At 39.6% G+C, this 144,179-nt stretch overlaps 1 protein-coding gene, 1 long non-coding RNA gene and 1 other non-coding gene across 4 annotated transcripts; all 3 read right to left on the reverse strand.

Annotated features, from left to right (window-relative positions):
• Positions 1-19,310: 19,310 nt before the first annotated feature.
• Positions 19,311-113,249, reverse strand: tmtopsa (teleost multiple tissue opsin a). 2 transcript variants are annotated; one of them, XM_048163948.1, is made up of 3 exons: positions 110,838-113,249; positions 88,324-88,652; positions 19,311-21,022 (listed from the first exon to the last, which is right to left on the reverse strand). In XM_048163948.1, exons 1-3 carry the CDS (start codon positions 111,208-111,210, stop codon positions 20,777-20,779), a joined length of 948 nt encoding a protein of 315 aa, XP_048019905.1. In that variant the 5' UTR covers positions 111,211-113,249; the 3' UTR covers positions 19,311-20,776. The 2 variants fall into 2 exon arrangements, with proteins under 2 accessions (XP_048019905.1, XP_048019906.1); XM_048163949.1 differs by lacking the exon at positions 19,311-21,022 and adding an exon at positions 87,977-88,207.
• On the reverse strand, positions 23,214-23,350 carry LOC125252050. The gene has a single exon (XR_007181134.1). It is a non-coding gene; the product is annotated as a U4 spliceosomal RNA (small nuclear RNA).
• Positions 113,250-122,549: 9,300 nt separating the features above from the next.
• LOC125251851 lies at positions 122,550-125,041 on the reverse strand. Its single transcript, XR_007181088.1, has 3 exons — positions 124,806-125,041; positions 123,749-123,896; positions 122,550-122,843 (listed from the first exon to the last, which is right to left on the reverse strand). It is a non-coding gene; the product is annotated as an uncharacterized LOC125251851 (long non-coding RNA).
• Between the last annotated feature and the right edge of the window lie 19,138 nt (positions 125,042-144,179).

Raw genomic sequence — 144,179 nt, forward strand, 5'->3', positions numbered from 1 at the left:
AACGTGTTTATCTTTCATTTCCAATGTGTATATCATAATGTATTCTCTTGAAAATTCTTTATTGTCAAATGTGTGTTGTTGAATGTAAACTTCTCTTAGGAATATCAGCATTCAATGTGAATTTATCCAAGAATATTCTTAAATGAGGAAATCTATTCGCTTAAGTCAATTCTTAGCAGTGTTCTTGTGAGTAATTCTCAGAGGCTTGATAAATACGGGCCCTGAGCTATGGCCATTACTATAAACTATATCTCGGTTTATTTTCCATGAAATTACGTAGCATTCAAGTATAAGTTTATCGTGAAAGAATAAAAGAGGTTTCTTCTGTGAACATTTCTTTAAAGGGATAGTTCACCTCAAAATGAAAATTTTGTCATTATTTACACACCTTCGAGTTGTTCCAAACCTGTATGAGTTTCTTTCTTCTGAACACAAAAGAAGATATTTTAAAGAATGTTGATAACCAGAGAGTTGACTAACCATTGATTTCCATAGTAGGAAAAAAAATACTATCGGTGTCAATGGCTACTGTCAGCTGTTTGATTACTAACATTTTTAACATTTTTTTTTTTTTTTTTTTTGTGTGTGTGTGTGAAGACAGATAGAAACTCATACAGGTTTGGAACAACTTGATGATGAATAAAGGATGACAGAATTTTCATTTCGAGCTGAACTATCCCTTTAAAGCTGCAGAATCACCTTATGTAGACCTTAATCTCTTTAAACATCATAAAATAGCCATGTCAGTCACTTTCTCAATAAACAATTGATTGTGTTTCAGTGGAAACAGGCTCAACTGAATGGAAATGAGTTACATTCCTCAAAAAAATTTAAAGTGATTCAGGAATGTGAATGATTGCCTGATTAAGCAGTAATCAGTGAGCGGGAGTTAAGGCACAGGATAGCATCAAGTCCCAGGTGAGGTATAATCAATGTCAGCATTAACAGGAGGGTGCTTCTTCTTCTTTTTTTCTTTTTTTTTTTTTTTTTTTTTTTTTTTTTTTAATTGTCCAACTTCATCTGCCTTCACTTCTAGGAGCAATGTGATCTGCAAGCACCGATGGATGAAAGATGTGGGCTATGTGTGAAGTGTGACATTCTTGCTCATGTTCATGTCTCTTTAACTTTAAGAAATGTAATGATTTGTCATATTTAACTAATAATCTCTAAAACTCACTGTGGCTCTCTGTAAGCAGTCATCCCCCATGGACCAGACTGAGCAAGGGCCTCAGTTACCACGAACACCATCAGATAAGGTTGATTTTTACGCATTAATTTATAGATGAACTGATCTATAAATGAACATGCATCCCAGGACATTGTGTTTAGGATTATGTTTTGTGCAGCATCTTGTGTATGGTGTTTTGTGTTACGCATATTACATATACAAACCTATACCAAGTTTGGTGCCTATGAGTTTGTATTTTGAAGATTAATTACTCGTGTATATGATATGTCGATACCTGTGCAACATATCAGTATTACAAGAATCTTTAATAGTTTCTTCTCCATCTGTAACCATTTTAGTTACATGCACATGATCTGCTCAAGACAAAGATCATAAACTTTCCTGTCGGAAGCTCAAGTATGATTGGCCACTGACCCAGAGGAGGAGATTGTCAGCACCATAGGATGAAAAGCCAGTGTACACTGCTCCTCCCTCTCTATCTTTTTGCCTACTCTGACAACACTGCAGCTACAGGGTGCTGCCTGTGGGCCTGCAAGGCTTGTGATTCTTTCCTGGTTTTTGGCTTCTCCATATCTCCATTTCCTGTCTCACTTCCAGTTCAACTCTATCATTGCTCATTTTACCTATGTATGTGTGACTTGTGTGTATGTATGTGTTTGTTAGTTTAGTTATGTGTTTGTGATTTAGTTAATACAACTTGTGGACAATACATATTTGGTTCTGACTCCCTGTCTGTTGATAACTTGTCTCTTAAATGATTTAGATCCTATTACCAGCTCTAAGCGCTGTAGATGGTAAGAAAGAATTATTTTTCTATGGCCATGAAAAATACAATTCTCTTAGAATTAATTAATAATCAATACTGAATGTTCACAGAATGAACTGATTGATTGTAATTTCAATGTAGCTACATCAAGTTAATCTGATTAACTGACTCAAATATTCATAATTAATCATAATTATTAATCATAATAAGTTATGAATAATTATTAATATTTCCCCTTTGAGCTAATTTGCTACAGAAATCTGTTTAATCATGTCTGAACTTTTTTTCAGGAAATTCCTAATAAACATTACTAAAGCTAGATGCATTTTTTTTAAGAATGTAGAAAAAATAATGCTTCATTAAACACTTTAAAAACTTTTTAATGTATCTAATTATAGTCAGTAACAAAACAAATCAAATAAGCACGCAAACAAAGAAACAGAGAAATAATAAGAAAGATTCATGAACCATTGCAGGAAACTGTGCTAGAGAAGTCATGTATGTCAGGTGCTTCAACAAACAAGACTGCTGTATAGGATGCACCTGTGTTTTCTCTCTGAGGAAACAAGAATTTGACTACTGAGAAGTGTATATGCAAAACCAAAATTGGCATTTACCAATCAGTGGCCAATTTCAAACTACTGTACAATGGATGTTGTTTTAACCATTTTTCAACAGACATGCTAAAATCATGAAGACCCACCTCTAAACCAAGCCCCCAGTAGATTAGAGCAAATCGGGTAAAGCGGTTGATCGTGGTTTGAAAATACCCCACTGACTGAGAAACGCCCAATAGTGTTCTGCAGAGATACACACCTGTAGGATCTTGTGGTCATCAACTACAAAGCACTGTTAGTTCAATGTCACTGTCTTCAGCCATGTGTGCTGTTGGCTTTCATCAAAATTTCAGTGCTGATCCAACACACATTAAACATTGAAGTGTCAATCTCAACCAAAATTATGACTTGGATCAAAACTCAACATTGTATCAATGTCACTATACTATCTGGGGAAGAGAAGGGAATGCATTGCAAATAAACACGCAAAGGAAAACGTTTCAGGTACACAGGTGCTCATGTCTTAGTTGTGCTTTCAGTATTTATATGGTCAGGCACTTGTAAGCATGGCGTTGTTTGGGCATTATCATTCCCAAAGTGTCATTGACACAGTGCAAGTTCCCTCAAAAGATAACGTCTCAGGTTACAACTGTAGGAATGAGATGCTGTGTCAATCATGCTTTGGGAATGCCTCTGAGTGACTGCGTCTGAAGCACTTGTGTCAACTAGTCCAATGGCGAGATGGAACTTCACAGACCAGGAAAGCATTAAGCACATCCAGAATGACTGGCATTAGCTTCAATTAGCGGAAGCGAACGATCTCAGGGTCGAAGGAAGTATGGCAGGGCGACGCAGCGTCTCGTCCCCTTCTAAGGGAACTATGGTTACAGCTGTAACCTGAGACGTTCCCTTACGAGGGAACTCGCACTGCGTCAAAGCTTTGGGAACGATAAAGCTCAAACGCCATGCTTAAGTCTGTGTGAATACTCAGAGCACAACTAAGACATGAGCACCTGTGAACCTGGGCCAACGCCCAGGTCCAGGTTGTAAAGCCTTACGAATGTGAGTGGAGAGGACCACCCTGTCGCATACCACATCCTGTAGATATACCTTATATATTAAAGTTTCTAAACTGTCATACTCCTGTCCTGGCCTAAAAGCACCACAGAGGAAATGTGTCACAAACAGGTTTCGCCCCAAGGATTCACCACCCAAAGGGACATGGTAGGCAGCTAAGGCCGCCACGTACACCTTCAGTGTGGAATGGGATAACCCTGTGGAAAAACAAACCTGCAGTAACTCAAGCACTGTACTAATTGGGCAGTTAACTGGGTCCCACAGTTGAGATCCACACCATGAAATGAAACACATCAGTGCATACAGTTTCCTCATGGAGGGAGCTCTGGAGTGAAGTATGGTCTCCACAACCTCGGTTAAGAGACCAAAGTCTATGAGTTGGGCTCCCTCAGAAGCCAAACCCACAGGTTCCATATCTCTGGGTGGGGGTGAAGTGTCACGCATCCCACTTGAGACAAGGCCATCAAGGAGGGACACCAGGTCCAAGAACTGAACAGATCCACTTCTGCTTGGCCATAAACCTCCCCATATACCTCGGGGTGAAGTCACCATTCCCTGGGCCTCATCCCCTGTCTCAACAGCTCCTACATTCTGGTACCCTGGGATGTATACTGCTCTCAGAGAGAGCAGTTTCCCTAGGGACAACCGGAGGATCTGGTGTGCCAGTTTGCATAGTGGATGCGACTACAGACCCCCCTGATGATTTATGTAAGAGACCACCAACGTGTTGTCTGTGCAAACAAGCATATGCTGGCCTCTTAGGTCTGGGAGGAAGTGCTTCATTGCCATGAGAACAGCCATCACCAGGCAATTTATGTGCCATGAAAGATGATGACTCCTCCAAAGACCCTGAGCTGAGCGGCCTTCCATTACCACTCTCATCCCATGAGAGAAGCATCTGTCGTGAGTGTGACACGATGACAATGAACTCCTAACACTGGACCTTGGGAGAGGAACCAAGGTTTCCTCCATATAACCAAGGCGTGTGATCTTGATCATATGAAGTGCGTTGCCCCTAGGGGAAAACCCCCTTGGTCTTGAGTAGTGATCGACCGATATTGATTTTTTAGAACCGATACCAATAATTTGTGTGTTTATGACACGATTACAACACCACTGAACTGAACAAACCATTTTATTTATAACAATCACTCCCTCCTTGCATAGAAAATTGAGAAAATAGTTTTAAGACAGGGGTCATATCAGCTTTGTAGAAATGTAATACTTAATTTTAAACTACAGTTTTTGTAGATTTATAAGCTGTTTAATAGGCTAAAGAGTGAAGAATATTTCGCTGGCTAATGTTAAATAACTGCAGTTCCTAAGCATTTCCTGAGCCTCAACCCGCTGAGTGAACAGCAAAATGCAGATGACTTCACGAGACTAATGATGAGCATAGACATCAGAGAGAGAATTAAATTCAGTGCTTTTATTTCCAACATGCAACATGTAAAGTTACATCTTAATTGGGACAGGACTTGGATTATGGATTATCTTACGTGACTCCGTGAGCTTGTCTCTATTTCTTAGAGACAAGTAAATCCAATATTACAAAACTGATAAAACCGATATCCTATTATGGTAAAATGCTTAAATATCTGGGAAAATTTCGGTTAATCGATATATCGGTTATAGTCTTGAGCCACCACTGCAAGGGTGTACAGCAGGCCAATATATATAACGTTGGAGGCAGCTGCCATGAGACCCAGCAGTCTCAGAAACTGTTTGACAGTGAGTGACTGGCCTAGCTTTATCTTGTTTATGGCTGTGAGAATCAAATTGATACGAGCAGGAGACAGATGTGCCTGCATCGTCGTTTAGTCCCACACCACGCATAGAAAAGTGGTTCTCTGTGCTGGAGAAAGCACACTCCTCTTGGATTAGTTCACTTTAGAATTAAAATTTCTTGATAATTCACTCATCACCATGTCATCCAAAATGTTTATGTCTTTATTTCTTCAGTTGAAAAGAAATTAAGGAAAACATTCCAGAATTTTTCTCCATATAGTGGACTTCACCAGGGTACAATGGGTTGAAGGTCCAAATTGCAGTTTCAGTGCAGCTTCAAAGGGCTCTATACGATCACAGTTGAGGAACAAGGCTCTTGTCTAGCGAAACGATCGGTCATTTTCCAAAAAACAAAACAAAACATTTATATATTTTTTTAACCATAAATGCTCATCTTGCACTAGCTCTGCGATGCACCACGCATTACGTAATCATGTTGGAAAGGTAATGCGTGATGTAGGCAGAAGTACCGCGGTAGGGCGAAAAACAAATTTTTTCCTCCAACTTCAAAATTGTTTGACATCATCGTTTTACCCTTTTTTTTTTTTGTAAAGGGTGTTTGACATAGTTTTTGCACGTTTGCTTTGTAAACACTGGATCAGTACACTATCACGGGTATTTTCATAAGAATAAAGTAATTTTATGATGCAATTCTAATCGACATAGCATTAATTATATATACACTGCTCAAAACAATTAAAGTAACACTTTGAAAACACATCAGATCTCAATGGGGAAAAATATTATGCTGGATATCTATACTGATATGGACTGGGTAATGTGTTAGGAACGAAAGGATGCCACATTGTTTGATGGAAATGAAAATTAGCAACTTAGAGAGGACTGAATTCAAAGACACCCTGAAAATCAAAGTGAAAAAATTATGCAGCAGGCTAGTCCATTTTGTCGGGGCATGCTCCTAATAAGACGACGGATGGTGTCCTGGGATATTTCCTCACAGATCTGGACCAGGGTATCACTGAGCTCCTGGACAGTCTGAGGTGCAACCTGGTGGCATCAGATGGACCAAAACATAATGTCCCAGAGGTGTTCTATTGGATTTAGGTCAGGCTAGCGTGAGGTCTATTCAATGGTATCAATTCCTTCATCCTCTAGGAACTGCCTGCATACTCTCGCCACATGACGCTGGGTATTGTTGTGTACCAGGAGGAGCCCAGGACCCACTGCACCAGCGTAGTGTCTGACAATGGGTCCAAGGATTTCATCCTGATACCTAATGGCAGCCAGAGTGCCATTGTCTAGCCTGTAGAGGTCTGTGCATCCCTCCATAGATATGCCTCCCCAGACCATCACTGACCCACCACCAAACCAGTCATGTTGAACCCTGTTCACCCTGAGACACTTTCACGTCTGTCACATGTGCTCAGGGTAAACCTGTTCTCATCTGAAAAGCACAGGGCACCAGTGGCGGACCTGTCAATTCTGGTGTTTAATGGCAAATGCCAATCGAGCTCCACGGTGCCAGGCAGTGAGTACAGGGCCCACTAGAGGATGTCAGGCCCTCAGGCCACCCTCATGAAGTCTGTTTCTGATTGTTTGCTCCAAGACATTCACACCAGTGTAGGGCCCTGGCAGTGCTCATCCTGGCACAAAGGAGCAGATATCGGTCCTGTTGATGGGTTAAGGACCTTCTACTGAGACTGTGCTGGGAGACACAGCAAATCTTCTGCAATGGCATGTATTGATGTGCCATCCTAGAGGAGTTGGACTCCATGTGCAGGTATCGCCTCATGCTACCAGTAGTGACACTGACCCTAGCCAAATGCAAAACTAGTGAAAAACAGTCAGAAAAGACGAGTAGGGAAAAAAATGTCAGTGGCCTCCACCTGTAAAACCATTCCTGTTTTAGGGGTCATCTCATTGTTGCCAATCTAGTGCACCTGTTGTTAATTTCATTAACACCAAAACAGCTGAAACTGATTAACTGTTTAACTGTTTAACTGACTTGATGCTATTCTCTGATGAAAAAAAAAATTCCTTTATTTTATTTTATTTTATTTTATTTTATTTTTTGAGCAGTGTAGAAAACTTCAAAATAATATACTGTCTGCCTAATTCTGTTATATAAAGCCACTACAGATCCAAAATTGAAATTATTTCAAACACTTGTGATATTATTATCTTAAGTGAGTTTGTAAAAACATGTAATGTTTGGTGCGTTTTGCTTTTCAAATGCATAGCGTAAGTGACTGACAGCACTTAAAGAGACCATTTACTGTATGAAACATTATTGTTTAGCACATTATAAACATCTATGTTTGAGCAGATAACACAAAATTTCACAGTAAACACTGGTCTAAACATAATATTCATCATGTTAAAGTGAAAACACTCATATTTTACATTGTACTGTTTATTTTAGATTATCCTTGTGTCATGCATATATATTTATTTAGGATTGAAAGGTTGCCTACCTGCCTATAATTCATATTTCAGCATGTTTCCGTAAACATATTACTTTGGCAATAGTTCAACAATTAGTTAAATGCGTACAAGTTAATGTAACAATAACATGTTAACTAATGTAACTAGGAATAAATTGCTTACCTCAGCTGAATCAATTGCATTCTTCTTCTTCTAAGGTAAATTCAAGGTTTATTCCTCATAGCGTGTCTCCCAAACTTGATGAAAAGCAGAGGAATTATGAAGCTTGATGTTTGTTTATCAAAGTGATGGGGGAGTTTACAGGTTTGTGTGCCTCACACATGGACAATTAGCATGTGAATGTGTTAATGTGTGGTCACATTAAAGATAATGAGCAGACACATGAGAAACCTTACCTATCTGTGGTTTCATACTGATTATATAAACAGAGAATATTTGTTTTCATTTAATTTAAAAGTAGACACTTCAAGCTTTATAAAGACATATCTCTCATGTATGTGTGCAAGTATTCGCTGTGTTTGTTCATTTTTGAAACACGTTTCAGAAAAAAGTTCACAGAGACTGAGAAGGCAGAAAGCGCAACCTGTTTATTTACTTTTTTTATTTTACAAAAGCACAAAGTTTTGTTGCTATTGTGAGTATACACAAATTAAAAGTAGACACTTAACAGTTTCGAATGATGTATAACACTTATGACCAAAATCGATTTTGTATTTTGAGTCTCTTTCACACTAATAAAAAAGACCCCAGGGGGTTAAAAATTCTACATGACAGCCAGCGGCAAATTTCCAAAAGATTGGCTGAAATTAAGCTGTTCTCTGGTGGGTACATGAGTGCTGAACGGCGCTGATGACCTGGAGCTCACATCTACAAAAATGTCTACATACAAATTGTAACATATGGTTATATATAAGTCACATATTTGAGGTCTATATAACTAAATTCTTGTCTAAAAAAACTCTTAAAACTACAATCTGTGAAACAACAACAGTAGTATTTATAAAATATGGTGGGTTTGCCCGTCTGCCATGACATTCGCTGTGTGAATTGTTGCAAGGGGTGTGATACAAACTGTAAAACAGTTCCTGTGATGATATGAGTAGACTATCGCAGGGCTGGACGCTAATATCGCATCTCTGAAAGACTCTCAGCCAATCAGATTTGAGAACCAGAACGAACAGCATGATGGGCTGGGCAGCGCTAGCCACGCATCCAGACTCTGTACGACACCAGCAGTACGACATCCAGTGTACCCGAGTTGGAAGGTTTGCGGCAAGGGGGGGTAAGGGAAACCACAAAGGGAAGCTCTGCATCCCTTGTTACTCATGGCGAACGATGTGTTGAAACACGTACCTTGCCCCTTGGGTCTGCTGGGCCTCATCTATAGTCATCATACTGCGTACAGTTCCATTGTAGCAGAACCTGGGGAGGCGGCAGCTCTTTTTGCGGCAGCTCTCTCAACATGGGGAGGTGGGTTCTGGTGCTAGTGTTTGATGACTGACTTTCGAGAAAATGAGGGCCATGAGCACTGTGTGTGTGACCCAGGGAAAGAGGAAATTGCTCTTTTAATGACAATGTAAAATTCACTGCCCCCTTTGATGGGAGTGAGGCTTGCCCCAGCTGGGGAAAACAGGTCTGTAGCTTCTCCCCTGGGTCTCCCCCGTCTCAGGAACACTTTGACAGGAGCGCACTTTCTCTGCATCCCGAATCTTCACAAGGTTCAGTGGAAGGTGGTGCTCCTGAACCACTAACGTGGACATCACCCAACCCAGGGTCTGCGCCGCCAATTTTGTAGCCCGGAGGGCGTGGTCAGTGGCCGAACGCAATACCTCCGAATTAGGACTACCCTCGTGTAAGTCTTTCAATGCTTTGGCCTGGTAGACTTGTCAAAGCATTGAAAGACCATCCAGCCATGAGCACTCCGGGACAGGGTGGAGGAGACCACTCAAGCCCATTGCTTAAGGCTGCCCAGGAAAGCATGGCTGCCAACTCAGCATCAGCCTCAGACTGCACTGTCACACCCGAAGGCAGCAGCACAGACGAGTCATCTGCGCCGATGTGGCAAGTGACACTTCATCTTCTTCTCGAGCCCCGAATGAGAAACCAAAATACACCCGGGGGTGCTTCATAAAATTCAATCAGAAACTCAACTGGAGGACTGAGCATGCTGAGGAATGAGAAGCATGCGGGGATTGACCCGGTGGCAGCTCTCTCATTGTAGCCCTCAGACCGCCCTCAGCCCTCACCGCCAAAGCCTCGTACCCAGAGGTAGAAGGACCAGAGCGAGAGTCAACTAAGGATTTCAAAACACTGCTTCATTAAGCTTAGGAGCGTTATTAATCTTTTGTGTTGAATCATGATTCAGATCGTGTGTCAACCCGCCAAACTGCTGAAATCACATGACTTTGGCACTCCTAACCGCTGATTCGACACAAAAGATTCATAACGCTACAAAAGTTCATGAAGCGTCGATAACAATAGCGGCAGTCCAGTCAGCAAACAAATCCAAGTCAGTGATCCAAAAGTCATGGTCATGAACAGGCAGAGAGACATTTACGTGGTAAACAAATGGAATAGAAATGCTTGGTAGAGACAGGGGTAAACTGGCAATACTTCGCAAAATGATGTACAAACAACATGGCTTATAACAGGAAAGGACAGGAAGTGATGCAAGAAGAACCGGCAGTGTTCAGTATTCAGGAGATGGCTCCCTCGGGCGGTCGAAGAAATGGATGGCGGATACAGATGTTACATTTGGTAGTTTTAGTGCGTGTAGTGCAGGTTGTGCCAAGATAAAAGTTGGTTAGGAGAACTGTGTGAAGAAGTCTGAAAAGGTGACCTAAGTAATGTGTTTATATAAAAAAATAAAAAAAAACTCTGCTATCTTATCTGCTAACACTTTTTTGACTATATTCTACTGACTATAAGTAACTGTGCAAATCCATGCCAACTTATTACCAAAACCTAACACCTAACCCTAACCTAACAGTCTACTAATACTCTAATGAGAGTTAGTTGACATAGTTGTAAAGTTACTTATAGTTAGTAGAATGTCTAAAGTGGACCATCAAAATAAAGTGTAGCTGGAATATTAAATCCAAAAACTTTAAATGCTTCCTCATAGACTGCTTCCTCAAACCTCAAAACACAAACAGCAGCTAATTTACATAACATACAATCTTAACCTTCTAATCTAGACTGAAAGGCAGAGTTAGGAATTGTACTTATATGATATTCAACACCAGAAGGTTTTGTTGTAAACTGTTTTATTGGTTCACCTTTCTCAATTTTAATGCTTTGTTAGTTAAGACTCTGTGACATTCCCAGAAGGGATTTAAGAAAGAAAGGGGGAAACAAACAAAAAAACAATTATGGCCCAGAAGTTCTTCTATGTGTTTCATAGAGGAATTGTATCAGTCCATTTATCACTGAGACAGACTGTACTTAATCTTTGCCAGCGGTGAATACAACCAATATAAAACATGCTTATGACTTTTTTTCTAGGCACCTCCCAGAGAGAAAGAGTAATACTTTCCTCTTATCATTTTACTGAATGTTAATTAGCTTAATCCCTCATTATAAGGGACGGACCATGAATGCCTGTAATAAAGTTGGGAGTTGATTAGTCCAGACTTGTAAGTGCTCCTATGGGAAAGGGAAATCCAAGGGATAGTGTATTCATGACTTCACAAATGCTGGTAATGGCACGTGGACTCCAAACAGCTCTGATGGTATTTGTTTTATGTGAAAATTTTACAAATTTTCTGCTTCAGATGCTGCGATAGGATCACTGCAACTGATTCTAACACAGTGTCTTGTCCTTCATAAAAAGGACATTTGATGAAAACATGTTTTCAAGTGTTTAGGCTAAACCAGAAACCGTCATGCATATCAGGATCTGAATATGAGATGACATCATTTGGTAAACCATAAATTCCTCATTTGCCTGCTGACTGCTTGTTTACTTGTTTGGAGTATTTTTTTTATATATATATATAAAATGGCAAATTTACTAAAGTTGAATCATCTTCTGTTTTGAAGCAGTGTGAAGTTAACTGCAGAGTTTGTTCATTTCTAAGGTCAATAGAAACAGAAAGTCTGCAACAACTTTTGCTTGACTGACAGTTTAACTTCTTTATACACACTGCCATCATCTTCACATTTAAGAGATGAGTGAAACTCACTAGACTTTTGCCTGTTGACAGAAGCTAGAGGTTATATACAAATGAAATTAAAAAAAAATCTCATGTGAAATTGTGCCACACTGCTTTCAAAAGACTTTTATTGATCAAACTGTGTTTGCAATCTCCAATGTAACAACTTTGAATTGAGATTTTAACACTTTACAAAGATAAATATTGTAAAATAATATATTTTAAATTATATAACGACTAAACAGTTAAATGATTCACTGCACAAAGTTCATAGAAGTCAGTTTTTACATATTCTTTTTTTACATATTTCTTTCACATTATTATTAATTGCACAAGGTAGAATTTTAATTCAAAAAATCACTTTTAACAGTCTGAAGCTACAGTAGATGATTCACAGAATTTGCACTTGATTTGCAGGTCCTCCACATTTCTTTACCTCACTGTAGTCCTTTTGTGTTTCTTAAGATACTGCTGTTACGGCAAAAATACTGCTGTAACTGTGGAGTTTTCTTCATGCATTATTCTGATATTTGTTATTACTGCATTATTGTATCAAACATAAAGCAAATGCGACTACAGCATTTCTGGGTGAATGAACATAAACGTCATGCACAACTAATTAAGTTCATTTATATAAGCCTACACTGAGCACAAATAAGCAGAGCTGATTAAAATGATTAAAGGAGCTTTAAAAAAACATCTTTCTCTTAAAACATTACAGAGCCTTGAACTTATGTTCGGCTCATCTAGAACATCTTAAATTTCAGATGTGTGTTTCTAAATGGAATGTGTTTGGAAAGCGTGACTAATTTAATGTTAATTGAATGATAAAACTGGAGTTCTTCACCACCACATAAATCTCCAGACTGATGTGCTCACACATACGCACACACACACACACACACACACACACACACACACACACACACACACACACACACAGAGAGAGAGAGAGAGACAGAGAGAGAGTCAATTATAATGACTTCTAAGTCAGAAATTCAGAAGATGCTTCCAACATAGAGAACGTCTCGGGTTACAGATGTAACCCTGGTTCCCTGAGTAAGGGAACGAGACGCTACGTCAATGACGTGATGGGAACCCTCTGTATTTTGTGTTCGTGAAGCACCTCTGTATCTAACCAATGAGATAACGTGACGTCAGAGGCGGGTGACGTCACGGACCAGGAAGCTATAAAGCATATCCGGAAACAGAGAACGCTAGCTTCTGGAATAGTCTGAAGCAAACGCTCACAGGTATGCTGGGGGGACGGGGACGTGACGTAGCGTCTCGTTCCCTTACTCAGGGAACCAGGGTTACATCTGTAACCCGAGACGTTCCCTTTCGTGGGAACTATCGACGCTACGTCAATGACGTGATGGGAACGCTATCCCAACTACGCCGTATCTCCAGGTACCTGTCTATTGTCTTGTAGAGCTACAGCACCTGGAGCAGAGACTACGTCTAGGTTATAAAACCTTATAAACGTATGCTGGGAAGACCATCCAGCTGCATTGCAAATATTATTCAATGATACACCAGAGACTAACGCTTTGGAAGCGGCCATCCCCCTAGTGGAGTGAGCACGGACAAAGAGTGGACACGCATGTCCAGCTGCTTTATATGCCAGTGAGATAGCCTCGACTACCCACTTGCTCATTCTCTGCTTGGACGCAGGGGCCCCTTTTTTAGAGGATCCGTAACAAACAAATAACTGATCAGTTTTACGCCACAGGGCAGCTCTGTGGACATAAGCATCCAATGCCCTAACTGGACATAGCAGATTCCGTTTTCCCTGATCCATATTTTCGAATGGAGGAGGACAGTAGGCCTGGAGTACGATAGGACCTGATATATTAGTAGGGACCTTAGGCACGTAGCCAGGTCGAGTATGCAGAAACGCTTTAACCATGCCAGGGGCAAATTCCAGACATGAAGGAGCCACTGAAAGTGCTTGTAAATCTCCTATTCTTTTTAGAGATGAAATTGCAAGAAGAAATATGGTCTTTAGTGTTAGGAACTTGTCCGACACTTCTTCTATGGGTTCAAAGGGTGCCTCAGCTAACCCTTGTAACACTATAGTAAGATCCCATGCTGGAGTCCTAGAACGTACTACTGGCCTCATCCTCAATGCACCACGGAGGAAGCGAATTACCAAGGGGTCTCGGCCCACCGAGACACCCCCAATAGGAGCATGATATGCTGAGATAGCTGCAATATACACCTTTAGTGTAGAATGCGTTAAACCTTCGGAAAACTTTCCTTGGAGAAATTGAAGTACAGAATTCAATGGAGCATGGACAGGGTCCACATTATGTTGACTACACCAAGTAGTAAATAACTTCCACTTATACATATACAGCTTCCTCGTGGAGGGAGCTCTGGACTGAAGGATGGTCTCCACAACCTCGGTTGGAAGACCAGCCTCTATGAGCCTTGCCCCCTCAGGGGCCAGGCCCACAGTTTCCACATTTCTGGGCGAGGATGAAAAATCATGCCGCCCGCTTGAGACAGAAGATCCTGTCGGAGAGGTAGCTCCATGGGGGAGCCGTGAAGAAGAGATATTAGATCTGCGAACCATACTCTGGTCGGCCAGTACGGGGCCACTAATATTAGATCGGCTTTCTCCTGGCAAACCTTTGCCAGAACTCCCGGGAGCATCGAGATCGGAGGAAATGCATACAAACGCAGCCTCGGCCACGTTTGCAGCATAGCATCCAGCCCTAGAGGTGCTGGGTGAACTAGAGAGTACCAGAGAGGACACTGGGTTGACTCCTGAGTAGCAAATAGATCGACTTGAGCTCGACCGAAGTTTTTCCAAATAAGCTCCATCACCTCGGTGTGGAGCTTCCATTCCCCCGGTCTCGGACCCTGTCTCGACAGGGTGTCCGCCCCCACATTCAGATACCCTGGAATATATGCTGCTTTTACTGATAGAAGCTTTCCCTGGGCCCACAGGAGGATCCGACGGGCCAGTTTGCATAAGTGGCGAGACCGCAGACCCCCTGATGGTTTATGTAAGAGACCACCGACGTGTTGTCCGTGCGGACCAACACATGATGGCCCCTCAGGTCTGGGAGGAAGTGTCTTAATGCATGAAACACCGCCATCATCTCCAGCCGATTTATGTGCCAGGAGAGCTGATGGTCCTCCCATAGACCTTGAGCTGAGCGACCACTCATGATCGCCCCCCAGCCCGTGAGGGATGCATCTGTCGTAAGCATTACGCGACGACAAGAAGTTCCCAGCACGGGTCCCTGGGACAGGAACCAAGGCTTTTTCCACATGAACAGAGCACGAAGGCATCGCCGCGTGACTTTGATCATGCGAAAAGGATTTCCCCTCGGAGAAAACCCCTTGGTCCTGAGCCACCACTGTAAAGGCCTCATGTGCAGCAGGCCAAAAGTTATCACGTTGGACGCAGCTGCCATCAGACCCAACAACCTCTGAAATTGTTTCACAGTGAGTGACTGGCCTAACTTCACCCCATTTACTGCCCCGAGAATGGAATCCACACGGGCATGAGATAGACGTGCCCTCATTTTGGTAGAATCCCAAATTACCCCCAAATAATTGGCAACTTGACTCGGAATCAGCACACTCTTTTTGGCGTTGAGCCTCAGCCCAAGCTTTTTCATGTGTGACAGAACAACATCTCGATGTTGGACTGCCAGATGTTCTGTTTGAGCTATTATCAACCAGTCGTCTATATAGTTCAGCACGCGGATGCCCTGGAGTCTCAGCGGAGCCAGAGCTGCATCCACGCACTTTGTGAACGTGCGGGGTGATAGAGATAGGCCGAACGGAAGTACCCTGTATTGATATACTTCGCCCCGAAAGCAAATCTGAGGAACTTCCTGTGTGAAGGATGAATGGATACATGAAAATAAGCATCTTTCAGATCTATCGCCACAAACCAGTCCTCGGATCTGATCTGTGGGATAATCTGTCTGAGTGTAAGCATCTTGAACTTCAGCTTTTTTACAGATCGATTTAGCACACGTAAATCTATGATCGGACGCAACCCTCCATCCTTCTTTGGAACAATGAAATAACGGCTGTAAAACCCTGACATTTTGCTGGGAGGAGGAACCCTCTCTATAGCTCCTTTTCGCAAAAGCGTCATAACCTCTTGTTCCATAACCAGAGACTGCTCTGGGGTCACCACTGTGGGAAGAACCCCGTTGAACCCGGGCGGATGATAATTGAATTGAATTTTGTAACCCTGTTCTATCATGAGCAGCACCCAATTTGAAATGTTCGGGAGACGTTTCCATTCTTCCAAATATTCTACTAAGGGTACCAGCCTCTCGAGACTGGTCTCTGGCGTTTTTTGAGCACTTGGCTCGTCTATCTGAAGCGGCGCACCGGCAGATAGGGGAATCAAGTGCGAACCGACCCTCCTTGGAGGATCGGTGGGAACCTCTGCGCCCTGAAGCACACTGGGTGGCAGGGTTGGCAGAATGGCCCCCTGAGGGCACCGAAGAGGAGTGGCTGATAGATCTCTCATCAACCGAAACCCTCCGGAGGGGACTGCCCTCGTCGGTCCTGAGCACCTGGCGTCAGGACTTCTTTTTCGAGACCTTCCGGGACACAATGACGGTCCTCAGATCCGCCCTGCCCCCGGGAGGTCTCACCTGTGTTGACCGCCCCGGTCCCCAAGCTTTCTGCGGGGGAGCCCGGGCGGCCACACTGGTCTTCTGTTGCTCTCTATGAGCTGAGGAGCTGGCTATCGGCCGAGGCTGCCCCCGCCCAGCAGCCTCGGGGGGAGTTCGGCGGGGAAGAAACCTCTGGAAGGCCGCAGATTGTTTTCTTGTCTCCTGGAACCTCTCGACGACAGATGATACTGCGTCGCCGAAGAGGCCCACAGGAGACAGCGGCGCATCCATGAGGATGTTTTTATCTTTCTCTTTGATATCAGATAGATTGAGCCATAAATGCCTCTCCGTGGCCACCAATGCTGCCATGGAACGGCCGATTGACTTGGCCGTTTCCTTGGTGGCCCGGAGAGCTAAATCAGTTGCTTTCCTTAGCTCTTGAATCGACTCAAACGTAGCTTCCCCGCTATCATCAATCTCCCCCAGCACGTCAGCCTGGTAAGCTTGCAATATAGCCATAGTATGGAGGCAAGCTGCAGCCTGACCTGCTGCCGAATAAGCCTTACCCACCAAGCCCGATGTTGTTCTGAGAGGCTTAGTGGGTAATGTCGGGGTCTTGAGGGACGATGCAGACTCAGGCGAGAGATAGCCCGCAAGCGTCTCTTCAACCTGAGGCATCGCCCCATAGCCGCTGTGTTTCAGCCCCAGTATATTGCTATAAACCGATGTTTGGGGGCTGAAAACACGATATTGTACTGGTTTCTCCCACGACCTCGACACCTCGGTGTGGAGGTCGGAGAAAAACGGCAGACCCCGACGCTGTGGTTGTGACCGTGCGGGGAGAAAGCGCTCATCAAGTTTACTCTTTTGCTTACTGTCGCTTCTCTCCGCGGGCCAGTCTATTTTTAACTTAGCGACTGCCCTGGTCACAACCTCCAGCAGCTCCTCATGTGCAGGGGAAGAGGATGGCGGTTCCTCAACCCTAGCTTCGACACTCTCTGCATCAACCTCCTCGGAGGAAGATACATTGAGTGCCGGTGTCTCTCTTCGGGGGGAAGAAACCGCAGCGCGTGCTTCCGCCACCAAAGGAGAGACACTGGGTCTGGCAGGTAAGGGAAGAGATAAGGCAGAGCCCGTCTCAACCCTCTCCACCAGATCCATCTGTGAACCCCACGAATGGAGCCTCCGCTGAGCCTCGGCTGCAGCGGGACCCGATCCGCGGGGAACACTCGCTGCCGCGGCACTCTCCTCGAAGAGCGCGCGGCGCGACCTCAGCACTCTGAGAGTGAGCCTGTCACAGTGTACACAGACAGCCCCCTCGAGAGCCGCCTGTGCATGCTCAACTCCCATACAAATAACGCACATCTCATGTGTGTCCCCACCAGATATAAAACGAGTGCAGGGATGCACACACTTGACAAACTGCTGCTTGGCCGCTACTTCACTTTCCGCCATTTTCTCGTGAATAATGTGTCTTAATAGTGCTTAGAAACTCTTGTCCTCGGACGAAGAGATCACTGTGTGTATATATAAACAGACAGACAACACCAAATAAGACATACAAGATAACAGATAGCGCTTGCTGAAGACAACAGAAGCTAGCGTTCTCTGTTTCCGGATATGCTTTATAGCTTCCTGGTCCGTGACGTCACCCGCCTCTGACGTCACGTTATCTCATTGGTTAGATACAGAGGTGCTTCACGAACACAAAATACAGAGGGTTCCCATCACGTCATTGACGTAGCGTCGATAGTTCCCATGAAAGGGAACTAATATATGGTTGGCTATAATAAATAGTAAGAGACCAGATTCAGATTTAGACATTTTCATGTAGATGTAAAAGAATGTTACAATTATAGATCAATATTTTAGATGTAAACAGACAATTTATGTTTGTGAAGTATGCTTAAACCATTTTAGCCCACAGGCAACTATAGTTGCTGCAGTGTATAGTTGTCATTTTCCTTTTGTAAGTATTTCTCTAGATGTTATCCGTGTTTTATGTCTCAATGACATGCAACAAAACAATCAAATAAAGGATTTCAAGAAAAAAAAAGGTATTCACTTCCTTCCTGTAACATGAGGCTGTCAACTTCCTACCCCTACTTCCAGGAAGCACGGCGAAGGCAAACCCTCCCAAAAAAAATGTAATTTTCATGTTACTAATTATAAATATCTTTTGTTGACATATATATTTACATATCTTACAAGACATCTATAGTTTTTGGCATACTATTCAAAAATCCAAGCGGCAACTATAGTTGCCGGTGGGCAAATGACTTGTAAGTACATATATCATGAGGAAATGGGGTATACTGTGGATAGGTTAATAAATCAAGGTTATTGGTCTTGTTTAGTGCTTTTTTTCTTTCATAATATAAAACATACACTCTAAAAAATAATGGGTTAAAAACAACCCAAGTTGAGTTAAAAAAATGGACAAACCCAGCAATTGGGTTGTTTTAACCCAGCTGATGGGTTAAATGTTTGCCCAACGTGCTGTGCAGTTTTATTTAAACTATTGTTTAAAAATTACTATATGGCTGACTTAAAATGAACCCAAAATAGGTTGGGAATTAAAAATCAGACAAATAATTACGAGGCAACAATAATAATCAAAAGGGGAACATTTATTAATAAGCAATTTAATTATTAATATAACTTATTAATAAATGCTCATTCATTAAACCTTAAATAAAGGTTAATTTCCAACATATTTTGGGTTCATTTTAAGGAAGCAATACAGTAATTTTTAAAAAATTGTTGAGTTAAATAAAACTTCCCAGCAGGTTGGGCAAAATTTAACCCAACAGCTGGGTTTGTCCATTTTCAACCCAACTTTTTGAGCTGTTTTTAACCCAGCATTTTTAGAGTCTAACTTCACCCTTTAACTGACATCTCTATAAACAGAATAAAATGAATAAATCTGTCAAAAGGAGGAGATGAGAGAGCAATCTTTCCACAACTCTACTGTCCCACCCCCATGTCCTGTGTATTTTTTTCTTCATTCTATTTATTAATTTTTATTTATTTATTTTTATTTTTATTTTTTATTTTTTTCATATTCAAGAGATTATAAGCTAGATGCAGCCTTTTTGGGTATACTTGTATACATAATAAATCTGTTTATGAATAAAGATTGATCTGTTGAAAGCAGTTATTTTGAGTTAGATGCCAAATGTCCTCCTCCTATTTACATTTTACATTGAGGGGGTGCATACAACATATTTGCCCACCGGCAACACATTGCCGCACATTCAAATATGATTTCCAAGAAAAAGAAAAAAAGGAAAAAAAAACCTGGGGAAAATAAATGCAGAACATGTTCACATAGGACACTATTAACACGACTATATGCATGAAACCATTCAGAAAAATTTGGGCACAAATGGGTTAAATATAAAGTGCTAATGTATGGGTTTGCTACAGTAAAATTACATGTTCTAACATAAGAGTGTTATTTTTATTTTTCCTTTTTTTCTCTCTGCTTGGACTAAACAGCACCACAGTTTATATCATGTAATTTATCATGTACACATTTCAACAAAAAAATAGAACATAAATTAGTAAATACTTAGAGATTTACTGGTGTCCAAATATCTTTAGACTTATTCATATATATATAATATAATTATAATTAGGCTTGAACATTAATCATTAAAAAACATAGAAACTGTAACTTACATTCACTGTATACAGGCCATACAGGTTTAAAAGCCATTGGGGGAAAATCATCATACCCAATGTCCCTCTTTTTTGTATGTTAAAAAAACAAAAAAACAAAATGAAAACTCTTTTGTTTTAACACCATTCAAAAAAAAAAAAAAAGAAAAGTTGTACATTGTTACAAATATTGTTTTCTCTTCACCATTATTACCAAAAAAGTATTTTCAAAGAGACATTCAAGAGCTGTTGTTTACTGTACAAAGAATAGTCTTTTTTATCAGCAGATCTTTTGGACATGTCTACAAAAATAGTAATATCAACATCTGCAGAATCTGAGAGAAAATTAGGACGTATTAGCTACATATTACTACTAGAATATAACACCCTGTTGTTGGATAGCAGACAAATATAGATGGCAAAAATAAACTCCACAAAATCAGCCTCCCTCAGGATTCTTTCCTTTTCTCATTTTTTTTTTTTTTTTTTTTTAAGTATTTATACATCATACGCATGTAAAATCTTCCAAATTCTGTATGAAAAGTTTCTTCAGTGTTGCCATTTTTGAAACAGAATAACTCTCAACCATTATAATGGGCCACAAGGAAGACCACTGCAGGTTTGGCAGTATCTGTTGATAGAGGGCCTTCCTCCACAGGGTTTGTCTTATCAGGGACCACTGTGGGTCCCACTGAAGCGACCACAAAAGTAAAGTTGTCTGTGCGCCGTCCAGGCCGAAAAGGTTTAGTTGCCTTTGAAGAACTTTTCAGACTGGAACCTCGCTGGGGTTTGTCACAGTTGAGAAGCGCTCTGAAACACCTGTAGAACTAACACAGATACACCCAGACAAACAAATAAAAGGCATTAGAGAGCAACAATGCTGAAATATGTACATGCACATAACAGTCTGCAGGAACGATACCTGGTTATTTATGCTTTCATTTACACGTTCTCATGCATTCTATATGGTGACTGATTGCATGTCAAATGTGCAAACTATCAGAAATTTAAATGACCCTGAAATCGTAAATACGAGTTTGTCACATTCAATTGCTTAGTTGTTGGAAAGAACATTCACAACAAAGTCAAAATATTTACAAGATAAAGTTGCCTACATATCCTGACTTCCTACTGTATAGTTTTACCACAGTTTGCTGATGTTTATCTATGTAAATATGCACTACTTTAACAACAAGACAAGGTGATGTAGCTGTTGTGGAAAAAACAAATAAAGAATAGTAGTCACAGCAGCAATGTTTAAAGTTTAAGGCACACCCAACTTGGGAACTCTGCAAACAAAAATTAGTTTCCCAGTAGTAAATACGACTTCAATTTCTGACTATAGGAAACTTGTATTTACAATAATTCCGATATCACACGAAGGCAGCATGAGTTCTTAAAATTCTAAGCCTCTATAGTATTGTTGATTTTATTATTTAAATGTAATACTAACCTTTTTCATGTGTGCTTTGTATTAAAGCAACACGTAAGAGAGCATAATTCTCATAAGTCTGAAAAATTGTATCAAACACTACAGTAAGTTTGAGGTTTATGAATTTTTCTGATTCTCTCAGTGCTTTGATTTTATATGACCTTGCAAATGAAAACATCCACATTCATTTCAGTACCTGCACTTCATAAGAGCCACATACCGCTAATGAGTCATTCCCCCCTGCTATCAACTAAGAATAAGCCCATCAACCATGGCTGGGCTTAGACAACAATTACAGCTCATTTAGGAATTCTGATTAGAAAAGGGCCCTTCTTTTATCCAAACATCCCCATTATCAGAGCTGCCATTTAAAAAAATGCTATATTTTTCACAGTCAACTTTCTAAATGGTATCAAATTCTCCCTTAATGACTTTTTACCTCTAAACAGAACAATTATGCAATTTGCAATTTAATAATTCCTGATAATGTACACTGGCTCAATCAACTCCATGGATGTAATTAAATGTCTGTGAGTAATATGAAATAATTGTGTCCATTCCATTTAGAGTGGAGAAGAAAAAAAGAAAAGGAAAAAGGGTCATTGGTAATGGTAACAAAGGTAAATGACATTAATAAGCAGTGAAACTACATAATAATAACTGGTCAGGCCTAGAAAAGCACAAAGCCAGATCTGACATTTAATGGTGATGTATCAATTAATGGATCTGTTTTTTATGTAACATAAATAACAGATATGCAATTATTCTTGAAGCCTGAAGAAATCAAAACATGCATATTAAATTTTTATTAAACAATATAACACAGACCATTGATTTGTCAACTTTAGACATTGGAGGACATTGAAAATTTCAGTGTACAGAAATGAAAAACAAGCTTTTAAATGTAACCTTCTCAATAAGATTCTGCTTTAGACAGTAATTAGTGGTCTTGACTACCATTCAAATGAAAGACCCAGCAAGGTTTGTGATGTCACTTCCCTTAAGAAAACGTAGTGTACTTAGTATACGCTCTCTGCTAAGTATACTTATAGTCAACTACATTTCCTCAAGAAATAGAAAGGTACAATGTTCACACATGATGATCATTCACTATACGTGATTAAAGAGATAAAGGGTATAGAAGGATATGAACATCTAGAATTGCACTTCATTAGTAAGAAGAGCATGCACTTCATTTCATGTTCAAAGATAAAACAATTTAAAATGTTTTGGGAAAAAGACCCTACAAAAAACCTAAGAGAGCTTATATCACCTTTCTGTGCTTGTAATAATTTAATGATCAACCTCTGTTGTTTTCTCTCTGTGAGGAACAGACAGGTTGCATAAGACAGGTTGCTTGGTGTGTTAAGACCTAACAAGGATCTGAGCCAGTCCGTTCATTTTTAAAGTGGAATGGGACATCATTGAACATCACTGATTCATAACACTTCTGATTGGGTCATGGACTCTCACATTTATCTTGATCTGGTCAGAAAAAAGCCAGAGGCCTGTTTCACATCACATGCGTGAGCAACAGCAGGCTCACAATGTCCTTTAACACTGAGGGTGTTTCTGCATTATAACAGAAATATGGAAGCTTGTTTCATGAAAAAGGGAAATGACTTTTTATCTCACAATTGCAACTGTTTCTTATGTTTTCAATTAGCAATAGTCACGCCTCGGATAAACCTCATAGGTTACGACACTGCCACTGCGCAAAGCTTGACTGTTTCTTATGTAAATTTAAACGTAATTTATTTTTTTATTTTATACATCACCTCTTTTTTTTTTTCTTTTTTTTTTTTTTTTTTTACAGGCAGAAAGGGGATTCCATACAGAATATTAAAGTCAACATGAAACGGAAATTGCAATCATCTTCCCTACTGTTACGTTTATCAGAGTAAAAAAGCTTTTCAAATGAGAGAGGAAAAAACATAGGACGGGACTGGATTTTGTCCATCGAGAATTGATTGATTTTGTTGGATTGTTGTCATTTGCTAATTGATGCAACCTTGTGTGCATGACAGGTTGCCAGTGCACACATCATCAGAGAAGACATGTCTTTGTAAGAGGAAGTTCATGATTTTGATCAATAAATTATTTAATTAAAATATTTTTTAATATCAGTTCGATTTTGATTTCATGGTGAATTTAAGTTATTATGGGTTGTTATGAGTATTTCCATAAGGGGGTGGTATAATGCTATTTCATGTATTCTGACTTATTTACACTGTTAAAGAGTTGGATTCTCATGCTAAACATGGCCAAAGTTTCAAAGTATTTCTGTGCCAAAAATACTCTTCCAAATCCAATTTTTTTTTTTTTCGAGTATGGGTCTGTGTCATGTCAAGAAGGTCGGAATTCCTTGTACGCGCCCTTCCCCCAGAAGAGCATGCGCGCACACATCGACCAGGGCGAGAGTGCAAGAGCACGCCCATCAACGTGCATTCGGCTTTACGGAAGTCGTCAGCAGTACTGCACGGGTCACAGGACTTCACGAAATCAACAATGTCACCAAAGAAGTGTGTTTTTGTTTGTAAGGGAAAGATAACCTTGCTTCCTAAAGAACCCAGCATTAAGTGGAGCTGAGAGTTTTGTGCTCACACATTACATTGATGCGCTCTCGATATTTGTTATTAAAATAACCATAGAAACTGATAGTTGCAATCTCTTTTTTATTGGTTAAAATCAATGGAGAATATTTTGTGTTTTCCGTGGCTGCTCAAGCCCTCAGGATCAGTCCTTATGGTTTCATAAACAAGGCCCAGTTCTACTCTGGATTTACAGATCGTTTGAAATTGAAAGATGGAGCGGTCACAGCAATAATGATCCCGGTCATGAGTCGAAACCGCAGGTGGTGAGTAAAACTGCTGTTTTGTTAGCAATAGGTGCCTAAGTGCATATAATGTAAATAACACGAACGTAGTGAATTAATCATTCACTATATGCTATATTCATTCTAGTGATTTAAAAGTTATCCAGGGATAATGCGATGGTGTATTGTGTGTATTTAAATACATTTGTTTAGTGGATCATTGATAACTTACAGATAATCACTACGCAAAAGCTGTGCGTGCTCATCACTCTTTAGCTCCGCTCACATGGCATGCCTCCAGGCGCTCGGCTGTATACAGCTCGGTACAGCGTATGTATCTTTTATAAATATGGTAAAACTAGCGACTTTTTGGAGATATGAAGGATGCACTACTACTTTATAGGTACTCAAGATTAACATGAGATTGGCAGAAACTGTGTGTGATCTGTGTAGTCAGATTTACTGAATATAAACTGCTGTTTGTTAGTCTTAAATTAACACCTTAAACCTTATATGTGTTATTGACAAATAGGTTTTGTAGAGCATTTTTTCCTCCATAATATCAGTGCTGAAACTACTGCCAGCACCACTCTGTTTACACAAGCAGTATAAATGATGTAGCTTATTATCATGCTCAGTGAAAATGTATTGTTTATGCACTATTTACATATGCGGTGTGAAAGAGACTTGGTATTTGATTGCTTACAGTTTCTTGCTGTGACTATTGAGGCTAAAAGAACTTATGGCAATATCAAATTGTGAAATTTCATACTTATACAGATAAAGAGTAGTTACCATGGTCCTAAAAAGACTATTGTAGACATAACACTACTAATTTATTTTTTTCATCAGATTAATATGGCAAAAAAACAATGAAGCGGTAATAATATCATGCTTCGGTAGCAGTTGGTGTTTCAGGGGGAAAAAAAGAGAATTTACACATGAAATTTTCTCTGCATGCTTAGATGAGTTATGAAATACTCAATTTGCAATTTAATATATCTTGCATTACTTAATAAAATGAGTTAAGAGGAAATAATAAAGCTTTCCTCTCTCTAGCAACAACTGTCATCCATAATTTAATCTGACAGAAATGCTACTTAACTGGGTCTAATAAAATCTCAGATGTTGAGAACTATTATACAACTGTGCAAAAGTGATATTGATGACTCACCACTTCCAAGAAAATTTTGCTCTCTGAGTCATAAATGTAATGCAAATGTTTTGTCAGGAGCATAGTTTTGCAACATCAGACATTGCAAATATTAAACATTTCTAATATGCATACTATATATATCTCAGTATTAAAATTAATTCTGCTCTTCATTGGTTTGATACTGAACATTACAGTAATCCAACAGTTAGTGAAAACTGTGAAAATCAATTACTCAAGTCCATCTATACATGCAGTGAATTAAGTTTCGTATCTAACAAATGTTCAAGTCGCAATCATCAAATGCTATGGGAGAAAACACAGGGCCAAACTCACCGGATATGTTCTGTTCCCGCATTCTCTGATGGACGTTGCTGGCCAAGAAATGTTACTTGAATCTGTACAGCATTTTTAGTCTTCAACTCGCCTCAACTCACAGTTTCCATAGTTACGGGCTGGGAGGAATTGAAGACTGAAAATGACATACAGGAGAATCTTTCTTCGATGACTGGAGTGTGATGAATATCCGGAAACATCACTCAATCCTTCATTTGGATGGATTTGTACCAATCAGAATTTGTATGACATGGAAATCTGTCCATGACTAACCCTTCATGCCAAAAAAAGGAGAAAAAAAATCCATCTTTGTGGTTTATTTCAAATGCAGATTATTCCAAAATGCATTTCTGCATCTTCAGTGAGCTTCTGAAAAACAACTCTGTAGAAGCTTGTTCTCTCAAAAAATATTTCTGAATAATTATCTGCTATTTACTGTATTTATGCAACATTTGGTTCCGGTGTAGAACTTCCACCAGACTTAGCCACTGAATTAAAGTTCGTGTATTACACTCTCAACTTCCAGATTCACATATGTGGACTGTCTGCCCGCTGTGAACTTGCAAAATGATTGACAGACAGAAAGCTTCTCAATAGCTTTCTGACTGGCTTAACCCAGTTAAATCATAAACGTTTAAAATCAAACAAATAATTGTAAAATAAACACAATCAAAATAATCAAAATAAATATTTTAGTTCTTTACCTGTATGTGACCATTGACCATTAACTGACATCAGAGATCCATGAACATGTGAATGTGCTGTTAAATTGTTGAAATATTAACTTCAGCTAGGCTAAATATTTTAGGTCAAAGGGGTTTAGCTGACATAAAAATTTGGGAATTTCTAGGCTGATAAAGAATCTGACCATGGCCTGCAGACATGTTTTATTTTACTTGGTTAGTCAGTCTGACATTGTTATGAATTATTAGGAGGCAGCACACTCAAGCACTCTCATATTACTCCCTGTTTTCAGCTCATTTTCAGTCAGACACACATATCAGTCATTTGAGACTTGAGACTCGCTCTAACCAAACCATTAAATTATATGAGTTAACTGCTGCAATCAGATGTCAAATTCACAACATTCAATGTGATTTGGGAAAAAAAAAAAAAAAAAAGAAAAAAAGAATTATATGTTTACAAATCAGGAGTATTGAATTACAAATATTGAATTTCAAATCAAATTTATGAGTTCACCTGCCCATTCAGCCTTGATGGTTAATAGTAAAACGAACTTGGCTTGTCCGCGGAAGAGGCTCGAACCCGAAGCTTGGCTCGAGCTCTGAGTTAACCACCCAACTACGGAACTGTGCATGAGGAAAGAGAGAATTCGAGGAGGAGACGAGAAGGAGGAGGTCTGCCAGAAAAAAAAATTGTCAATGGGATGACGCAGCGTTGCAGCTTATATAGTATGCACGTAATGATGATTGACAGGACTGAATGTTTGGGCTCCTCCCAAACCTACGTTTGGAACTTCATATAAAGAGGAATGGTATGTTTTTTGTTTTGTTTTTTTCTTCTGAAATGTAGGAGTAAGAAGTGTAAGATATTATGATTTAGAAGTGAATTTTCCAAAAATAAATACTTGAAAATGTACTTAAGTTAAGTAATGGAGTAAAATATTTGTTACTGTCCACCATTGCTCACTCAAGTCGTTTACTGATCTGATATGTATTCAACTGAGTGTCTATGGACGAATCACAGCTGTTCTGATATTCATTACAACAGCACTCTTGTTCTTTTGAAATTGCTTAACTGCATACTGGTCTAGTCAGTTTTAAACCTACTACAAGCACACTGCTCATTGAGGCTAATTGTCATGTGGGTTGGGTTTTGGTTCATGTTTATATTGTTCATGTCTTTTATTTTGTAACTTTGTCTTAGTCATGTTTCTTGTTTGCCTCCTTTGCTCCTCTTGTTAGCCTGCCATGTGCTCCCATGTCCATAGAGGGTATGCATCGACGTCACTTTCCCGCCGAAAACGCGCTCCCTCAGCTGGACTGAATGGCAAAAGAACCTGCTGCGTAACTGGATTAATAGGAGAAACGGCGAAAACGCGAGTAAAACTAACGAATTACCCGAAAGGTTGGACTCGAAAGTGTTTCTTACAACTTGTCAAATAAACCTAATCCATGGATATTGACATGCAGCCAGGAGTCGTGTTTCCTGACATTTATATGTGCCTGATTTGACGCCGGGGAAATACATAAAGCAAATCTGCATGTGAATATTTTATATAACTACAATATCGGTAGGTTTAAATCTGCTTAATCACTTATATCAATGTTATATCGTCATATTGTCCAGCCCTAAAACATATAGTTTTATAGTATAGTTTTTGACAGTGTTGTTTATTTAAAAACACCCAATTATGCATAATATAAGATGGAAAATATTTAATTGATGAGTCGTCAACATAATATATAACAATACAATATATAAGGTATGATTTTACCTCAAAATCCAACAATTCGACACAAAATGATAACTGCAAATCCATGTTTCTTTGCCTGGAGTCCAGCTGTTTCTGTGACTTTTCTGTTGCTTTCTCTAGTTTTTAAATATATACCTCAGGGTTTGTGTCAAATCTATTTGTACAGTCAGCCGCAAAGCTCTTTCCCGTTTTGAATGTGTTTTGTGTGTTTTTCGCGACATTCAAGCTGAAAACCAATGCTGCTGCTCAGTCTTTTGCCACTCAGCGTGCGTAACCGCAGTCCTAACGGTCGACGGTGACGTCACGTGCATACCCTCTATAGTCTTGTTTGAGATGCATCGGCACTGCGCAGACCGATCGGCGTATGACATCAAAGTACCGTGAGACCATTTGGAGAGCATACGACTCCTTTGGGCAGTTGTGGCCTAATGGATAGAGAGTCGGACTTGTAACCCAAAGGTCATGGGTTCGAGTCTCAGGTCCGGCAGGGATTGTTGGTGAGGGGAGTGAATATCCAGCGCTCTCCCCACCCTCAATACCACGACTGAGGTGAGACCCTTGAGCAAGGCACCGAACCCCTAACTGCTCCCCGGGCGCCGCAGCAATGGCTGCCCATTGCTCCGGGTGTGTGTTCACGGTGTGTGTGTGTTCACTGCTGTGTGTGTGCACTTGGATGGGTTAAATGCAGAGCACATATTCCGAGTATGGGTCACCATACTTGGCCACATGTCACTTCATGTCACTTCATGTCATGTCATGTCACTTTGTTCTTTTGAATTGCTCTAGCGGTACTTTGATGTCATACGCCGATCGGTCTGGGCAGTGCCAAGCCAATGCTTCTCGAACAAGCCATATGCGTCATGTTCTCATTGGTTATTTTGGTCATGTGATTCACAGTTTTATGATTGGATTTCTGTCCTGATTGCTCACAGTTGTGTCTTTTTAGTCATTAGTCCTTGTGTATAAATAGCCCTCATGCCTCCATTGTCTCTTGTCGTGTAACACTGCTGTTGGTGAGCTAAAGTTTGTGGGGGTGTTTTTGTCATATTTATCATCAAGCCAAATCAAGCCACTTCTTTGTTTACTTTTGAATTTGTTTATGTTTTTGTTAATAAACTGCACTTGGGTTCACCAAATTTTCCATCAGTGGACTGACTTACACTAATCTATCAGAATATGCAATTCTTCAGACAGCAGATAAAAGCTGTACAACATATCAGGTCAGAAGTTCTGATATGATATTGCATCTGACAAGGGTGACTGAACCGTCTTCAGAGATCTGTCTCAATGACAGACATGACTTTACATGCTTTTCTGCAGTTTCTTTGTTGTCTGTGCTTTTGTCCATCTGTATGCAACTGGGATGACATCTTTTCTGAACTATTCTATAAGTTACTATAAGTTTGCTCAACTTGGATTAAAGCAGCTTGCAGTAGATCTGTTCCTTCTAGATAGATATAGACACAGCCAAAGCCTGAGCACTGTGTTCACACCGGAGGAACCATGCTGACAGTGTTGCATTATCATTTATTTCAATAATGTGAAAACAGCACAATCAGTTGTTGGAAGAAGCATATCAAAACAATGAGGTAATTAATCAAGCAGGATAAAGGCTGTGTCCTTTTTTCCTCAGTCATTGAAAGACTATAAAGAAGTGAGAGCAAGATGCTTAGAGCTGGACACAAAATTAATTAAGCTCAGCTGAACAAAATGCACTGATATAGTGTCTAAACATAAGCCGAGACAGCAATTTCTGAATTTCCGCTGGATCACCACTTCAACAAGCATAAAAGGATGGTTTTGGGATCTTGCTGATTCATAATCACAGTGACACTGGGAAAAAGAGACTGGATCAAACATAAATGACAGTCAGCATATTCTAACTGTTACATTCAGGAGAATGATAACAGCATGGTTTGAAGGGTGTAGAGCAGGGATGGGCAACTCCGGTCCTGGAGGGCCAGTGTCCTGCAGAGTTTATCTCCATCCCTGATAAAAACTCACTTGCCTATAACTTTCTACTAATCCTAAAGACCTTGATTAGCTGGTTCAGGTGTGTTTGATTAGGGTTGGAGCTAAACTCTGCTGGGCAGTGGCCCTCCAGGACTGAAGTTGCCCATCCCTGGTGTAGAGGGTGTTAGAGAGTGTTATGGATGGCTGCTAAGGAATTGCTAAGGAGGTAGGGTATTCTAGGTAATTGACCCTTCGCAAAGACCCGCCCCCCACTTTTTTAGGGGACATGTAGCATCCCTGTTGTGCATTTATTAATTAAGCAAATTTTTCATCTTTCAGTTGAACGCTTTCCATTCTAGGTTAAATCAGCAAGGTTAAACTATGGTAAATCAGTCAAAGTCTAGACACAATAAAAAGTGCCTAAAAATTGATGCAAAAAAAAAAAGAAAAGATGCAAACCTAAAAAGGACAGAATGCTCAAGCACACCTGGTTTTTCTCCTCATATTTGCGACGTCGCCTTTTACAGTTCAGTGCAGGCATTTTTACAGTCTTTTACAATCTTCTTGCCCAGCACACAGCATTGTTTTGAATGTTTGGTAAGTTCTGTAGCAAAATATACATCATAAAAGCATTTATTTTTTATTTTTTATTTTTTTCTTATTTTGAACCAAGAGAACCAAACTAGAAGAATGAACACACCCTTAATGGTTATGTTAACACTGTCCATATTTGGTAGTGTTGTAGTCAAGACCACCTAATCCGAGACCAAGTCGAGACTAAGACCAATTGTGTTGAGACTAAGACCAATTGTGTTGAGACCAGAACAAGACCAAGGCAGGGCGAGACAGAGTCAAGACCAAGACCAGACTAGCACTCCTTAAATTAATAAAGATCCACATTACACTCCTGAGAATTATTTTTAATCAATACATATAATTAGAATAAGACACTATATAGATCTGTTACAAATCAAATGAAATCATTAACTACAACATCTGTCTTTGCACTGCAGAGGTGGTACAGAAAATGCATCTGAATTGGTAAATTACAAATGCATAAATAATGTTGAGAATAATGTTTTTTAAAAAGTTTAATGTTTGTATAAAAGCAATATCATGTTTACAGTCGTGCTCAAATTTGTGAAAACAGCTCTCTTGCTCTTGTGATATTCCTTAATTATACCAGATGATAAAAATCCATATCTCATACTTTACTAATAAAGTACATTTTTGCAACAATAACTTGAATTTTGTAAACATTTGTATTAATTTTCATTTCTGAACCGGCACAGTAAATAAATCAAATTAGAAATATGTTATTGATTGCATCTGAAGCAGTACATTTTATATCTAATCACATTAATGATGTAAATAATTACATCAGACAATGCACTGGCAATTTAGTAATATCCCAGCAGTTTTGGTCTTGAAGCTCTTGAATATCTTGAGTCCTATTAGTCTGAGACCGAGACAAGACCGAGTACAAATGTGGTCAAGACCAAGAAAAGATCAAGACCTTCAAAAAATGGTCTTAAGTCCGGTCTCAAGACTAAGACTGATCTCAAGAATTACAACACTAGTATTTGGGATTGACAATCACTTTTACTGTACTTACAGTGAGTCTTGAAATGTTTAATTCATACAGCAGCTCATAATAGCATCTTGAATATGGAGTCAAACCCATATTCTATCCATCACCTGTAACCACAGTGACAGTGACTAAAGTAATAGCAAAAATGGCGACGTCCATAAAACTGGAAAGTGTTATCACATTTAACACAACAAGATTTCAGTCAAGGCGCAGGTTCATCCATCAAATATTAATTAACTGACAGCAGCTTGACAGAGCACTTGAGTCGTGTACAGACCACAAAACTGACAAGTAGTTGTGTAGACAACTACAAGGGCTGCATTTCCCGAAAGCGTTGCTTGCCAACTATGGTCGCAAAGTTCCTTTAATTTCTAACATAGTTCAATTACTTATTGTTTCTCAAAACTATAGTCCCAACAAACTTTCGCAAACAGCAACAAACGTGTGGTTATAAGCATAGTTTCTTGTTATTTTGACGTGTACATGAACGGTCATGTGCGGTCATGTGACGTGTTTTTGTTTGTGTAATATAGACGGAGATAGTTTCTGAAACGCTGTGGAAATGCCAATGTAGATGAGGATCGTTTTCATTTTAAAACGACGTTTTAAAATGAAAATGATCCTCGTCTACACTGGTACTAGTATACATGGGGCATTAGAGGGAGGATGTACTAGTGTTCCATTCTGTATCAACATGGAATGTGTAAGTGCATATTGTGCTCTTTGGTTCATACACAACACTAGGCAGGACAAATGACAAGCTCCATCAATCAAACCAGAGTTTGGTGCCTAGAGTGAAACATATCTGGGATTTAGAGGAAGTTAAGCATGTCTCTGATGTGATTTTTCAGACTGCAGAGCTGACAGACTGTTTATGACCTTTGCATGGCATTCCATCTTACTCCGGTGAGACCTGCTTTCTTGCATTGAGACAACCCAGTGGTGTACTCCACAAGAAGAAAAAACATACTTGCCCTAAAAAACATCTCTCAGAGCCAAACAGAGTCAACTTTATTGAGTTAGAGGAGTGTTAATGTAGTCTACCTTCTCCTCAGTTGGCAGAAGCTTGAACTGCCCGCATAAATAGTAGGTCCCTAAATACATGTGGAAGGGACAGGCTGCTATTTACCTTGTTCATCAGTGCCACATGGCACAACTGACACTTTGACGGATGGTGCAAAAAGCACAATGAATTGGATTGTTTCACATGAGAGTAGGCCAGTAAACCAGTCGCATCACTTTTATCAAACTGACAGTGTAGATGGATTGGACCACAACATGCCAGGCACCCACTTTCTGGAGACTCGGAAAACAACAATGAATTGCTCAGCATGCTCAGCTTTGATGGAGATACTTTCTGTTCATGCCAGCAAGCAAAAATCTGGAGAATCAGTCAGTTTTGAGAAAGCCCACACAGGACGTGTACACAAAAAAAGTTTGAGCAAGAAAAAAAATTTTTTTAATTTTTTTTTAAATTTTTAGCTTCTAATTTTAATCTTCAGTGTGCTACGCATGGTTGTCCAGCAATCATAATTGAACTGAGAATGCCTTTTTCCTGAATTAAGCTAGCAAATGGGATTCTGAATTGTAAGCTGAAGTAGATAAGTAGAATTAAATTAGAATTAAATTAAAAGAAATTGAAATTGAAGCTTTTAATAACACAGTTTATTGTTAATGGGTGTATGGTGACAGAAATTCACTGAGCTCCTGACTGCACTGGAAACCACGTCCCCCCATACGGAAACTGTCCATGTAAGCCAAAATAAGACAATATACATTTCTGGGGCCCAGAATTCCCTGCACACAATACGTTGAGTATTTCTATGATAAGGAAATTATCTTAAACCAAGTTACATTTTTTTTACAATCACTAATTTTAGAATCTTGGGCCCGGTTTCACAGACAGGGCTTAGCCTAAGCCAGGATTATACCTTAGTTCAATTAGGATATTTAATTTATGAATGTACACCAGAAAACAAAAAACAAAAAAAAAAAAAAAAACATCTTGAGACAAAACAATGGCACTGATTTATTTTAAGGTATGTCAGTTCAAGTTGCTTTCAGTAAAAACAGCTCAAACATGCATTTTAGTCTAGGACTAGCTTGGGGGTTTATGTAATTTTTCAAAAATTTAGAAAAAAAAAAAAAAAAAAAAAAACCACTTTAAATGGTCATCACTTGTAACACAGGCTGTCCAATATTCAAAACAATGCATTATGCATTAAGAAACTTTGCAGAATCTTTAGTTTAAATAACTAATTTAACACACTAATTTCGGTACTTTAACCCTGTAATTTGTACAATTGAATTTTGTAGTACTTATTTCATTAAGGTGCTACACGTAAATACATCATTAAAAAACTAGTAGAGAGAATATTATGGGCACAGTGGAATCAAAGAAACTGAAATAATATAAATCAAAAAAAAATTCTAAACAGTTACTGTATTGATGAAATGCAGTCAAATCATAATAGGTTTCTTTGAAAAGCAATTAACAACAAAAAAGAAAAAAATACAGAAAAAAAAAAAAAAAAAAATGTCTTTGGTTGCATATGCAACCCTGTTCCCTGACAAGGGGAATGTGATGCTGCATCTGATAATGACACTATGGGGGAAGACCCTCAGCGTAACCGGTGTCTGAATACGTGTAACAAACATGGCCATTTATTTGTCAATGGCAGTCCATGACATCACAAGTGGAGTGCCCGTGAGTATAAGAGGGTGCCTGCAAGACAAGTCATCAACTCTTTTGTCTGAAGGAGACATGCAGGCAAACCCAATGCATGGCAACAAGATTTAGAGTCTCATTTCCCTTCTCAAGGAGCCGGGTTGCAAATGCAATTTAAGATTTCCCTTTCAAAGTGGAACTTCAACAGGTACCCACTATGCCATGCTGAGGAAATACCTGTCCCACTAAGCTGTGAATAGATTAGATTGCATAGCATAGATTGACTCTACAGATCACTCAGCTGGGGGCAGAGCGTCATCAACCCCCAGGGTGCAAATAGCGACTCACTGACTCCTTAGTGGAGCGACTACTTAAGCCCACTATTTTTCTCTAATAGCAAGAAAAGGTATCCAAGCTTCTATGCTCTATTGCAAGGGAAGGCAGAAAAATTGCAGGGCAGGCAAAATGCCTTAATGGCCCCAAGAGCAAAAGCTCTAATGGACCCTTTTCACACTTTGGCGTTTGAGAACCGGAAGTCGTCATAGTTGGGTAAAAGCAACAATGGATGCCACTGAGATGTATTTGTTTTCACCGTACCTAAAAGATTTGCCGACCTTTACGTTTGGAGACATTGATCGCCTGGTCGAAATGAATACATCAACTATTAAAACAAAACGCGACAAAGGCTACAAGCTCTGAGAGTTATCTGCACAAATTTTTCGAGAGTTATCTGCACGAATACAAAGTTAAGACGATAAAAATGAATTATTGTTGCAATGGATAGCCGTAAGCTAACTCCCTTGGATTTTTTTGGCGTAGTGTCTGACGTGGTGAATATGAGAATAAAAGCTAGAGCTCGATGTTTCAGGTCAATGAGGAAAAGAGAGGAGCCCCATAGGATTGAGGTTGTATAAAAGTTTAGTTCACTTAAAGAGGGAGTTTACTGGAAGTTCGCAACTTCAAGGTTTGTTTGGTCTTTTTTTCTTGCTGCTCCTCTGCTGCGGTTGCAGCTTGTTCCGTTATGATTAATAATGTTGTTATTAACTAATTTATCAGACCTTGAGTATTGGAGGATGAGGGGAATATATGTAGGACCTGTAGATATTTGGTGCAATTCATCAACATAGCCATTTCTTCTGTAAATAAAATAAATAATTATGCAAATATATTGGGCATTAATTGTTTAAATACTGTAGCATGGGAATGGATTTAGTCATTTGCCTGTAATAATATTTTATAGTCAATGATTTGCCTTACTGAAATGTGTCTACAATGTATGGTCTTAATGCAATACCATAATATAAATTTCCCATAAAACTGACTACTCAATCACTGGCTCTGATAAAGTGGTTTATTTTATTTATGAGTGATATATAATAATTTATGACTGCTATTTTTTTCCAGATAACCCTAGATGCAACAGAAAACCCTGTTAGCCTTGAACACTTTTGCTGCAGCTGTATAGCTGGTAAGACATTGTGCAACCATTTAGTTGCAATGCTATTCCAGACAGCACACTATAAACAACTGGGAACTGACTGTGTTCCTCCACTACTTACATGCACAAGTTCTTTACAGCAGTGGCATAGGCCGAGAACAGAGGTAAGTAGAAAGAATTTTGATTATTGTAAATAATTTTACTTTTTATTTGTACATGCATGATATCCTTGCTAATTGTTGTTGGGCATCCGACCTGAGCCTGTTGACAGTCTTGTTGTTATTGCACCAAAGTTATCTGTCAACACACAAAGAGGTGGCATTTCATCCACACTTTACAGAGCCCACACAGGTATGATATGAGTAAGAGGAACATTTCTATCAGTGTAATCAATGACCTAAGGATATAACGTAAACTTTTTATGAAAATGCATTCTCAACACACTGTATGTTTCATTATTCTTGTGTGTGTTTATAATTCAGTGAAATATTGTGTTCAAGCTGTTGATTTTTATTTTTTATTTTTTTATTTTGTGTATCTGACATGACAAATAACAAGGAGGGACACCCCAACCTAATCCCAAGGGAGCCGCAGGGGAGCTCAGGTCCTACTTAAAGACCCCAATGTCATTTGGGGAAATCAGCACATACCGTGTCTTGAGAAAACACATTATAGTTAGCGAATCATCTTTTGTAGAGCACCCATCCAAAGTGGAGTGATACCACTACTTCAAGACCCAACAATAGTTGAGGAGGGAAGTCAATGAAGCCAAGGGAGTATTGTTAGTACCCATCATAATTCCGTCCATCTTGCTTCACCCTACGGGGTTCTTGAGCAGCTTTCCAAAAGGAGCATGCAAAATGTCAACATTCTAATTTCAGCATTACAGGCTACAACCTTCGGTATCGCCACTCTTCCACTTCTCACTGCGTTCTGAAGTGGTTGTACCTCAGCAGAGCAGCTAAAGTGTGAAGGGGTCCCATCATCTCACCGTGGCCACTCCTTCAGTAAGCTGCTGCCTCAGCATCACCTCACCATGATCACTCCTCCAGTATGCTGCTGCCTCAGCAGTTCTCTATTAACACCTCCAGTCAAACCAGAAAGAGGGCAAACCAAAAGTGAAAGAGTCACATCATCTCACCATGACTGCTCCTTCTAAAAAGAGTTGTCCCTCAGCAATTACCAGCTGCTGATTTCTAATGCTAAACACTTCTGCTAAAAAGTGGTCACCAGAAAGTGAAGGGTTCACATCAACTTACCATGACCAATCCTTCAACTATGCTGAAACAATAAAGAAAGGATCACATTCCATCTTTATTTTATCTACACAACCACACCCTCATATGCAGGGTATAAGCAATAAGAAGGGTTCTCCTCGAGAAGCAAGCAGACTCACTAATCCACTTTAATCTCAAAGATGGAGAGGGAAACAGAGCTGTATTTATATCACTCTGTCTGCCTCTTGCCACTTCTTCATAGAAGAACATCGCAGGACCATGACATCAGGCTCAACCTTAACGTAAGCTGGAGGGGGAGCCTAGTGAGAGAGAAAAATTTGTTTCTTCTATCTCTTATCTCTAGCTGGTAACTGAGACCTCTTCACTGTAGACTTGCAACATTGAAGTTCAACTTCAAAAAGTAACTTCAGTTGCAGTATTTCTCGCCTGGCTTACTCTAAAATGCAAAACAATGGATTGATAACCGAATGTTACTTCTGTGTTTTCATTAACCCAGTCTTTTGGATACAGGTTCTCAATACAAGGGCCTGAAATGAAAAGATCATTATATGACTTTTGGAATAGTAATACAGTGATTTTAGTTAATGAACAAATTATCTTATTATACATAACTGGAGTATATATATATATATATATATATATATATATATATATATATATATATATATATATATATATATATATATATATATATATATATATATATAACTCCAGTATTATCTACTCTTCACTGGCTTCCAGTCCAGTATAGAATTGATTTTAAAATTTTATTGATGGTTTTTAAAGCTTTTCACAACATCGCCCCAAGTTATATCACCAACCTCTTAAAGGACCATACCCCAGTCAGGTCTTTGAGATCAGGAGATAAACTTCTACTGGCAGTTCCCCGCTCTTCAAAAAAATCTAGGGGCGATAGAGCTTTCATGGTCATCGCCCCAAAACTGTGGAACAGCCTCCCTTTGCAGATTCGGCAGGCTTCAACCTTAAGTCTCAGTTAAAAACTTATCTTTTTAATTTAGCGTTTGTTGAGAATAGACCATGTTTATAGATAGTTTCTTGATACATTTATATATTCTATTTCATTTGATTTTTCATTTGATTCGCTTTTATGTACTTTATTCTATCTTTATCTCTTTATTTGTTTTAAATTCCTTTGTATTAATTGGTTTGATATATATTGTTTATGTCTTTGTGATATTGTGAAGCACTTTGGGCAATTGAAATTGCAGTAAAATGTGCTATATAAATGAATAAAGTTGAAGACTTATATAGTGTACTTTCATTTTATCAAACATTGTAGAAGGAAACATATTTGCAACAGAATAATTTACCCAAATCTCTTCAACATGGAGCAAAACAACATGAAAAAGGCTTAAAAGACACATTACACTGTAAACCCACCTAAGTTGGGCTTACTCAAAAAAAATTGAAGTAATCAGTTACATCAAATTTTGAGTTTGTAGTACTTATGCATGATAATTGCCCTTAACTTTTTTTAAAGTTCTGAGTTAACTAACTCATACACTTTGATAGCAATTAACATAAAATATTTAATTAATTAACTTTTTTATTTTGAGGTCTTCCACATCAAATTAGTTATTTACTTCACTGTAAACCCTAATAAGAAAATTCAGAAAATGAAAAATCCCACATTAACAGAAACTATTAGCATAGTTAATAGTTAGCATAACAAAAAATAAATAAATCACTACTAAATCTCCCGTATCCATTAATTTTGCACACACAAAAAAAAAAAAATAATAATAATAATAATAATACACAAACATTAAATTTTAGCATTTACTTTCCCTTTTGAGTGCCATGGGCAAAGCATGCTGGGAAATAGAAATCCCAGCCCAGTTTCAGTTAAACTAGTTAGTCTAAATTAAAACAAATGAGTTCATACAACTCAAAACAATGAAACCATTCAGTTTACTTGAAATATGTCAGTGCATTGAACTCAAAAGAAAAATAAAGTTCAAAATACTCATAATAGTTAATTTAACTGAACTAATTTGTTAATTATTTTGATTAGGACAAACTTAAATTTAAGTATTTTGACTATTAGGGTTTACAGTGTAGACAGAATGCCTGATGCTACTGTGTGACTGTTGAATTTATTTCAACAGTCATTTCAATTCAAATTCACACTTACAAATTCAAAAATACTTAAGTTCTGATATTTGCCCAACTTTGGGGCTACATCTTTATTTATGCTTACCTGTTTATTCATGAAGATGTAGATGACAGGATTAATGACAGTGCTGGACTTCGCTAAGATGGAGGGCACTATGCTTGCCTCCACAGTCACCAGTCCTGGTGCTCCAAAAGTGGCCAGGAGAGCCATGATCCCATAGGGAAGCCAGCAGAGCAGATAGAAGATCACCATGGTGATCACCATTAGAAGAACCCGGTGCTCTCGTTTACGGCTCATAGGTGTGTTTACACTGCTGACCTTCATAAAGAGATTGATCATCAGTAACATTGTTAATTAATAGGAAATATCTGTAAAGTTGGTCTAAAATTATTCACAGTATAACAGTATATTAGGTATATTATAACTGTTTATTAGGCCACTAATTGTTATTATAACAGTGAATATCAAAATATTAGTATATACTATTTTTTTTTTTTCTTAAGTCATCAAAATCTGGTATGGCAGCAATTCATTGTGGCTGAAAATCATCTGTTGAGCTAATTAATCATGGTCAAGTGGTTAGGAGATGGATATAAGTTCATTAAGTTCATTAGTGTTTCTCTGTAAAGACTAGAATACCGCTGACTAAGAAATCTTCCTTTCTACTGAATTGCTCCAGGAGGATCAATAAAATATTAATCAAGAGCAAATCAGTATCCTCCCATGAAACTGCTCAATTGTAGATGGAATGCTAAAGTGTCAGGCACAGCTTCATCAATTATAATAAATTGCTGCAGGGATGACGTATTTTTGTAGGCCAAAAGCTGGTTAAATGCCTGATGTATAAGTTCTGTGGGTAACACAAGGTCAAGATATTTTATTCACATGTTATTCTACAACATAAAATACACCAGTAATACTCCTTGTGATTTTTTTTTTTTTTTTTTTTTTTAGTTTGTCTCACTGTCAGAGAGTTTGGGAATATTCACACATAATTTATACACATAAAAACATGATATCAGAGTTTTAAAATCAATACATCACAGCTGTTTAAACCAATGAGCATTAAGCTGTGTTGTCAGCAAGTCAACTCCCATCGTGCTTTTGATCAGCGCAGTCGGTGGAGAGCAACTGTGCCTGACCGCAGTATCCGACAAGGCCGCCTCACACGTTTCTGACACATGTCAGCATGACATCAGAGTCGGACCACACTTGGACAGATTTTTAACCGCCATGCCTTTTGCGGTGATCACCAGTGACAGATTCTGTGCAGATTTTGCTCATCTCAAACAAGCCTATTTTTTGTCTACTTTTGTTGTTTGCTCTTTTCACATGAATCAATGTCAATTTTATGTCATAAGCAGGGTTGTTCAGTGCAGTCGCACGCATTCATATAAGACTTGTTTGTGTGAAGTGAGCTCTTGTTGTTGCTTGTTCGTGTTGTAACCTATAGTGCATTGCAAATGATCCACATGACACAGGTTACAGCATTGATGATTGTATTTTGTTTTTAGAAGAGCACAAAGAATAACAGAATGGCACAGCAAATTCTTCCCATGAATGCAAGGCTCAGGGAAACCCTAAACATGGGTTTTAAAACAACACCCAGACCATTACATTGTTAATTACACAAGTTAATCTGGGGCTGCATGATTAACTGAAGTTAAGCTGGAATCACGAACTGGCTCAGTGTTATGAAATCACTATGTTCTAATTAAATAAGTATATGCTCAGTGTGTTTTTGAAGTACAGCACTGACATCAGCGCATCTATAGGTTCGCATTAAATGCTGCTCAATTCATCATTGCAAGCGCTGTGAGTTTGTCACTTAATGTGCAATTGAAAGTAGCACAAACCAAACATCTTTTCAGGCCAAGTGTTTACAAGACTGTTGTCCAGCAGAAGTGAATATTCAATGACAAGACATGCTTTTGCTCAAACACATGCTTTATTCTCGTAAAATAATATGTCTGGCAGAGCACAAATAGATGTCCTTCAGTTAATTTGTCTCTATCTGCGTTTTATTCTGCTACAGCATAATGTACATCAGATTTTCTAAAAGTGTGTAATGTGTACAGGAAAGAGAGTCATTTTGTACAACATTAGATATTCCACCAAGATATAATAGATGCAACAAGTATCAAAGCCAACAGGAGCACTAATTTATTTCCATACTCAACTCAACATTTAACATAAAGACTGCATCCCGAACCGCACCTGAAATAGCTGCATGGAAAACATAACATTTTTTTCAAACTGTATCTTTCTGTTCTGGCCTTCTGTCCACACTGAGACAGCATTTTTATTAACAAAAAAGAAGCTTTTGAAAGCTCTCTCCAGGTGGCTAAATTTGAAAATGCCGTTTTCGCATTGTAGTGTGACTGTGAAGACGTAGGTATATGAAAATGATGATGCATGTTTAGTTATCAGTATTGTGCCTGTTATGTGCTATTCACTTTCACACAGTTGCTAAAATATGTTACTTTGCACACTCTTCATATCGCAGTCCTGCAAAAGATGACAGAAAACTAACTCACATTTGCTGTTCTGTGGCAAAACATGAGAGCAGTTGCGTTTTAGACCAAACATATAATGGTGACTGAGAGCGACCTGAGCGACCTTTTTTTGCTAAAAAAAAAAAAAAAAAAATCCTGCCAAAGATTACAGTGAGACCTTTTTTATTGTTCTGTCTGTATCATCTCAGTGAGCTTTTATGAAGGTTTATACATGCACAGTAAAGTGCATTTAGAGTTTTCTGATGTTTCACACTTGAAACCTTGAGTCATTCTAAACCTGTAAAACGAAATCGTGGGTTATCTTTATTCATGTTTCACACTGCTCATACTATACCCAGGGTTAACAGTTAATCCTGGGTATTCATAAGCTACCGTTTCACACTGCACATTCCTAAACCCCGGGATAAAGTCCTTATCTGCATATTTGCGATGTCAGTGACTGGCCAAACGCAGCACGTGACCCGTTTACATAAAGGCTCTAGCATTGTGCGTCCTCATATTATATATTGCAGACTGTAATATCAAGTTTTTTTTCTGAGTGAACTTTTCGAAATATAAAAGTAAGAATGACGGTCTCTTCTTCACTCCAATTGTCACATTTTCGTTTTCGTTTGACATTTTCCTATCATACGCAGAAACGACTGTTTATACATTGCGCGGTGTTTCTGTGACTGCCCAAAGCGCATCAATATGAGGCATGTGATTGGTTGTCGGTTGCTAAGCAACTAATTGTAACATTCTAACACTGCATTGTTTCACACTGTACAAGTTTAACACTGCAAAAGCTGTGCTAATCCTGCTCCAGATCAGGGTTTCATAACCCAGGGTAAAAAGCAGTGCTAACACCGCATCTAAATTACAAATGTGAAATGCTCCTTTACCTGGGGTTAAAAGCAGTGTTTAGAATGACGATAACCCCTGGTTAAGCACAGTGTGAAAAGCCCTAATGTGGAAGAGAAACACTGGAAAATGCTTGAAAACGCTATTGTGGACGGAGAGCATTTTGAAACGAAAATGCTGTTTTCAAGTCTATCTGGATTAATGTAGATGCCTAGCCTCAGCCATTGAACAAGAGGATCTATGATATCATGCCAATGATTGTGAATGGTAAGTTTTTTTTATTCTTTAGTTCTTTATTCTAATTGTGATATAGTGTCTGTGCAGGGTCGTAATCTCCTCAGGTGTGAATCACAGCATTATTCATGAAGATTCACACCTCTTTGCATACGGGCTCCCTAAACAAAAAGTGTTTTAGAAATTTTAAATCAATACATTGTTTTTTGTGTCCGAGTAGGCAGGATCATTTCCACATCATTTTGAAGCAAAAACTCTAGAGTACAATATACAATTCCCAAAAGTCTTTTTCATTTTGAGGCCTTATTTCATTGACTTTTTTTTTTTTTTCAAAAACCACGCATATACGTAATACTCTCAAAAATGCAAACATGTACATACTTGTTGCTCACATATTATTGTAGCCTAGTTTCTGCTGAATACAGTGTAATGAGACTTTTGTCATTAATATGTTTATAAACAACTGAAAAAAGCACAAATGTCAGGGCATGTCAAAACTACTCCAGGTCACCAAATCAGCCTCAGACTCCAGAGGGTTATACAGTCATATGGTCATAAATATTTGTTATTTATGCCTTCATTTGTCATTGTTCTTTTAGGTATTCTAGTTAAGAATAGCCTCAACCCGTAACGCTGCCTGAATCATAATCATGCACTGTTTGTTATTGGCAAGAGGAGAACTGGCCCCCTGACTGAGCCTGATTTCTCCCAAGGTGTGTTTTTTTTTTTTTTTTTTTTTTTTTTTACATTTTTGTCACCTGATGGAGTTTGGGTTCCTTGCCGCTGTTGCCTCTGGCTTGCTTAGTTGGGGAAACTTGACATTCAACTTGATATTCAACAATGTTCTTGATCTGCCTGCATTGACACTGGTTGAATGTGAACTGAGTTGGACAATGACATCACTGTTTTCTCCAGAGCTGCTGTATAGATAAATGAACTAAACTAATAACTGATTTTTACAACAAAATGAATCAATACTGAACTTAAGCTGAACAATCACACCATTTTCTTCTAGAGCTGCTGTGCAGCCAAAATTATTTTCCTGTTATCACTGTAAAGCTGCTTTGACACACTCTGCATTGTAAAAAGCACAATATAAATAAAGGTGACTTGACTTGACTTGACTTGACTTGACTTGACTTGACTTGACTTGACTCGTCAAGCCAAAGGCTAATCATATAAATGAACATTATGTGTCATGAGTGGAGGTGGGGACCAGTTTGAATAATCATGATTCCGCATATATTAAATGAGTAAGGGTGTAGAGTTACATTCAAGCTATTTTAAGGCTTGAGAAATAACTTTCTCAGGAAAAAACATTCAAATGTCATTTTGCTGATCAAAGATGAGTTTTAAGTGAGAAAATCATTGACTGCAGAGGGCTTTAAGTGCACAATGGGGATTGATCAGAAAAGTAAGAAATGCAACAAATAATTCAGAATTTAGTTTAATTTGCATTCATAATTGCAAGCAAAGTCCTGCCATCGGATATTCTTACCATCATAAAATCCTGGAGGAACTGAAAACATATTGCGCATTTCACGCACAATGGTAATTGTCCAATTTAGGCAAGGCATGTTGTGCCATCTTTAGCAAGCTTGGCTGTGAGCTGAATTTTAATTGATTGTTTGACTGTTTTTACAAATTGACACTGGTAACATTGAAGCCGGCTTGGACCAGTGCTTATGGACCCCTGCCAACCACTTAAAGTTCTCATGGGAGCATTTTCTGGATCATCCACATAATCTCCATAAAACAAACAGCAATAAAAGTAATAATAAAAGTAAAGATGCTCCCATTCTCAAACTGAGCCAGGTTGTACTAAAAGAATCCAGTAAGTCTGTCTCTCACTGTAGTGAAGTTTACAGTCAATATGAGACAAATGATAAGAGAGCAAGAGAGAGTCTTCAGCAAAGGACAGGCACACAGTCATCCTCTGGGTTCTCATTAACCCTAAGCTATAAAAATATACTGCTATGCAGAACCAAAGCTGACTGGACGATTATGCTCTAAGGTCCATGTAATAAGTCAAAATTAGGGTTCTGCAGAAGTAGATCAGAGAAAAAGACATGAACTCACAAAGGGGGGGAATGGCTTAGAGTATTCTGAGGTAGCAGCCTGAGCTGTCACCGCTTATAATCTGAGAGATATGACCCTAGGTGGTATATTGGACAGAAGGGGGCTATGTGTAGGTTAACCTGCTGAATTCACTGAGAAACAAAACTTAAGCCCTGAGACATGGAGCCTATACACATAAAATAATCTTTCATGAGTTTCACCGTGTCTACACAGGACGCGACCGTTGCCTAAAAGCTGTCTACGCTGGATGCGACAAAGCTCCCTTTGAAAAGCATTTGTCCTTTGTGTCAATACATCATAAATAGAATGAGGCATCAGTTTACTCTCGGAGATTTGTCGCGCCACTTGCATCCAGTATAGACACGATGTTTGGCAGCAGGCAGCTTTCTGTTGTTGGCTCTAGTATTCTTCAAAAATAACCTTACCAACAAATTATCTGATCTCTCAGCTACAGTCAGACAGTTGAGTTGAGTTTCAGTTTCTGGTCATTAGTAGGTTTTGCTGGACTCACAAAAACAAACTGAGCAAAATAAATACGACATATTGCCTTTTGGAAAGACAAACAGATTACTACCATCATATGGGACCTGCCCATTTTAATTGCAAAGGTAACATATAGTCAAACAAAAGGTGAATTCCAAATGGTGTTTTTGCTTCCTTGAAGGGCACTGCAGGAAGGGGACACCACATAAGAACGGATAAGAAATACACACCAATCAGAGGATTATTGTCGAGTGTAGTCATTCCTATCAAAGTAAGCCCACTGATGTAAACAAACAGAGATTAATGGAAGTTATGTTGTTGTTGCTACTATCTGTTCAGAGTCACTAGTAGATGATAGCATTATAATACTACTCCGTTTCAAACTTTTATTGGATGGTGTGACAACTAACAGCCTTACAATGTAATGCACATAATTTACAGTAATCCGAGGAAGCTCTTCTCCTCAGTGATTATGACAGCTCTAAGGTAAATATCAATAGCTTCTGGTGCAGCACCGGATGTAAATGCACTCCCTGAGAAACAACACGGAACAGCCAATAAAAAAAATTTAAAAAAAGAAGTTAAATAAATAAAAGAGCCAAAAGAGTTCTGCAGATACAGCCCACTACCATAAAGCACTGTGAATGACAAATCAGAGTTGAAAAAAAAAAAAAAAAAAAAAAAGTTGTCAGCATTTTTCATGATTTTCACAAAAAATGTCATGCACCCCAGAATATTTTGTTGTATGAACATCTAAACATGCAATATATCAAAAGAAAATACAGAGCCTCTGCTTTTAAATAAAAACAAAAAACAAAATTCTTCTAGCTTCATGCTTTCTTTTTTATCAACACTTGAATTTGAGTAAGTTTCATTTAAAAAAAGCAACATTTTGAACAAAAGGCTGTCAAAGACTACAATGTGCATAATAAATGTTTTATCTCGTTTCTGCTTCTTTTTTTCCCTGTGTTTTAATTCCGGAAAATTTGGTCAATGGCGAGTGAAGCATTGTGTCATAAATAAAGGGAAATTCTGTCAATGGTGGGGAAATAAATAAATGGAAAAAAAATAGTACCGGAACCATGTGGGATCTGTTGTTCGGTCCCACTTTATATTAAGTGGCCTTAACTACTATGTACTTACATCACAAAATAAGTACAATGTACTAATTGGGTTCATATTGAATTGCAAAACACTTTTGCTGCTATTGAGGTGGGATACGGGTAAGGTTAGGGGAAGCTTTGGTGGTATGGTTAGGTTTAAGGGTGGGGGTAAGGTGTAAGGGATGGGTCAACAGTGTAATTATAAATGTAATTACAGAAATTAATTACAGATGTAATTACATGCAGGTGTTTTTAAAATATAAGTACAATGTAAAAACATGTATGTACACAATAAGTGCATTGTAACAAATGATTAATTTAAATGTAAGTACATAGTAGTTAAGGCCACTTAATATAAAGTGGGTCCTGTTGTTCTCTATTGTACAAAGGTGCATATTGAGAATGTTCTTTAGTGAGGTGTAGAGTAGGGCTTTATGCTCCCTGTCAAAGCCAGTTTCAGTCAGAAAGCTAGAACAAGAGAAACGGAATAAAAAGAAATTCATCTCAGCCTTTAAGTGTCTACATGGAGTAGCTGTCAATCTTGCCTCTTTTGTCCTTAATGTGATGGACTGCATGCCCAGGTCTTGTGTGTTGGCTGACATGGGGCTTCTTCACCCTGGCAGGTCTTCATGTCAGAAGTAAAGACAGCTTCAGGCTTCTCTTCAGCAAGAAGCCTTTGCTCTGTGTAGACATGCTCACTATTCCATCACCCTACCCTATCATGTCTGTCATGCCTTTAGAATCTTAGTATGCGGTGGTGCTGCCCCTAACTGAGTAATGGGAAACATTATAACCCATATATTATATATATATATATATATATATATATATATATATATATATATATATATATATATATATATATATATATATATATATATATATACAGTGGGTACGGAAAGTATTCAGACCCCTTAAATTTTTCACTCTTTCTTATATTGCAGCCATTTGCTAAAATCATTTAAGTTCATTTTTTTCCCTCATTAATGTACGCACAGCACCCCATATTGACAGAAAAACACAGAATTGTTGACATTTTTGCAGATTTAATTAAAAAAGAAAAACTGAAATATCACATGGTCCTAAGTATTCAGACCCTTTGCTCAGTATTTAGTAGAAGCATCCTTTTGATCTAATACAGCCATGAGTCTTTTTGGGAAAGATGCAACAAGTTTTTCACACCTGGATTTGGGGATGCTCTGCCATTCCTCCTTGCAGATCCTCTCCAGTTCTGTCAGGTTGGATGGTAAACGTTGGTGGACAGCCATTTTTAGGTCTCTCCAGAGATGCACAATTGGGTTTAAGTCAGGGCTCTGGCTGGGCCATTCAAGAACAGTCACGGAGTTGTTGTGAAGCCACTCCTTCGTTATTTTAGCTGTGTGCTTAGGGTCATTATCTTGTTGGAAGGTTTACCTGGAGAAGGTTTTCATCCAGGATATCCCTGTACTTGACCGCATTCATCTTTCCCTCGATTGCAACCAGTCGTCCTGTCCCTGCAGCTGAAAAATACCCCCACAGCATGATGCTGCCACCACCATGCTTCACTGTTGGGACTGTATTGGACTGGTGATGAGCAGTGCCTGGTTTTCTCCACACATACTGCTTAGAATTAAGGCCAAAAAGTTCTATATTGGTCTCATTAGACCAGAGAATCTTATTTCTCACCATCTTGGCAAACTCCATTCGGGCTTTCATGTGTCTTGCACTGAGGAGAGGCTTCCGTCGGCCACTCTGCCATAAAGCCCTGACTGGTGGAGGGCTGCAGTGATGGTTGACTTTCTACAACTTTCTCCCATCTCCCGACTGCATCTCTGGAGCTCAGCCACAGTGATCTTTGGGTTCTTCTTTACCTCTCTCACCAAGGCTCTTCTCCCCCGATAGCTCAGTTTGGCCTGGACGGCCAGCTCTAGGAAGGGTTCTGGTCCTCCCAAACATCTTCCATTTAAGGATTATGGAGGCCACTGTGCTCTTAGGAACCTTAAGTGCAGCAGAAATTTTAATTGTAACCTTGGCCAGATCTGTGCCTTGCCACAATTCTGTCTCTGAGCTCTTCAGGCAGTTCCTTTGACCTCATGATTCTCATTTGCTCTGACATGCACTGTGAGCTGTAAGGTCTTATATAGACAGGTGTGTGGCTTTCCTAATCAAGTCCAATCAGTATAGTCAAACACAGCTGGACTCAAATGAAGTTGTAGAACCATCTCAAGGATGATCAGAAGAAATGGACACCACCCGAGTTAAATATATGAGTGCCACAGCAAAGGGTCTGAATACTTAGGACCATGTCATATTTCAGTTTTTCTTTTTTAATAAATCTGCAAAAATGTCAACAATTCTGTGTTTTTCTGTCAATGTGGGGTGCTGTGTGTATATTAATTAGGAAAAAAAATGAACTTAAATGATTTTAGCAAATGGCTGCAATATAACTGTTACGGTATACAGGAGACAGACACAGATGTAACAGGTAATGGATGTTTATTTGACCACAGTATAGCAGGTGAACACACACAGGTGAGTGAATTGGTTGTATGGAAGTTTGAGCAGGTAGTATGAGGAATAGTTACTGTCCTTTCTCTTTGCAGGTAGATGTAAGTTGGAGCTTGGGGATCACTGGAGCACAGAGGAGATCGCTGGAGAACTGAGGAGCTGACTGGAACACACCCACACAGCAGACGAGGCACACAGAGGGAAGGAGACACACTGGAGACAGGTGAGTATACGAAGAGGAGTCCTTGAGGTAAGCATAACATGGGTATATGCGAACGAGACCGGACGTGGAGTGCTGTGTGCGTGTGGGTTTTATAGTGCTGTTGATGAGTGAGGTGATGAGGTGCAGGTGGCGGTGATCAGTATTCTGGTGATGGCGTGCGTTGTGATTGGAGGTTGGAACCTGACGTGTCTGTGACAGTACCCCCCCTCCACGGCCCGCTCCAGAGGGCCGAGGACCCCGACGCCGCGGTGGTCGTCCTCTTCCCCGCGGTGCCGGTCTCTCAGGGTGACTGTCGTGGAATGTTTGGAGTAAGTTGGGGTCTAAGATGTCATTCCTTGGGACCCAGGAGCGTTCCTCGGGGCCGTATCCTTCCCAATCCACAAGATATTCCAACTGACCACCACGACGTCGGGAGTCCAAGATCTCCCGAACCTCATATGCAGCTCCGTCCTCCAGGATGAGTGGAAGGGGGGGTTCGGCAGGAGCCACGTCAGGTCCTGTGGGAAGAACAGAAGGGTGGTGAGCTTTCAGGAGTGACACGTGGGGTGTATACAATACCCTTGTGGAAGACGGAGTTTATAGGTGACTGGGTTGACCTGCTTGACGATTGGGAATGGGCCAATGAACCTGGGACTCAGCTTTCTGCAGGGCAGACGCAGTCTGATGTCTCGGGTGGATAGCCAAACCAACTGACCAGGCTGGAAGACAGGGGTGTTGGAACGTCGGAGGTCAGCTACCATCCTGCGTCTGCGCAGGGCTCGTTGCAGTTGATGGTGTGCTGAGTCCCAGACCCTCTCGCTCTCTCGGAACCAGTAATCCACTGCCGGAACGTTGGAGGGTTCCCCATCCCAGGGGAACAGTGGGGGTTGGTAGCCGAGTACGCACTGGAACGGTGTGAGTCCTGTAGTAGACTGTCGGAGGGAGTTTTGGGCGTACTCGGCCCAACCCAGGAACTGGTTCCAAGAGTCCTGGTGGTCATGACAGAAGGTACGGAGGAAGCGGCCGATCTCCTGCACCTTCCTTTCCGTCTGCCCGTTCGATTGCGGGTGGTATCCGGATGTCAGGCTAACAGCCATACCTAGGAGGGAGTAGAACGACTTCCATACCCTGGATATGAATTGGGGTCCTCGGTCGGAGACAATGTCCTCTGGTATTCCAAAGTATCTGAAGACTTGGTTGAAGAGGATTTCGGCTGTGTCCATGGCAGTGGGTAATCCTGGAAGTGGGATTAGACGGCCATGGGCGATCTGGAACGGGCAGCGGAAGGAGTTTCCCAGCTGGCAGATGACGAGGAGATTTGGAGATGGCACACTCCCTACAGCCCTGCACGTACCTTCTGACATCCGAAGCCATCCCTGGCCACCAGAAGCGTTCTTTAAGCAACGAGAGGGTTTCATTGACCCCCGGGTGTCCAGTGCCAAGTGACGTGTGAGCCGAGTGAATGGTGGGAGTGCGTTGTGTCCGTGGAATGTAGAGCAAGCTGGGTGGACAGCCCGGCGGAGGGTTCGTGGAGGCATTGGAGGAGGGAATGGTCTCTTCTGACCAGGTAATAGGACTTACGATGAGAGAGCTCGGGATGATGGGTTCTGGTTCCTCGGTCTGTTCGTCAGGAGCATGGAGACGGGAGAGAGCGTCGGCCTTTACATTCTTGGTGCCTGGGCGGTAGGAGATGGTGTAATTGAAGCGGGAGAAAAACATCGCCCAACGGGCTTGCCTGGGGTTCAGTCTCTTTGCTGATCGAAGATATTCAAGGTTTTTATGGTCGGTTAGCACCAGGAATGCGTGTTTGGCTCCCTCCAGCCAATGCCTCCACTCTTCCAAGGCAAGCTTAACAGCAAGAAGTTCCCTGTCACCGATGGAGTAGTTGACTTCCGCCGGGCTGAGCTTGCGGGAGAAGAAGGCGCATGGTCTACTTGGCGTCCTCTGCTGCTGCGACAACACCGCTCCCACTCCAGTTGTCGAGGCGTCCACTTCTACGACAAACTGCTTCTCTGGGTCTGGATGTACGAGTAAGGGAGCGGTGGTGAAGGCTTCTTTGAGCTGGTTAAAGGCGTTGGTGGCTGCCGGGGTCCAGGACAGAGACTTGGGCTGATGACGGAGCAGGCTGGTGAGTGGATGGGCGATGGAACCGTAACCTTTGATGAAACGTCTGTAGAAATTGGAGAATCCGAGGAAGCGCTGGAGTTCTTTTATGGTGGTGGGTTCTGGCCAGTTGGTAATGGATTCCACCTTCCTCTCGTCCATCCGGATGCCACTGTGGTCGATATTGTAGCCCAGGAAAGAGACTGAAGGTTGGTGAAATGAGCATTTCTCTGCCCTGAGGAACAGGTTGTACTGGCGAAGTCGGGTGAGGACCTCCGCAATGTGTCGGCGATGTTCGGTCTGGCTCCGGGAGTATATGAGAATGTCGTCGATGTAGACTAGGACAAAGCGGTGGAGAAACTCCCGGAGCACCTCATGAATGAAGTCCTGGAATACGGAGGGGGCGTTGACCAGTCCATACGGCATAACTAAGTACTCGTAGTGGCCAGTAGGGGTGATGAAGGCGGTCTTCCACTCGTCCCCCTCACGTATCCGGATGAGGTTGTATGCGCTGCAGCCGGTTAGTGAGTTGAGCGTGTAGATGGTAGGAGACGGAGTGGTCTTGAGACGAAGGTGGCGGCAGATGGCTCCGGAGATGAAGTTGCCGGCTGACCCCGAGTCGATGAGCGCGACCACTGAAAGGGAGACATTGGCGGCAGTAAGATTGACGACAGTAGTGAGTGGTTTCATCTTATGAGTAGCAGGAATAATGGCACTCACCAGGGGTCGCGGCGGTCGTGTGGGGCATGCAGCAATAGCATGCCCGGGTTCACCACAGTAGAGACAGAGACGGAGGGTCAGCCGGCGGCGGCGTTCTTCAGAAGATAGACGAGAGTGTTCCACATCCATAGGTACTTGGGCTGGTTCTGGGGTGCTGAAGGGTTCGGATCGGCAGAGGAGCACGTTGGAGAGGGACTGGTCCTGGTGCTCTTGGATGCACGCTTGCATGCGAGTGGCGCAGCGAATGGAGAGCTGGATGAACTTTTCGAGGCCGATGGAGTCCTCGCATGCAGCAAGATGCAGCCGCACTCGAGGTTCCAATCCTTGGCGATAAGTCGTTATTAGAGCTTGTTCATTCCATCCGCTGAGTGCTGCAAGCGTTCTGAATTGCAAAGCATAGTCGTAAACAGACAGAGATCCTTGTTTCAAATTATAAAGTTTCTCACCAGCTGAAGAGTCCGTGATCGGTTTCCCGAACACTTCCCGGAAGTGGGAAATAAACGCAGAGTAGGATTGGGTTACAGCGCCCCGCTGGGACCAGATGGAGTCGGCCCACTTTAATGCTTTGCCGCTGAGCTGAGATATAATGAACGCTATTTTGGAGGTGTCACTCGGGTACAGGTGCGGCTGCATCTCCAGGACCAGTGTGCATTGCAGCAGGAATCCGCTGCAATCCTCCGCCGATCCTGAGTAGGGCTCCGGTTTGGCCATGGGACTGGCGTACGGCGGCAGTGAAGGAGGAGCGTTGACATCGCTGGTGGTGTTAGCTGGTGCAGGTGAAGGGACAGTAACTGGAGATGGCGGTGGAGGATGAGTGGATAATGTGCGCCGAAGCGCATCCACGAGTTCCTGGAAAGGATCTGGCTGGCTCATACTGGGTCTGCGGTGTTGGTCCGGTCTTCTGTTACGGTATACAGGAGACAGACACAGATGTAACAGGTAATGGATGTTTATTTGACCACAGTAGAGCAGGTGAACACACACAGGTGAGTGAACTGGTTGTATGGAAGTTTGAGCAGGTAGTATAAGGAATAGTTACTGTCCTTTCTCTTTGCAGGTAGATGTAAGTTGGAGCTTGGGGATCGCTGGAGCACAGAGGAGATCGCTGGAGAACTGAGGAGCTGATTGGAACACACCCACACAGCAGACGAGGCACACAGAGGGAAGTAGACACGCTGGAGACAGGTGAGTATACGAAGAGGAGTCCTTGAGGTAAGCATAACATGGGTATATGCGAACGAGACCGGACGTGGAGTACTGTGTGCATGTGGGTTTATAGTGCTGTTGATGAGTGAGGTGATGAGGTGCAGGTGGCGGTAATCAGTATTCTGGTGATGGCGTGCGTTGTGATTGGAGGTTGGAACCTGACGTGTCTGTGACAATAACAAAGAGTGAAAAATTTAAAGGGGTCTGAATACTTTCCGTACCCACTGTGTGTGTATATATATATATATATATATATATATATATATATATATATATATATATATGCTTTTAAAGCATTCTGTTGAAAAAACACTGCAATCTATGATGCCTTGACGAGGCTGAAAGTGCTAGGGAAACAGTTATAGCAACTCCTTTTCTGTTTCAAAGGCTCTGTGGTATATAACCAAAGCATGTCAAATGCATCTAACAGCACTTATTTCAATCATGCAATTGTGATGTCCACTTAGGAAAAAGTCCAAAAGCTGAGCGAATGCACCCTTATTTTTTCAAGAAAAATTGCACTACTGACAGGAGTAAATGCTTAGCCTAATGCAATGTTTGAAGCTCCCAATCTAAAGAAATCAACAAAAAAACCTCTTAAACCTTTGAATGCAACTATGATGTGCAAATATAAATAAATACAAATTTAAATTTTATTTTAACTTCATGACACACTCATGCAATTTCAATTGACCTGCTTTATTACAGTTATTTATCTATTTTAAATATATTTCAAACTGTAACTCTTTTGATCAATATAATGATTTTAGAGCCATTTTCATTATGAATTTGGCACATACAAGTCTTGCATTACATCTGCTGCCTCCTAATAAAGATGGATAGATTTTGTATCAGGTACTTTCTGATTCACTCACATATTCTTTCTGCTCTCTTGTTAATCAGTGAATTCAGGAATCTGCAAAAAAGCCTTATGTCATGAATATAGAGACGGCATCCTACTAAAGATAAAGTTTGTGACAGTAAATCTTGTTCCTAAGATTGTATAATTAAAGGTCCCATGACATGCTACTTTTTGGATGCTTTTATATAGGCCTTAGTGATCCCTAGTACTGTATCTGAAGTCTCTTTTCCCAAAATTCAGCCTTGGTGCAGAATTTCAGCCACTACAAGCCAGTCCCACAATGAGCTTTCCTCAGGACGTGCCGTTTCTGGGTCTATAGCTTTAAAAGCTGATGAGGAGGAGAGAGGCGGGGCAAGGTGGAGGGTGGGTGTGGCCTTAACCAGCTTGCGGTCACGGTACCATGCGCTAATGTTGACAGTGGATGTATCGCAATGACTCAAAGACACGCAGTCGTTCCAGTGTTTTAGTTTGACCCAGAATCTGATCCGGATAAAGAAGCACCGGATAAAGAAGTTGCAACTCAGCGGCTACAGCAGGACGTCTCTGAATGGTTAGTTTAAAACATTGTATCTGGATACGGTACTTTAGTTGGTTTATGTATGCTATTACAGTTATTATCATGTAGCTAATGTTAGCCTACATTGTTGGCTCTTCATGTTGTTCTGATTTGCTATCGTATATATATATTATATATATAATTATCAGCTATAGACACTAACCAGCGCAACTAAATTAGTGAGACCTCTGCCATTATTACAAATACCTTTTTGGATAGGTGCCGTTGTGGAAAATGTGCTACCATGCCAACATCATTTATTTGTTTACATATTTTATATTTCATAAATCTTAAAAGTTTTTACAATCTTATTACAATTACATCAAGCTCTGCAATCTGGAAATGTGGATATCGCGTGCGCCATAACACCAACAGCAGAACAGTTATCCAAACAACAAAGAAATGTATAACACTCGCGTTACAGTGTGTGTATTCACAATTGTGTCACGATCACCGTCAGTTCCTGGACGCCAATTCCCATAATCCTCCCTGCCAGTCACATGCTCACACTCCACACCAATCACCCTCTGCCACATACAGCCTAGCTCATTCTCTGGACTATTTAAGACTTAGACACACATCACATCTTGGCAAAGTCTTGTTTAACCTGTGTTGCAATTCTAAGCATTTATATCCTGTCTGCCTGTCTGTTACCAAATCCCGTCTGTTACCCGTGTACGATTCTCCTCTGCCTGCCTTTGGACTGTTTATTGTATCCTGACCTGTGAATGATATCTGCCTGTCCTGACCATTGCCTGTATCCTGACTACGATTCTGCCTGTCCCTTGCTGTTCCTGTTTGTTCCTGTTTTGAATATTTTGAAACTATAAATACCATAGCTGAGATAAAAATGAATATCTCTTTAAAACATCTGCCAAATGCATACAAAAATGTTTAAAAAAAATTAAAAAGTAAAACACCTGTTAAAATGTAAAATAAATAGTGATACAGTACGTTGTTGGCACTGTTTTCCTCCTCAATGCTGTTTAGAATGTCTGTTTAATGTTTTTGTTGTTGTTGTTGTTGTTAGTGTAAACAACCTGCAATTTAGGCTTCTGAATTTGGTCATATTCTGTTTATATAAGCATGTTAACACATTAACCTAATCACACCAATATTCTGGTTTTTAGAAATCTGAATGAGAGCTGACATATAAATGATGAAAGAGTATCTCTACTATTTTCAGAAGAGAATAGCACCTGTCTTAGTTTATTCATATATATATATATATATATATATATATATATATATATATATATATATATATATATATATATAGTTTAACCAGAATATAGACTTTAATTGGAAAATAGTGTGCATGAAAATGTGGTCGGTGAGCCCATAAAAAGATCAACGAGAACCAGAAACAATCTAGACCATGGAATTACCTCCCTATTTATACAAGCATTACAAGTGCATATGTGAAAGTGGGTCGGATGGAACATTTGATAATCAGCTCCAGTCGCTGCCCTGATTCCTTCATGCAACTCCCAAATGAATTGGGATTGATACTCCCAGCAGGAGATGCAGGAGAAATTAATAGTGACAGCATATATGCCGAATCCCAGTCTCGCTCCAAAATTTACGAGGACCACATGTCATTAGCCATGTCTTCTTACAAATGCCAGGGAGTGAGGACACAGGCTGTTTCTCTGCACTTTGTCTGCTCATTTGATTTTGGACTGTGGTTGTGAGAGAAAGGGCTGTAGTACTTCTTTAATCATCAAAACCACAGTGGGGAAGACATCTAAATGAATTAGCAAGGCCTCGGTGACTAATTTCACAAATTTCTGGCAGAAGGCGAGGGACCCACATGATGATCAGATGCGAGATTAACATCAAATTACAATCAGATGCTCAATTCAACTCCTCTGCACAAAGGATCTTGCAATGTGCCATTTCTTCTGATTGCCGCAAATTAAGGGAATTATAGGACCTAGAAGCTGACCAGACTTAATGTAATGTGCAGAGAGTTACACTTGACTCACCCAAATGAATGAGAGTTCCTTCCTGCATGCATTATTGCCTCTAATAGCCTCAGCATTCCACACAAAAGACCTTCAGTCATGAATTAAGATATAGCTTTAAAAATCATTCTAAATAAATGTAAAAGAATAGCAGAGTTCACATCACAACTACAACACTAACGGCACTGAGAAACAATATCATTGGAACGTTTTTTTTTTTTTTTTCTTCAGCTGATGAATGATAACAATATAGACAGCCAATCAGAATCCATCCTAATTTAAAGAGCTAATGCATTTAAAGCAACCGATGACATGACTTCAACACATGCTTATAATAAACAGAATGATATTGTGCATTGGTGGGTATGCTAATATAGTTATCGCTATAGTTATCTTTATAGTTATCATTCTTAGTGTGAACTGTCCTTTTGTCCTGACAGACGGACTAAAGCAATGGACAGATGCACAGACTGCATGTTTCAGCTTAAACTCTCAAGACCAATGACTTCAGAATTCAATCCACATCATTCTCAATAAATAAACCAACTGCACTGATTGAATTAGTTTGTCATTACAGCAGTCATGTCCAAAATCATTGGTTGTTTATCCCTGTGTAGGAACTTCCAAATGTGTCACATCTTCATTTGGGGGTTGGATGGAAGATAGAAACGCAGATGGTGTGCGCTGCTTGACATAATCATCTGTTCTCATGTGAAGAGGTGTTTACAGATCAAAACACAGCATCCCAATTTTGGTCTTGGCCATTACAACAGTCCTCTCCAGAAGAAGGTTTTTATTAGAAAATTGACTTAAACAATTAATCCTTATATAAGCTGCTTTTGATTAATGTATAGACAGAATAATTGACTTGATCTTGCATTTGAGAAAATTAAGTAACTTTTTTTCATAATGGTTAATTTTACAAATCATACAGGGAATGGGGTTCATCTAATGCTTATCTTTGTTCATAACAACAGGCTTCTGAATTGAATTGAAACATTTTTAAGATGGATATTCATATCTTTTGTATTAGTGCACCAGTAGGAAATATACTTTTTACATATCTAAACATTTCTTTTGTACGCATTGTAATAATCCAGATTTTTAATGAACAAAGTGTCCTATAACAGATCTGGGCTGTGTTTTAGTCCAATTTTATATAACCTTCCCTCGCTAACTTCCCTCCCTCTTGTTCACTCTGATTGCTTATGTTGCACAAGTGCCCACTACTGGTGGAACCCTCGCAATGTCTTTAAATGGAACACCCTAAGCCCTTGATTACTGGAATCCGCAATGGAAGTGATTTACTATTTACAGGTTTTTTTTTTTTTTTTTCCCTTACAAATTTGTTTTATGCACCATTCTATTGGCCTGTATGTATGCTTGGGCTGTTGGAGAAAATATAAAAAATGACACAAATGAAAATGATAACACTACAATAAACTATAACAGTTAGCTTAAGGTAGCTACAAGTATTATGCAGTTAATTGTCAAAATAACAATATCATACACTACAGTTGCGTGGGATGGGAGTAAATTAAGCGTGATCTGCTGTGACGTCACAATCAAGTCAAGTCAAGTCACCCTTATTTATATAGTGCTTTTTACAATGCAGATTGTGTCAAAGCAGCTTTACATTGATAATTGGTATATCATTTTCCTTTTAAAGAATAGTGTCAATGCAGGCAGATCAAAAGCACTGTTGAATAAATGTCAAGAATACTGTTGAATATCAAATGTCAAGTCAAATTAAATTAAATTAGGGCTGCACGATTAATCGTATTTTAATTACGATAACGATATCTGCTTCTCCCGATTGATTTTAAATAATCGTCACGATATTGGCCCACTCTATGAAAATGAACATAATTTGGAAATATTGGAAGTAATATTAGGAGTTTCGCTGTTTTATCTTTTGAAGTTCCTAAAGGTTTTACCAGTTTTCATAATGTTGATCAGCTAGAAATGATTGTTCTTTGCTTTACAAATTTGCCGGGCAATTTGAATCTGGTTTGTCTTATTGCAAACGAATTTTGTTGCTTTAAAATCTAATGTGAATACATATTACAAAGCGCTCACCAAAACCATGTTTTGTATTGATTTACCATCTAACGAAGTTATCATAGTTGGTTAAATTAAGTCGTTGTGCCACCTACAGGCCTTTTGGGTGAATTGTAGGTTGGTAAAGAACTTGAAAAATAGCCATAATTACATTACTCTTTTTGATAGAATAAACGTAATTAATAATCGTGATTATAATTTTGAGGAAACTGTGGCACTGGCTGTCGTGTCGATGAGGCCTTCACAATGGATGATCTAGTCGACTCGATCTCGGCTGATACTTCAGGGCTGCGTTGTGGTTGTATCAAGGCGCCGGTCCTCGGTCTCATCTGGATACGGCCCGAATCCGGTTGACTACGGTAAACCTCGGGATAAACAGAAAGACTAATATTAGCGTAGATGCCATTCTTTTTCTGATGTAACGAGTACATCTGGTGTTATAGGAAGTGTTCCCGGTTCCGGCTGAACTAATTTATGCAGCCTAATAATCCTTTAACGGATTTGAAAATATAAATTTATAATGTGTTATGTGTATGCCAGGTTAAAGAGATGCGTTTTTAGTCTAGATTTAAACTGACAGAGTGTGTCTGCATCCCGAACAATGCTAGGAAGATTGTTCCACAGTTTAGGTGCCAAATAGGAGAAGGATCTACCACCTGCGGTTGATTTTGATATTCTAGGTATTATCAGCTGGCCTGAATTCTGAGATCGCAATAAACGTGAAGGACTATAATGCATTAAGAGCTCGCTTAGGTACTGGGGGGCTAAGCCATTTAGTGCTTTGTAAGTAATTAACAAGATTTTAAAATCTATACGATGTTTAACAGGAAGCCAATGCAGTGACGACAGAACTGGGCTAATATGGTCATACTTCCTAGTTCTAGTAAGAACTCTAGCTGCTGCATTTTGTACGAGCTGTAGTTTATTTATCAAGCGAGCGGAACAACCACCCAGTAGAGCGTTACAGTAATCTAACCTCGAGGTCATGAACACATGAACTAACTGTTCTGCATTCTTCATTGAGAGCATATGTCGTAGTTTAGATATATTTTTAAGATGGAAGAATGCGTTTTTACAGATGCTACTAACATGGCCTTCAAATGAAAGATTGGTATCAAAGAGCACACCCAGGTTCCTAGCTGACGACGAAGACTTAACAGAGCAGCCATCAAGTGTTATACAGTATTCTAGGTTATTACGTGAAGAAGTTTTCGGTCCAAAAATTAGAATCTCTGTTTTTTCTGAATTTAGTAGTAGGAAATTACTGGTCATCCAGTTTTTTATATCAGCTATACATTCTGTTAATTTTGTGAATTGGTAAGTTTCGTCAGGGCGCGAAGAAATATAGAGCTGAGTATCATCAGTGTAACAGTGAAAACTAACGCCATGCTTCCTAATGATATCTCCCAAGGGTAGCATGTACAGAGTGAAAAGCAACGGTCCTAGTACTGAGCCTTGCGGTACTCCATATTTAACTTGTGATCGATATGACATCACATCATTTACTACTACAGACTGATAACGGTCACATAAGTATGATTTGAACCATGCCAGTGCAATTCCACTAATACCAACATAGTTTTCAAGTCTATTTAAGAGAATATTGTGATCAATAGTGTCAAATGCAGCACTAAGATCCAGTAACACTAATAGAGAGATACAACCACGATCTGATGATAAGAGCAAATTATTAGTAACTCTGACGAGAGCAGTCTCAGTACTATGGTACGGTCTAAATCCTGACTGGAAATCCTCACAGATATTATTTCTTTCTAAAAAGGAACATAGTTGCGATGAAACTGCCTTTTCTAGTATTTTTGACAGAAAAGTAAGATTTGAGATTGGCCTATAACTGACTAATTCTTTAGGATCTAGTTGTGTTTTTTTAATAATAGGTTTAATAATAGCCAGCTTAAAAGTTTTTGGTACGTATCCTAATGACAAAGATGAATTAACAATATTAATAAGTGGATCTATGACTTCTAGAAGCATCTCTTTCAATAGCTTAGTTGGTATAGGGTCTAACATACATGTTGTTGATTTTGATGATTTAACAATTTTAGACAATTCTTCCTCTCCTAAAGCAGTAAATGAAATGAATTTTTCCTCAGGGACACTACAATGCAAGGTCTGACACGATACTGTAGTAGACGATTGCATGGTTATAATTTTCTCTCTAATATTATCAATCTTGCAAGTAAAGAAGTTCATAAAGTCATTACTGTTGTGCTCTTTGGAAACATCAGAAGTTGAAGCTTTATTTCTTGTTAATTTAGCCACTGTATCAAACAAATACCTAGGGTTGTGTTTATTTTCTTCTAAGAGTTTTGAGAAATAGGCAGATCTAGCAGTTTTTAAGGCCTTTCTGTACTCAATCATTTTCTCTCTCCACGAAATGCGAAATAATTCTAGTTTTGTTTTCTTCCAGCTACGCTCCATTTTTCTGGCTGCAGTTTTTAGGGCCCGAGTCTGCTCACTGTACCATGGCATTGGATTAATTTCCTTAATCTTTTTTAAATGCAAAGGAGCAACTGAATCTAATGTGCTGGAAAAGACAGAGGCAATAGTTTCTGTTGCAACATCGAGGTCTTCTAAGCTGTCTGGTATGCTAAGGCGATGAAACTGATCAGGAAGATTATTTATAAAGCGATCTTTAGTGGTAGAGGTGATGGTTCTACCATATTTATGGCGGGGAGGCAGTTTAGCCGCTTTCACCAAATGTAATATACACGAGACTAGATAATGATCTGAGATGTCGTCACTCTGCTGCAGAATTTCAACGGCATCAGTATCGATTCCATGTGACAATATTAGATCTAAAGTATGATTACGACAATGAGTGGGTCCCGACACGTGTTGTCTAACACCAATAGAGTTTAGAATGTCTGTAAATGCCAATCCCAATGAGTCTTTTTTATTATCTACATGGATATTAAAATCACCAACAACAAGGACTTTATCTGCAGCTAGTACTAACTCTGATAGAAAATCAGCAAATTCTTTAATAAAGTCTGTATGGTGTCCTGGTGGCCTGTATACAGTAGCCAGCACAAATGTTGGCTTACATAATCTTACGTAAAGCACCATCACTTCGAAGGAATTATATTTGAAAGACTTTTGACTAATACTGTAAATATTACTATAAATTACAGCAACACCTCCCCCTTTGCCTTTCTGTCGAGGATTGTGTCGATAATCATAACCTTGAGGGCTGGACTCATTTAAAGTAGTGTAATCGTCCGGTTTTAGCCAGGTTTCTGTCAAACACAGCACATCTAGATTATTGTCTGTGATAATATCATTTACAATAAGTGCTTTTGAAGAAAGTGATCTAATATTTAACAATCCAAGCTTTATCATTTGTTTATCATTATTATCTTGATTTTTTATTTGTTGAACATCAATTAAATTTTTTCCATTAAATGGGTTTGGAAGTTTTTTGTTTTTATTAATTCGGGGTACAGACACAGTCTCTATGTGATAATATCTAGGTGTAAGAGTTTCTATGTGTTGGGATTTATCTGACTTCTGTAACGTGAGGCAGCTAGCAGACGGTCGGTTTAGCCAGTCTGTCTGCTTCCTGACCTGGGCCGTAGTTTGTCATGTTTCAGCTCTAAGACTATGTGCCATATTACTAGAGAGAAGAGCAGCACCATCCCGGGAAGGATGAATACCATCTCTTTTCAACAGGTCAGGTCTGCCCCAAAAACTTTTCCAATTATCTATGAAACCTATATTATTCTGCGGACACCACTTAGACAGCCAGCCATTGAGTGATGATAATCTACTAACTATCTCATCACTCCGCCGAACAGGAAGGGGACCAGAGCAAATTACTTCTCCTGACATTGTACTTGCGAGTTCACACACCTCTTTAATGTTAATTTTAGTGATCTCCGACTGGCGAAGTCGAACATCATTTGTGCCGACGTGAATAATAATTTTAGAGTATTTACGATTAGCATTAGCCAGCACTTTTAAATTTGCTTTGATATCAGGTGCTCTGGCTCCCGGCAAACATGTGACTATGGTGGCTGGTGTCTCTATTTTCACGTTCCGTGTAATAGAATCGCCAATTACTAGGGCACTTTCAACAGGATTCTCAATGGGTGCGTCACTGAGTGGGGAGAACCTGTTTGATGTTCTTAATGGAACGGAAGAGTGGTGTTTTCCGCGACTAGGCCGCCTCACCGTTACCCAAGTGCCCTGCTGCGCGGGCTCTACAGCCGGAACCGAACAATGTACAGAGTTCACTAAGCTAGTCGCATCCAAAACAGTATCTGAAGCCCCTGCATTCTTACTATCCTCAATTAAAGTTTGGATGCATGTCTCTAATTCTGAGATTCTCTCTGTCAGCCTGACTATTTCCCTACATTTATGACATGTAAATCCCTCGTCGGTGACAGAGAGGGCTATGCTAAACATGTGACAGATGGAACACGATATAACACTGGGAAAGGATGACATAACTCACCGTGTTTGTAGACTGATCCGAGTTGCCACAGCTGTTTGATGAACGCTTTGGAAGAGGAGCGCGCGAGACTGATGACAAGTTAAACAAGCTAGCGGGATGCAAACGCGTTGTATCAGCGATTTAGATTCAAAGATTACAAGCTGGCGACGTCAGATTAATGTGGTGGGCAATAGTATATATATAAAGTAATGATAATATAAGCAACAAAAAGTACGAGATTCAATAAAAGTAAGAGAAAACAAAGCTATATGAAGATACAAAACACTGAGCAGCGAGGCAGAGAGGCAGGCAATCATGTTGCATTGTGGTCTATGGATCTACCTGAAGTGTACATATTGAGTAGATTAGCTCCCTCGGTCAAAATCGAGGGGTTGAGGGCCTGTCCAAATAAACTTCCCTCTCCCACTTGACGAAGTTGAATGCACATCAAAATGGTGGTGGGAATTCCCCCGAGGGGAAGCTCTTACGGAAGTTCACGAGTGTATGTATGTGTGTGTAAACTATAAACTAATAGTTTACAAATGATTTGTAAGTACTTTATTACACTATACTTATAAAGTGTTACCATTTATGTTTATAAAGTTTTTTGAAAACAATGTGGTGGAAAGTTTGTGATGCTGCATGTCGAAATTAATATCTTGATGACTTGATGGCTGGTAATTGTTGACAATACTCAGCACAATTTACTGAATTTTTTAATCAATTGAAAAAAAGGTCTTCTTCATATCAGGGAATAATTATGGCATGGTCAAACTTTATAACATAATTGTTAATTAATGTTTTGTTGCAAAGTGTTTTGTAGTGATATAAGTACAAAACAAATACTAAATCTAATAAAATTCCTCTATTGTGTGGCTGTGTGTAATAATTTATGTTTAATTCCTCATCCTATTTTAATTCAAATTCCAAATAATGAATTGAAAGGAAGCCATTTCTTAAATTCAGAATTTTGCCTAATCCCAATAATAATGCTAAATATATAATGGGTTCTTCATATGGGTGTCCTCCACCACCTCAATTCCATTTTTATTTTTGTAATTAATTAGATACAGGAGGGAAACTTGCGCTTAAACTTCTCTATTACAAACTTTACATTCATCATCTCAAATAGGGGAAAAAAAACAATAAACTATAGAACCTGAAAAATGCATTGTGAAGATTAATGAAAAAAAGCACTCACTAAACTTATGTTTGTGCCAAGAGTACCTGTTTTCATCCTGGACAAAGGACTGTAAAATACTACATTTGAGTAATGGAATGAGCGCTGTTGCCACCTGGGCATAAATAGACAGTGAATCGTAGAAAAATGCAGCTGTGCATGCACTTATACAAGATCATTAAATATATTTCACTTCATCAGTCAAACTTAAAAACTTATTTTTCTATGTGCATGGATGGATAATTGTACCTATTGTACCCATTTTATGCTTTACTTTACAATAAACTAAAAAGTGCAGTTTCATTGTGTTTGCTTAATTATTTTACAGACATTAACTTGATCTGTACTGGAACTTCCATCGCCCACCATGTTCAGCCCCTCACAGGTGAGGAGAGACTCATGTGCATATAGATGTGAGATGGGGCACTCTGACACAAATCATTTTCAATGAGAGTGGTAGGTGGAATTTAGAGCAGGCACAATCCCATAAAACTGCTGTGAATGTGTGATAGATAAGTGGAGTGTGTGTCTGAGAGCTGCAACGCTGCCTACAGATATTTTCTCCTCAGAATCTGCAGCTTAATTGGGCTGGCCCAGTGATGGAGATTTTTTTTTTTTTTTTTTTTTTAAGTTAGTACATTTACATTGTATACATTTTTTTTGACAGCTGGCTCAAGTTGACTACTACCCTACCAGGGAAAAAAAATCCAACATTAGGGTTGTCAATAGATAAAAAATGTGTGATTAATCGAAAATTAAAAATTTTAGTGTGATTAATCATGATAAATTGCACACCTATCGTGAAATTAAGCAAACACCATTTATCTTGTTTAACACGTTCATTTTGTCATCATTTGCTATATCCAGCAAAGTAAACCATCAGATTGAAGGGTGATTCTCACAAAACTGTATTTTCTGCATGCTTTTATCAAAGTAAATTTATGAGTTAGTAATCGCGAGCGCATTCCGGTTCCCCTGTTTCGGTTCCCACGCAATTGCACAGCAACGTGACAAATCAAAACATTATCCTAAATATGTGTGGAAACAATGTGAATGAATTGAAGTGTGTCTGTTCATATATACAATGTGTGATCAGTGCATCAAGAGCACACATACATGGTTTGTTTGCACATATATAATGGAACAAAGCTGGGAGGAGCCAAGGCGGAGCCGACAGGTTGACGGGGCAAGACAGAGCGAGGTGGTTAGAGGCCGGAGCCACAGGATCCACTCGCTCAGGCACTGATGGACTTTGCTTGACCTGAGGATGGATGACACAGCTAAGTATCCCAGGAAATGGCAAGCGTTGCAAACTTCTATCAGAGGCAGGGCTGGAGGACTGGCTGAGCAGGGAAGTGATGGAGGCAGATGGAGATCCGAGGAGAACAAAGTTAATGTATAGTCCATAGTGATGTTTAGAAAAGGCAGTGAAAGTTCAGAGGAAATTGGTATTTCATTGTCCAAACAGTCCATTGTGCTGTCTGGGAACAGTGATGAGAAATCCGAACAAACAGACAAATCAGAGTCAAAAAAGTTCTTTGTGCTTTCTGGAAACAGTGATGAGGTTTCCGGAGAAATAAACAAATTACAGTCCATAGTACTGTCTAAGGACAGCGATGAGGAACATGAAACAGGGTGGGATAGAGTGGGAGATGATATCTCCATACTGAAGTCCATCAGCCAGTCCTCGGTCTCTATTTGCACCAGTATACCCTTGGCCACTGATGTCATGGGCTCACACCCCTGGTCAGACTGGGGGTCTCCTCTTCTGGGGTGAGGGTCAGCACTGTCGAATTGTTCTGGGGCTCTGGCTGACGCGGCATGGCGGGTGGTAACTCTCCGTCTGCGGGGGGCACACACGATTCCTCTGTGGTCACAGGTGGTGAAATGGGCTCTGGGTCCGGCTGTGTTCTGGACCGGGGGAAAGTCCATGAAAACATAAACTAAGAGTAATCAAAACTGAGTGAGTGTGACACAGAGAAACGAAATTGGGATAGATTTCAAAAAGGGTTTGAATAGAAATAGAGGGTTAGAATAGAAATAGAAATTTCCACCTAGCAGGGTTACAGGTGCTTGAGCCATTGTTGATAATCTCGACTTCTAAGATCATCCAACTGCGTGACGTAAATTACATTAATGGCACAGTTTTACGTGCTTCAGTAATTTATTTGGATTAATCACATGCATTAAAGGTACAATATGTAATAATTGTGTCCGCTAGAGGTCCCTAGAAGCCTATTCAAAACAAAGGCGTAGCTTGACGCCAAGTTTTAGAGCGGAATCTTGGGACATGTGGTCTCCATCTCAACGGACAGTGCAAAAGAATAGAGATTGGAGTCAGGAAGAAACCATGTTCATGGATGTGATTATTAACGTTACTGTAGTATGAGGCAGAGCAGGACCGAGTGTTGTGAGAGCTGAACGAGGCCACTGGAGTTATTGCACAACACATGCAATTAATTTTAAAACGTATTGTATGATGGAGAAAATTATGTATTACTGTTAATAAAAATAAAGCTGCATCTGATTGTGCCATGTTAGCTATTTGACAAAATTGTGTTTTTCTCTGAGGCATGGTAAAGCATGATACTTGAAAAAAATCCAGAAAATTGATTTAAACAATAAGGCTAAACATGTTGAGCTATATAACAACAATTTGTTTTCTGTCTATAAATATATCAAAACAGATGTTCCCTTGTCTATTAAAACGTGTAATATTTTAAAGCATCTTTGGTGTTTCCATGGTTTCTACAAAATAAAACCGGAAACCGAGGCACACAGAGGGTTAACGCGGGTATGACGCAATTGACAGGCGACTCCTCACACGTCCCGGAGCCTTGGTTAAAATTTCAATTTTCTCATGATTTACAAATAGTTGGAAACATTTGGGATATTGTAAGTACTCAAGTGAACAAAATATATAACACTGGCCTAGTGGTTTTTGGGTATTTTACTGCAAAAATATGACATATTGCACCTTTAACACATTAACAGTTAAAACGTCTTAAATTAACTTAAAGAAAACATCTGATGTGTTTCAGATCTTTTTGCTCACCAGCCACTGTGACTAGTGGTTTTCCAAAGTTACTAGCCACTCAGCATTTTCACTGGCCACAATTTTGCTGTTGGGAAATTACATTTTATATGATTAAAGTTGACTTTGACATGCTAAAATTGCTTGATTTTGAGTCATTTTACTTGATTAGCTAGATTTAAAACCCTTTCAAACTTTCAAATGCAGATTGACCACCAAAATCAAGACTAGGCCTACATGGTATATCAGCTGGTATGGGTGGGCAAAGGGTGGATATGACCATAATATGATACATTTTATAAGTTATTTTTATTAGGCTATATAAAAAGAACAAAGAAGCAAATTAGCAAATTAGCAAATCACAAATACAATAGTAAATGTCAGATACAGTAGGTTTATTTAACATCTATTTATCATCTTTTGTTGTTTGATTACATTAATGACAGACAGGTATTTAATTGGGCTGCTGAATGCATGTATGTAATATAGGCTGCTGACACATATCCAGTTTTTACCAACCTGTTTATGTACACTTAAGCCATAACCGACTGTATTCACACGAGATACTCCACACGATGGACATATTGACATCTGTGTGAGCATGTATTTGACTATTCAGGCGCAAGGAGATCTGATCGCGCACACAAGACCAACTTCAACTTCTGTTGTGTGTCAACAGCGATTCCGCCTATCCCGCCTTCACTAACTGCAAGTTAATCGATAACGAATTGTGATCGGATTGTAATTTTGTGCTACAACGAGCTTGGATACCTTTGATTAGGCTGTAGGCTGAAATTATATTCAACCCGCCAAAGTGGCTAGTGGGAGTGGCTGTCTTACCCGCCACAGCTGAAATCTACCAGCATTTGGTGGGTTGGCGGGTGTTAATGTCAAGCCCTGGACAGCAGTCTAATAAACCTAGTACTTCATTTATCAGGCCTGGCTTATTATCTTGTGGCTTGACTTATGTGCATCTGGGCTAGCGAAGCCCAGAGTTATTTAACTAGTGACATTAGCAATGTGCCATACCCTTAGGTTTGATATTAATTGTAATTTTGTGCTACAACGAGCTTGGATACCTTTGATTAGGCTGTAGGCTGAAATTATATTCAACCCGCCAAAGTGGCTAGTGGGAGTGTCTGTCTTACCCGCCACAGCTGAAATCTACCAGCATTTGGTGGGTTAGCGGGTGTTAATGTCAAGCCCTGGACAGCAGTCTAATAAACCTAGTACTTCATTTATCAGGCCTGGCTTATTATCTTGTGGCTTGACTTATGTGCATCTGGGCTAGCGAAGCCCAGAGTTATTTAACTAGTGACATTAGCAATGTTCCATACACTTAGGTTTGATATATTGACCAAAACCAGCTATCCCTGCTGAAAAATCCAGCATTGCTAGTCACCAGCATAATGTATATTTTGCACGCTTGGGACCAGCATGGGATGCTGGTTGCTGGTTCCCAGTGGGTGTGCTGGTGGACCAGCACAAGGTATGTTTTGCACGCTGGGACCAGCTTGGGATGCTGTCTTTTGGGTGTTGGTATGATCCTGTCAAGAAAACAGCAACAGTCACATGTGTATATCATGTTTGTTAGTGTGTGTTCATAGTTAAATAAAGACCAAGAACATTTTAATAAATTATTTAATAAAGAAAAATGCTTGTTGCAGGTTACATGTTTACTGGTACACAGCAAAATCCTCAGTGTTACATGAACACCGCTCAGTTTTCATATGGTCCCAATCTATCATAGCCACACAGCCTTAGATTAAATCAAATGCAAATAAAATCAATGATATCTCACTAGAGGATGCTTAAACAACTCAAAAAACAGCATTACCATGTTTGCTTAGTAAAAACCAGCTTGGCTTTATTTCTTTTATATGGTACATGTGCAAGTTTTTGAAGTTTGTTTGAAGTCATCATTGTGGTGATTAGTGTTCCTTACTTGGCACTTGACTTTGGTTAAAGGTGCCCTAGAACGTTTTTTCACAAGATGTAATATAAGTCTAAGGTGTCCCCTGAATGTGTCTGTGAAGTTTCAGCTCAAAATACCCCATAGATTTTTTTTTTATTAATTTTTTTAACTGCCTATTTTGGGGCATAATTATAAATGTGCTGATTCAGGCTGCCCCCCCCTTTAAATCCTCGCGCTCCCCGCCCCCGAGCTCGCGACTGCCTTAAACAGCATAAACAAAGTTCACACAGCTAATATAATCCTCAAAATGGATCTTAACAAAATGTCCGTCATGCTGCATGCATACATCAGATCATGTGAGTATAGTATTTATTTGGATTTATATTTGATTCTGAATGAGTTTGAGGCTGTGCTCGGTGGCTAAAGCTAACATTACACACTGTTAGAGAGATTTATAAAGAATGAAGTTGTGTTTATGAATTATACAGACTGCAAGTGTTTAAAAATGAAAATAACGACGGCTCTTGTCTCCGTGAATACAGTAATAAACGATGGTAACTTTAACCACATTTAACAGTACATTAGCAACATGCTAACGAAACATTTAGAAAGACAATTTTCAAATATCACTAAAAATATCATGTTATCATGGATCATGTCAGTTATTATTGCTCCATCTGCCATTTTTCGCTATTGTCCTTGCTTGCTTACCTAGTCTGATGATTCAGCTGTGCACAGATCCAGACGTTAATACTGCCTGCCCTTGTCTAATGCCTTGATCATGGGCTGGCATATGCAAATATTGGGGTCGTACATATTAATGATCCCGACTGTTACGTAACAGTCGGTGTTATGTTGAGATTCACCTGTTCTTCAGAGGTCTTTTAAACAAATGAGATTTACATAAGAAGGAGGAAACAATGGTGTTTGAGACTCTCTGTATGCCATTTCCATGTACTGAACTCTTGTTATTCAGCTATGCCAAGGTAAATTCAATTTGCCATTCTATGGCACCTTTAAATTAATTCTCTTTCAGCAATTGTGGAAACTGCAATCTATCACTATTGTCTATATGTCATGCTCCTGACTGCAATACTTTTTCCTATGTGCACTTTTGGGAATCAGTGACTGACAGCTGGAATTTAAAACATGTGAGTTTCCAAATGAGCATGAAAGTCTTTAAAATAGCAACTTTCATTATCAAGTTGTTATTAACTGTACCAGCAAACAAAATCACAAAGTGATTTTTTCATGTTTTAATCTTATTTTGTCTTTTACATCATTAATGTGTTAAATATAGAAATATGCAAACAAAAACAATGATTGTCCCCAAAACACCGCATGCATAGAGCCTACTCGCACTCAATCCCACAAGATCATGAAATTCATGCTGGATTTTTCAGCTGGGAAATGCCTGAGCCAATACATGGCTCAAACTTATCTAATTAGAGTGTGCACTATGTGTGACTTCAACAAATGATATCATGTTGCAAGCTGACAAAGACAGAAAATAATCCCCTACAATCTGATTAAGCATGCATGCATGCTGTATGTACTTATTTATATTTTGCCATGTTCAAACAGCGTCAAAAATCAATGTCATCATTCGACAAACAGCAAACCACAGGGTAACAAGCAAACATCGTTCATGAAAATTCTTCATGAAAACATTCTTCATCAGAAATACTTAATTTCACTTAAAGCATGTTCTCATGCAAACTACACTTGCCATGGATGGATGGACGTTTTTCTTTTTAGCATTTTTCCATTTTGAAAAAAAAAACAAAAACAATTACACAAAGATCTAATTTTCTCACACTTCACTATACCTCATATTTTGCAGTTGTTTTGTCACAGACCAGTCCCAAAACAATCTATTTCCTTGCAAAGCTTATTTGGCAACTTGCTAATTTAAGCTATTTTCCTTTCCAAGAAACAGTCAACTGTCATCTGAATAAATATTTTTGATACCTTACAATTTGCTCACAAAGACATTTGGATTGAAGATTTCACAGAAAACTCTGAGAAATGAAGGTGTCAACCATTATGTCAGCAATTTCTGCAGAACAAACAGAGATGTAAGACACAACTTAATTGAATGTAAATTACAGGCATGGGACACTGGCTTTATTGATGAGATATGGATGATAGGACAAAGGAATATGCACTCTGTCAGCAATTGAAAACGTTCCTCAAACTCAAGTTTCTGACACAACCAGTACTTCAAATGTCACTGAGTCTCAAAAGAAGCCATGTACAAAAGGATCTCTCGCAGGTGAATAATTTATCTTTGCTTCTGTGTGTCAGTCACTCACACCATATGGGAACACATGAGATTTTAATTGAATAAAATGACAGTGAATGAATAGGAAACCTACTTTCTGATTTTTTTTCTTCCTAAGTGCTCAAAGATTGCATGATGTTATTCCCCATGAACTTTAGTTATGATTAGTCCACTGCATATAATGAAATGCAAATTGCTGACGTTTCTAATGTCTGTAAGTAGCAATAATGATCTTTGGGTGTTATTACCATTACATGTATCACTGCTCTCATACCTAGGCTAGAGAGGCTTGTATTCAACATGAGCAAAGTTATAAATGATCATTTTAACTCTTTACACATGATGTTATGCTCAGATTTATCTCAGAAATACTTTTGTAAAATATTTTTAGTGTCTTTCACATTTCTCACATAAACTATAGGGACATGGAACGTATTAAACTTATGGAACGAATGCGGCGCCAGTTCCGTTTTTTTCCGTAAGTAGAATAGGGAAGGCGTAGGACATACAGCATAAGCTTTTTGAAGAATACGGAAAGCGGAAGCACGTGCAAGGTGATCATTTGTGTGTATAAAGCATATACAGTTGTATTTTTTTTTTTTAAATGACCAATTGTTTCGCTAGATAAGACCCTTAGCTAAGAACTTTTACTGCCATTTAGGAGAACTCTTAGTGGTAAGATAAAATGTTTTGTGAATACGGCCCCAGATCTTTGGATTTAGCTGTTCTTGATATATAATGTAAATGATGTGCTATTGTTTTATTTATTTTTATTGCACATTTATTTGGTGCCACTAATTCATCCTCAACACTTATTCAGTGGTTTCCCTTGTCACTTTTGGCTTCAATCCGCCAGTGCATTCTTAACAAATACAAATTGATTTTAGTTGAAAAATATTAAGTTATTATAAATCAAGTGCAGATTTTGAATGCATTATGAGAGTTTTAAAAAAAAGCATCATGTATAAAAAAGAAAAGAAAACAAAGTTCTGCTTTTTAGGTTGTAAAATTTTGTTATGACTTTCTAAAAACCTTATATTTATTAATTAATTGTATTTGTGGAAAAAAAAAAAAATAATATATATATATATATATATATATATATATATATATATATATATATATATATATATAATATACATAATATACCCTTAGATAGATTAGAACCCTTATTATAATGAGATTATATATGCTACTCACAGCCAGGAAGGGGAAAAAAATAAGTGGGATACTCATGCATACTCATGGCTTGCTAATGACACCTAGTGCAGGCAATCTGCCAGGTAAAATTTATACTTATACAAGTATAATATGTTCCCCAGGGATGAATAATAAACATGTACACATCCTGCACTTCACTGCAAATCATAGTAGGTTTAAGCTCAACATACAATCCACAAAATGCTAAGTAACCTGAGTTCCAGAGGAGGCTAATTACAAGCTGCTTTTGCTAATCAGAGTGAACTTAACCTTATGTAAGGGAAGCTTATAAGAAGCTCACTTCCTGAGCTTACAAGCATCAATTATATGGTCACACTTAGAACTGCTGTAACATTAGCTGTAGCTCATACCTAATTAAATTCAATCAAAATCACATCATGAAAATCCTTGTAGAGTTTTTTCAGTAGAGAAATACCTGCAGGAGCATTTGTTTCCTTTTCTCTTTGCACACAAAATTTTTTCTCCCCTGTAGGTTAGAGTGTTAGTCCTCAGGCTGTAAAAACACGTGTGGATTTGTATCTGTGTGCGAGGAGCCTGCACCTAAGGCAATGAGCTGCCCAGAATGTAACCTCCACACAGCTGCGGCAGGACTGATAATGTCCAAACTGGTCCGTCCAATGTCTCTGTAGGCCCACGAACACATCCAGCACCTGAGGCCAAACTCTTAGTTCTGTCATGTCCTACACTGTGCTGTCTCAAAGTTCTGCTGAATCACACCAATGCAAGCCATGTTGGTGATGCTCCCCAGACTGGTGAGGAAACATGCACCGGTACAATCATTTTTTAATTAGAAATTATATCTACATATCCCCAGCTTCTTCTGACAAGCAAGTGTCTCCAGACCCCCATGTTCTGACACATGCCTTTGGGCTAGGTGTTGTGGTATACCTAATAGAGTTCTGTACTATAACACAAGTGATTTGGGATTCTGATATTGGTAGCGTCCCAGGTTAGCTGAGCATTTTACTGTCACATTATGGTGAGCAGCATGACGGACATAGGAGATTCTTACATTCTCTTGTTATACAAACTTACAACTTATACAACAAGTGGCCCTTATGAATCAAACAATGATCATAGAATTTGCTTTGACAGTTGTCACACTGTGACACACTTGTCTGGTCTTTTCATGTGAGATCATGAGATCAGTCATCTATCAAGAGCTTTCTGCTGATGTTAAAAGTGCTTTAGGTGATTTCAGCCATTTTGCTAGCTTCAACCACCTTTACTTTGCTTGATTTTTTTGCGAAGATGTTAGCCAAAGTTAGATGTCAGTAAATCCAAACACACCCTGACTCTATTTTGCTCTTTACAGTGCTATGATGTACTACACTATGTCCTACGTTATAACCCGTAGTACGTCATGTCATTGTGAACCTATGGCTTGAGGATCAGTAAATTATGGGGTAATTTTCTTTTTGGGTGAACTAACCCTTTAAAGTTAGGTGTTAGAGTGTGGGTTAGTAGAATAAGTTAACATGTAGTTTCAAAGTTATTTATATTTAGTAGCATGTCTGTTTGGGGACCGTCATAATAAAGTGTTAGGAGATATTTAGCGGACAGCATACTAATACTCTAATGACCAGTAGTTCACATGTAGTTTCAAAGTTACTTATAGTTAGTATAATGTCTAAAGTGGACCATCAAAATAAAGTGTTACCTAAATTGTTGTTTGAAGACATTTGTTGATGTTGTACATGGATAAGAAAGTTAGCTGCTAGTCCCTAAACAAACATACAGCATTGGAGATTATTTTAAATTCTGTCGAAAATGTCAAGTTGATGGTTTAGAAAGCATGCTTAAACAGCTGCTAGATCATAACTCTGTAGTTATGATCAGTGTAAAATATGCATGAAAACAGTGATCGAGATGTCAAAACAAGAGTCAACACAGAGAACATATCACAAAACTGAATTAAGATGTAAATATTATACAGTACAAGTAGCATGAAACTTCATCATAGTCATCCAACTTCTCTAGACAACTTGATGAAAAGATTTTCTAACTTGATGAAAAATGTCTATTTACCATACCAAAAAATGTAGATTAGATGCTAAAAATACTGTTGATCATTTCCTAACAAGACCACATATTAAGGTCTGAGTAGATTAGATAATAAACAAATAATCAGTTCTCGCAATCAATGTGTTGGATGCAGGAGAAAGGGCAGGAATAAAGATCTGAGTGACTTTGACAAGGGCCAATTTGTTATGGGAAGGCGAATGGGTCAAAATATCTCTGAAACAGCAAGGCTTGTGGGTTTCTCCCAGTCAGCTGTGATAAGAATTTACCAACAGTGGTCCGATGAGGGACAACAGGGTGTTGTTGGGCGCCCTGAAGGCTATCCCATCTGGTCTGAGCCAACGGAAGGTCTACTGTGGCACAAGTCACACAAAATTGTAATGATGGTTATGGGAAGAATGTGTCACAACACACAGTACATTGCCCATGCTATGTCTTGGGCTGCATAGTCGCAGACCAATTAATCAGAGTGCCTATGATAACCCCCTGTCCACCGTCAATGGCACCTACAATGGGCATGCAAGCATTGGAACAACTGCAGTCACGTTGACTATTTTAACAATGTCTTTAGTACCTTTCTGGACCTTGAAAGTGGTGGTTGAATTGCTGTCTATGGGGGATAAAAAAAAAAAAAAAACTCTTGGATTTCATAAAAAATAACTTAATTTGTGTTCTGAAGATGAAAGAAGGCCTTACAGATGTGGAACGACTTGAAGGTGAGTAATTAATGACAGAATTTTCATTTTGGGGTGAACGAACCCTTCAATTACCTTGAACAAAAACGAAAAACATTAACAAGACCTTTGCCTCAAAATATAGTCAATAGCTTTATCGATTTTCATTTGCTACAAAATCTACAACATTTTTAAAAACATCAAATATTAGATGAAATTAGCACAGAATCAACTTTGTGATGTTGTTGGTGATCACGTCAAGGATCAGCCAAATTTCCATGCATTGTCATGGTCAAAATCGGTTGTCCATGTAATGGCAATTCAGAGAATTGTTTCTAAACAATTAAGAGCAATTCACAGAATTGTTTCTAAACAATTCTAAATTGTTTCTTAAATCAGGGCTCGATGACGCACTGGAGCCACCGAGCATGGCCCCTCCCCTCAATCACGAGTTACTTTCATTACCGAGAGTTACAACAGCCTACAGTTTATTAGCTAGCTATGCCTTAGTCACGTAAATGCATATTACTGGTTGTGATGATTTACAAAACAGCTCGGTCTCCTGATTTAAATTTCCTTAAAAATAATAATATCAAGAAGAGGTGGATCAATTTTACCTTGAATGAAAGCTGAGTCTCACCACCAACACCTGCCTCTACAGTGAACATTTCACACCTGATCATTTTATAAACTTTCCTCGAAGACAACTGGAATTCACTGATAATCTGCTGTTACTGGTGAATGGGGCCAAACTGACCCGTCCCAGCCTTCATCATCCCGTCTCGTGGCGCCAACATTTGGTGCCACAGTCGGCAGTATGTGCCCACCAATGAGTGTAAGTTCCCTTATGTGCTTATGTTATGATTATAGTAGGTAGTCCACAGTAACTCTACAAAATTTTGCAACCCTCTAAGGTGATTCTTTTGTTTATATGCATCAGAGTGTTTGACTCAGAGAAAGTTGAGAGAGACGACAGCTTTCTCACGTGTGGCTGTGGTTTCAGCAAAAAACAAAATTACAAAAGAGAAAGCAAAATTACATATTTTAAAGTTTTTTTTCCTGTGAAAAAAAATTCTTCATGCCTTAAAATAGCTTGAATGTAACTCTAGCATCCTTGCCTCATTAAGTATACGCGATTCTATAAATACTCACCTCTACTCACTGGCACAAGCTCAGAGATCCACTCGGTCAGCTTACTGAGGTTAACGCTGCACAATGGTATTGTTTTTTACAACGTCGGACACATGAATTTAGATCTAGAGTTGTCAAAAGTACCAACTTCGGTATCTATCGGTACTGAAATTTTAAAAATGTGACCATTTAGGCGCTGTTGAGCGGATTCGTAAACACCTCTGATTGGCCATTGTGTTGACGCGCTCATCGGATATGTCTGTGTTTGGCTTCAATGATCAATGCACTGCAGCATTTGAAAGCACACAGAAATGTTTGAATTTTAAAGTATTTTAAAAACGCGAGCGGGAGCGTTTGAAAGCAGGCGTCTATCAGCAGACTGATCCGCGATAGACACCTGCTTTCAAATGCTCCCATGTGTATCTGTGCAAGCACTCGGTGAAGAGCGTCACTGATGACTTTTTACTACGTTTTTACAGCGTTGATCATTGAACCCAAGCACATACTGATGCTGGTCATATAATTAGAATATCATCAAAAAGTTGATTTATTTCACTAATTCCATTCAAAAAGTGAAATTTGTATATTATATTCATTCATTACATACAGACTGATATATTTCAAATGTTTATTTCTTTTAATTTTGATGATTATAACTGACAACTGAGGAAAATCCCAAATTCAGTATCTCAGAAAATTAGAATATTATTTAAGACCAATACAAAGAAAGGATTTTTAGAAAACTTGGCCAACTGAAAAGTATGAACATGAAAAGTATGAGCATGTACAGCACTCAATACTTAGTTGGGGCTCCTTTTGCCTGAATTTTTGTGCCATCTAGTAATTTAAAACAGAATAAAGTCAAATGAGTATTTTACCCTGGTGCACCTTTAGCCCCGCTGTACCCTATACATGTCATAGAAAGAGATTGTGAGGCCAGAGTAGGGGATGTTAATGTTTTTGATTAAAGATTACAAGGCCTCATTCAAAAAATAAATAAATGAATAAATTCAGATTTGGTATTTGGGTCCTTTCCTCATGAGAAATATATTCAATGACAAAACGTCAATTGCGAATGTCTAACCTAACGCATGGTGAACATAAGTAAGCTTGTCATGTAATCATGATAATGAATGTTTTCTGTCAAAACAGAAATAAAAATCAGAACTGGCCAGATATAATTTGTAGTTTTATCAGTCTAAAAATCTGATTTGAACAAAAACAAACAAACAAACAAACAGGTTGAAGGGTTTTATATGATCTTATTTTATTTTATTTTATATACATTTCAATTGCCTATAAGAAACAACAATGCATAGCTGAGAGTCCTTCCATCTGCTAAAATATTCATGTTTTAAAATATAAAAAGCTATAAAATATATAAAGCTGAAAAGAAGCCACATTTAACCCTTAAGAAAAAAAAGGGAGAGAAAGAAATCAAGAGAGAGAACCAAAAAATAGTTTGTCTACTTGGGTTTCTGGGCACACACATTAACAGCAGCCAGCTGACCTCTCTAATTAAAGAATGTGATGTATGTATTATATATTATGTATGGATTAATGTATTTTCACATATCTTTCACACATCTAACACAGTGGTCTGAGTGCATGTCAACACTTCCTGTGAACTTAACATCAACAGCTTACACATACAAACAAAAAAGTAGCATGCAAACTTATTTAATATTCAACCAACTCCAAGAAACGTACTAATGATATTATGTCCCATGGGTTTGGCAAATAGTCTCATTTTATGACTATGAAAAATGTCATCCAGAGCATCTAATTCCCAGAGGCAACAGTAGTCCTGAGCTCATAACTCAGTTCAGCCTATCTTCTGGACTTCTTCCACTTCCAACTTCAACATAATTGGTTATTCATCTGTGATAAGCCAGATAAAGTATTTGTTGTTTAATTTAAAGCAGATTAATTGAATTTGCTCTCACTGCATCATGCAGTCAAAGGAAAATCCCTTTTTTGAATTGGGAATTCAACACCATTAGCTAGTTTGCTTTATTAGCACACTCTCTGCAATGAGGGAGGACACTGCAGCATTTGTCTACAGAGTCCAGACGTATGTAAATTAATAAAATAAATAGATAAAATACCAAGGAGTGCTATTTTTGCCTGTAGCTGCATGAATGTTGGAATGTTGATCTGTTATTCATGCATGTGCTTTGTGAAGTCAGACTGTCTTCATCTGTGAAAGAACAACACTAGCGAATATGATGTAATGGTAAAGTGAATGCTAATAGCTACAGAAGCTTTCAATAAACAGGACAAGCCATTTAAAAGAAACTACAAAGAATCTACAAACTACTATTGAGTGCAGAAAAAGAGTGAAGGGGTGGATTCTGGAATCCACTGCCGCTTCAGTATATATCTTTTAAGTTATTAATCAAAATTTATATTTCTGTTAAATTATTTGAATGACTTCTTCAATGTATGTTAAAGCATTTATTTTCCTCTGTACCTCTCACTGAGAGAAAAGAACATGTTATCAGTATTTAGTTTCCTGCTCAGAGCAGAGCTCAGATCAACTTCAACCTTGAAGAAGCTGTGAATCATGTGTATCTGTGTATGTGCGCTAAGTGTTCTGTGCAGGTCCCTTTGTACTGGACAACTGGCATTCTGCTTGAGACCAGCAGACGCTATGTCGTGACCCCAAAAGGACATCCGGTACCTAAATCCAGGGTCCCCTCGTCAGCATCGTGACAATATGCTTCTGACTATCTGTCCATGTGTGGAAGATTACCAAATCTTTCTTAGCCAATCAGAATCATTCAACCTGAAGTAATGACGTAGTTAACTGACTCTGTTAGAGTATAATTGTTATGGAAATGTGAATGTACAGGGAGTGGCCTACAAACTCCTTGTGAGACTTGAAGCTGGCTTCTGCTGATGAAACTGCAAACTATTCTTCATTAAATTTTTCTTCAATTTATTATTATTTTTTTTTTTTTTTAAACTTTGACTCCGGGTATTTATTCTACATATCTGGTCTCAAGGGTCCTAAACTGTTTATCCCCAACAAGAGCAAGAGAAAAACAGAGGGACTAAAAAAAAAGATATTGTGAGTTTACCTTCGACTTTTCCATGTGCATAAGTAAACTTGTGGGATGGCTTGAAAACAAATTTATATCCAGAGTGAATACACAAAAACATAAAAGACAAAAGTTTCTGTCATAGTCAGGCTGACCCACTGTTCTCAAACATACACTCAACTTACTTCATAAGTTCACATTCATAAGTGTTCTAACTCTAAATTCCACCCACCCCTCTCAGTGAAAATGATTTGTTTCCTAGGAAGCAACTTATTCCAAGTATCTCCTCATACATTCCCATGCCATTTTTTCTCTGTCTGTCTACACATGAGTACCCTTTTCTTCTACAGATCAAACATGGGTGGGCGATGGTTGTCATGTTAAAAAAAAGTACAGGTTAAGTTAAAGTCTGTAAAATCATAAGACAAACACAATTAAATGTTTCTGCACTTTATTGCATGTTTATTGCAGTGGTTCTCAACTCCACTCTGCTCTTTTCTATCGAGCTTAAGATCTGAATCAGGTGTGTTAAAGGGTTAGTTCACCCAAAAATGAAAGTTCTGTCAAATTACTCACCCTCATGTCGTTCTACACCCGTAAGACCATCTTTCATCTTCGAAACACAAATTAAGAGGTATTTGACTACTCCATAGACAGCAATTTAACAGCCATTTTCAAGATCCAGAAAAGTACTACAGACATCATTAAAAAAAGTTGACGTGACTGCAGTGGTTCAACGTTAATGTTATGAAGCTCAGTATTAGCTGGCTCCTGTGTCAGCATTACATGCATGCATTGTGCTGCTCAGCCAATATTGAGCAGCCAATAGCTGATTATTCAGAATAGTTTGATTTTTCTTATAGGGGACCTATTATGCAAAAATCACTTTTGCATGGTGTTTGGACATAAATGTGTGTTGGCAGTGTGTACACAACCACCCTATAATGATAAAAATCCAACCACTCCTTTTTTTTAATCCCCATAAATCATAAGCAGTGTCTCAGAACAAGTCGTTTCCAAATCCCTGGCAATGTGACAATCACTTTAGCCACAGGCCGCGCCCACGAATGTTGACAGACACTGCCGTTTTAACATAGAACCGCCCTGAGTTCACGGCCAGTTGTACAGTTCGCCATTGCTGCGCTGATGAGAATGTCTCCCAAGCGTTTTACGTGTTCTGTAGCTGGATGAATTAATCCACATAGCTCTCTCCATTTACTTCTGAAATCTGAGCCGCTGAAGGTGAGGTGGATTAATTTTGTTAAAAAGTGGTTAGATCAGTAAACTGTTCATGATCCAGCATACAGTCTCCAGAGTGATACTGAATACGGTAGTAATGAAGGTGAGAGCACTTTATTACAGTTCATCACAGTTGATTTATGGATATAAAGTTTACCAGTTTATTAAGCACCACCCGAAAAGGCATAAGGTCTTTATATATTTGTTTACTGTTAGTTGTAACGAGTGTTTCTGATTATGCAAGGGGGAGAGAGAGAGTTTATGGATATTATTTGAATGCACATTTGCACTGTGTTTTATTAAGCTGTTACAGAGATCTTCTAGAGTGAAAATGGACGCTTCATCTTTTATGTGAAGTACAATAAACATCATAAAACTCATATGTAAAGTTTTGGCTATCATTTGGATGGGGTTCGGTACAACTGGCTTGTACTAATATAGTGGAAGAAGACAATATGAAACCGTACAATATATAACCGTAATTGAAATAAACGATACCATGCTGTTCTATCTCCATGCAGCAAATATTTGCAGTTTCTGACATTATAGTGCGTCCTGACTGACTCCTGACACCAGAGAATCAGCTCTTGAAGCTCCGCCCTCTTAGGCCGAGTGCAGCAGCGCATTTGCATTTAAAGGGCACACACTGAAACAGCACGTTTTTGCTCAACCCCAAATATTGGCAATTTTAACATGCTCTAAAAAATTGTCTGTTGGGTATTTTGAGCTAAAACTACACATACACACTCTGGGGACATCAGAGACTTATTTCACATCTTGTAAAATGGGGCGAAATAGGTCCCCTTTAAGGAAAAAAAAAATCTCTCCCAAATAATGCTGCTAACTATACAAGGAACTGTCTCATTTGGTACACTATAATATTAGAGGTTACAATTAACAACAGAGCTTATATTCAGCTGCTATTTATTTTCAGATATAATAATTACACTCAAATAAAAACTGAATTGTTTGTATCCAACTCAGTTGCACATAGTTTCCATAAGCACTTGTCTTCATGGCAAATTTATTCAAACATATAATTAACAGTAAATAAGCTCCTCTGAAGTGTTTTTATAGCTAACTAAGGAACTGTGAACATTGGAGAACATTCCCAAGGTTATGTGACATATTGTTCCCAAGCTGTTTTATTGATGTCTTCTGCAGTTCAAACACAGATTAAGTGATTACATGAGACATGATATATTCCAGTAAGTTGTACTGTATCCTTCAACATACCTTTTGATGTTCATGCATGTGTTTCAAGATGTAACGTTAGGTTACTGACATAACCCCGGTTCTCTGATAACATATGGGAGCGCCTCAGGGCGTGACCGATCGTGGAAGCACCAATAACACCACGTCTGCCAACCACGGCAGACCAATCGCTGCAGCGATCAGGGAGTCCTCCCTCCCTTTATATAAACCGCAGCTACCTGCCATTTCATCATTCTCTGCATATCTCTTCTTCGTGCAGGACAGGCAAGGAGGGCAATGTTTGTGAGATACCTCACTTCATGTTATCAGAGAACCAGGGTTACGTCAGTAACCTAACGTTCTCTTTCTAACATTCGTTCAGAATCTCACTATGGGATATAGACAACTCCCGTATTGCCGATATGCTGACGAAGCAGACTAAGAAAGGCTATGTAATTATCTGAATCATAGCTCCCGACGGAGGTGAAAACAGAATAATATGAGGAATTCGCCCTTTAATAAAACTGTATTATACAACATGACTACTCACTCCCAGGACTGAGTGGGCCAGAGAGGGTTCTGTCACATCCAGTCTATAGAAATGAGCAAAAGTGTGCGGAGAAGACCAGCTGGCTGCCACGCAAATTTCTTGAATAGAGATGCCTCTAAACAGAGCCAGGAAGTAGCCATGCCTAGGGTATGCCTCTGGGGATGCAAAGGGTGGTGGATGAAAAGCTAGCAGGTACACTGAATGAACTGCACCAGTGTGATCAAACACTTTGGGTACAAGTTAAAGGGTTAGTTCTAAAATTGACTTTTTGACCACCCGGAGCGAACATCATATATGAGGTGTGAACTGATAAAGCATGTAGTTCACTTACCCTTTTTGCTGTAGTGAGAGCAAGTAACAGAGCCGTCTTTAAAGCAAGTAGCTTCAAGGCAATTTTATCAATGGGCTCGAAAGGGGCTTTTGAGAGCGCGTTCAGAACCACGGACAAGTCCCAGGGCGGGACCAGCGGCTTCGATACTGGGTGCAACCGACGGGCCCCTCTCATAAATCGACAGACAAAAGGGTGCTGACCAATAGTACTCGAGTTAAGACCCACATGACATGCCAAGATAGCGGACAGATAAACCTTAACCGTAGAAAAGGCTCTGCCCTTATCTAGAATTTCCTGTAAAAAAAACAGCACATCCGAAACTGAACACAAGAAAGGAACAATGTTCCTATCTGCGCACCAACCCTCAAACACCCTCCATTTGAGATTATATAAAGAACGCGTTGAGGCAGCCCTCACGTTTTGAATTGTCTCAATCACTTTCAGAGATAACCCAGCTGCATTCAGATTTAGCCTCTCACAGGCCAGGCCCAGAGAGCTAGTTTCTGAGGGGAGGGGTGAAATATTTCCCCCCGCGCTTGTGAGAGGAGATCCCTGCACGCTGGTAACGGCCATGGCTGGTCGTAGAGCAGTTGCGCAATCTCCGCAACCCAAAGTCTCCCCGGCCAGTATGGCGCAATCAGAACCATTACATGTTTGCGTTCCCGAACCCTCCGTAGTGTCGGCTCGATCAGGCTTAACAGAGGGAACGCGTAAAGTAACACGTCTGGCCACTCGTGGGCTAGAGCATCCACATCCAATGGTGCATCGTTGCTGACCAGAGAGGGACAGGGGACATTGTGTGTTATCCCAAAACCTTTTCATTTCAGCCACACAAGCTGGGACGGCTGGAAACTGCCTCGCTGGACAGCCCTCGGGGTTGGACAGCGCTGCCTGAGCGTGTTTAGCATCCAAGCAGGAGATGCAGAGACCGTGTGAATCTTTCGCAGAAATCCACATTCCGCACGCACACGGATGAGGATGACCTTTTCCTCCGGGCTCTCCGGCTCTTTTGCAGTGGCCATGAAACCTGCACTCTCTTCGTACGGTAAGCCCACCACAACATGACAACTAGTACGGAGCTGTGCTGCAATAGATAGCTCTTTTCCTACTTTTTGGTGCGTGGTGAGTGTGCCAAAAACTTGGAAAAATAAATAGAAAAACTTTAAGCAGAAAACTCTCCTTGACGTTAGTTATCTTACTGGCTTAAGTGGCAAGTCACTCAACAAACGTTAAGAATATATTGTGTTTGGGACGTTACCTTGCGGCTCCATCTATAAACTGTTAAGCAATAATTCCCAAAGTCTACTGAGGACAGCTTCCGAAATCTTCACGGGGAAGAGAGCGAGAATGACGAAAAGGCAGGTAGCTGCGGTTTATATACAGGGAGGCAGGACTCCCTGATCACTGCAGTGATTGGTCTGCCATGGTTGGCAGACATGGTGTTACTGGTGCCTCCACGATCGGTCACGCCCTGAGGCAGTCCCATAATGAGATACTGAACGAATGCTAGAAAGAGAACTTGTATTAATGTGGAAAAAAAATCATGTTCCGCTAGCCTGACGTGGTCATACTCAATTCTAGTCAGAATATGAGTCTGATACTGCTCCATTGGGCTTTGATTATGGGGGCATATTTCAACCGATCCAGGAAAGACCTCAATTGGATAGACCTACAATCAATCAGAGCTACAGAGTAAGTGACGTATGTTGAGCGACGCATAGTTGTCAACAGAACTCTTCTTAGCGACCATCGGGGCCAGCTGATAAATCAAACTTTTGCCGAATCCCGTAGGAAGGACGGCAAAGACATCTTTCCCATCGACAAATGCCTTGATCGTGGTCCTCTGTTCCTCTTTTAAAATTAATGCGCTGTCGATATCTTCTATAACGGACGCGATGGCGGAATCTACACATCTCAGTTCTTCAACAACAGCCATCATTGTTGTAAACTAATTGACCTTTCGCAAAGACTCGCCCCCCTTAGTTACTGTTGCTTTGTCCGACAAGCCGTGGCGCTGTCACGCCACACAGAGTGGAAAATACATCGCGGAGCAAAGAGGAAACTAACAACACATTGACAGACGAGACAGAGCAGGTTACTTATGATATTAAACAAAGTCCCAGCTTTCAAACTGTGTAGTTATTAAAAATATTCAAACAATAAAAATCGTTTTGTGGCTCTTTAATGTGTTGTGACCATGATCGTGACAGATTGCTGTAGCGCCTCAGCTCAAGAGGCTCGTTAACCGATCATCTCTTCCTACTAGTCCATTTATAGCATCAAATAAACATGAATGAACATGAGAATGAATGTTGTTTCAAACGCGGAAAGACGTCAATATGCACAATTTTTCAAGTTTAACTCCACCGATGTTAATCTTCTAACTCCTGACTGCTTTGTCAGACAAAATGGCGGATGCGGCGTTCTGATTGGTTAGATCGCTTGTCAATCAAACTCCCCAAGCGCTCTTTGATGACGTGGGTGGTTACGTAACCGCAGATAGCCTGTCCATCATCGATTAAAGCCCGCCCTGGCAATTTGATTGGCTCGGCCTTCTGGGAGCCGAGCATAATTACTCCACAATGGATCGAGTCCAGACCGAACTTCCCGTCCAAAAAATGTTGTGGGCGGGGTTCGGGCTGGCACCCAGGCTAATGTTCCGCACTGCCGCTTTCGATACAGCGATCTGTCACGTCACATTTAAGAACGTCAAAACGCCATAAATTTTGTATGTGAGAATTTGAAAACTGAGACTTTATTTCTTACCAGGAGTAACAAAGCACAAAGCTCTTTGTTATTATTGGATAGGAGACACTACAAATAATGTTTGATGTAGTAAAAAAAACGCAGAACTGTCAACACTGGCTTGAACTACGGGTGATTCATAGGGTCAAAAAAAACAAAATTCAACATGAGAGGTTTTCTTCACAAACAGTATGAGTTGCAAGCTGAACATGTTTTTCCACCCCCTTTTGATTGACAGGATAAAATCGGCCCTGATCATCGGTTGTTTTTAAACAATCGGTCGATGGCCGATAGTGATAATGATAGCTTTTATAGGCCGTTACTGATTGTTGGCTGATACATCGGTGCATCTCTAATGAAAAGTAATGCGTTAAATTACTTTTGGGTTACTTTTTATTACCTGGGCTGGTGTTGCTTGTTTGTTTTTTTAATAACAACAACAAAAGTTCTATTTTTGGCAAATGTATAGGTCCTTTTACACCAAAAGTGAAATGAAAGCCTCAGGCTGAAGGAAAAGTATATTTACACCTGTATGTTAGAGGCTGCAGCTCAAACAAACCTTTCAGTTGTGCTGCCATTCAGGATTAAATTAGAATAGGATACAGGAGAAGGAAGTCCAACACTCTTATTTCTAAATCTAATCCAAAGTCATTTCTGTTTGAAGTATGAAGTATGGTATGGTTGAATTAGATAATTGATGGTCAGCAGCAAAAACATTGGTTAATAAAGTGAGAATAAATACATAAAGTATATTTGTGTAATTTAATATAGTTAATTACAGGTTTGTGTAATATTTCACTGTTTTTATTCATTTTGAGGAATACTGAATGTTTTTTGTGCAAGTGAAATGAGTAAATGCATGCACACATTTAGTCTAGAACTATAATAGTTCTACACACAACATCTCTGCACTTTATCCCCCAGTTGTACAGACAAGTTTAAGCTAGTCCTTTACAGTTTTATAGTCCTAGTTTTAACTGAAAGCAACTTGTACTGACATATCTTAAAATATGTCTCTGCCATTGTTTTATCTCAAGATGCACAACAGTAATATATATTTTATTTTTTTGAAGTGTACATTTATAAAAGTTACTTAAATATCCGAATTGAACTAAGGCCTAATCCTGACTTAGGCTAAGCCCTGTCTGTGAAACCGGGCCAATTTCTCTCAACATGGAGACAGGAGAACTGTCAGTCATTAAATGTGTAAAAGTAACTTGTGTTACTTATTTGAAAAAAGTAACAGATATTTTGTTGTAAATTGAAGTTACTTGAAAAAAGTAATCTGATTACGTAACTCAAGCTACTTGTAATGCATTACACCCAACACTGGTCTTTAATACCTTTCTGGACCTTGAAAGTGGTGGTTAAATTGCTGTCTATGGAGGAGTCATACACTTCTTGGATTTAATCCAATGGTCTCAAACTGCCGGCCCATGGGCCATTTAAGATTTCGCTCCTGTGGCGTCTGTCATTGCTATGCAACCATGAACTGCGCTCTTGCCGCATGCACGTCGTGACCACATCACTTCTATTATGAGCGTGCTTGCCTAAATTACAGTAAAAGCACTTTTAGCCAATGAAATCCTGGAAACCCAGTAAAAGGGTTTCCATGATTTCATTGTGACATTTATCTTATGACCATCTAAATCAGGGTCCAATCCTGCTTTTGGAAGACAAACTTCCTGTAGAGTTCAACCTCAACTTGCTCGAACACACCTAACTGGAAGTTTCTAGTAGGTCCTGTCTCAATACCCACATTTGTGGTCTTGGCCACTTGAGAGCACATGCAAGCATCAGGAAGTAAATATGCAAGACTGTCTCAGGTCTGAAAAATGCCAAAGTTCAGTTACCTCTCAGCTGGTGGGATGTGTTTAGACTGCATGTCATTTCTGAGTGGACTGCAGAGAAATTTTTTTGATGCACTTTAAATAGACACTTCATGTTTGCTGAAAAAAGTGACTGCATCAAGGTATAATAGGTTGTTTCACTACTCTTACCACCAGTTAAAAATCCATCTGTTACATTATTATCCTTACCTCTTTGGACCTCTGGTCGGCACGCACACAATTGGCATATAATTTCTCATCTCTCATCTGAGCGTTTTCTATTCCAGTGAAATCGTAAAATAAAATGCAATATGCATATGGGCCACTTTTATGGTGCTTTTATTGTGTTATTGTTATGGGGTTGGGTTTTTCAGAGCTTGATGGATGTAAAACAAGATACTGAAAAAGAAGATAAAACTTTTCATTTTGGGGTGAACTTTTCCTTTAGGGATCTTGGATGGCATCCAGAACTGGAAAGTTATTGAGATCCCCTACCAGCATTGTGCCCTTGCACACGGAACATAACCCCAGGTGGACTATAAGCAGCTGCTAAATGACAAACATCCTAACCTTAATCAAATACTGAAATACTAAGGACAAATGCAAAAGTTTAGAAGAAAAGCTGTTTTCAGAAAACCAATGACAGTGGACAATGTTTCACTCACCTGTTTAATGGCATGCAGCAGCTTACCATAGCAGAAGATAATAACCAGGAAGGGGATAATCAGGCAAAAAATAAAGAGGCAAATGATGTAAGAGATGTTATTGGCTGTCTTGGTTGTCCAGTCTACAGAGCAGGTGGTCCCAGGGCCTTCTGGGCCATAGCGGCTCCAACCAAACAGAGGGGGCAAAGTCCAGATTAAAGAGTAAACCCAGGACATCACTACCCCACTGGCCACCTTCCTGTAGTTGGTGGCATCAGCTTCTGTGGAGCCCATCATCGTACAGTAGCGTTCGTATGATAGCACGGCCAGGGAGATAAGAGATACGATGCCTGCAAAAAATAAATAAATAAATAATAATAGTAATTTAAGATATATATATATACACAGGTTTAAATAGTCAAATGTGACATTCCATTACCAACAGGCTGCTCAAACAGAGTTTTTTTTTTTTTTTTTTTTTTTTTTTTTTTTTTCAGCAGGGATAGAAAAGACTTTCAGAAGAACAGAACTCATGTCTTACTATTAATTCAAGACTGGCACTGACTGATAAACAGCAGCTCAAAAAGTATGTTGGCAGAGTTCAGTTGTCTGATAAGTGAGGCTCTGATTCTTTATTCATATTTTTTGTTTGTTGTACAATTTTAGGTGAAAGCGATCCACAAGCCATCTCTTAAAGCTTAAGTGTGTAATTTTTGCACACTACATAAATTACAAAACTGCAAAAAATAAAGACATTTAAAAAGTTCCCATGCCCTCTCCATGTTTTCTGTCATCCACTGGTGTTTTGAGAGCACCACAGAGCCCAAGTGTTTACACATGTCAAGGGAAACAGTTAACGTTTCTGAGATTCAACATTACCTCTTATTGATTTTCTCTTATCATTGAAGTGGACAGAAGTAGTGTTGTAATTTTAATCATGAAGCCTGTAACTGACCTGACGAAACATGCACCATTTTTTCAACCATTAACCAGATTAATGGATATGAAAGTGCAGGTAACTAATGCATTATGTTCTAAAATCAGATTATTTAAAGCTTCAAGCTATTGTCCATTAGTGTTCATGAGATGTTTGAGCTTCCGCTTACCATATTTGATGAGGTCTATGTATGTTGATCAGTGTTTAAATGTGAATAAAAATCTACATTAACCGTTCATAATATAAAGTAACCATAGCTTCAGAAGACTTGATTAAACTGCTTGATATGGATTACTTTTACAGTGTCTTAATGCACCTTTTGAAGCTTGAAAATGTTGTTTGCGTGGACTTGAACAAAATGAATAGAGATTAGAAATATTTTACAAATATTTTTTGTTTATGGTCTGAGAGGAATGAAAGTCTTATGGGTTTGGAACGACATGAAGTTGACTAAATGATAATAGAAATTTCACTATTTATTTATTTATTTATTTATTTTATTTTATTTTTTAAATCAGGTGAGCTAACCTGATTAGCTTTGTCAGGTAAAGGTGGTTTAATTTGTTTTAGTTAGTTTAATTTGATTTGGAGCAACGTACAGTCAAGTATGTATTTAATTTTGTAAAGATGCTACAATTAATAAAGTAATCATGGTAAATACCCTATTGCATCTGTTAAAGTGGAACACTTTGATTTCTTGGTGCATAAAAGCAGGCCAGAGATTCTGGAAAAACAATTAAATCTCAAAGGCTTGCTCATTATTTTTCAGCCTCAAGTCCCTCACAGTACCACTATAACTTAATGAGAGTTTTAGGGTTAGTGAAGACCTGCTGTAGATACTGTGATGGAGTGATAGGGAGGGCATAATACATAAACTGAAGTAACCAGCTCAAGGGCATGACCGCAATGGAGCTCACCCGAAATCGAATCATTCTACAGCCTGACTTCTGATCCATTAACTAAACCACTAGACCATGCCATTAAACCGAATATTCCATCTCTGAGAATCTAGGGAAAACAGCTTGGTCTTTAGGTCTCAAGATGCACTGGTCTGATGATTACCATGGTTCCCTTTCATGGGAACTCGAGCTGCTTCAAGACGCTTTGGGGAACGCCTCTGCGTGATTACGTCATGAAGCACTCGTGAAATTGGTTCAATGGCTTGACGGAACGTCATAGGCGGGTGACCAGGAAACTATAAAGCATACTCAGAACAAAGAACGCTAGCATCTGTATCTTCAGCAAGCGCTCTGTGTATCGTGTGTCTTATTTGGTGTTGTCTGATACACAGGAGCTGTGTGTTATGTGTTTAGGAGTGTATCATGCCCAGTCAGCCCTTGAGGGAGCTGATTGTGAGCATTGTGAAAAGCTCTCTTTAAAAACACTCTGTTCACACTGGGCACTCTATGAGGAGGGATGGCGAGACATCCACACCGAGGTGTCGAGGTCGTGGAAGAGACCAGTTCAGTATTGTGTGTTCAGCCCCCTTTGGCATTGACTTATTCTCCCCTAAATTTTCTAACCACATGTATTATTCATGTACATTTTATGTTTCTCCAAATCGAGATGCAAATGGGCAGCTTTGTGTGTGTGCATGTGCGTGAGTATGCAGGTTCAAATTTGCTGCCGACTACTTTTACGTTAGTCCCGCCCACATTAGTTAGTGCAGTATAGTTATGGAAGGGTCGAGCCGCGGAATGAGCGGGTGATTTGAAGGTAAGATTCTCATTCATTTACATTCTTACATTTAAGTGAAATTTTATATTGTGTGGCTGCAAATTTGTGTTGTTGATAGTTTCGAAGATAATGTTAGCATTTCTAAATGGTGTTCAGTCACATAACTTGGAGCAACACTTAAAATTGCAGCAGGTGTCGTTTAATTTTCCATCTGTTTTAAACCAAGAAAGATCAGTTATTTATAACAAAGTCTGTTCAAGTTTATATGAGGTCTTCGTTCATATGTGGTAGTACCGCAATTATTATATCGCTTTTGAAATTCTGAAGGTGGTGGCCTGAGTAAATTGTCATTACGTATTGAATCATAGGATACACTGGATAGTTGGTTTCACTCCAGTTGAATGGACAGTTACACCCCTAGATAGTAATATGATGCAGCTAAGTCAAAGTAATTAATATAATTTTAGGTAATATAAATTTATCTAAAATCACATGGCAGACAAAAACATAATTGTTAGCCTTTCCTGCTTAGCTTCCAGATCAAACCAGGTTGAAGTTTTGCATTGTCTCGGTAAAACATGCTGGCATTTTTGATTTAATGTAATAGGCTTTCTAATTTCTAAATTTTATTCATTTTTGTGATTTCAGGTCATGTGGAAAGACTGTGGAGATTTACATCAGATGAGCATTGCAGTCCAGGTGTGAAAAGATACAACAAATTCTTTGTTTACATCTTTTCATGCAGCTTTTTTGTACAGTATTTTTATTGTAATTGTAACTAGAATCATTCAGAAACCTATTTTTTCCTATCACTGACACACATCTCTACCTTTCATTCCAGCCGGATGATTAGCCTGTAGCTGCTCGCATCTCTTGCCTGGAAAATCCAACCTCACCACTGTACCAGCGGATGAGTCTGGTCGGCCATTGAATCAATTCGATTTCTAGGGCGGAGCAAATCCGAGCAAACAGGAAGTGGAGTAAACCAGTCAGAGAAGGGCGGATATGACGTTAGCAAAGCGACAAGAGAGTCAACAGCGAAAAGTAAATAATTAATGTGTTTTTGGTCATTTAAAACTGAATTCACGGCTAAATAGAACAAACTCTCGGGTCTCCCATGCGCAATCTTTGTTGATATTGAAGGGACTTTCGCCACACTAGAGTGACACTGTTTGCGTCACTGAAATAAACAAATCTGATTGCACGGTACGGTTTGGAGTTGATTCGAATCGCGACGGAGGGCGGACTGACCAGACTGATATATCTTGTAGGCTGAGACATGCCTTCACACTATTTCTATACTTCAGGCATACCAGGCTGACCTGCTGGGGGAAATTGATGAGTGGGGAAGCTAGCTTCGACATCATACAACAGCTGCGTTGGGCTACGGATTTGTGTCTCCGGGCCACCAAGGAGACGGCTAAAACAATCAGCCGGTCTAGGGCAACCCTGGTGGCCATGGAGAGGCATCTCTGGTTAAATTGATCAGATATTAAAGATTAAGATAAAAGCTTTCTTCTGGATGCCCTGCTTTCTCCTCACGGCCTCACGACTCCATCGCCTCAGTCGTCGAGAGGTTCCAGGAGTCTAAAAAGCAGGTGGTGGCATTCCAGAAGCTTCTTCCCCACCACTCTCATACCCCTGAGACTGCTGGGCTGGAGCAGTCTCGGCTGTCTACGAGCTCCTCACACCGAGCACAACAAAAGCAAAGTGTCGGGACCCATGCTCCCCCACAGAAAGCTTGGGTACCGGGTTGGCCAGCTCAATCGAAGTCTTTGAGGGATAAGGCAGATCTGAGGACTGTTATTATCACCAAGAAGGCTTTGAAGAGGTCCTGACGCCACTGGTGTCAGACCTCTGAGGGCAGCCCCCTCCGGGGAGAGGTGGATCTCACCACATTACATGGTGCCCACACCTCTTCAATTCAGGTCTCACCCACCCAAGGTTAACCGGGTACTCTCTATGGTAGTGGACTCCGCGCAGTCTCTGGTTCTGGAACAAGAGGTTCTGACTCTCTTGCAAAAAGGAGCTATAGAACTGGTTCCTCCTCCCAGCAAGCTGTCAGGGTTTTACAGCCGTTACTTTATTGTTCCGAAAAAGGATGGAGTGCGTCCTATTCTGGATTTTTGCAGCTGCCAACGTGATACCTTTTGGCCTCCTGTACATGAGACCTTTACAGTGGTGGCTCAGGACCAAGGGATTCTCCCCAAGGGGAAATCCATTTCACATGATCAAGGTCCGAGGAGGTGGTGAATTTTGGTCATGCAGAAGTCGACCTATTTGCATCTCAGGAAACAACACACTGTCTGATGTGGTTCTCTGTATCTCATCCAGCCCCTCTAGGACTGGACGCTTTGGTACAGACGTGGCCGAGGCTACGTCTGTACACCTTTCCCCCGATTGCTCTGCTCCCAGGAGTTCTGGAGAGGGTTCACCAGGAGCAGGTCCGTCTCATATTGGTAGCTCCTTTCTGGCCACCCCAAGTGTGGTTTTCGGACCCAGGAAGGACTAACTCTGGCTCCCTTTGAGCCCCTTGAAGAGGTTTCAGAAAAGTTCCTCGCCCTAAAGACTAACTTCTTACTTGCTATCTCTTCTCTCAAAAGAATCAGAAATCTACAAGCACTGACTGTTGCTCCTTTGTGCTTTGAATTTGCACCTGGTATGGTGAAAGCCTTTCTTCATCCTAGACCTTGTTATGTACCCAAGGTCTCCACCAATGTCCCTGGGCCTATTGTGCTGCAGGCCTTCTGTCCCCCACCATTTGCCTCTTCAGATCAGAAAAACTTAATCTGCTATGTCCCATCAGGGCATTAGATGCATATGTCCACAGAGCTGCCCTGTGGTGTAAAACAGACCAATTGTTTATCTGTTAGAGGTCTCCCAGGAAGGGGAGTCCAGCATCCAAGCAAAGAATGAGCAAGTGGGTGGTTGAGGCTATCTCACTGGCTTATGAGTCTGCTGGACAGCCCTCACCTTTAGCTGACCGGGCACATTTGACTAGGAGTATGGCTGCTTCGAAAGCTTTAATCTTGGGGGTTCCCCTTCATGACATTTGTGATGCGGCAGGCTGGTCCTCATTGCATACTTTTATTAGGTTTTATAACCTGGACTATGGCTCCACTCCGGGATCTGTTGTGCTTTTGTTTTGAGATACCGCAGACAGGCACTTGTCAATATGGCATAGTGGGGATAAGGTTCCCAAAGCATCCTGACACAGCTCGAGTTCCCATGAAAGGGAACATCTCGGGTTACGTATGTAACCCTGGTTCCCTGAATAGGGAACGAGATGCTGCGTCGCCTTGCCATACTCCCTGCATGCCTGTGAGCGACTTGCTTCAGCCTATCAGAGGCTAACATTCTTTGTTCTGGGTATGCTTTATAGTTTCCTGGTCTGTAATATCACCCACTTATGACATTCTTTCACGCCATTGGACTGATTTCAGGAGTGCTTCACGATGCAATCACGCAGCGGCGCTCCCCAAAGCGCCTCGACGCAGCGTCTCGTTTCCTATTCAGGGAATCAGGGTTACATACGTAACCCGAGACGTTATGCGACACCTTAAAGGGAGAGATCACCCCAAAAAGAATTTAATTCTGTCATAATTTACTTAGCCTTTCCAAATTTGTATAACTTTAATTTTTCTGTGGAATTCAAAATATATTTTGAACAATGTTTCAACTGTTTTCATGCATATAATGTTAACTGATGAAAATATAATGAAAAACCACTCACATATTTCCAAAGAAATGCTTACAAATCTGGAACAACATGAGGGTGAATAAATGTTGGCAAAACATCTCAGGTTATGACTGTAACCCTGGTTCCCTGAGAAAGGGAACAAGATGCAGCGTCTGGAGTTGATGCTATAAGGAACACCCTCAGTGTGAGAAGGCAACCTGATGCATGTCCATGAGACACCGCATCTCGTTCCCCTTTACAGGGAGCCAGGGTTAAAGTTGTAAACTGAGATGTCCTCTTTCAAAGTGTAACTTTGAAGTGGAGTCTAGGGTTGAAGCTATGGGGAACAAATACCCATGCCACAATGCTGAGGAGGTGCCTGCCTCACTAGGCTGAGTATGTAAACCATAGTGGGCATAAAATAATCCGACTCTAAAGATCAATCAGATTGCTTAGTGTAGCCACTCCCTAAGCTTCCATTTCTCTAATGAGCAAGAGAAATTTTCAGCTTCATTGCTCTATTGCAGAGGAAGTCCAAGGCCTTATAACCTTCCTCTCTCCCTTGCAGGGAAGGTAAAAACCTAAATGCCCCAAAAGCAAGGTTCTGATGCTAGCTATGTCAGTATATTGACAAAGCCCACAGGGAGTAGCTAGTCCAAAGGGAGTACTCAACTACAACCTTTGAATCACCACTACTCCTCAGGGGGAGAAAAGGTTCTTGCTTCATCAAAAAAGGAGATGACAATACACAATGTATAGCGGAAGGGCTCTTACCACCTCAACTTAACCCCAAATGAAACTACAAGGGAGCTAAAGGTCTACTTATCTACCCTAGAGCCATAGGGGAGAGAGCTCAACCCTGTCTAAGTCATCTCGTGGACCTTCTTAGAGACCTACAATCACTAATTGAGCCAGTGCTATTATAACAAGCCAGAAGGCAATAGGCCAACTGCCCTAACTTGCCAGGACCCCTAAGCCTAAGTCGACAAGAGTTTTGAGTGATACCCACTATAGGGGAGCGTAAAGTCCTATTTTAGGACCCAACCATTGTTGGAGAGGAACAGACGGAATCGAATTAATTACAGTTTCATCTATCCTGCTTTAAAATGCTTTCAACCCTTAGTCATAGTTTTAACTATTATTAATGCTGCCAAGGGAAAGCCAATCCCTACTTTAACTTAGGGAAGGAACATAGCATTAGCATAGCATATACATAGCATTGCTTACTAATTCTAATAATTCTCACTACCCGGGCTCTATACCCAAAGGAGACAGCAGGGGAGCCAGATAACTGTGGGAGAGCAGCTCATACCCTACCTACAGATCAGAGAGATCACACTCTCAAAAGGGAATGATATCCCTTCTTAAGGCTCCAACTAAAGGAGAGGGAGGTAAACAAAACAGAGGTAGTTATGTGAGTTACCATTCTAAGTTCCGTTTTTCGTGCTCTACCCTAAGGGGTAAGAAAGGGAGCCTGCTAACTAGCCTGCAGGCTACAACCTTACTGCTGCTGCCCTACAAGGGGAGCCTAAGGGAATCAAGAGTAAGACATTACATAGAAATTAAGTTAAAATGCCTACAACTCTATCACCCAGATGCAAAAATCCAGAGGGGACCATAGGGGAGCTTAAATTACATATTGGGGTCTTAAACTACTTTAAGACAATAATATGATTGGGGAAGAATAGCTCAACCCTTGCTCAACCCTTACTCAATCCTTACCCTTACAAAAAAAAAAAAAAAAAAAAAAAACTCTGTCCAGGTCCAATACCAGTAGTGGCCTAATAACAGGGAGGGACCAAAACAAGTATCCTTCCAAAGAGAAGCAACAACCCTGCTTTAAACTCCAAAATCATTGAAGAGGAAAAACCAAAGAAATCCTATGAGCTCATCCATATGGTTCCATTCATCCTCAACTTAGCCCCCAATGAGAGAATTGTTTAAAAAAAATTATATTATTATTAATTATACTAGGGTAGGCATGAACAATACATTAGGTTCTACAATCCCTGAATATTTAACTAACCAGCTAATATTCATTAATATTCATTTGTCTGGATTGGTAATATGTTTAATCTGTCCTATATTAAATAAATCTTTTTTTTTTATTATAATTTTTTTTTTTTAGATTTATTAAAAAAATAAAATAAAAGCACATGAACAACCTACAACCTCAAAGGGAAGCCTGGATTTGCATACTTAATTTCCATACTTCTGCAACCAGGCAGAAGCACACCAGTAAATAGCTTATGTCTAAAAGCTTCCCAAGAGCAATACCCCTGATTTTAGACGCCAAAATGCATTGAGATGGGAGATAAATGAGATACAGGAAGTATTATTGCCTGGTCTCATTCATCTTACTCTTCCTCTAGGGGGAGGCCCATATGTTTCACTGACTGTGGAAGGGAAATGAAAGCAGGGCATGTAAAGTGTGCCCAAGCTAACATAACCTAGGCCTCTGAAGAAGATGGGTTTACCCCTGATTTAATCACAAAATTACTTTTAGAGTTTTCATTGGAGAGCAACATCTCTCTTAGAGAAAAATGAAGAGGAAGGAAGGATTTTATATTCCTGTCCTAACCTCCTTGCTCGTATCCTAAAAAACACTAGTAGAAGATAAAAAAGGGAGCGTGCAAAATGCTAACTTGTGAAGAATAATAACAACTTCAACCTGCAGTTCACTCTGCTTCGACCCTAGACTGCAGGAGCACTTGTCCTATTCAGGGACAAAGTTAAAGGCAGCTGCAGCACCTGGGGGTATGAAGAGATGAGCCGAGAGAAAAGGAGATGGAAGGATGAGGAGAGACAGAGAGGAGAGAGAGGAAAAAACCTTTTGGTCCGGTCCGGATGGCAATGAATCCTCTGGTTTTCGGGCAACGGGCAGCTCCTCCCCCCATTACCTGCTCCTCCCACATCATGGCAAAAGGCATCAGGCTCCAGCCTCAGCAAACGGTCGCAACTCATCTGCTCCCTCTTGGATGGCAGTCGCCCCTCCACAACCCAGGCGGACAGCAGCGAGTTCAACCGTCCTCCCAGCAAGTTACTCCTGCCCATCACCTCGAGTGTCAGCAGCGGTAACGTAAATATAAATACTTTAATGACAAAATACACAAACAACAAAATGAAAGCAAATCAGCAGCCCATCACAAATGACTGCTGCTTAAAAACAAATCAACAAAGTCCTGGCCTGGTCTTCTCTCGTCTTGCACTGTCATCACTCCTCCTTTTATTCTTCCAGATCTCCTCCCATGAGACTCAAGGCCAGTGTGGTGCACAGGTGATGCTCATTAGCAATCGTGCTACTGGCCTCATGCCATTCCCACGGCTCTCGGCCTCGCACAGCTTGCCATAAGTGCATTATAGTAGCCACATTTACGATAAAGAGGGGTGCATACTAAACACAGGTGTGCTCAACTCAAGAAACAGAAGACTGAGCATGACAGCTGGCCTTGTTGACAGCAGGATGATGTATATTGTCACTGTCATCCATGTTATAATAAAGCACAAAGGAGACTGAACATAGAACATATAGTCAACAGTTTGTCAACTGGTGGTTTACATCAACCAATATCAGCAGCTGATAAAGTTGATGCAACAATGCCTCAGATTTACTGCTCAATCTTAAAAGTAGTGACAGGTGCTACACATACTTGCACAAGATTAAGCTGCTTTGAGAAGCAGTAATCACCCAGTTAGAAAGTGAGAATCCTAGGATTTTACCATGACCACTTGCCATATTGAGCCAGTAGCCGATTAAGGGACACTGAATTATTGTGAGATCGCATCAATTCACTACGATCAACACATCAGCTAGTCACCTTCAGTAACCCCTAGGACTTATGGACTTATTGGACTGATCAGATCATGATTCTGCCCCCTGCTCCCCTTCTGTTCTGGGCCAAAATGCTTAGAGGAGGCAGAGGATCTGGACTCGGCTTTACAGGGGATAAATCTCCTAAAGGGTGATAAATCTCTCCGAAATCTCCTGCTTCCTTGCCTCCTTTTGCCCGAAGGTGAGATTGGGGTGTTCAGGAGAAAGGATTTATCTTTCTCCTTAATCACTGAGAGGTTTAACCACAGGTGCCTTGGCGCAGTTCCGCCACTGCCTCAGGAGACTGTCCCTGATCCACGTCTTTGAGCAGGTCGGCCTGGTGTGCCTGAAACACCGCCATGGTGTGCAGAGCACCACTGCCTTGGCCTGCTGCCATATACGCCTTCCACACAAGCTGCAAGGTGGTTTGGTAGGCTTTGAAGGCAAGGCCAGAGCCTTAAAGGATTAGTTCACTTTTAAATAAACTTTTCCTGATAATTTACTCACCCCCATGTCATCCAAGATGTCCATGTCTTTCTTTCTTCAGTCGAAAAGAAATGAAAGTTTTTGATGAAAACATTCCAGGAATTTTCTCCTTATAGTGGACTTGAATGGGCACCAAACGATTTAAGGTCAAAATTACTTTCACTGCAGCTTCAAATTGTTCTACATGATCCCAGATGACAAATAAGGGTCTTATCTAGTGAAACCATTGCTCATTTTCTGAAAAAAATTGAAAATTATATAATTTTTAACCTTAAATGCACATCTTGAACTTGCTCTCTTCTTCTTCTCCTCTATTTGAATTCCAGCAGTGTAGACGCTGCTAAGTGTATTACTGCCCTCCACAGGTCAAAGTTTGAACTAATTGTTATATACTATTGAACTAGCATATTGCATATAAAAATTAGTTCAAACTTTGACCTGTGGAGGGCAGTAATACGCTTAGCTGCATCTACACTGCTGGAATTCAAATTTGAAGCTGCAGTGAAACTAATTTTGACCTTCAATCATTTGGTGCCCATTCAAGTCCACTATAAAGAGAAAAATCCTGGAATGTTTTCATCAAAAACTTTAATTTCTTTTCAACTGAAGAAAGAAAGACATGGACATCTTGGATGACATGGGGGTGAGTAAATTATCAGGAAAAGTTTATTTAAAAGTGAACTATTCCTTTAAGTGAAGACGCCTCAACCTGTGAAAGATAACCAACTAGTGGTTCCTCCACAGGGGGCATCTTCACATACCCATGCTCGCCCAGTCCCTCCACATTTGAATAGCTCAAATGCTGGAAATGTTTCTTCCAAGACTTCTCTATCTCAGTATGAAAGAAATGGTAAGGAAGGACGTTCATGGCCCACTAGGAAGTTCTCGTTCAAGCGACCACAAACAACTTGCCATTTCTCACACGACCAGGGCAGACTTAACCAGTGCACAGCTTGGGCCTTTACATCCAATAGTTCCTCAAATGCAGGGTTAGTGGGAGAACCAGACTCAGTTGAAACATCATCACGTAGTTCATGTGGTTCTCCAAACACATCCAGTTCCTTACAACCAGGTTCCTTAGAATACAGGAACAACATGACAACATAGACTGCAGTCAGCCAATAGATTTGGCATGTTTGGAACACGTGTTTAGACACCGGTCACACTGAGGCTGTTCCCATATCATCAACTCCAGATGCTGTGTTGAAGTTCCACTTCGAAAGGGAACTTACAGGTGCAATAGGACATTTTCGGACAATTTCGCAATAGTGAGCTAGCTTTCAAATCATAACATCACATCCTCCCTTCAGAGCATCTCCAAAGCCACGCCACCTCCAAAACACATAAAGGCACACACACAGCTGCTCTCAGCAAAGTGTCACAAGAAACAACAATAAAATACTACATGTCTCAAAACACATAACATTACAATAATAATGAACATAACGTTAGAGAGCTTGTACCTGACTGATGCAGAATCATTTTGGTGTTGATACTGTTGACATGGAATTGCATAATTCAGAGTCTTAGAACGTGAACCTCTCCGGTTAAAATGTCATGGGTTGCCATCTCTTAATTATGGTAGTTTTGCCGTGAATGCAGCATAAGTTTGTTTGTTTATTGACAAAAATCCAAAATACAAATGTGAACCGGAACATGAAAACAGACATGACATGACATGGCTTGGCTTGACTTGACTTGACATAAACAGACTTGACTTGAACAGACACTCACCAACAGCAGGTTACATAAACAAAGCTAGAGGATCAAGAGGATCAAGGGAAGCATGACACAACAAGCAACATAAATCAAACTACAAAATAAAAGACATGAAATCATAACCGTGAAAACAAAAACAAAACACCCGTGACAACACTACAATCTAGAAGGTGGCACGCGTGGTAATGCAACACTGTTTGCTAACTGCCACAACAGGAAAAAGCACAGTAGAAGAACAGACAATCTATGCATAGATATGTTTTACGTGTAACCTCTCAACTAGTGTTTCAACCATGGAAAGACATCAATAAAACAGACTGAGAATATCTCACATAGCATTACATTTACCTCAGGCAAGCATTTCACTAAATATATGCTCTATATTAGCTTATATATTCATTATATTTACTTTACATGTTAGTAATGTCTTAATTATTTAATCTATGTTTTAAAAAATTTGTCATGAAAACAAGTTATGACAGTAACTGTGTAAATGATCATATTTCAAAAATGAATTGGAGTAGAAAAACAATTTTATAATTAGATTAAGTTAATGCCACTGTTAAACCACTGTTTAATAAAAAAAGAAGAAAAAAGAAGCAATTTTATGTTTAGTTTTCTCCCCCACTTTACTGAACCCGTACCTGTCAGGGTTCTGCCCTGACAGCCCTGTCTGTTTTGTCTTTGTTTAATGTCTCCATGTTTATGTTATGTCTGAGCACATGGCTTTGTCTGTGTTTGTGTCTGCCATGTGCTCCTCTGTTCCCTCCTCCTTGTTTGTCACCACGCCCTCTGTTCTAGTCATTGTTCAGTCCTTGTTTGTTATTAGTGTTTTCACCTGTTCCCTGCTCCCTTTCTTGTTGAGTCCTCGTTTGTCTAAGTGTTGTCACCTGTTCCTCATGTTCTTTGCCTCCTTTATATTGTGCACTCTTTCCCTCATGTCTTTGCCAGTTCGTTAAGCTTCGTGCCTGTGTTCTAGTCTTTTGTTCTCCTAAGCTCTTAGCGTTTTGTGTTGGAGTTTCTCGTATCCCTTTTTGCCATTGTTGTCTTCCCTGTTCCAGACCATCTAACCACCTGTCTCGTCTAGTCCTCGTAGTGTCTCTGGTCTCCCCCTGTCCTGTCCTACAGACTGAGGATCCCTGTGGCTGCTCCTTCTCCCCGACAAGCAGCAAGACCGGTTCAGTGCCTGATCGTTTCTGATGGTTCTAACTGCTTAAGCTGTTTGATCCTGTCTGGCTCCCACTACATCTTTGGGCCTCATACTGCACACCTGCCAATGCTCACCGGCCTGCTTACTACCTGGGCTGTTCTCAGTGGCCGTTCCCTCAGCGTGCTCGTCTTTGTGTCGCACCCCCTTCCTATTGTATGGACTGTGTTCACCTCCACACCCTCTATATTCCCAGTTTGTCAATAAACCTGTAAAACTCATCCTGCGTTTGAGTCCTCCCTCACAGATCCCTGACAGAACGAACTGGCCAGTATAAGACTCAGCAGGATGAGCATCAGAGTCCGACCACCTGCTAACGCCCGGGAGAGAGTGGCTCGTCATCAAGGTTTGACTCGTCTTCGCCAACAAGGTTGGGAGATAGGATGCTTCGCCCAGACATTCTGGACTATGTCTAGGGGGCTAGATTACAATGACGCGGCTCTCAAAGACATCTTTAACGCCTGCTTAGATGATCCCCTACCTGCGTGGGAGATGGATTCTCTCAGAGTTCTAGATTTCTGGGGTTTCATCAACTATCTTCGTCATCGCAGCCCACGGAGAGTGTCTAGTCGTTTAGTATCTGCCTGCAGCAATTCTCCTGCCCTTCCTCGTCTGTCACGTCAAGTCTTTGATCCTCCTCTGACTTCTACCAAGAAGCTAAGGTTCAGAAAGAGGGTGACTGAGTCCACCACATCCACCTCAGAGACACTTCCAATAACCTCTGAGCCAGTCAAGTCTACCACAGTCTTTCCTCAAGCAATCAAGTCTGTTCCAGTCATTTCTGAGTTAACTAGATCCGATTCTACCATTCCTGAATCAGTCACATCCGCTTCTGTTATTCAGGAGCCAGTCAAGACAAGCACCGTCATCTCTCAATACATCAGGTCAGTTCCAGTATCTCCCCAATCTGAGTCAACCCCTGTTCAAGAAACGGTAACGTCTACTTCTGCTGCCCAAGGGCCAGTCAAGTCTACCACTGTCATCCCCCAAGCAATCAAGTCTGTTCCAGTCATTTCTGAGTTAACTAGATCCGATTCTACCATTCCTGAATCAGTCACATCCGCTTCCGTTATTCAGGAGCCAGTCAAGACAAGCACCGTCATCTCTCAATACATCAGGTCAGTTCCAGTATCTCCCCAATCTGAGTCAACCCCTATTCAAGAAACTGTAATGTCTACTTCTGCTGCCCAAGAGCCAGAGAAGTCTACCACTGCCATCTATCAGTCAAGATTTGTTTCTGTCATTTCTGATCCTGCTGTACCCGCTTTTGTCATTGCTGAGTCTATGGGGTTAACTACTATGCCGTCTGTGTTGGCCGAGTCAGTTACAGATACTACAGAGGCGGTCAAGCACATAACATTGACCCCTCAAGAGCTGAGGAGCGGAGAGGCCATAGTTATTCAGTCTAATACCCTTCCTTCTAAAGCCCCAAACACAGCAGTTTCTGAAGCATCTAGTCCAGTGGAATCAATTTCAAGACCGCTTGGCATTCCTGTCACACCGGAAGTGGGTGTTCTAGCCAGACATGACCTGTCCAGGAACTTCCCTTGTGTGACTCCAAAGCCAGTCAAATCAACTGTCTTTTCTCAGGGTACTAAATCAGCCACTCCTGAATCTGCCGAACTAACCACTGATTTCCCTGTATCTGCCAAGAGTTTTTCTGTTTTTCCTGAGCCTGTCAAATCAAGTGTTGTCCCTCAGTCAATTAAGCCTGCTCTTACTGAGTTTGCTGAGTCAGCTTCATTCACTGCTGAGTCTACAGAGGTCACTGCTGTTTTGCCTGAGGTAGCCAAGTTAACTGCAGATACTACAGAGGCGATCAGGCACACACCATCGACCCGTCGCAAACGGAAGAGAAAGACCCATGCAAGGCAGTCTACTATCCCCCAATCTCAAGCCTCAAGTCCAGTGGTCCGAGAATACCCAAGTCTGAGTGCCCAGAACCGTGAGGTCCTGGAGGACCCTATTATGATGGTCTCAGATCCGGTGGTCCCTGAGGTATCAGGTCCAGTGACTTTTTCTAAGCCACCTGTCAGTCAATTCATGCCCTCCAAGACCGTTTCTACCAGTGCAGTCATGTTAACAGAGGTCCCTTGTCAGTCAATGTCTGCTATTATGTCCAAGGAAGCCATTCCCAAATTGCCTGTAGTCATTGCTGCAGAGGCTTTTTCTGAATGTCTTACAAGTCTCATGTCCATAGTAAAGATTCCTGTTGTGTCCACAGTAAAGATTCCTGTTGTGTCCACAGTAAAGATTCCTGTTGTATAAAGATTCCTGTTGTGTCCACAAAGGATGATTCCTGTTGTGTCCAATTCCAGGAGGAATTCCTGAGTCTGCTCCTGAGAGAGCAGTCCCAACGCCCGCTCTGTTGAGAGCAATTCCTCAGCCTGCTTCAGATGAGGTTTTTCCTGAGCTCGCTGCTAAGAAAGCTGTTCCCGAGTCCGCTCCCAAGGGAGATTCAGTCCCAGAGCCCACTCCAGAAGGAGCAGCCCCAGAGTCCGCTCAGATGAGAGCAGTTCCTGAGCCCGCTGCAGAGAGGGCTGTCCCTGAGCCCAGTGCTGAGAAAGCTGTTCACGAGTCCGCTCCCAAGGGAGATTCAGTCCCAGAGCCCACTCCAGAAAGAGCAGCCCCAGAGCCCGCTCAGATGAGAGCAGTTCCTGAGCCCGCTGCTGGGAAAGCGTTCACCAAGCCCGCTCCAGAGAGAGCATTCACCGAGCCCGCTCCAGAGAGAGCATTCACCGAGCCCGCTCCAGCTCCAGAGAGCATTCACCGAGCCCGCTCCAGAGAGAGCAATCAGAGAGAGCAGTGCCCATTTCAGCTCCAGAGAGAGCAATCACAGTACCCATTACAGCTCCAGAGAGAGCGTTCACCGAGCCCGCTCCAGAGAGAGCGTTCACCGAGCCCGCTCTCGCTCCAGAAAGAGCATTCTCCGAGCCCGCTCCAGCCCCAGAGAGAGCGTTCACCCAGACCGCTCCAGCCCCAGAGAGAGCGTTCACCCAGACCACTCAAGAGAGAGCGTTCACCGAGCCTGCCCCAGCTCCAGAGAGAGCGATCACAGTGCCCGTTACAGCTCCAGAGAGAACGGTCACAGAGATTTCTCTAGCTCCTGAGCTTGATCCAATTTTGGCTCCTGCCCCTGAGGATAATTTTAAGTCTAGTTCTAAGGGTACCCTAAGGTCTGTTTCCAAACCCATTTCCAAGACGCTCACCTTCCCTGTCACTTCAGCCATTGCCCCTGATCCTGCCAGTGTCTCCAAGCCCAGTTGGAGGTCCAGACCAGTGAGACCAGTCCCTGTTTCCAAGAGTGCTCCCAGTCAAGTTTTCACCCCTCCCTCCCCTCCCTCTGTATTTGCTGGTTGTTATGGCTCTCCTAAGCCAGCACCACCCTGGTCAGCCAAGAACTTTATGCCCAGTTCCGTTCCCACCCGCCCCTTTCCACCCTCTGTGTTCCCTGGCCAGTTAGGATCCTCCAGTTTTGTTCCCCACCCACCCTCCCAGTTGGTACCTCCTTGGACCCCTTCGCCCTGTGTGGACGCCTGGAGGCGTCCATTGGAGGGGGGGTACTGTCAGGGTTCTGCCCTGACAGCCCTGTCTGTTTTGTCTTTGTTTAATGTCTCCATGTTTATGTTATGTCTGAGCACATGGCTTTGTCTGTGTTTGTGTCTGCCATGTGCTCCTCTGTTCCCTCCTCCTTGTTTGTCACCACGCCCTCTGTTCTAGTCATTGTTCAGTCCTTGTTTGTTATTAGTGTTTTCACCTGTTCCCTGCTCCCTTTCTTGTTGAGTCCTCGTTTGTCTAAGTGTTGTCACCTGTTCCTCATGTTCTTTGCCTCCTTTATATTGTGCACTCTTTCCCTCATGTCTTTGCCAGTTCGTTAAGCTTCGTGCCTGTGTTCTAGTCTTTTGTTCTCCTAAGCTCTTAGCGTTTTGTGTTGGAGTTTCTCGTATCCCTTTTTGCCATTGTTGTCTTCCCTGTTCCAGACCATCTAACCACCTGTCTCGTCTAGTCCTCGTAGTGTCTCTGGTCTCCCCCTGTCCTGTCCTACAGACTGAGGATCCCTGTGGCTGCTCCTTCTCCCCGACAAGCAGCAAGACCGGTTCAGTGCCTGATCGTTTCTGATGGTTCTAACTGCTTAAGCTGTTTGATCCTGTCTGGCTCCCACTACATCTTTGGGCCTCATACTGCACACCTGCCAATGCTCACCGGCCTGCTTACTACCTGGGCTGTTCTCAGTGGCCGTTCCCTCAGCGTGCTCGTCTTTGTGTCGCACCCCCTTCCTATTGTATGGACTGTGTTCACCTCCACACCCTCTATATTCCCAGTTTGTCAATAAACCTGTAAAACTCATCCTGCGTTTGAGTCCTCCCTCACAGATCCCTGACAGTACCGAACCATGACTTCAATACCGACGTACATACCAAACTGTCATGTTTGTGTACTGCTAAACCCCTTATATATTTATAGTTTATATATACATAATTCTATGTAATCTAATGTTTAATGGTTTTGTTAGAAAATACTGGTACTGAAGTTAATGTTGGCAAATAACACTTAAGTCTAATAACTATATCATAACACATTTAAAACAAAACAATAAATGTACTTTGGTTGATAAACTCTTAACCATTGATTGGCAGAGATATGGAATGTATTATTATTCATATTACTATTATTATTCATCCAACCCAGTCTACCTTATAAAAAAACACATGTAATATACATGTATTTAATTGTTTTAATTACCCTGAACAGTTAAGATGTAACAAACAACAGGGTCAGACCTTTTTAAAGTGTTCCTCTGGGATCAGTGCTTAAGAACACAGCCCTGCAGTATGAAATGGATTTTTGATTATTTTCTTCAAATTAAATCCAAATTAAACCAAGTCATAAACATTTTATGAGACATGAGGCCTTTTTGCTTATTCTAATGATAAAGTGTCCACATAACATCTCAGAAGAGATGAATATGATGAAGTAAGTATCTGAAAAATTGCATAAGCTCTCAAGCAATACTGAAGTGGATTCAAAATCTAATATTCTGGATATGTTAAGCTGCCAAGAGGTGATTTTCCCACAAACAAAGCAATCAAATATGATTTGTCTTGCTCTGTTGCATTCACTGGCAGCTTTTCGATGCCAAAAAAAAACATTCTCTGCTCAAAAGAGTCTTATTGGAAAATATAACTATACTGATCCTTCTTTAGAATTTTCCATTTTTACCTAATTCTGCCATGGCGTATCCCGATCAAGCAGAAGAAGCTAGATGCACAATTTTTAATAATATCAGTGCACATAGTTTGACTTGTGATGCAGAATCACACCGTGTTCATTTGAAGAACACAAGGCCAGAGAAGAACTGGTCCCCCCGACTGACCCTGGTTTCTTTCAAGGTTTTTTTTTTCTTTTTTCTCCGCTACTTTACTACTCCACTAAGTTATGTTTCCTTGCTTTTGGCTTGCTCAGTTGGGGTTTAAAAGACATTTAATGTTCAGTAACAATATCAATGTGACTGCAATGATACCAGTGGTAGTCAGCCCCCTGATCAACACTACTGGATGAGAACAAAATCTGAACTTTTCTTCTGCTTTTTAACTGAATTGGATTTGTTTCATAATTGATGAACTCTGCAACATCGACACTGTTATTGAACTGAACTGAATCAGCTCTGAACTGACTTGCACTGAATGGCACTATTACCTTTTGTAGAGCTGTAAGCTTGTTTCATAATTTGAAGCACTATTATCTATTATTGAACTAAATTAAATTAACACTGACTGACTTATGCTGAATCATGCTATTATCTGTTTTATAGATGAACAGAGATTGCTTCATAATGTTTAAATCATGATGTGTGTGTATATATATATATATATATATATATATATATATATATATATATATATATATATATATATATATATATATTTTTTTTTTTTTTTTTTTTTTTTTTTTTTTTTTTTAACAGTGTATATTACCTCCCTCCCTCCTCCCAAGTTTCTGAACACTGAATAATCATCATGAATGTGAAAATGTTGAAGGTTTTGTTTCTGATATATTATCTGACACAACTGACACAAATAAATGCATGTATTATGATACAATATAACAATATAGAGAGAAATGGCAAGTCTAAAACAACTAATCAGAAAACAAAATATTTCACAATCCATGCACACAGAAAATGGTATAGTAACCACAATTGCATGTGACTGCATTATGACACTAATAGTGCTGCAGTATCAGAGTTTAGTAGTGTTTCTGACTGAAAGACAGCCAATCCCTCCTCAAAAAGCAAATTAGTGGCACATTTTCAACATCAATGTTATTATCTTCAGTCATCTGTCATCTAACATAATCAATGTTTGTGAGTCCTGAGAACACAGTGATGACTGCCATGATTAGAAGTGACAATAATTTGCAAGACATTGTGCAGTTTTGAAAATTAACAAAGATATTTATTTCTCTATTACAATCCTACTTTCTGACCAAAAATCATTTTGCATCCTAAAGCTCACAGAGGTGCTGATAGTGATCAAACCCAAAGCCTGAGGTGAGCCTGAGATGCTGTGGTGTGCTGATTGGTCAGTCTGAATGTCTCACATTTACTTGAGTCACATGAACAAGACAGGCAATAAGGTTTTAACCAATGCCCAATGCTTTCTTTGGTCTCTGCTCTTGGATTCTAGCCTTTTTTCTTTACCTGAGCTCTCTCCTTCAATGGCATCTCTCTTTTTCTCTTCTGAGACTCTTTATTCCATGTATCCTTCTCTCACTTTCTCACATTTCCCTTCTTTCTTCTCCTAGATTTCCATCTCTTTTACTCAGATAATGTTATATTTAAACACAAATGTTTTGTCTAATGACTAATGTGTAATCATTTCTTCTATATAAACATTAAAGCCCTATTCGAAAGGGATTTGTTTTACATGGAGAGGTGGGGTAAAGTAATTATCACCAGAGTTTCTCAGTGATTTTAGTCCCGTCTGAATGTGCCATTTAAGTAATAATTACCGACAATGTCAGTTAAGATTATGGCGACTTTTACCTTTTGGAAAAAGGTCTGGAAAAACCATTCAGATCAAAAAGAACGTCAAAAGCACTTGTTGGAGGCACAAAATCTCCTATATATATATAGGTTATACGTAATACGCACATGATGACAGGGAGGTGATGGTGGTGGGTAAATTGAGTTACCCCTCCCACTTCTCAAAGTTTTACTAGATTTCTTATCCCGTGCAAATTGGCCATTAACATTACAGACATCCTGTGGTGAAATTACATTACTCCTACTACCTTTGTTATACTAATCCTATCCTAATAGGGCTTATGACAGTAACATCTAAATTGTAACTATATCAAGTAAAACCTTGTTTTAACCAAAAAAGAGCCGTTAACTACTGTATCACCGAAATATAACTAATTTAAGTTAGCATACTAGTCAAATTACATCATTAAACATAATGAAAGCAATAAAATGCAGTCTTCAAACTAAAAAACATCAAATCCTCCATGTCTCATTTAAGTTCATTTGTGATAAAGGTGGACATAACAATTCTTGAAAAATGTTTAATCAGTCATTTAAATCCTTCTCACACTGAAACCAGAAGGAATTTTTTTGTTTCATTACTGAGCTATCAGTCCAAGATACTGCATTTACTTGGCATACAGTTTGCTGCCTTTATAAAGAACCAAAGTCATTACCTTCAGATGCATTTGCAGCAACAAACTACACCTCTGTCAGCATGTCGAAACTGGTGTGGACTGTGTCTTTAATGTTTGTGTGTGTGTGTGTGTGTGTGTAGGTGTGTGTGTAGGTGTGTGTGTGTGTGTGTGTTCTTGTATACATGGTTTATAAGGACACATATGTGCATAATGACATGGGTATTACAACGTAAATATGGTTTATGAGGACACTTCCTGTGTCCTTGTAAACCAAATGGCTTAAATAGCAAATCATACTTTTTTTTTTTTTTTTTTTTTTTTTTAATTCAATAAATGCAGACAGTTTTCTGTCATGGGCAGGTTTAGTGGTAGGGGTAGTGTAGGGGGATAGGAGGATAGAATGTACAGTTTGTACAGTAAAAAAAAAACTATTATGTCTATGGAGAGTCCCCATAAACCGTGTGTGTGTGTGTGTGTGTGTGTGTGTGGGTGTGTGGTTCAGGTATACCCTAAGTTATAGGGAAAAGAATGTCCCCACAAAGATGGCAATATCCAAAATCCTTGGACTTTTTTGTCCCAATGAGGAAAACAGCTTATAAATCATACTAATTGATGTTTTTTGAAAATGTAAAAATGTTTAGGTGCTTGCATTCTTTTATTATTTTATTATTGTTTTAAAGTATTAAAATATATCCACTAATTCATAATCAGTGTGATCTAACCAACATACAGAAAGTCATTTGGTTGTCATGTGACGGAAACCATAAAACAAATCTTGACATTTTTATGAACAGGCAGACTTTCTGATAAGACTATATAGCCTTGAAAATAACGATTAAGCTGTGCACATTCTACTCCAAGCATAAGGAAAGTATTTAAATTATTTTTCATTTATGTTTACACGATTTGAAAGTCATTAAAACAAGATATTTGTAGACAATGCTAGATTTAGAATAGTACGAAACTAACATGAATACAAATATAACATTTATATTACAAACATAACATAACTTGCCACATTTCTTTTAAACAACATTTAAAAAAAAAAAAAAAAAAACATTTCTCGTTTAGTCGTATCAGCTGTGCTTAATTTACGTCGATCAATGGCTGCAGCAACACAAAGATGTTATGCAAGTTTTGTTATCCCTATACATAAAACTAAACGTGCAAAGTGAGACAAAACTGGACACTTTGGTTATTTATGATTAGTAGGTTTTTGATCATTTTAAAGATTTATACCAGCTGAGATCAAAATAATAAAAATAATCTTTACTGCATGCAAAAGCATCACAGAATGTCATGATTCAGTAGCCTACGTGTAGATATCCTACAGCTCATTCCACAAAAAAACACTCACCTAACAACGAGTTGGCAAAGCCGTACCACACGCATCCACTGTCGCCGATGAGCCATCGCCCTTGAGTGCTCGCCGCGAAGCTGAACGGCGTGCCCAACACGCAAACCAGTAGATCACTCAAGCAAATATTCACCAGCAGAAAGTTGATGGGGGACCGCAACACCTTGTAGCGGCAGAAGAGCACGAGAACCAGGAGGTTGTTGATGAATCCGAAAGTGCCGATGAAGCCCAAGCTCACCGCCACGAGCAGGTGGCCAGTGGGACTGAGGGTGCTATAGGAGGAGGATGCCTCCAAATGTCCCTCCACTGCACTGAGGCACAGCGCGCCGTTCGCCCTCCTGCAGCTGATCAAACTCAAGTTGGACACAATCATCGCAGTCCGTTCTGGGTGCGCATTGAACAAAAGTCACTGCCTTGTTTTCTGGGGAAAAGCAAAACATTTATTGTGCTCTGGCGTTTTGACAACAGACTGTAATCCATAGAAAGGATATTTATTTGCTGAAGAGTTTAAGTGTTAGAAGAGATGCACGACGATTTTTTTTGTTTGTTTTTGCAATTGCTGAACTTTGTTGCTCGGTTCAGAAGTGGGAATAAAGTTTGCCGTCCCTTTGCTCCACCGTGTGGTGATTACAATCCTCATATGCGGTGGAACTACTGTGTTGATTAGTGTACCTCCTTCTCAGCTGACGTCTGAGCCTGTCTGCTCTACTGGGGTTTCCTACTGGACGCTACATCCAGGTTACAAGGACAAAAACCCCTGCAGCGCACCTGCTCTGAATCTGCTCTGTAGCACATTTTGAAACGGTTGAGAAGTAGTAAAAGACTGGAGAAAGTTTGAAATCCCTTTCGTTATTTGAATTACCAAAATCATTGTTCACACGTTTGAGCGCTGTCCATGGTACTCAATGTTTATTCTTTGCAATTTCAGAATTCTTCATTGACTTTCAGGCAGTCAGTGTTTTAAATGAATTTCCCATTATCGAGAATCGGCGCTCGTTCAGCCTTTTGGCGCCCCGATCATAACGTTGATTTGTCTTAAAGAAGAAAACAAAAAACTTGAGTTTTGTGATGTATTTGTAATGCGCAAATTTAATAAAGTGGAAATGACAGTGTTCTACTTGTGTTCCGATACCAGTGATAACGGAAATCGAGCTGTTGCCACAGTCAGTCAAACGCGATTTCTGTTCGCCAGCGTCTATTTAGAGCTAAACTAAATTTTGTAGTTACTGAAGTGTTGATGTAACGCTGCTGAAACATATATAGGCTACTTACTGTTTGTTAACAGAGAGAATACCTCTAAAATAATTCATTTTGACTTCCTTTGGTTGATCAGACCCTCAACATAATTTGCACCCTCATATAATTCAGTGGGTTTGGGTCTGAAAACTTCTGAATTAGGGTGTATAGAAACAGGATTTTTTTTTTCCAGACTCTTATTGTCCAGGACAAAAATAAATAAATAATTATGTAAATTTATGAAAATAAAGGGTTGCAGCCAAAATAATTCAATTGAGTTGGTCAACTTGAATAGCTCATGAAAAGAGCTTGTTGGTGTTGATGAATATGCATTATAAGTATATTTGAAGTGATTTAGTGGTCTAAAGCAAAAGTCACACATAACCCTACCATGTTTCTTTTCAACACAGTCCCTGTGATTTTGTAGGTTGCTTGTTATTCTGTTTATTCCTCACTCTGGTCTCAGGGAAATGTATGAATGATGTAAATCCGCCCTGACTAAAACAGATGTGTTTCCACAACACATAGACTCGTCAGGCGGGGGGAGGGGAGGGGGTGTGTTACAACAACCAACCCTTTGTATTGATCTTAAGAGGAGAGACAGTAACTTTAAATACATCCTAGTAGGCTATGCTGAGGGCTTTGTTTTTTACAAAGAAAGCATGTAAAAAAAGCTTAAGGACACTGTCATTTCAGATTTTAAATGTCCAGTGTTTTTTCATCAATTCATCAATAAGGTAATCTGGACTGTAAATGTAATTTGTTATTTGTGTTGGTGAAAGTATCTTTCACATCCGCCAACTGAAGTGTCCATAATCTCCACCAGAGGTCACTCCTCCCGACTCCTGGGCCATCTCATCATGAACTTTAATTCCCATTGCCTGGATCATTTTGTTGTGATTAGGTTCAGCTATATGTCATTAGCTTGTTAAGTCCCACCTACATAAGCCCCCGTGTTTTCATGCACTCATGGGCAAAATCTTGTTTGTATCATCATCGCTGCATTTCTGAGTGCTTTTCTGGTTTAATGTGTCATGGTTTTTGATCTTCTGCCTGGTTTTCCGGATTTTCCTGTTTGCCAGTGTTTTCTGTCTTGTTGTTATCTGGATTGTTTGCCTTGTGATTTTGATAATTTGCCTGTTTTTGGATGATGATTCTGAATTGCCCCAATAAACAGATGCATTTGGATCCTCAACCTGTGTCTCTCTGAGCAGTTTGTGACAGTATCAGAGGAACATAGGGGGAATGAACTATTTGTTGAGTGGAACATAATATATGTTTTATATTTCATTCATTTAATTAATGATCCCTACTTAGGACAACACTCACTTGGCTAATAAAAGTTTTATGTTTTCTGAATGGAAATCACACTGAACACTGCATAAAGCTCTCAGCAAAGTTTAGAAGTGCATCATACTTTTTGGAAAAGAATATTGTTTGTCTTTTTTTTTTTTTTTTTTGAGGTCCAATTAGTTCTTCTGGGTCTGGTACCCGAGGCAAAGAGTAAAATACCAGCCCCTGCTGTTATAGTCCCTTAGAGAATAATCATGTCTCAATATACACATCATAAAATAAGTTAGAGCTAGTTAAAGAGATTTCCAGTCAATACGCAAGGCAATTGAAAGTGTTGTAGGACTATTAAAGATTTTTTGCAGCCTTGCATATGCTGGCACATCATGGGGTAAAGTGGTTTATTTTACAGCTTGTTAAAACCATTTCATACTGTATAATCTTCTGGTTCAATTGGATGGAAAGAGCAGCACATAACATCTACAACTGCACAATTTTCTATACTGTAGCTAAATCGGACCAATGTTCTGTTTCACTCAGGGTAAAGTCAATTTGTACTCTAAAAGTGTGGATATGGTCACTGAATGAATAATGCTGTAGCCAAAAATGAACAAAGTAGTTTAGGATCATGTCCCTGGCAATTGCAGGAGCTGCATCTGAGAGCATTAATCTAGTGTATAACTTGCAGAGCACGGAAAATGCAAATTCCTAAGTACATTACATACGAGTAAAGTGTGGCAAAAATACTTTTTCAGTCCAGTAAATAGATAAATGACCACATTTTTACAAAGTGATAAATCAAAGCTGGATAGAGTAATAGTGGAGGGATTAAAGTCCCTGGACGGGGGACCATTGGGGTGACACGATTTTCAATATTGTAATTAATATTATAAATAAAATGTGTTTGTTACTAAAGACTGACATCCTGCACGAGTCGGTGAATAAATCCAACATACAGAATAAATGCAAATCTTAAAATATATACAGAATTTCAAAGGCTTTTGCATACACAGTGAAAAGACTGCTCAACGTTTTGAGTTGTTCTGAGATCAAATGTGTATCCTTTCTCAAAAGCAGCATGAGGGTCCTCACTGATCATCTTTAGAGGAAATAGTGTTATGCTTTGAATCTAACATTCTAGTCTCTACTTAAGATAATTTGTTTACCTTGAAGTCAGCAATACCTCTCAGCTTTAAGGAATCATGATGTCTGGAGAATGAGAAGGATATAGAGTGAATCACATTGAGTGGACTGCATGGATCAAATGTGGACAGTCATACAAATAGCCTGCTGTGGTGAGCTACATGCCTTGCAATAAATTCAGAAGCTACTTTACTTGATGCTAGCAAGTTAACAATACTAGAGTTACACCTACATTATAAGCAAAAAGCATTCCAGTTGAAGCTCCCAGTTGCAAGAAGGCTAACAATGCAGTTAATTCATAAAGTTCATTCCTGAACTTGAAACTTTAAATTGCTCAATAATGCTATTCTGAGAACATATATATATATATATAAACAAAAACATCATTGGAACTGGATTTCTGGTATAGACAGTAAGGCAGTCTGAAAAATCATATTGCATCAAACAATTTCTTTAAAATATTGCCAAGTGTTAGTTTAAAACTGAAATATACTTCTAAAGCCTTTTTTTTATGTTTTTGTAACTTTGCAACTACTTGTCAGCTAACTCTCAATAGAGTATCAGTAGGCTGTCTGCTTAATATCTGCTAAGACTTTATTTTGATACTCCCCAAAAGACATTCAACAGACTATAAGTAACTTTGCAAGTATAACATGTCAACATATTCTACCTACCCGAGCTGTAACACCTAACTTTAGCTTTACAGTCTACTACAGTCTACTAATAATTGGCTATACTTTGTTTCAATAAATAGAACATTAATAACATTGTTAATGTAAAAACACAAAATAGAATTGTATTTGTTTTCTTTTTTTGTGTAAAGTAATGTTTATTTAACCAGAAATATGTGACAACATTAAGTGTAACAGGGACATGAATTTACATTTGATACAGTATATATATATATATATATATATATATATATATATATATATATATATATATATATATATATATATATATATATATATATATACTGTATCAGTGGTGTGCAGTGGTGTTCTGAAATGAGGAAATTTTTTTATTTATTTATAAATCAATGTAAATTCATGCATTACTCTTAACGTTGAGACATCTTCCTTATTAAATGAACATTACATCAAAAAAGAAATTGGATACAATTCTATTTTGTAATTTTACAGTATTGTAATAAATGTTCTATTTATCAAAACCAAGTCAAACTCATCAAGTTAGTGTTTTAAGCATTTCTACATTAAAAAATGGTCTGTTTACTTACTTTTCAATTAGTCTTCCCATTGACACCATCATTTGTTCAGTCAAACTGACTCACGGAACGTGCATGTCATCAAGAGGTGGGATTTATCGCACAAACCAATTATATCCAATCATAACCAATTACATCCAATCATAGCGCGATGGAGACATTGCCTCCTCTCACGTGACTTTCCCCCATTCATTCTCAATTACCCCCCACAAAACCCACCGCACGCCGGGGGTCTGATGATTTTCTATGGTTTCCTATATATGAGAGCAAAGGAAGACATGACTCCTGTTCCTTTAGAATTTTTTTTTTTTTTTTTTTGAGGAGGCACTGTATATATATATATATATATATATATATATATATATATATATATATATATATAAAAACAAAAACTATGAGGACTTTACATCCTCATTTCAGAACACCTCTGCTCACCACTGATCCAACCCTACACTGTGGCACCTTTGAGGCTGAGGCTTTATATTACAATGCTCTTTAACAATCGAGACACAGCCTCAGCATTTTTAGACAGAGAGGGCGAAAGTTTCATTCACCATTTAAATACTTTAATGGGATACCAAGGAGGGTCCCATCACACACTCTGCCACAGCATTTGTTACCTGTATTTGCGAGTGACACTCAGGTCAGCGAACAGCCTCATCTCCAACCCGGAAGAAAATTCTTCACATAATATGAAGTTTCGCAAAAGCACAGCAGCCAGAGTGGCTAGAATTAGCCCGCACTGCTGACGGTGTACTGCCAGGGTCTAAACACTGCTCTCAGACTCAGTATGATGACTGCAAGGGGCTGGAAAACTCAACAATCCATTCGCACCAAATGCAGTCCTGTTTACTTAGTCTTTTGACCCCTCTTGCATGTTCATCACTCCCACTGGCCACTATGAATACTGAGTAATGCCATTTGGGCTGGCCAACTCACAAACTCACCATCAGTAACTACATACAGTGCTTCGTGATCGAACAGACTTTGGTTCCGGCTACAGCACACTCAAAACAGCCTTCACATCGATGCCTGTCCTCCAATATCCAAACCCTAAATGCCTTGTGCCTTATACTCCTGTAAGCTCTCACCCGTGGAGGTCAACTATGATAGTGGTGAACAGGAGATGTTATCCATCAAGCTGGCACTGGGGGAGTGGAGCCACTGATTTGAGGTTAACCATTTTTCGTTTCAAGTAATGACTTCCCACAGCAACTTAGACTACATTTGGAGTGTGTAACGGCTGAATTCTCACCAGCCTCTGTTGGCCCTGTTTTTTTTTGTTTTGTTTTTTTTTGGACATTTTCAATTTAGTTTCAATTATATACTGTATCGTCCAGTGTCTAAAAAAAGACTGTCTTGCAGTCTTATGATGTGTCTGCAATTAGAATACTTGGTAACACTTTAGAATACTGATCCTTCATTAATGAATAACTACACAGGAACATATGACTAATGCATTATTAACATTAGTAACTACTAGTAACTACTATTAACTATCAAAAAACTCTGATTACAGTTTTTGCCCATTGCTTACACACTTTTTGCAGAATTAGGCTCATTATGACAAAACTCTACACACAAGCCAATCAGACATAGCACTTGGAGATTACCAACTCACATCTATGCCAAAATGAAACTTTACACTCCTTTCTAAAAATGAAATTCTTGCAACAATACCATACACACAAGCACCATTTGAATTACTCTTTCATATCACCAGCAACACACTGATGGGCTTTATATAAAACACTGCAGTCTTTGTGTTTCTATTTTTATTGTAATTTTCTCAGACTCAGTCTTCTGTAAAACTCAAAAGTAGAACTTCTGCAGTAATCAAACAAGAGTTTTTACAAAAAACAAACATTCTTACAGAAATAAAGAAAAATAGAATCACAAATCAACAAATTAGCAACAAAACAAAAGTAATTAAAAAAAATAAATAAAAAAAAACGAAACAATTACTGGATAAATTGCTATTGGGAAAAAAAAAAATGTACTTGTTTTGTGTGTGTGTGCGTGTGTGTATGGATCCCGCCTTCTGTTCGGATTTGGCCACAAGACCTTGTCAACATCAGAGGCAATGTCCTCGTGGGCTAGGCATCGGGGAAAATATCGCCTTGTGTGCCAAATCCACCCTTGGATTGATCCCACCTCAATGTCTCCACATGCCTCTTCCATTGCTTGCAGAAGAGTCATGCGGGCATGCGGTTGCCGATCATTTACTTTCCACCAACACACAAAAAAGAATTCCTCAATTGCATTTAGAAAGGGGCTGTAAGGAGGCAGGTATAAAAGTGTGAAATGGTTATGGTTGTTGAACCAATCTCAGACCAGAGCAGCCGGGTGGAAACTAACATTATCCCAGATGACAACAAACCTGGGCTGCTGTGGTCTGTCCAGCACAACTGCATGTAGTGCATCTAGAAATGCAATGATCTGTCCTGTATTGTAGGGACCTTGAGTGGCATGGTGATGCAAGACTCCTTGGACACTAATTGCAGCACAAAAGGTGATATTGCCAAGGGACATTTACAACAGCCCTTTGTACAAATATGTTATGGCCCCGACACCTGGTTTTGGCCAGATTGAAGCCTGCCTCATCCACGTAGATGAACTCGTGTGGCAGTTCAGCGGAATCAAAATCCAGAACTGTTTGTAACAGAAAATATTGAATAGTGTTACTGAAAACACATACAGTAACTACAATGTCTATATTTTCACACAAGTAGGGGCTGGGTTAGTTGTATAGACAAAAACTACAAGCTACAGGCAGGGCAGGTGGCAGCATATATTCCCACATCACAATATATAGTATGTAAAGTAAAGTGACACATACCTGCACGTAATCATGGCTCAGATCCTTGACCCTGACACTGTTCCTCTCAAATGGCACCCTGTACAGCTGCTTTATTCTGAAGTTATGTTTCTGTAGGATGTGACTTAGTGTAGAAATGCTGACCCTGTTGATATTGTTGAATACATTTCTATTTGCAATTATGCGTTGTTGCATCTCACAAAGTCGGATTGCATTATTTTCTTGCACCATTTCAATGATGGCAAGCTCTTGTTGTTGAGTGAAGAGCCGTTCCCTTCCACCTTGAGGAGGTCGTCCAACCATTCTGTAGAAAATGCCACCACAAGATGTCATGGTTAGGTTCTTTTTCACGTACTGTACTTTCAAACTGTACACAGTACTGTAACATCACAGTGGTATTCCTTTACATATACTTCACAGCACTATATATATATATATATATATATATATATATATATATATATATATATAGTATATATATACCTGAGGCCTGTTTGTAGTGCTAAGGCTCAGACCGATTGGTGTTCTGTTTTCTGTGCAAGTGTTTTCAGGTGTGTATGTAAGTGCCTACAATTGCCAGATGAGTTTTGCATTTTGAACAGAGTGTTTTCCCAATGATAACAGATGATTTCGTTTTTGAACAAAGTGTCTAATGTAAGAAAACATGTGTAGTGTTTCGCAGGACAGAACCTTGGAACCTTGTTATGGCAAAACTGGCAGTATACATCATAAATGGAGGTGGAGCACACAACTTTAACACTCTCATGCTGTGTCTCACCAACCTCACTCCCCACGGGAAGCCTGACTTCCCCTTACTTCTGACAATGACCTTGAGTTGCCCACCCTGGTGACTAAATTTAATATGCTACTAGTAGGGTACACAAACCAACTGCCACAAACTGCATATATTTCGAGTTTCTCTACCAATGGACAACATTATATATATATAGTAAAGGTAACTCAGTTGTGTCTGTTTTTTTATTTATAGTTTATGCTTGTCTATTAAACAGATGAATGGGCAGTGTGCAAGGCAACTATCATGCAGATGTTTCCATTGTTGATCATGAATTTGAAAACAGTGCATGTGTGTTGCATGTTTGTGGACACACTGGGAAGAGAAAAATACAATTACTCATTTGAAAATGATCATGACTTTATCTTATTTAGAGTTATAGCCATTTTTCCCTATGTTATAGCACCACCAAATGGCCAGTCGCTGCATCATTTTTTACATAACCACAGAATTAGCCCTTACGTATGTGTGCCGAGTTTGGTTAAAATATCTCATTCCATTCATGAGTTTTTGCCATTTTAGTAAAAGTGGCTCTGCCCACTCCAAATGTTTTGAGACTGTGCTTAGAGACTGTGAAACGAAATTTAATCTACTTTTGATAATTATTGACAATCAGACTCCAGAGATTCTTGCTGCACTTGTTTGCTTTCCGATCATGCCAAAAACCTATAGGACAAAAACTAGTTTGCAAAAGTCCAAACACAAAAATTTAGTCAGACACTTATAAGACACTTGAGTCTACACCTAACGGTTTAGAAATTATAAGCATTTTGTCCTTTTCACCGCTGTAGCTCCCCCGTCAGGCCGATCAGGGTGACCCTTGGTGACGTTGTAGATGGTGTGAGTACTACCAGACCTCAAAATTTCAAGTTTCAAAGACTTGCGGTTTGGTCTGCCTAATCACTTTTAGGAGTGAATGCTGATCCGGTAACGCTTTATAATAACTGTACGCTATGAAGCATTAGTTAAGCATTAGTTAATAGTTAATTCATCGCTTATAAAGCATTAATAGACATTAGTAAGTAGTTTATAAATACAGCTATAATTGCTTTATTCTTGATTTATAAGCATATCTATAATGTGCTTAATAATTGTATTTTCATACTTTATTAATAACCAATTTATCATTTCTAAATTAAGTATTACATTATTTACAAACCACTTAATAAGGAGTTGTCAGTAGTTCATTTATGAAGTGTAAGTAAATTATTAATAAACTATTAAAACATTAATTTATACATCTTATTATTTAGACACATAGTAATAGTTACTTAGTGTGTTAGTAAATGTTTTATTAACACATATTCCTACTGCAATTCATGAATAATTCAGGTAGTTATAAAACATTTAGAAGTGGTCAGTTAACTATTTTTGTGAGCTCATCTAAAGTGTGGACTATTTATGCTTTCTAAAGCTTTTATAAATGAGATTTAAAGGTTCAGTGATCTTCTGTACTGCTGTTCTCTAATGTTTTAAAGTTAGCACTGAGGTAGTTTTGACACTAGGAATATGTTAATAAAGCATTTATTAACACACCAGGTAACTAATACTATATGTCTAAATAATAAGATGCATAAATGTGCATTTAAATATTTTATTAATCATTTACTTACACTTCCTAAATGATCTTATGAACCACTGACAACTCCTAAATAACTGGTTTGTGAATAATGTAATACATAATTTAGAAATGATAAATTGACCATTAATAAAGTATGAAAATACAATTATTAAACTCATTATAGATATGCTTATAAATCAAGAACAAAGCATTTATAGCTGTATTTATAAATGGCTTACTAATGTCTATTAATGTTTTATAAATGATGAATTGACTATTTACTAATGCTTAACTGATGCTTCATAGCGTGAGTTATTCTGATCCTTGTAAATTTTAACAATTACAATATGTTCAGTCTACAGGTGGGTAGTGTTTCTTTACAAACTGACAGCACCAACTACTGACCTGGCAGCATAATACAGCTTTTTTAGTCATTTTTGCAGATCAGTGTTGAATGGGGATAGTTTTGACAACACTGTTGTCTTTATGCAAAAAATGCAAAGGAAAAACTTTTCTGTTTTTAGTACATCATTGACGTGTAAACGTACCCAAAATGCACTGAATCAAATTATTAATTTAAATTTTAGTACATAGTAGCTAAAGACACTTAAAAATGTTGCTTCAGCAGATAAATGCAAAATATCACAAAAGAATTTTAACATGGAACTGAATAAGTACCTCTGTCTTTTCACCTCAAAAAAAAAAAAAAAAAAAAACTTTGCATTGTGAGAATCATAATCCTGGAATTTACAGACAGGATGCCATTCAAAAACTGCTCGTATCCTAGGCCATCACAAAAATACACATAACAATAACTTGCGTAAGGACCACAAAACCTGGACCCATGGGTATTGTTACAAATGTTCTGTTGAGTCATACTGAACCCTGTTTGACATATAATGAATGCTGTTACTGTCCAAGAAAAGAATATAAAGAATAGCCAAAAAATGCCAGCAAAACAAACATATTTGTTGCTGACTATTAAACTTTAGGGGACCCCTAATGATGCGACAATCTAGTGGGAGTTATTAGACCTGATTATATCTTCACTGTTAAAAAATTACTGTAAATTTTACAGTAAAATACTGGCAGCAGGGTTGCCAGCCAGTTACTGTAATTTTTACAGTAGTGTTTCTGTAATTTAATTTACAGAATTTTACTGTAATCGAGAATACAGTAAAATTCTGTAAATTAAATTACAGAAACACTACTGTAAAAATTACAGTAACTGGCTGGCAACCCTGCTGCCAGTATTTTACTGTAAAATTTACAGTAATTTATATATTTTGTATACTGCATTTTTACAAAAAAATATATTGTATACTGCATTTAACATACTTCTTTAAATAGCAAATACACACATTCAAGTAGTTTAGTCAAGTAGAATATGTAAAATGCAGTATACAATATATTTTCCCTATTGCTTACTTAATGACTGGGAGCTGAATTTTAAATTTAATCTATTAACTGCATAAACTTTAAACAAATTTTAACTGCATAAAGTGTTGTATAATGCATAACTTAATTCACCCCCTCCCAAAAAAAAAAAAAAAAAGATATTTGATGCTTCTTAATCTTGAAAAACAGGTCAAAATGTAATAAATATATCTTTCAAATGTACATAAAAAAATGCCATAAAAGGTGTATTATTTTGAATTTATTTTTTATTTAGAAAATCATTTTATTTTTTAAAGGGACAAAATTTTGTCATGAAAATGTTTTTAAATTACTTATTGGCCATCATGGCCCTTCACACAAAGAAATACAATTATAACTATAACTTGACCAACAGGGTCATATAAAAACATTTCTTAAAACCCACATCACTTTTATCACTTCATGAACATACCAACATGGCCAAACAACAAGTCCAACAAACTTGCGATCAAAAAGAACAATTCTGCTCCAGATGATGTTCCATCCCAGGATTCAAAGATAGGCTAGAAATATTGAAAGGAACAAAGAGGACAATACATTAGATATATTACAAAACATAATACTTTAAGGGTGCGTTCACACTTGTAGTTCGGTTTGTTTGGTTCATTTGGTCCGGACCAAAGAAGAAAAAAAAACATTTAGTCCTGGTCCGGTTAGCGTTCAGATTGGCAATTTTATCACCGAACCAAAAGATACCGAACCTAAAGGCACAGGGATACATTCACAACGTGATTGGTCGGATTTTATGACGTATTGCCTATTTTGAGACGGAACTTACCGAACATCCAAAACAATGCTGTTTGCCGAGGTAAACGCACTCGTTGTGTGTGCGTAGCGGGGCGTAGCCTGCATGTGATGGTATTTTGGCCAGTTGGGAACTCGTGAAGAGCTTATAAAATGTGTAAAGTAGTCAAAACACCGGCAGGAATCCATCCGTCACACACACAAACGATCTGCTGTGTGGAGATGCGCGTCTGATGCCTGTGATGAGAAAACTCGCGTCTATGACGAGAAAAAACGACATGCGTGAGGATTCTGTCCTTTTTAGGGTCTCATCTTCCTGTTTTTGGTTCGGTTACATGTCTTTGGTCCGTGTTGCGTTCATATATCATTCGAACCGCACCAGAGTTCGTTTGGAAGCGGACCGAGACCCATCTTTTCAGCGGTCTCGGTCCGCTTGTTTGGTGCGCACCAGGGTTCGGATGGCAGCGTTCACATATGTTCAAATGAACCGCACTAACCGAGCAACCGCACCAGGGTTCGTTTTAATCGAACCAAACATGACAAGTGTGAACGCACCCTAAGAGACTGATAGAGGGATGATAGATACAGTCAGATACAGATATAGAATAATAAAAGTATATAATAAAAGGAAAAATAGATCTTGGTGTGTGTGTGTATTTCTTACATTTCAGAAATTCCACTGAAAATCCATCACTTTGCACAGAAGAGTGTCCACATGTAGGTTGAACGCAACCCGTTTCTTCTGAACAGTCTGCCTGTTGTTTTAGATGGCACTTTTCCTTTCGTCTTTGTTCCTCTCTCCAGATAAATACCTACAAAGTGCATAAAGGATCAGGAATTCAGATTGGTTTTAGCTTTTGAGGCATGTAATCATGTTTATGAAATTATACCATGTGGTAGAGCAGTATTAGCCTACAACTCCAGTCCTGAATACTTACCTCCCAGAAAGTTTTAGATGTCCCACTAATCATCCTTATTTAACTAATTTGTTTGCCAGGGTCAAATAGAGAGACATCTAAAACATTCACCCTAAAAAATAAATGTCTAATCTAGTTGAGAAACAAATAGTTTGTAGTTGTGTTAAAGGCCTCAATAGATATAAAATGTACATCTAAAAGACAAGTACAGGATGATCAGTTTATTCATATCTGTAATAGCACATTTCATTTCAAGTTAAAAAAAGATTTGTTTTCGTAATGGTACGTTAATACATTAACTATACAAGGCAAACTGAAATCAAACAGAGATGTTAAAGTGTTTGTATTACCTTAAGTTAGCAAATGTCCACAAATACATCACATTGGTTACGTTAACAGCATGAAGCAGCACCATTTTGCGTGACACATCCTCCGTGAGCGGCCTGATCGCGTCGCGAGGCTTTTTCGTTTCGGCCCGTGTTAACAGATGACTGTCTGCCTGTACAAATGTGATTTAACGTTACGCCATAAAATAATCACGACCAAGTGCGCTGATGATCACGAAGTTCTCGTGAATTCCAACTGTTTCTAATTATTAATTTTCGGCCCACAGCCGCTATGCTAAAGCGCCGGGGAATGTGTGAGATCCTACCGCGACCGCGCTGAGGAAAACCCCGCGCAAGTCTGCTTCGCGCCCCGCGGACGGAGGATGCGTCAATCCGGGGTTACCAATATGAATCGCGAATGTAAATACATACATGTTTACCAAAGACTGAGGGGGAAATGAAATAATAAGTCACTTACCACAGTTGTAAATCACTCCTCTTGCTGCTACTCGAATCTTGACCGTTGGAGATCCCACAATGCCTCTGTATATTTGAAATTTACAGCAATATTCTGTAAATTTGATTCAAACCGCCACGCCCCCGGAATTCATTGCAATTTACAGCAATATGCTGTATTATTAAAATACAGCCATCGGCTGTAAAATATTGCTGTAATTTTTACAGCAATTCATTACAGTGTTTGTAGCGAAAATTTTAACTTGGCTCTTAAGAGGTTTTAAGTCAAGCAGTTTCTGAGGTTTCCCCAGCCAGCAGATTGAACATCATTGAAATATTATAGAAGGTCCAGGTGTTGAAAAGTCCAAAGTAGGGGCAACAAATCTGTTTCTTTGCTAAGTAATGTATTGTCATCTTGCATGAGTGATTTAATTTTGACGCCATCTGCCCTGTCATTTCAGTTTAGCTTAGAACTACATCCTCATTCTTTTTCCATGGAAAAGCTTGTCATGTTCATTTAAGAATGGTCATGGAAATGACACACAAGCACATGGCAGTGCTCAGACGTTACTTGGTTAGTGTTGGCACAGCACATATGTGAAGGAACTCAAATAGCTGTTTCAGCAGAAGAACATGAGCAGATGTGACTGAGTTGTATGAAAAGGTCATGCTTAACTCCCGACTACACCACCGGGGACTTATGCCCATGGAAATATTTTTGTTTAACACCTTCCAGCAACACAAGTTCAACATCCAGTAGCAAAAGAAAACAGAGAAGTGACCTTCAAGTACTTTTATTAACAAAACAACTATCAATAATAGATTAGAATAAATAGACAATTTAACTTTGATTAAAATGTTAAAAATACATTTTGGAGATCTGGCCCTTATGCCAAAATATTAAAATCACAACCCGCCACTTTAAAAAGTACAGATTACACCAGGCCTGTGGGGAGAGAAAGAAGCAAAGAGTCACTGGACCACAACCCACAGTCTTAAGGGTGCACACCGCATATCTAAATCACTAACAAATAACTTAAAATAAATGTGAACAATACAGGTCACTCTACACCACTCTAAACCTCAAGCCATGTAGTGAAGAAAGGGGAAGGCCCAGATGACCCCAGACAGGTTGGCTCCTGGAACATAGAGAAAAGGATAAAAAAAATCCCCTTTAAACAATAACACAAAATAAACCTCAGCGGTTGACTCAACCTTATCTCATGTTTTAAAATCACACCCTTAACCAAATATAAGAGTACAACAAAACACTGTGTCAACACAAAACCAACAAACATTACAAAACTAAACAAAGTATACATAACAAAAATAAATTATAAGCAAAACAGCAGGGCTTAGATATTAGAGGAGGTCCATATGTACACAGCTCCTCAAGAAAACATCTATCAAATGAAATTATATTATATATATATATATATATATATATATATATATATATATATATATATATATATATATATATATATATATATATACACCCTTTCAATTTCAAAACACAGCTTAACACAAAGCTTAACTTTGAATCTTTTGTTTCGAATCAGTGGTTCAGAGCATGTATCAAACTGCCAAAGTCACCCTAGTGGTGAACCACTGAAATTTCAAAACACTTAGTAAACGAAGCCTCATTTACTGAAATCACGTGACTTTGGCACTCCGAACCACTGATTCGAAAGATTCGTTAAGCTTCAAAAGCTTCATGAAGCAATGTTTTGAAATCGCCCATCACTAGATATTGTTGAATATTGTTGAAGTCATTATTTGTTTTTTGGTGCACAAAAAGTATTCTCGTCGTGACAGAATTTTCATTTTTGGGTGAACTAACCCTTTAAAACATAACAATCCGACACACTCACACATACCTGCTGTACTCCAAATGTGGAATGAAAACAAAATTCAGTGTGATATTTCTCACTGCTATAGGCTAAATACGACGTCCTCAACCCCGAAATACCACATTAACAGCTCATGGACGAAGGAGTTACGTCCCTACAATTAACACAAAATTAAAATGAATAAGATAAAGGGAAAAAAAGCATTGTTCTCTTACAACCTCTCCAAACAGCTTCTACTCAAATGTAGTACTTCATTCAACGTACTTCAAAATCACACTTCAGGGTCACAACAATGGAATTCAGGGGGGAAAAGTCAAGAAATTATGCATCCTTATGCATCCTCCCAATAGGGCAAAATAAATATGTATGCCCCACCCTACGCACCATTCTTATTTATTCACACCATCACAATCCACCCCAACCCCCCCATACCCGGCACTATAGCGGATAGATTCTCCTTTGACACTGGCACATGAATCCAGCACTGTCCATCCTCTGTTACTTCTTCACTTCTAATGTTCTCAAATCGCAGACTCAAGGCCAGCACATGGAAGAGAGTATAAAGGTGAAACATCAGGGATAGGCTTCAACATAGTGTGACGTACCCGTTTTACTTGTGTAAGCTTATCAAAAGAGGCAATAGAATTGACAGCTCCCCCCTCAGTAGGCACTCGAACCACTTTATACATTGTCGAACTCCAAACATCTTGTATTTTATTCCTGCAATTCGCCCCAGTTACTGTAGTCCGTTCAATAAAAAAAATAAATAAATAAATGAATAAATAAATAAAAATTCAAATGACAGGTGTAACCCCTCTGGTCATGCCTCTCTTTCCTCAGCCACACACACACACACACACACACACACACACACACACACACACACACACACACCCTCCTTCCTTTCCCCTGACTCAAGTCATTGAAAGTTCTCCAAGACGGCATATTCTACGTATAATGCATCTTGTGTATCTATTGCTTTTTCCTTTCATGTTTGGTATCATTTTAAATGTCTCAGTGCGATTGGTAAAATGGTCTCAATTTAGAGTCATCTTTGAGCAACTAATGATATGTATTTATGATTTCTGAATTGGCTTCTAATTGGTTATTTGTGTAATTGGCATGATACATTTTTACCTGACAAATAAATGTTAAATTTTTATTTATTCTGGATTCTCCTGAAATCATTATGACCAGTAAATTATGGGAGGCTAATGCTACCATAAATCTTTGTCCAGGGTAGAACAAACTGAAGGTGCATGAATGAAGAAGCAGTAGGCACTTCATATGAAGACCTTTTGATTTCTGTCTTCATAAATGCATTTACACAGGAATTAAAATCGCGGGAAACAATGCTTTGAACATAAGTATTTCAAAACTAACAGTTTTAACAAAATTAATTTAAAAATAATTAAATAATAAACAATGAAATATAACTCAAAAAAATACGAAAATTTAAAGTAGTAAACTGCGTGCTATATCTCACGCTTTGATGTTTGTCATAATAAAAATTGAACGATGCAACAAAAAATTATTCATTATTACACCAGGTAGTTCACAACAGGATTAAAAGAGGTCGAACATTGTTTTTTTTTTTTTCAAAGAGACAGAAACAACAAATGATGCTAGCATTTGCGTGTATCAGGCAGCAGCAGATCACCAGATAGACCATCGTGTGTGGGTGAAATATCGTCCTCAAGGAGATTTTTGGAATATAATATAACAGTACACAATCACAGTGACGCCGATTGTGTTAAGCATTTACCTTATCTGAGAAAAATGTAGCAGCGCGTTGATCTGACGGTCTCTTCATGGGAAGATTACAAACGACAAAAGCCAATTGATGACCCACGACGATTCTCTGCTGTTATTTTGGTGGTTTTGCTTCACTATGTGAGTACAGGACTTTTTTAACTTCAATGCCCCTTGTTGGAAGACATTATTTTTATTATTTGCCCTAAGTTATATGTTTCGTCTCCTGCTTCTTGAATCTCGCGCCGCCTGAGCTGACTGGAATGCTTTTGGTTGTCATGACAATGACGTAGTATCAGACTCGCCTTTGATACTAGGGGCTGAGGTGGGTCAGACCCGGCGTATTTTAGGTCTTCTTTAACACGGCATTGCGTCTTTACACTGAATTCTGAGCAGGTACAGACCCGCTTCAGAACAGCTATAAATCGGCTGTGTAAAGATGCCTTAAGAGTAATAATCATTTGAAATTGGAGATTACACAAGCAGCTAAAGTAAAATTTTAATCAAATTCTAAAAATTGAGTGAACTTCACAGTGGCGCTGAAAAGACACACACGCGTTAAACCTCCGCCCAGGCCATCGGATTCCGTTCATTGGGCCGATGGGGGGTTTCTTACAAATTCTTTCCCAAGCTCCATCAAAGGCCACTTGCAAGTGCTTCCGATGCTCCTCCATCCAATCTATTACTCAGTTAAATTTCAAATGCTTATGACAGATACAAAAAACCCTTAAAACAAAACAAAAAGTGCTCTTCCTCACATAGTTATCCCTACAAAATAACCCATGGTTTGCAAATGCAAGCTGTCTGGTCCACCTAAATGATCAATGACTTCATCTTTAAGCATTACCAATCTAACATGCTCAACAGAACTGAATTTAATGTCAAATTGTATATTGTTGTCTCTCATAGGTAGCAGGTGTGTCATTTTTCTTTTCTTATTTTCGCTGAATGGAGATGCAGCCATGCAATTTTTTTTTCCTTCTAATTGGCCAGAATTCCAGGCACGGAGCTCAAGCCATAAATGTTTAACAAGTGGTTTCTCTCATATGATATAAAAGGCATCTGTCGGATGACATCTCCCAGACCGACCAGAATGATCACAGGCCCACTAGAGCCACTGCATGAATTTTCATGGGAATATGCAGCCCTAGACAAGTATTGTGAGTGTGCCCATGTGTGTTCACAAGTGTGTGGAATATGAATAAGAATGTGTTGAAGCTTATGGCTGTGGGCAGGTGTGGAGGAGATAGGAAGGATATGGTTAGCTTGTCTTTTGCTTGTCAGCCATGCTTAGGGTGCTTTTACTGTATGGCTCCAGCATGTTAAGTACAGTTTCTGTCAGCTTACCCTTTTTTCACTGTAACTTTCATGATCTGGAGGTAATTTCACAAGTCGAACACATGCTGAGTGCCAGAGATGTACACACACCATGTGCCACTATGCAAATACATGCAGTTTAACTGAAAGCTAGAAAGGTGATTCTTAGAAATGGAACATGAATGCAGCCACTTATCCAGATAACCTGAATAGGACAACATAATGAGGAGGGGGAACTTAGAAAATAAATAAAAATAAAAATGAGCAACTTTTGATAAAAGAAAATAGGGCACTTTCTAAATTATCTCGCTGGTTTAAGGAGAATTTCTGACTTTCAGTCATTTCCCAGCACTGTGGGTGCCTCATCTCCCGAGAATGTAGAACTAGATGTGTAGCACTTTCCTTTAAATATAATAGGGCTGCATATTCGACTGGGTCATCAGGCCACCGCACAGTCATTTATCAAACTGCTGCTTATGTAAATGCAACGGCGCAGCAAGGAACAGCATGATATCTGTATTCTGAGGGCCAGTTTTTCATGCTGAAAAAGTCTTATGCTTTACAAAATCATTGACAAGAAATTATCTGCTCATTGTCATCCCTGCACACATCCTCATGATAAATTGAACTTAAAACTCTGATAGTGTTTTGGGGGCAAGCAAAGTATAAATCATAATCCATTAGCCTCTAGGCACACAGAGTTAATCGTTGTGTCTGACACTTCTTAGCGAATCAATACACAAAGTTATGTTTTCATAATGCAATTCCACAATCAATTGCCATTGGACATTGATGGAAGTTGTTATGCTGCGTGCAAAAGCAATCATCCAGGGAACATGGCATGATTACCCCTCTGGTCCTTATATATCATGTTCACCTAGACCTGGTTGTTGTTATCTTAAGGAGATTTAAAAGAATTATTTAAATCAAAGCCACTGCAGTGCCATAAAATCATTCCATGAATCTAGAATGGTAGTTTCCTATTTCTTGGACAGATAAATGCGATTCCTACATGAATACCACCTACAATAGACTATCTGATAAGGCAAAGACATGAAAATGCAGTACTGATTATTAAAATTCAGAAATTCTTATTTCAGAAATTAAATATCTCAAATTTTCTGCATTATGATATCCAATGAAATGGGTTTTGTGTTTCACTGAAACAAATGTTTTTGTAAAGATTCTTTAAGATTCAAATTACACAGATGGATAATAACATTAAGCCTAAAAAGGACTTTCCTCTTTGAACATTTGACAGCTGAATTAGTAATGCAGAATGGGGAGATTAAGTTGAGTTGGAACACAATTGAACAATTAATTTAAACTGCATTACCCATGAATCAGCTAGGTTAGGAATTCATCTTCTATACCCATATTGAAGAGAAAGAGACACCATTCACCATTCATAGATCCAGCACTATATCCTGATGTAATAATATTCGTCTTTTCAATTTTATGAACTTAAGTCATCCATCAAATGGCTAACATTAACCTTAACTTTAAACCTTTTTTTAAAGCTGAATAGAATAATGAATAGTATAGATAAGGGCTGGTGCTGTCTAACTTTTTTTGTTTTGTTTTTGTTTTGTTTTTTGTTTTTTGTTTTGTTTTTTTTATTGCAGATGTTTAATTTTCTATCTTAAAAAAATAGATTTTGACAGTTGCAGTCCTTAAAGGTGTAGTAAGCAATTTCTGAGAAAAGCTGTTGAAAGTGGATCGGACCGAGCACACACTTGTAGACAATCAGCAGTAGGGGGCATATACACCCATGTGAAAAAAGAACATTTCAATAATGTGCTTAAAGTGCTCTTTTCATGCACTAATTTGTACTCAACAGTGCTATTTTAAGACACCATGAATATGAACTAAAATGTGCTTTTAACATACTATATTTAAAAATGCAGAGATGTAGTAGTGTAGTACACTACTACAAGTGGTAACTAAATATATATATATTTTTAATACAGAGATAGTATGTTAAAAGCATATTTTAGTTCATATTCATGGTGTCTCACAATAGCACTATTGAGTACACTTAGATGTTCTTAAGATTATCTTATGAAGTACTAAAGAAGAATTTTTAGTATATTAAGTACAAAATTAGTGCATGAAAACAGAGCACTTTAAGTACATTATAGAAGTGTACTTTTTTCCATCTGGGCACTCATGATAAGGGGGGAACGAGACTGAGCAAGAGGGAGATTTGAAGAAAGACTGTAGAAAGAGAGATAGCTGAGAGACATTACAAAAGAGAAAAGGTCAGAGGAGTATCACTGGAAAGAGAAGGGTTATGATCAGGCAAATGCTTTAGGACCCGCGTTGATATCAGAAAAGCTTTCCAGTGCTGGAGAGATATAAGTGTCACAGATCCCTTGTCTCCCAAACTCTATTTCCCATGATCCTCCTGTTTTCCACTCCTGCACTCACTTCCCTCGTCATCTCCCCATCAGCACTCATCATCTTCACCTTAATCATCATCACTGCCTTTATAATGGACTCACTCCCTTCACTCCCTGTCCATTCTCTGTTGTGTTTATCGTGTATTAAGTGTGTTCATCTCCTTCGTTGTTATTAAAGTACCTCGTATTGTGGATTACCGAGTACTGCCTCTTCCCTGCAGCACCACACGTAACAATAAGTGAGAAGAGCCTGAAAAACCTCAGCCTGAAAAAGGATGCTGAGGTTGCGTTGTTTCTGCTCCAATATGTGAGTAACATTAGTTTTGCTATGTTTCACAGAACCAAGATATGCTGTGGTTGTAATATTAGCTATAGTAACAGGACAGTTTTGAGTGTCATTGTCTGTCTGGAGCTGGTGTGCTGCTGGCAACTAACAAACTCTTGCTTGTATACTCTATGTTAATTTTTTTTTTGTTCTTCCTTGTTGTTCCTTGTCATCTTCACTTTATTTTTTTGCAAAGCATTGTTTTGCTTCACTTCAGCTATAATAAAGAGACATCCATTCTTGTATTGTGTGTTTGTGCATTTTGGGGGCGGAGCAATGAAGGGAGGTATTTGTTTGTTTGGGTTGATTTTAAATATCAACTGTGTTTTTTAGAAATCACTTATTGCACCTTTAATGCAGCCTTGGACAAATCAAGACTCAGCAATCTAATATGTTATTTTCTGCAATGCTTCCAAGAGCAACCACTGCCTGCATGTTAGCTGTAAACATTCCATACACTTCCAAATGCACTTCACTGATGACTGAGCGGAAATCTATCGATCAGCTAAACATCACATGTGCCTCTGCCCTCAGTGCCAGAAACATCAAAGCCACTGAGTGATAATAATTCAGACTGGCAATGGGCTGGGCTTGCAAAAAGAGATGAAGTGCATGAGGACAGATGGATGGCTTTTTTGCAGACACAACCAAGGCTGTTAATCACAAGACAAGAGGTCCCTATGGAACGGCAGGCATTAAAGTACTCCTCCCTGAGTTCAGTCAGTCAAAGACATGGCAGCTGATAGTTAAACTGAGAAATCCAGATTGTCAAACTGTCAGAGTGCCAGAACATCTGGTTTAAGTACTGTGGATCAGATTCAAATGTTAGGCAAGAGTAGAGAGAAAACAATCATGTTCACATTATGTTGTAATAAGTCCTCATTCATTGCGGTCCCCTAGAGTTTCTGTAGTCCTGTTTGCTTACTTCACAAAAGAATATATAAAAGAAATTACGCTACTATCTGTGAGTAAAGGCAGTAGCTATAGCAAAGTTATGTATCTGCATTACACAGTAGCAAGGTACCAGTGTCAGACTGTGGCAATTAGTAAAGCTATTTTATTGATCTAAACAAATAACGGCAAAACAAGCAACCTAGGCTCATTGGAAAATATGTAAATACAATATCTCTCACAATCACTGCAGCTTTCAGCTGAAATGACCACTAGTGCCAGTAAAATACCAACTTTGTTTCTGTTCACACAAATTATGATTACAGGGCCAGATTATTAATTAATATAGACTTATATTGTTGTGGATCCTTGCACAATACTATGTATGACTGTTCTGATCCCAATCTGACTTATGACCTGTAATGCTGCCTGATGCATAATCATGCACTGTCCGTTTTTGGCCAGAGGAGAACTGGCCCCCCGACTGAGCCTGGATTCTCCCAAGGTTTCTTTTTCTCCATTTTTGTCACCTGATGGAGTTTGGGTTCCTTGCCGCTGTTGCCCATGGCTTGCGTAGTTGAGGACACTTGAAAGCTGTCTTTTCTTTGGACAATGGCGACAAGGGGATCTGCCAATATCTCTTTGTTAAGTCCAGTGTCAAATAAAATCGAGCCGTACCGACCCGGTCAAGCAATTCGTCCACCCGTGGCATTGGATACGCGTCGAATTTCGACACAGCATTCACCTTGCGGTAATCCACACAGAACCGCACTGAGCCGTCTGTTTTGGGAACCAAAACTATCGGGCTCACCCAGTTACTGCTGAATTCTTCTATTACCCCCATTTCAAGCATTGCTCCTAATTCTGCCTGAACTACCTTTTTCTTGTGTTCAGGCAATCTATATGGCCGGCTGCGAATCACCACGCCCGGCTCTGACCCGAGGTCCAAAAAAGTGTCCCTGTTCAGTCCCGCCATGAGGAGGGCCGGGCGGATGAGACCTGGGGAGAGGGACAGGCTTAGAGAGAGAGGAGGACGGGGAAAAAAGGGAGAGAGAGAGATAGATGGAAGGGGTTCGCCGACCCCTGGGCACTCCGTGAGATGGATGGCCGAGTCCAACGACGTGGGACGGTGGCACTGGACCCACTCGGCTGTTCTTCTGGGCAGCCGAGTTATGAACTGCTCCAGCACCACCCGATCGATGACTTGCTCCATGTCACCTCCCTCGGCCAGGAGCCATTTGCGGCAGAAGTCCCGGAGCTGTTGGGCCATCACGAAGGGCCAACCGGACTCGCCCAACTCCAGTGACCGGAACCGTTGGCGATGTTGTTCTGGGGTCCGGCCAACCCCCTCTGCAGGATGGCCCTCTTCAGGTCATCGAAGACCAGGAGGTTCTGTACAGGAAGCTGCTGTGCTGCCACCTGCGACTCACCCGAGAGCAGTGGGATGAGTCGCATGGGCCACTGATCCCGGGGCCAACCTGAAACCTCCGCAGACTTCTCGAAGAGGTCAAGGAAGGCCTCCGGGTCATCTTGCGGTTGAGTGGAAGATGGGTGGGCGCAGCCAGCTGTCCGGTGGTCTCTGTACGAACCTCCTGGTCGATCCAGCTCCGGAACCTCTCGTGGTCTTCCTGCTGGAAGCGGCGCTCCTGATCAGAACAGAGGTCCAGCAGGGCTTGATGTTGGTCTTGATGCAAGATCGCGAGGGATGAAATAATGTATGCAAACGGTGTGGCGGAGGGCGTTTGCATGGCGGCGGCTCCCTTCTTCCTTCCCGGGTTTCGGCACCAGTGTAGTATATTTCAGAGTTCGTAGGGAAGGAAGAGGACGGGGTCGGCTTTTGACTGCTGACTGAGCTTTATTCAAAGTATAAAAATGTCCAACAAAAGTCTGTGCAACGCACAACAACAAAATAAACAATCCACAATAGGCTTCACTAGAACGTCGGTATACAAAATCCACAATAGGGCTTCACTCCAGTGTTGTTGCCATGAACGGCGTTCTCAGTCAGCAGCCCTTCTCTCTCTCACACACTCCTGCTTCTCCTGGCGTTTTATCCTGTCTCCGCGCCAATTACTGGAATGAGAAACAGGTGTTCATGATTTACATTTCACCCACTCACTCACCATGAGTCTCCCGACGCTCTCTCCCATTGCACGCCCCCCTCGCCACACAGATCATGTTGCGTCAACGGCCCGGTCCTGCAGATTTGCCTTGTACAACATCAGGAAGATTTGACCCTTCCTATCGGAGCATTCCACACAAATTCTTGTCCAAGCTCTTGTTCTATCCAGACTGGACTACTGTAATGCTCTCTTCGCTGGCCTTCCAGCATGCACTGTCAAGCCTCTACAACTGATCCAGAATGCTGCAGCAAGACTGGTCTTCAACGAACCGAAGAGAGCGCACGTCACTCCTCTTTTCATCCGTCTGCATTGGCTGCCAGTAGCTGCTCGCATCCAATTCAAGGCTCTGATGTTTGCCCACAGAACGACCACTGGCTCTGCACCGCTATACCTTAAATCACTACTTCAGACTTATGCGCCCTCCAGAAACTTGCGTTCTGCAAATGAACGTCGCCTTGTGGTGCCATCACAAAGGGGCACAAAATCACTCTCACGGACCTTCTCCGGGTCTGTTCCTAGCTGGTGGAATGATCTGCCACACTCTATCCGAGCAGCTGAGTCTCTAGCCATTTTCAAAAAAATGCTAAAGACATATCTCTTTCGTCAGCACTTGACCCAGTAATAGTAGCACTTACCTTGATTTCCATTCTTCTTCCATCTATTTGTGTATTTATTTAAATTAATTAAATTTAATTCCTTGCTACGAGCACTTTACTGACATAACTGTGACTTCACACAGCATTTACATTTTGTTGTTCTCATGTTGATTTGATTGATTCTACTATTCTCATTTGTGAGTCGCTTTGGATAAAAGTGTCTGCTAAATGACTAAATGTAAATGTAATGTAAATTTGTAAAATAGTACATTTTCGTGTTTGCTTCATAACCAGCTTCATATGTACTGTATGACTTTTTTGACTTAGTAAACTTGTTCAGTATCTCACCTGATTCAGCATTTCATATCAGCAGCCATATCACCCTGTAGCCCAAGACTGGTTGCCCACTGAGACTAAGCAGGGCTGATCTTGGTTAGTACCTGGATGGGAGACCTCCTGGGAAAACTAAGTTGCTGCTGGAAGAGGTGTTAGTGAAGCCAGCAGGGGGTGCTCACCCTGTGGTCTGTGTGTGTCCTAACGCCCCAGTATAGTGATGGGGACACTATACTGTCAAAAAAAAGCACCCTCCTTCGGATGAGACCTTAAACCGAGTTCCTGACTCTCTGTGGTTGTTAAAAATCCTGGCCAAATTTGCACATTGGCCTCTGTCCATCATGGCCTCCTAATCATCCCCATATACTGATTGGCTTATTACTCTGTCTCCTCTCCACCAATAAGCTGGTGTGTGGTGGGCATTCTGGCGCAATATGGCTGCCGTCGCATCATCCAGGTGGATGCTGCACATTGGTGGTGGCTGAGGAGATTCCCCCTTCCATATGTAAAGCGCTTTGAGTACCCAGAAACGCTATATAAATGTAACAAATTATTTAACTTACAATATGGTGTGCTCAGTTAGGCTACGAGTCCCAATAAATAAAAGGGCTCAAATGCTTAATTCTGAGCCATATAACACAGTACTACTTTTACTGTTTTTACCATAGCATCTTATGGAAGAAATACTACATTAGTATGCTATAGGATGCAGTTCCAGTTGGGCTGCAAAAAAGCCCAAATAATACAAAAAATTAAGTAGTGAAGTAATGTCAACAACAGGCGTGTGCAGCATTTTCTGTCTGTTGTGTAGAATCAAAGCTAGCGATGTCTTATTCGCAAATGAATGGTTCATTATGATGACTACATTTACATTCACCATCATGATGCGATTATAATGACATTTAGGCAACATTGTGCATAAACTTGACCTCATGTAAACACAATACTGGGAGAATGAATCGAGGGAGGGACCAGTGGACGGAGACACCAAAGAGGAGCCAACGGAGGAAGGAACCACTGAGGGGCTGGCGGAGGAGGCCACAGGGAATCTGAAAATTCACCTCCCCTGACGACACTTGAGGGCTAAATGTCCATGGCGGAGTCCTCCGTCATGTTTAGGGCAGCCCAAGTAAAAAAAAAAAAAAAGTATACTTTTAAATACAGGCAAGTAAATTTGTAGTACATTCTTATTTTGTGCTAAACAAAATTGTAAAAGTTATACACTATAAATACACCAATTAAAATATATATTTCTACTTCAGTAGTACTTCAGTGCACCTAAAGAGTATACTAAATACCACTTAAATAGATTTTAGTGCATTTAAATAAAGTATTCTACCACAAAAATGGACAGAGTTTTATTAGTGTATTTCTTAAAAGTGTGCTTTGAAAGCTTTGAAAATTAGTTCAATCTTAGTAGACTTTTATATAGTAATCCTAAATTTAAATTAAATTTATTTTATTAAAAATATATAACTAATGTTCTAGTTATAAGTACATTTTCCCAACTGTGGTACTCAAGTACACTTAATATGAATGCACTAATTAGCACTAAAACTTAAAGTGATTTTAAGTATAGTCAGATAAAGTAAACCAAATATACAGAAGAGCATTACCTAAAAGTGTGCTATGAACGCTTTGCATAAAATTTAGGTGGATTTTTTTATATATACTGTCACTAAGTTCTATTTCAGAATCAGAATCAGAATCAGAAAGAGCTTTATTGTCAGGTATGTTTACACATACTAGGAATTTGTTTTAGTGACAGAAGCTCCACAGTGCAACAGAGTGACAGCAACAAGACAAGACACAGATAATAAAAAGAATAATATACAAATATACAAAGACAAAGTGCAAAAAACAATATATAATATAGACAATTTGTATGTACAGTTATGATGTGTGCAAATTTGAGATATAAATAAGTGGTTTAAGTAAATAAAGTATAATAGTGTTGTGTGTTCCATGTTTGTCAAGTGTTCATGAGATGGATTGCCTGAGGGAAGAAACTGTTCCTGTGTCTGGTCGTTCTGGTGCTCAGAGCTCTGTAGCATCGACCAGATGGCAACAGTTCAAAGAGGGAGTGTGCTGGATGTGAGGGGTCCAGAGTGATTTTCTTTGCCCTTTTTCTCACTCTGGATAAGTACAGTTCTTGGAGAGTGGGGAGGGTTGTACCAATGATTCACTCAGCAGACCGGACTACCCTCTGTAGTCTTCTGAGGTCAGATTTGGTAGCTGAGCTGAACCAGACGGTAATTGAAGTGCATAGGACGGATTCAATGATGGCAGAGTAGAACTGTTTCAGCAGCTCCTGTGGTATGTTGAACTTCCTCAGCTGGCGAAGGAAGTACAACCTCTGCTGGGCCTTTTTTACAATGGACTCAATGTGGTTGTCCCACTTCAGGTCCTGTGAGATTGTGGTGCCCAGGAACCTGAATGACTCCACTGCAGTCACAGTGCTGTTCATGATGGTCAGTGGGGGGAGAGCAGGGGGGTTTCTCCTGAAGTCCACGATCATCTCCGCTGTCTTGAGCGCGTTGAGCTCCAGGTTGTTAAGACTGCACCAGACAGCCAGCTGTTCAACCACCATTCTGTAAGCAGACTCGTCACCGTCCCGGATGAGGCCGATCAGTGTGGTGTCATCTGCAAACTTCAGGAGCTTGACAGAAGGGTCTTTAGAGGTGCAGTCATTGGTGTAGAGGGAGAAGAGCAGTGGGGAAAGGACACAGCCCTGAGGGGCTGGATGTGAGTTTTCCCAGCCTCACTAGCTGCTGCCTGTCTGTCAGGAAGCTCGTGATCCACTGACAGACAGAGGTGGGCACGGAGAGCTGAGTTAATTTGGGCTGGAGGAGTGATGGGATGATGGTGATGATAGTCCACAAACAGGATCCTCAAATAAGTCCCTGGTCTGTCCAGATGCTGCAGAACATAATGCAGTCCCATATTGACTGCATCATCCACAGACCTGTTTGCTCTGTAAGCAAACTACAGGGGACTTCACACAGCTCCAGTGATCTGTTGAAGATGGGGGCCAGCTGATCAGCGCATGTTTTCAGACAGGCTGGTGAAACGCTGTCTGGGCCTGGTGCCTTTCTTCTCTTGTTCTTTCTGACCTGGCGCACGTCATCTTCACTGAACAGAATTGCAGGTGTGGGGGAGAGGGGGGTTGTTGGAGGTTTTTAATGGCGATTTTTCAAACCTGCAATAAAACTCGTTCAGATCGTCTGCCAGTTGTTGATTCGCCACAGAGCTGGGGGATGGTGTCTTGTAGTTGGTGATGACTTTTAGACATTTCCACACTGAAGCTGTCATTAGAAGAGAACTGATTCCGAAGTTTATCGGAATAATTTCTCTTTGCCATTCTAATCTCCTTTTCCAATGTGTATTTGGCCTGTTTGTACAAGACTCTGTCCCCATTTTTGCGAGCGTCTTCTTTGGCTTGACGGAGCTGGCTGAGTTTAGCAGTGAACCAGGGTTTGTCGTTGTTATAAGTTAAATGAGTCTTTGTAGGAATGCACCAATCCTCACAGAAACTGATATATGAAGTTACAGTCTCTGTGAGCTCGTCCAGATCGGTGGCAGCAGCTTCAAAAACACTCCAGTCAGTCCATTCGAAACAGGCTTGTAAAGCACGCTCTGTTTCGGTGGTCCATTTTAATGGATTTTCATGAAAAATAAAACATGCAGGTTAAACGTGTACTAAAATTCACAATTTAACAGTAAATATACTTTAAGCATAAAGTACTTAAAGTACTATATTTTATATATTTTAATGTGGGAAAAAAGTGCTACTAATGACATACTTATAGTGTACTTCATTGTACTTATCACAGGTCCACTGGTTCACTGTGAGTGTGTGTTGCTGCTGATGAGCTGATCAGCATAGGCCCCGTCCACATGGAGACGCGTTTCTGTGTATATGCAAAAATTTTGTATCGGATAGGCGTTTCATCCACATGGATCCGGCGTTTTCGGTAGGTGAAACCACTATTTTTTGAAACCGGGTCCCAGAGTGGATAAATCTGAAAACGCCACCTTTGCATTTTCGTGCATACAGCCTATCCGTATATTTTGTGAAACGATGATATCATCACCCCACGTGTCGACCCTAGTCAGACATCGCTAACAGCACAAAACAGCTACAGCAACAACAATAGCAGACTGTAGATGCTTGTGTTCATGCTGCAGAAGCTACTGAGCCAAAATAAAGTGTTATTTCAAAGCTTTGCTAAAGTTTGTAAACAGCATGCAAGGTTTATGTGCATGTTCCAAGTCTTATTCGCTGTTTTAAGTGTATCGCTGTGGCAGAATTACAGCGCCACATACTGGTCTGGCATATATACTACATCGTTTTGAGTCCTTTCAGTGGTTTTGCGTGTACGCAGATATTTCTTGAGACGAGGAAAAAAAAAAGATCGGATAGGGTAAGTTCTAGCTTCGTGTGGACGTAGCATTAATGTCTGTGCATTTTGCCCTGTGTTGTCAGATCGTTGGTGTGTTTGTGTAGTGTTAGTTGTGGTTGTGTTTGAGTCTCTTGTTCCTGTTCTGGATATTCCCCATTGAGACAGTTTTGGATTACCTGTTGGACTCTTGCCAGAGGACTGGTTTGCCCATTGGAGTCTCTGCGCTACCAAGAAATACTTTGCCATCTGCACCCACGACGTCTGGCCCTTGCTATCTTTCCTGCTGCTATTTTTCTTAATAAACTGATATTTGCTGCATTTGCTATTGAATCCTCCTTATTTCTCGTGACAGTACTACTTAAAGACACTATTAACAGTCAGTTAAGTACAGTATATCATATAAAGGGAATATTAACATACGTAGTTACAATGCATTTGAAATGAATCATTTAATATATAAAAATATGTGGGCAATACATTATAAACAAATTTAAATACACCCCCCAGCGGTGAACCATTGAAATTTCGAAACGTTTCAAAACACTTAACGATGCCTTGTTTACTGAAATCACGTGACTTTGGCAGTTTAATACATGGTCCGTACCACTGATTTGAAACAAAAGATTCATAAAGCTTCGAAGCTTATTGAAGCAGTGTTTTGAAATCGCCTAGAAATTGTTGAATAAAGTCGTTGGTTTTTTGGGGGTTTTTTGGTGTACAAAAAGTATTCTTGTAGCTTCATAACATTAATGTTGACTGTAGTCACATGAACTGTTTTAAATACGTCTTTAGTAGCTTTCTGAGCAGTGAAAGTGTTAGTTGTCTTCCTGGCAATGCAGGCCTCACTGAGCCAACGGATTTTATCAAAAATATCTTAATTTCTGTTCTGAAGATGAGCGAAGGTCTTACGGGTGTGGAACGACATGAGGATGAGTAATTAATGACATAATTTTAATTTTGGGTGAACTAACTCTTTAATGGCTTAAATACACACATGGTAATAAGAAACTAAATAAGACACAGGTGAACATAATCAATGAGTAACCATAGAAACAAACTACAGTAGTCAACATTTGAAGTGGATCAAAACCTTTCAACAAAGTTTTCCTAAAACCTTCTTCTAAGGACAACTTAGTTCTTAGGACAACTTTGATGAATTTTTTTTGATCCACTTCAAATGTTGACTACTATAGAAAGAAGAACCGGAAGGAAACCGGAAACCAGAATTAAGATACAGGGAAATGGAACTAACAAACTAAAAGTCCTTGACAAAGCAAATAGAAATAGATCAGGCTACCCATTACAGTACCATGGCCACACACAGAAAGTTCTGTATTGGTATTCCAACTCCAAGTCTCATACATATCTGATGAGTTTATGAAGTTCCAATAGAATTGCTACAACAAGACTGAATTGCTGTCCCTGGGCAAAGGTGATGAGAACACAGCCATGATTATTTGGATGTGATCCACTCACACATCGAGACAGCCACACTGTAAATACAAAATGAGATCCATATCATCTCGCTAAGAGACCATTTTCTCCCCTGCACAGGGCTCCTCATTGTTTTATGCTCTCTGCCACTGTGGTAAGCAAAAATGTAATCAAATTGACTGTCAGGAAGGGCAAAGGACAGGGGGAGCAAAGAATTAACTGAAACTTTCCTCACATAACCTCAGAGAGTTCAAATGCCTTTTGTTTAGAGTGCATTCAGTGTCGTTAGGAGCTTCTGTTGCTGCATGAAAATGTTTAATGCTTTTTCTTTTTCAATGCATGTTGTCATTTATCTCAAGTCATCTGGAGTTGAGAGCCTTAATCACTTTTAATATTGACCAGGGTGTGAATTTTGGTCAAAACCAAATGTTGGGGAGTTCTTAAAGATACAATTTTTTTTTTTTTTTTTTTACACATATGTATATATGAACATTTCAGCAGCTTTTTTTTTTTTTTAAATGTTTCAATAACCACACAAGTTAGATTACAAGTTATTCAAAGTGTGTTTTCACTTGCACTAAATAGACATTCACAAACTGAAATGAAATGTTTACAATATGCAACTTGTACACTTTTTTTTTTTTTAGGATTCACATAAGACAGTTATAATTTTATTATATTAGTTTTTACTTTTGTATATATATATATATATATATATATATATATATATATATATATATATATATATATATATATATATATATATATATATATATATATATATATATATATATATATATATATATATATATTATATATATAATTGTGCAAAGAGTTGAACTTTGAACAGCCACATGAAAATATATACACCACAAGTTATTTAATTAGGTTCAGAATGTTTAAAAAATCAGGGATGTCAAAAGAGGGGACATAGTGACAAAAGGGGGACTGAAATATTTATAGATGATCTTCCTCTCTCAAATGTACGGTGACATCTATGTTAGAGAGTGACATATTCCTGAGAGGGGTGATGACATTCACAGTCTTCTTGGAGAACAGCTCTTCCTATGCAAACTGACTGTCCTCATCACCCAGACCCATCACCTTGAACAACCTCATCATGTTTGTGACATTCTATTTGCCTTTTACCCTTTAGGTATATTATCATTATTATTTAATAATTATATAATAATAAATAACAAAAATAATTGAAGGGAGACTAGTTTTGCCATCTTATGGGTAAAAATTGAGAATTTAAGAATTGGCTCCCTTTCAGCTCAAGAGTTTTGTGACAAAACATCAATAATTACTTTATACATTTTGACGAATTATGCCTATCATCCTTATATGTATAATAAACTATTTACATTGTTTTCAGACATATTTCAGACAATATCCACCACTATGATTTCAGATTATAAAACTCCTGAAACAAAATGTATATTGATTTGATTGTATAATGCTGTGTACTGAGCTATAAGCACAAGTGTTCTAACCATTCATGTGCAAAATTACATTTCTATAGGTGGCATTTCAAAAATTGGTTATTAATATAATCTTCTACTTCTGGAAGTACCCCCTATATAGAGCATATAATAACATGTTTATTAGTAATACAAACTGGAAAATGAAACGTATTATTAAATATATTAATTACAGCAGATCAATGGATTTCTTTGCATTTTAATTTTACCTCTTTAAATTAAGACTACAATTCCGCAAAGTCTGTTCTAATTTAATGTACTAAAATATTATTACTAACAGTATCATGTATGAATGGCATAACATATAGAACTGCAGTCAATGTAAACTTCCTATATGTCCATCAATTCAAGTGTGAGGTCACCTATGGACAGGCTCAAAGTGCTACAGACTGAATGTAAATTAAAAACAAGCCCAGATAGAGACGTTGCTTGCTAACACTGAGAAAATGACAGCCGCATCCTGATAAAATACACTGAGGTACA

The sequence above is a fragment of the Megalobrama amblycephala genome, linkage group LG17, assembly GCF_018812025.1.
Source record: "Megalobrama amblycephala isolate DHTTF-2021 linkage group LG17, ASM1881202v1, whole genome shotgun sequence".
Classification (NCBI taxonomy): domain Eukaryota; kingdom Metazoa; phylum Chordata; class Actinopteri; order Cypriniformes; family Xenocyprididae; genus Megalobrama; species Megalobrama amblycephala.

Excerpts from the sequence above, each read along its gene's own strand:
- tmtopsa (XM_048163948.1), bottom strand. The coding sequence starts at position 111,210 with ATGATTGTGTCCAACTTGAGTTTGATCAGCTGCAGGAGGGCGAACGGC. Across the intron at positions 88,653-110,837 it reads CTTTGCCAACTCGTTGTTAG|GCATCGTATCTCTTATCTCC; the intron begins GTGAGTGTTTTT and ends TATTTTTTGCAG. Across the intron at positions 21,023-88,323 it reads TGCTGCATGCCATTAAACAG|TTCTACAGGTGTTTCAGAGC; the intron begins GTGAGTGAAACA and ends TATCTGTGTTAG.